The sequence below is a fragment of the Lampetra fluviatilis genome, chromosome 46, assembly GCF_964198595.1.
Source record: "Lampetra fluviatilis chromosome 46, kcLamFluv1.1, whole genome shotgun sequence".
NCBI lineage: Eukaryota > Metazoa > Chordata > Hyperoartia > Petromyzontiformes > Petromyzontidae > Lampetra > Lampetra fluviatilis.
Window position 1 is genome coordinate 5,949,155 of NC_136320.1, and position 110,520 is coordinate 6,059,674.

At 49.6% G+C, this 110,520-nt stretch overlaps 5 protein-coding genes and 1 non-coding gene across 13 annotated transcripts; 1 reads left to right on the top strand and 5 right to left on the bottom strand.

Annotated features, from left to right (window-relative positions):
• Positions 1-324: 324 nt before the first annotated feature.
• LOC144947711 (GTP-binding protein Di-Ras2-like) lies at positions 325-24,422 on the bottom strand. 4 transcript variants are annotated; one of them, XM_078877020.1, is made up of 6 exons: positions 24,200-24,422; positions 21,607-21,727; positions 7,116-7,656; positions 6,355-6,533; positions 6,033-6,235; positions 325-3,987 (listed from the first exon to the last, which is right to left on the bottom strand). In XM_078877020.1, the coding sequence occupies exons 3-6, from the start codon at positions 7,251-7,253 to the stop codon at positions 3,956-3,958; spliced, it is 552 nt and encodes a 183-aa protein (XP_078733146.1). In that variant the 5' UTR covers positions 7,254-7,656; positions 21,607-21,727; positions 24,200-24,422; the 3' UTR covers positions 325-3,955. The 4 variants fall into 4 exon arrangements, with proteins under 4 accessions (XP_078733146.1, XP_078733145.1, XP_078733143.1 ...); XM_078877019.1 differs by having other exon boundaries at positions 6,355-6,541; XM_078877017.1 differs by lacking the exon at positions 325-3,987 and having other exon boundaries at positions 4,663-6,235.
• Positions 24,423-38,378: 13,956 nt separating this feature from the next.
• On the bottom strand, positions 38,379-48,309 carry LOC144947712 (uncharacterized). 3 transcript variants are annotated; one of them, XM_078877021.1, is made up of 4 exons: positions 47,509-47,800; positions 45,627-46,103; positions 44,171-44,317; positions 39,523-43,178 (listed from the first exon to the last, which is right to left on the bottom strand). In XM_078877021.1, exons 2-4 carry the CDS (start codon positions 46,048-46,050, stop codon positions 42,466-42,468), a joined length of 1,284 nt encoding a protein of 427 aa, XP_078733147.1. In that variant the 5' UTR covers positions 46,051-46,103; positions 47,509-47,800; the 3' UTR covers positions 39,523-42,465. The 3 variants fall into 3 exon arrangements, with proteins under 3 accessions (XP_078733148.1, XP_078733147.1, XP_078733149.1); XM_078877023.1 differs by lacking the exon at positions 47,509-47,800 and adding an exon at positions 47,976-48,309 and having other exon boundaries at positions 39,524-43,178; XM_078877022.1 differs by lacking the exon at positions 44,171-44,317 and having other exon boundaries at positions 38,379-43,178; positions 47,509-47,805.
• A 4,219-nt stretch (positions 48,310-52,528) lies between these two features.
• On the bottom strand, positions 52,529-58,950 carry LOC144947714 (uncharacterized). 2 transcript variants are annotated; one of them, XM_078877025.1, is made up of 4 exons: positions 58,508-58,950; positions 56,543-56,981; positions 55,192-55,341; positions 52,529-53,471 (listed from the first exon to the last, which is right to left on the bottom strand). In XM_078877025.1, exons 2-4 carry the CDS (start codon positions 56,961-56,963, stop codon positions 52,948-52,950), a joined length of 1,095 nt encoding a protein of 364 aa, XP_078733151.1. In that variant the 5' UTR covers positions 56,964-56,981; positions 58,508-58,950; the 3' UTR covers positions 52,529-52,947. The 2 variants fall into 2 exon arrangements, with proteins under 2 accessions (XP_078733151.1, XP_078733150.1); XM_078877024.1 differs by having other exon boundaries at positions 52,529-53,474.
• A 2,413-nt stretch (positions 58,951-61,363) lies between these two features.
• ATP6V0B (ATPase H+ transporting V0 subunit b) lies at positions 61,364-75,029 on the bottom strand. 2 transcript variants are annotated; one of them, XM_078877026.1, is made up of 9 exons: positions 74,896-75,029; positions 74,330-74,398; positions 72,145-72,193; positions 70,644-70,727; positions 68,368-68,445; positions 67,820-67,889; positions 67,616-67,667; positions 66,915-67,105; positions 61,364-65,920 (listed from the first exon to the last, which is right to left on the bottom strand). In XM_078877026.1, exons 2-9 carry the CDS (start codon positions 74,394-74,396, stop codon positions 65,894-65,896), a joined length of 618 nt encoding a protein of 205 aa, XP_078733152.1. In that variant the 5' UTR covers positions 74,397-74,398; positions 74,896-75,029; the 3' UTR covers positions 61,364-65,893. The 2 variants fall into 2 exon arrangements, with proteins under 2 accessions (XP_078733152.1, XP_078733153.1); XM_078877027.1 differs by having other exon boundaries at positions 74,782-75,020.
• A 5,356-nt stretch (positions 75,030-80,385) lies between these two features.
• TRNAL-CAG (transfer RNA leucine (anticodon CAG)) lies at positions 80,386-80,468 on the top strand. The gene has a single exon. It is a non-coding gene; the product is annotated as a tRNA-Leu (tRNA).
• Positions 80,469-83,624: 3,156 nt separating this feature from the next.
• LOC144947717 (nucleotide sugar transporter SLC35D2-like) lies at positions 83,625-101,904 on the bottom strand. The gene is made up of 12 exons (XM_078877029.1): positions 101,530-101,904; positions 98,579-98,612; positions 97,233-97,319; positions 95,765-95,832; positions 94,140-94,211; positions 92,975-93,043; positions 91,912-92,014; positions 90,433-90,525; positions 88,086-88,153; positions 87,001-87,079; positions 86,699-86,781; positions 83,625-86,159 (listed from the first exon to the last, which is right to left on the bottom strand). Exons 1-12 carry the CDS (start codon positions 101,643-101,645, stop codon positions 86,090-86,092), a joined length of 942 nt encoding a protein of 313 aa, XP_078733155.1. The 5' UTR covers positions 101,646-101,904; the 3' UTR covers positions 83,625-86,089.
• Positions 101,905-110,520: the final 8,616 nt, after the last annotated feature.

Sequence of the window (110,520 nt, forward strand, 5' to 3'; positions counted from 1 at the left end):
ATAAAACTATTCAGACCCTCGGTGACCAAAACAGCTGCCAATCTCGTTTGTTTGGCTGCATCGGGCGAGTGGCGGAGAGCTGCTGCGGTGGCTAGGAGATGTTAACTACTTCGCCCGGTATACAGCAGGTCGCGGGGTTCTACCCCGACCCTGATGCCTGCTGTATATTAGCGTGTTCTCCGGCTATTCCCTCCACATTTAGACAAACACGCGTTTAGGGTATCTGGTTGCTTTGCATTTCCACACGGTAAGCCACGTCTCGTTCAGTTACGATTTGTGGCCAGATTGCTTTTGAAAAGAGCAACATAGCTCAGTGAGGCTTACCGGGTTAAAACATTGTTTTTATAGTTTCACAGTTCACAACAACACATTCGGGTAGACTGCTACTACGTCGTACCTCCGACCCTAAACGCGAACTAAAAACCAAACATTCACCCGCCTGGTGTGTGCTTTAGAAGTTGACCACGATGCATGCATCGATACAAAAACGTTCACACGGATTGACATGATGCGCCGTCTTTGTGCGTTTACATCGGTGCTCGCGAACACTGGCCATAGTCTCTCACAAGGCTGCAGGGTTGTAGCGCTGTACAAGTTTGCGATACGAGTTTAATCCAAATATTGCTTCTGTCACTCGCATAGCACCCACACAAACCACCGTGGAATCGTCAACTTTACGATCTCGGTCACATTTTCACGACGGATGCAATCCACATTCGCCTTATCCTTACAGTTAACGGAGAATGGCTCCCCCCACGACAATGATGATATCACGTGACCCACCAAACCCACAATGACCAATAATAAAAAAAAAACGCGCAATCCCTGACAGTTGTTTTAATGTTTATATATTTAGATTTCTCTTCTTTTCTGTATTTGACAATAATATTGTTCTTAGCGTGTGAACAAAACTACCCCGTGCAAGACGATGGTACAGTCCCCACGCGATGCCCAATCGGGTCACCAGACTGTCCCATTATATTTTCATCGGGTTGGGGGGGGGCAAAAGGGTTAGTCACTGCATAGCGAATAAAACATCTATACTTCACTTTTTAAATACGATAAACCTTACTCATGGGGAGCAGTGGTGCAATAGTCAGCTCATTACGTTATCAACTTGGCGACCCGAGTTCGACTCCTGGCGACGGCTATCATTAGCGAGTGGTATCTGAAGCGGGATCGACTGGTGTGAAGTAAGGTTAAACAACCGCCCCCCCCCCGAAAGTCACTGCATGGCGAGGACTTTACAAAGGTTAAGAGCCCTTCAATCTACTGCTGGATGAAGGCTCTCGAAGCTTGTGGTGACCTTGGTGACCGTTTGACCATACTTCACTGCACTGCTCAATGTTGGGCGACCCAAGAAGGGGTGGCGGGGGCACGCCGGGAGACCGGTGCAGATGTCACTCGGCCACCGATGTTAGGCGTGGCCGGGAATCGAATTCGGGCTGTCGGGTTTACAACACAGCGCGTGCCAACCCCAGCGCCACCGCTCACCTCGCCAATGTAAAAGTCTGCAACTTGAGAATTTAAACCAAATTGATGAGAAACCTCCTCCCACCCCACCTATTAAAAACAATCGTATATTTATTTGTTTTCTGGACTTCAAAACAATCCACCGTTCAAGTTTAAAAAAGTGCAAAAAGTTTTGCTAAAATACAAACGAAGAAACGGAACTGCAAATACGACGAAGAGATTCTACCGAACTTCTTGCGTAGGTTCCCGCCGCTTGTGCCGCACGGCTCTTCCGTTGTGCTGCTCGGGTCGCGTCGGCGTGCGCGGCTCGGCGCGATGTCCGATGAGACTCTGCGAGCCTGCGCGTCGCTCCTTCTCGTGCGCGGCAGCGCGGTGCTGCGTTTTCTCCGGGTTCTCCGGTTCCCTCCTTCCACGGGAAGCCAAACGGTCAAATGATTCGTGGCCAAGCAGCCGTCCTACATTTTTTTTTAAACATAGCCACCACATGGTGTCCGCTCGCTCTCGCGGAGAGAACGATTCGGAGAGAGGGCGACTCGGAGGCACCAGGAGGAACCGCAGATGAGCGGAGAGGCAGAAGCAGCCACAGGGGTGAGGAGCTTCCACTACCGACAATTGCCCAAGCTCTGCGGTCCTCTATAAAACGAGATGCCCATTAATGAGTATTCACACACACGGGAGGAAACTCGAGCACCTGGAGAAACCCCACGCGTATGAGGGGCAACACGATCCCATGCAGATGGAGTCTCAGTCCCCTTGACGATGGGACAGATGGAAATTAGTCCACTCACTGGAACCGCTATTGCCTGACGAGCCAGGGCCACAGCTTCCCCTCGACACGCACGTGTGCGTGTGTGCGCGTGTGCGTGTGTGTGCGCGTGTGCGCGTGTGCGCGTGTGCGCGCGTGTGCGGTGATCCACCAACCCTCGGCTGGCGACTCCACACCGCGGGATCAACACAGGAAGCTACCACGAGTGAGTGTTGAGAAGCGGCGAGGCTGTGCCTGGGTCAACAAAGCGCACGCTTTAAGCATTCGGACTGCTATCATTTTGAACCGACACTCTTTCGCGTTTGTGCGTTTGCGGCTGGGGGGTATGGTGCGAAACATCAGACATTGCGCCCAACCACACGTGCGCGGTGCAGCCAGAAAGAAACAATCAGGCGCTAAATGAACGCGATCATTGGGCGCTAAAATAAGCAACTGAATAAATGGGGCCGCTCCACGCGGCGGCGCGGCCCGGAGGCGGCGCGCTCGCCGCTCGTGCCGCCGCAGGTTCACGCGGTTCGACGCCGGCAGGTCGCCCCGATCACTACCACGGTGGTGGCGTCAGCCGTGCCAGTAAAGAAAACTACACAACGCCACGCGACACGCCGTCCGCTTCACTCTCACGGTCGACGTCACACAGACCCCCCCCCCGCCCCATTGTGATGTTGTTCGCAAGACCGTGGCCAGATTTGTCAATAATAAATTGCGCGGAAACATTTACGCAATTGGGATGACACACACACACAGCAGCAGCAATCATCTCTCCGCACTCCCCGACTGGCAGACGAATGCCCGGGGAAAGCTGCCGTTGGGGGGTGCCCTGGGATAGACCGCAGCAGCAGCAGCAGCAGCGATCTTCACCCTCGTCTCACTGCGAAAGAAACCTGGCAAGACACCTCTTAAGAAAAGGGTCGTGGAGCTTTCCTGGCTAAACGATTGAAATAATAAATAACAGGAACAAATCCCTCCATGCGTAGGGTATTGCTTTTAGAGTAAAACTCGCCATCGGGCGAGCGACGACATCTGCACGTCGCGAAGACCAAACTTAAACAGACTTGGTGAGAGGGTAAAGGGGCAGCCCTGCAACTGCTTGGCTCACGCCACCAGTGGGGGAAGGCGCCTTCGCCAAGGAGAGAGAGAGTGCTTCCTCTAATAGAGCAACGTTTGGCCTACTCTTCCAAGCTGGCCAGACGTTTCGGGGAAAAATAGAGTACCCACACTTTACCCCACCATACGCGACATGCGTTTGTAGAGCCGGGTGAACAGCTAGAGGCGGTTGCATGGGGGAAAGAGAATTTGAGAAACTGGCGTTGACGGAGTCGAACCTGTGCCCTCTGGGTTGGAGATTCCAGTTGTGCCGATAACCGATCCTCCGCCGCTGTAACGGCAGCCTCGCCCTTAAGAAACAAAAACTAAATACCCCCAAAATGTAAAATTTAAACATTTAAAACACGCGCACGTGATCGGACGCACAGCGGTTGTGGGTAACGTTGCTGACGTAAAAAAAGTAGTTTGTTAAAATCTGTATAAAATAGCAACAAAAATAAGTAAAAATGTAAATAAAGGAAAAGGAAATTTTGCATAAAAACTCCGGTTGGACCCGGTTAACCCCGTGTAGCACGCGGGCCGTGACGTGCACGCTTGCGAGGGCTCCCGTGACTGCCACATGAGCTTCACATGAGCAGGCATCTCCTCCGCACGTGCTCCTTGAGGCTCCTCCTAGAGTCCTTGGTGCCTTTCTTTCCGTCCACCTGAAAACGTCACACAACAGACAAAGATCCCCCGTGTAGCCTTGATTACTGTTCGTCAGGAGCACCGCCGACGAACGTTTTTTTGTGTTTCCTGTTCAGTTTGTTGTCCTTCCCTGTACCTCCAATTAGCACGGTATGGCACGTGATGGGGGGAGGGGGGGTGGACAGCCCACGCCCACCCGGCCGCCTTTGTCTCCCCAGTGGCAGTGTTCGCAAGGGGTTGGGGCCTAAAGAGCAGGCCTCGACACCCATCCAATTGAACGCAACCCTTAATACATTTGAAGAGACATCCACAAACTGCTGTTTGACATCTTTTGCAAAGCAAATAAATGAACCCAATACTGTGGCATGTCAAACATTCTAAAAGCAAAACTTCACGCCGAGTTCCTGATGCACTGTACCACTGAGCACCGGTACAGTGCCTCCCCCCCCCCGCCCTTCCCACCCACCTCGCACACGCAGCTAAACGCTCATTCATCGGCCCGTAAAACCCTTGTATATACAGGACCGCAGAGCTTGGGGAGTGCGGGAACTTGTCACGGGCTCATCGCCGCGTGACTGCTGCTGCCGCCTTCCTGCTCGTCTGCAGTTTCACTCTCCTGGCGCTTGTGTCGAGTCGTCCCCTCTCCCTCCGTTTCTATCCGTCTCTTTCTCGACGAGAGCGAGCGAGTCGGCTACAACGAGCCGCCGTCGCAGTTATCATCGTCGTTAGTTGCACGGTGCTACGAAGAAGCCAGCGGTGACCCGAATTCGACGCCTGGACACGGCCGAGCACGACGATCGTGCCGAGCGAAGCGCAGCGTGCATTCCGAGGCGATGGTATCAGCGCTGCCCTCGTGTGGGGGTTGAGAAGTTATTCTCGGATGGCACAGGGCGGATCAGCCCTGACTCAGCACGAACCTCCCCCAACCGAACGCAATTACGTTGCAGGCGCAGCCCTTCAACCGCTTTGCTCGTGACCCTGCTGCTGGAACCGCCCCGCGCTGGACGACAGCTCAAGCGAGCGGCGTCCTTCACTGCGAGGCCCGTGGGCCCACTGGCGGCCCCTGGTGGCCTTTAGTGTCAAATCCTGACGGCTTCAAATGTGCGGCGACCCTCACACCGATGTCTTATTGACAAAAGTGGCCTCCCCTCTGAAAATCTGTGAAGAACACTGCTCTAGAGGGCGTTTTGGCCTCCTCTTATACACCGGTCAAATTGCTTGGATGAGGTGATGGGGGGGGCGGGAGTACCCACACTTTAACCCACCACACGCGACCTGCCTATCGTGCCACCGTACCCCCATTTACACCGCTTGGTGGACAGGGGTGGGGGGCCGCCCGGACCACGCAACGACCACGCCGCGGATGCGTTGCTCTCGCTCTCGTCTAGACCGCCAACTCGTAGACCGACGAGACCAGCCCGAGAGCATTGCACGCATGACGTGGCGATCACATGGCGCGCATGACGTGGCGATCACATGGCGCGCATGACGTGGCGATCACATGGCGCGCATGACGTGGCGATCACATGGCGCGCATGACGTGGCGATCACATGGCGCGCATGACGTGGCGATCACATGGCGCGCATGACGTGGCGATCACATGACGCGCATGACGTAGCGATCACATGGCGCGCATGACGTGGCGATCACATGGCGCGCATGACGTGGCGATCACATGGCGCGCATGACGTGGCGATCACATGGCGCGCATGCAAGTCGCGTGGTGGCAGCCGTCCGACCTGCCGCGTGCGAGCAGTGGGACTCGCGGGGGTTCCGACGGCCGGTGGTGAAGATGTGACGGCGATGACGATGGAAATGACGGCGATGACGATCACGACGATAAGGATGGTCACGACGATAAGGATGGTGGCGACGGTGACTACGAAGGCGACGATGGTAATGGTGACGAAAGCGATGACGATTACGATGGCGATGACAACGGTAATGACGATCGTGGCGACGACGGTAACCATCCCGATGACGGCGATGACGGCGATGGCGACGACGGCCTCCCGCGCGGGGTCACGAACATCAAGCGTGCACGCTCCCCTCCTCGCTCGCCTGCAGGCTCATGTGCCGCCGCTTCTCGAGCGTGAGCAGCTCTTGGAAGGCCTCGGAGACGTTGTAGTCCATCTTGGCCGACGTCTCCGTGAAGGCGCAGCGCCACGCCCTGGCCTGCGTCTCGCCCTCGCCGGCTGCCACCTCGCGCGCCGTCTCGTCGCACTTGTTGGCCACGAGCATCATGGGGACGGCCGACACGTCGCCTGGGAGACCACGGGAGATGCAGGGACGGGAGACGAGGGGAGATGAGACGAGGGGAGGGGCCAGGGGAGGGGCGAGGGTTTGTGGTGACGAGGTCGCGCCCCGCCGAGTCGCCCCGCACCTTTGATCTGCGCGATGACCTCGTAGATGGGCCGCAGCTCCTCGAGACTCTGGCGGCTCGTCACCGCGTAGACGAGCAGGAAGGCGTGGCCACGCGAGATCGCCAGCCGCTGCATGGCGGGGAACTGGTGCGAGCCCGTGGTGTCGGTGATCTGCAGCGTGCACACGCTCTTGTCGCAGCTGATCACCTGCGTGATGCACAGAGAGACACATACACGGAGATACGCAGGCATAGAGAAACACAGAGGGATGGATACACACACAGATAGAACAATTTCCTCAGATATACAGTATCCAGCGATATACAAATACTGCTTTTTCACTGGCACATGCGAGTCGAGCCAACGTGGGTCCTCGCGGCAGGCGCCGTTTTCCATTGGCAGAGTCGGAAGCAAACCGTGCTACACCGAGCCTCGCAACACTGGCCGAGGGGCCAAGCAGGCCACGGTCGGGGCTAATGCCGCGACCGCGGCCTGCGACGTAGATTGGTACACCATGAGGAGGACGCGGCGCCACCACGGCATCCCGCATTCGCTCACCGCGCGCGACATCCCCGACGGGGCGTGCGTGGCGGGGGAAAGACTGACCCTGGGGCCCTCGGGCTGTGCCGAGACAGCCCCGGCAAGGCCCCGGCAAGGTCCACACGGTGGAAAGGCTTCGCGCCTCCGATGAGCACGTTTGGCTACGTACGGTGAGAAAGAAGTTTAACAAACATACATATGAGCAAAAGTGGAGTTGACGAGGTGGGGGGGGGGGGCTCACCTGACGGTAGGTGTCCTCCACGGTGGGCACGTACGCCTCGCGGAACGTGCCGCGCACGAAGCGCAGCACGAGGGAGCTCTTGCCCACGCCGCCCGCGCCGAACACCACCACGTGGTAGTCGCTGCTCGGCTCCGGCATGGCGGCCGCTCCCTCCCTCTCTCTCCCTGCCGCTCTCCCTTTCTCTCGCACACACGTGCTCCCTCCCTCCCTCTCTCTCTCTCCGTGTGTCTCTCTTTACCTGTGTGTGCCTCTCTCAGTCTCTCGGTGTTTGTCTTAGTGACGTCGTCTCCGTGTATCCCTCTTCCTGTGTTTCACTCCTTTCCGTGTATCTATATTTCGCTGCGTCTCTCACTCAGTGTCTCTCTCTCCTCAGTCTCTCCCTCCCTCAGTGTCTCTCTCTCCCCAGTGTCTCTCTCTCTCCACAACTGAGTGACTCACTCTTAAGAAGTATTATGTCCTTTTGCTTACAGACACCAAGTATAACTGCTATATGGAGCCCTGTAATGTTGCTCGATTGGATGATTCATCTTCACGCCCTCATCTGCAACACACGAAGACAGATACCATCGCATTAATCTTTTGTGAATTCGGTAAAACATATATATTAGCTAAACTCTAGTTTGTGTCGTCTTCTAAACGTATGATTAGTTTGAGTCCATCCGCCTCTCAGCTTTCTAGACCAATAATTACCCAGCGGCATTGTGTAGGCGAGCAAACTCACAACTGGGTTGACCCTTCTGGGTCATCTCAGCATAGCCTGAGCAGCTTGTCCAACTATACAGGAGTGTACGTTGCTGGGTCGCCAGCTATTATTGGCAAGAGAACTCCCGGTTAAAACGTGGGGCCCAGGACTTTCAATATAGCGGCCGGGAAAACCATATTGAGAATGTGGAATAATCGTGAACCACCCCCACCCTCCCACACTCAATGGATGAATTCATGAGGCCCAATCTCAGCCTTGGAGCATCTTAGCTATGAGCTCAGAGACAAGAAGAGTACACATGAACATGGGGTACATTCCTGAACCTTAGACCGGTCTTACACACCTGAACCCAGAAAGGTAACGACCGGCTAAAACCCCCCTGCAACCCCCCTCCTGCCTCCCTCGCCCCCTACCCCTCTCCTGCTCTGATGAGTCCGGCGTGCCTCATAGCGTCGATGCCTCTGGAACTGCCGCCCGGAACGTGAGAATGTTGATCGATACTCGTCAACGTATGATGTGAGGGAGGATGTGGAATACAAATAGTTGATCTGCATAAAGACCTGAAACTGTACATCTCGACAAGGTAGAAAGCTGACATTTGGAACATAGGTAACTTTTTGGACACAAACAGGAAAAATCTGAAAATCTGATATTTTTCATTTTAAGACCCCCAAATCTCGATTTTAAGTGCTCCATAATCATGTTTGTGCGTGTCATGCAGAAACCGTTAAAATATAAGATTGCGTTATTTTTAATTTGATAGAGCGTTAAACAGCAAATACAATTAAAGCGAGAATCATTGTTCTATCTTTGATTGTTTTTGAGTTATTTCAGATTAAAGCGATTTTGAACGAAAAAAGTACACATTTTATGATGTTTAAATCTGAATAATTCGAAAACGGTAAAAGAAAGGACTTTCCCATCAGAGTATTACGTTAATAAATGTTTGTTCCTTCTAATAAAAAAAGAACGGCATCTTTAAATTCAGCGGTTCCCGATGGGTATGTCTTTAAATATACGAAGCTGAATCAAGTCGTCAATGTGTTTTTGTTTGCGGAAAAAAACAAATTTTTTGAGGAATTGTTTGTGTCTGATCATAAATACAAATTGTAAAAAAGAATCCTATCTGGTTAATTATTATGGAAAACGTTTGCCTGGCGAAGAGAGGCTTCATGAACTCGTTTGCCTGGCGAAGAGAGGCTTCATGAACTCGTTTGCCTGGCGAAGAGAGGCTTCATGAACTCGTTTGCCTGGCGAAGAGAGGCTTCATGAACTCGTTTGCCTGGCGAAGAGAGGCTTCATGAACTCGTTTGCCTGGCGAAGAGAGGCTTCATGAACTCGTTTGCCTGGCGAAGAGAGGCTTCATGAACTCGTTTGCCTGGCGAAGAGAGGCTTCATGAACTCGTTTGCCTGGCGAAGAGAGGCTTCATGAACTCGCGTGTATATATAGAAACCATCGGCAACCGTGACGTGTTTATCAATAACGGCACTGTATGTACAGTATGTTGAAGTTCCTTCGCACCGTGCTCATCGGAGGTAAAGGCACCTGTCCGCGTTACCACACAGGGAAGAATATGTACAGTAAACTAAAACTAAACGATTTTTTTATTTGACCAGGTAAGGCGCCCTGAGCCATTTCGCTGTTCAGAAGCGACCTGGCCACAGAAGAACGCAGTGGGGCTTATCACGTGGACATTTATAGCAGCCAAATACTCGCAAGGCATGTTTCTAAATGCGGAGGGAAAACCCGGAGGATACGGAGAAAAATCCATGCAAACACAGGGAGAGAGACACGCAAACTCCAAATATACAGCAGGCGTCAGGGTCGGGTTCGAACCCACGACCTCCTGTATACCTGGCGAAGCATTTAACATCTCGCCACCATGGCGCCCAGTAATATATCGTCCGTTCTATAGGATTCGGGGAGGGGGGGGGGGTAAAAAGTCCGCGTGCGTACAGGGAGGGGGCGAGGGGTCAATTTGAGACAGATTTGTGCGTGCCGACTCAATGGATGGCCTCGAATCGGAGTTCGCGGCGCGCGCCAACTGCTGCACCACCGCTCGCCTCGCCCGTCCACGTGCGGGGTGGAGCTCAGCGGTGTGAACCGCATGGATCCCACAGCCCCCACACCCCCCCCCACAGCCCCCCCCACCACCTCATCGGTGCTGCTACTCACAGCTCACAGCTCAACAATCTGTTGAGGCAAGACGGGGGGGGGGGATATTTGTCTTGCCCTGGCCCCATCATCATGGCCCATGCCCCCAACCTTAATAGGTGCTCGCCAACAACGCTTTGGTAAGGTTAAGGCTAAACTGGCTGTCTTTCGTCCTCTGTATGTGTGTGTCGCGGTGTTTGTGTCGAGTCTGTGGGTAACAGTAGCATAGCGGTTCGCAAGCTGCGAGCCGAGTTCAATTCCCGGTCAAGGCCACCAACACACGTGACGATGATCTCAATCGGTTATAAGCCTCAAATGAGTACCTGGGGTAGTGTATAAACATCACCACTGGGGAAACAAAGGCGGCCGGGCGTGGTGTTGGCCACCCACCTCCTCGTGTACCATGCCGGCCTTCGTAGGTGCTCACTAACAGCACTTGCCCCAACAGTCTGCTCGGGCTATACGGGGACTCTTTCTATTGAGTCTGGGCGCAGGCTGCTATGGCAATGCGCGCATTCACAGCAAGGCACGGCAGATGTGGCTGCATTCACAATAGCCGCATTTTACTCGCACACCTATTTATGTGAATAGAGCAACGGGGCGAGAGCTACTGTTCGCGAGCACCTTTCAAGGTGGTGGGGGGGGGGGGGCCATGATGGGCTGGTGGGGCCAGGGCAAGACAATACAAAGATCCCCCCCCCCCGCCTCAGAGGGGGGTGGGTTGCAAGAACCGCGACCGGCAGAATTTGTCTCCACAGTGGCGATGTTTACACACTGTACCAGGCACTCATTTGAGGCTCAGTCGACCTAGGGGAGGCCCAGGACCGGTTCAGATAATCGTCACGAGTGTTGGTGGCCATGAGCGGGAATCGAACTCGGGTGGTCGGATCCGTTGTGCGGCGTGCGAACCGCGACACTACCGTTCCCCACTCTGTCTCGACACGCACAAAGATCCCCCCCCCCGCCGCCGCCGCCTCGCCTTGAACAGACTCTTGGGGCAAGCGCTGTTCGCGAGCACTTACGGGCACACGCGTTCACACATCCGCACGACCGTACCATCAACCTGGCACTTTCCAGTGCCACCACTGACTGTGCACATGAATGGAAAATCATCATCATCAGCAGCCAGCCCCTCAGGACCCACGCTTGGGTCAGCTCAGCCTGAAATAGCTCCTATGCGTTGGCGTGTTGCGTATGGACGCGAGTTGGCCATTATAGGTGTTTGCAAACAGGGGGTCGAATGGGATCCTTTTTGCGAGCGAGCAATTATTGTGAGACAGTCCGATTGACTTTTGGCCATCGAACAAGGACGACCACTGCATCGCGCACTTTGAGATGAGCTTCTGCGGCCGTCTGGAACGCTCTTCTTGACGAGATTAGGAAGCCACTGGAGCTACGCATTTTTAAATCATCTCGATTGAAAACTCGTGTCTTTAGAACTGCTTGTGTTTTGGTCTATTGTCGTTACTCTCGCACCTCCGATTAGCATGGCTGGTTGCATACGGTGCGAAAGTTCAACATGAAATAATAATAATGATGATGTCAACTCGCAACGTCGTGCTGCCACGCAGTACTCGCCCGCTCTTGAAGAGAGGACGGCGACTCGGGGGCACCAGGAGGAGGAACCACAGACGAGTGGGGAAGGCAGAAGCAGCAGCCACGCGGCGAGGGAGCTGGCGCTACTAACAATTGCCCCCCAAGCTCTGCAGTTCTCAAGATAGTAAGATGTTGCTAGTCAACTAAGGAGAGACCCCCATGTGTGCGGGGGGGGGGGCACGCCATCCTATAGAGAGGGGACAGGTGGAGTCCACGTTCGCTCTACGCCCTTCCCCTGGCAAGCCAGGGTAGAAGTTGGGCAATCTTGATTTGAAGCTTGTGTGACTGCAGGAATCCATACTCTTTGGTTCTTTCGGTAAAGTCACGTGGGTAGAAAATAAAATAAACCATGACGTTTCGGGCACAACCCAAGCGCCCGTCTTGCTTTCCCACCTGATGACGGACGCTTGTGTTGCACCCGAAACGTCGTGATTTATTTTATTTTATACCCACGTGACTTTTACCGAAAGAACCAAAGAGTATAGAAGTTGGGCACTTGTTGGTAACGTGCCAGCGAGCCGCGTGGCTGCTACCGCTGCCTTCAGGAAGCTCGTCCGTGGTTCCTCCTCCTGGCGTCTCTGGGTTGCTCTTTGGCTCTCTTAAAGAGCGAATGTATGTATGTTGACCTTCTTTTGCATCGTATGTAGAAAACTGTGCTAATCGGAGGTGTGGGGGAAGGATAAATACAAAAAAGTTATTCTAGATTTGAAGCTTTCGTGACTGCAAGGATTCATATGCTTAGGTTTTTTTCAGTAAAGTCACGTAGGTAAAACATCAAAATTAATAAAAAATAAAATAAAGATCACGACGTTTCGGAGGCAACACAAGTCTCCGTCATCAGGTGGGACCGTCACAGCCAGATTAGCTGCATCAAGTGAGGCAATGATTCAAGATGTAATCCCTTAAAAGCGAGTTGAGGGGGGAGGAGAGGGGGGGGGAGCTCATCAGAATGTGGTAGCCAATGAATGGAACGTATCGGGAGGGAGGGGGGCGGGGCTCAAAGACGGCACGGAGTGCCACGTACAACGCATCGGGAGGGGGAGGGGCCAAAAGGATGGGCGACGGCGTGGACGCGGTTGAGCGCAAGCGACTACTGCTGCACACGCCAACGCATTGGACAGAGAGGGGGGAGGGGAGGCCTGATACACATGATAGAAAAGAACGAAAATGCCCATGTTTATACCAATGCTGGCTGAACAATGAAGAGATTACTGTTAAACACTGGGGATGTTAACACTCGGTAAAGTAAAGTAAAATAGTGCCTGTCAGATAAGATGGTCCAAAAAAGTGTAATTAAGTCTTTTTTGCGTGGTTGATAACATCTTTCCAATGATTACTAAGTTAGTACCCATCATCACGGTTGAAATTATGATGATGGGTACAAACTTAGTAATCATTGGAAAGATGTTATCAACCACGCAAAAAAGACTTAATTACACTTTTTTGGACCATCTTATCTGACAGGCACTATTTTACTTTACTTTACCGAGTGTTAACATCCCCAGTGTTTAACAGTACTCTCTTCATTGTTCAGCCAGCATTGGTATAAACATGGGCATTTTCGTTCTTTTCTATCATGTGTATCAGGCCTCCCCTCCCCCCTCTCTGTCCAATGCGTTGGCGTGTGCAGCAGTAGTTGCTTGCGCTCAACCGCGTCCACGCCGTCGCCCATCCTTTTGGCCCCGCCCCCCTCCCCCTCCCGATGCGTTGTACGTGGCACTCCGTGCCGTCTTTGAGCCCCGCCCCCCTCCCTCCCGATACGTTCCATTCATTGGCTACCACATTCTGATGAGCCCCCCCCCTCTCCTCCCCCCTCAACTTGCTTTTAAGGGATTACATCTTGAATCATTGCCTCACTTGATGCAGCTAATCTGGCTGTGACGGTCCCACCTGATGACGGAGACTTGTGTTGCCTCCGAAACGTCGTGATCTTTATTTTATTTAATTTTTTATTAATTTTGATGTTTTACCTACGTGACTTTACCGAAAAAACCTAAGAACACAAAAAAGTAGTTTGGCGACGGCGGTGTAGCATTACGAGTTGCTGCTGCCGATGGTGGCGGGTCCGCTATTGGACGCCGCCCAGTCCGTGGCCCGGAACGCGCAACGACTCAACAAATCGCACCTCCGATTAGCACGGTTGGCTACGTAGAGTGCGAGCAAAGTTCAACATATAAACATACAAATATCATAGTGCACTGGACGTCAAAATGAAATCCAAATGTGTTCCCAACGATAACGATGACAACAAGCAGAGAAGATGGTGAAGTTGAATCAATGTGTAGTGCGGTAATATACGCGGTGCGCACTGTTGGCCGAGGGCAACCGAGGGCAGGCAGGTGCGCAACGTGAGGTTGCACGAGCAAACCTCTACCTCATGAAGGGCAGAATCGGGTGCGGACAGGGTCGGCCTGGGGTTGCACGCCGACACCCGAGGTGTCGCCAGGGAGACGTGCGATAAGGGGTGACTGATGGCCTGACAGGCACCAGCCTGTCGGCCCTAAAGAGACACAAGGGAGGAGCTGGATAATTGGGAGGAGGATATAAGGGGGTGTGTGAGAGCGGAGTGGGAGTTCTGGTTCTGGGACCAAGGTGAAGATATCTCGCCGCTGCCGCTCAAGGCGAGTCGACGGGCGGGTGATGGTTGATCCCCCTGCCCGGATCGGATGAGCGAGTGGGTCTGAGGGAACGGAGGCGAGGGCAGCGGCGCAGTGAGCGAAGCTTTGTGTGGGCGCTGCTGTGTGCAAGCTCTGTGTGGGCGCTGCTGAGTGCAAGCTCTGTGTGGGCGCTGCTGTGTGCAAGCTCTGTGTGGGCGCTGCTGTGTGCAAGCCTCTGTGCGAGCGCTGCTGAGTGCAAGCCTCTGTGTGGGCGCTGCTGTGTGCAAGCTCTGTGTGGGTGCTGCTGTGTACAAGCCTCTGTGTGGGCGCTGCTGTGTACAAGCCTCTGTGTGAGCGCTGCTGTGTGCAAGCCTCTGTGTGGGTGCTGCTGTGTGCAGGCCTCTGTGTGAGCACTGCTGTGTGCAAGCCTCTGTGTGAGCGCTGCTGTGTGCAACCCTCTGTGTGAGCGCTGCTGTATGCAAGCCTCTGTGTGAGTGCTGCTGTGTGCAGGCCTCTGTGTGGGCGCTGCTGTGTGCAGGCCTCTGTGTGGGCGCTGCTGTGTGCAAGCTCTGTGTGAGTGCTGCTGTGTACAGGCCTCTGTGTGGGTGCTGCTGTGTGCAAGCCTCTGTGTGGGCACTGCTGTGTGCAGGCCTCTGTGTGGGTGCTACTATGTGCAGGCCTCTATGTGGGTGCTGCTGTGTGCAGGCCTCTGTGTGGGCGCTGCTGTGTACAGGCCTCTGTGTGAGTGCTGCTGTGTGCAGGCCTCTGTGTGAGACTGCTGTGTGCAAGCCTCTGTGTGGGTGCTGCTGTGTGCAAGCCTCTGTGTGGGCGCTGCTGTGTACAGGCCTCTGTGTGAGTGCTGCTGTGTACAAGCCTCTGTGTGAGACTGCTGTGTGCAGGCCTCTGTGTGGGTGCTTCTGTGTGCAGGCCTCTGTGTGGGTGCTGCTGTGTGCAGGCCTCTGTGTGAGTGCTGCTGTGTGCAGGCCTCTGTGTGGGTGCTGCTGTGTGCAGGCCTCTGTGTGGGTGCTGCTGTGTGCAAGCCTCTGTGTGAGTGCTGCTGTGTACAGGCCTCTGTGTGGGTGCTGCTATGTGCAGGCCTCTGTGTGGGTGCTGCTATGTGCAGGCCTCTATGTGGGTGCTGCTGTGTGCAGGCCTCTGTGTGGGTGCTGCTGTGTGCAAGCCTCTGTGTGGGTGCTGCTGTGTACAAGCCTCTGTGTGAGCGCTGCTGTGTGCAGGCCTCTGTGTGAGCGCTGCTGTGTGCAGGCCTCTGTGTGAGGGTGCTGCTGTGTGCAAGCCTCTGTGTGGGTGCTGCTGTGTGCAAGCCTCTGTGTGGGCGCTGCTGTGTACAGGCCTCTGTGTGAGTGCTGCTGTGTACAAGCCTCTGTGTGAGACTGCTGTGTGCAGGCCTCTGTGTGGGTGCTTCTGTGTGCAGGCCTCTGTGTGGGTGCTGCTGTGTGCAGGCCTCTGTGTGAGTGCTGCTGTGTGCAGGCCTCTGTGTGGGTGCTGCTGTGTGCAGGCCTCTGTGTGGGTGCTGCTGTGTGCAAGCCTCTGTGTGAGTGCTGCTGTGTACAGGCCTCTGTGTGGGTGCTGCTATGTGCAGGCCTCTGTGTGGGTGCTGCTGTGTGCAAGCCTCTGTGTGGGTGCTGCTGTGTGCAAGCCTCTGTGTGAGTGCTGCTGTGTACAGGCCTCTGTGTGGGTGCTGCTGTGTGCAGGCCTCTGTGTGGGTGCTGCTGTGTACAAGCCTCTGTGTGAGCGCTGCTGTGTGCAGGCCTCTGTGTGAGCGCTGCTGTGTGCAAGCCTCTGTGTGGGTGCTGCTGTGTGCAAGCCTCTGTGTGGGCGCTGCTGTGTACAGGCCTCTGTGTGAGTGCTGCTGTGTACAAGCCTCTGTGTGAGACTGCTGTGTGCAGGCCTCTGTGTGGGTGCTGCTGTGTGCAGGCCTCTGTGTGGGTGCTGCTGTGTGCAGGCCTCTGTGTGAGTGCTGCTGTGTGCAGGCCTCTGTGTGGGTGCTGCTGTGTGCAGGCCTCTGTGTGAGTGCTGCTGTGTACAGGCCTCTGTGTGGGTGCTGCTATGTGCAGGCCTCTATGTGGGTGCTGCTGTGTGCAGGCCTCTGTGTGGGTGCTGCTGTGTACAAGCCTCTGTGTGAGACTGCTGTGTGCAGGCCTCTGTGTGGGTGCTGCTGTGTGCAGGCCTCTGTGTGAGTGCTGCTGTGTGCAGGCCTCTGTGTGGGCGCTGCTGTGTACAAGCCTCTGTGTGCCGAGTGCGGAGCCTTGAGTGCGGAGCTGCTGAGTGGAAGAGCTGCCGCAGGCAGGTTAGCGAGGTGTAAAGTAGATAAGGGAAGTTCGTAAACAAAAGTGACCGTATAGACAGAAACAGGAGTGCCTACAATTGGTGCAAGAGTAGAGTAATAGAGTGTAAGCAGGTGACCTGTAACAACGTGTCCGACTGAGTGATTTTACGAGACTACAAATGAATGAAGACACCCAGCAACGTCAGAATGACGGCCCAAACACAGGGCGCCGCACCGCATCGCTGTGCAAAACAGATAAGAAGGCAATGTCTCATTTGCGGGTCTGTCTCTCCATATTGTTCGAAGATTTAAGAAAAATACATCTCCCACCCCCGTCCCTTCTACCCTCTTACTTTTGTCCCTCTTTCACCCGCCTCCGTCGAGCAGTTGACTACGTACGGTGCAAAATAAGTTAAACATGTTCCTGCTTATAGTTCCTACCTGGGTTGGGGTAGTGAGCTCAATTTTCTCCCCTCCCCTAAATCCAGCAGCACTAAGTTCGGTATTTGTCCGTGGAGTTTCTGTGCCCTCTCCCCCCCTTGTTACGGTTTGTGCTTTGTAACGGGCTCTTGATAAAAAAACATAAAAGTGTTTGTATTGCACACAACCCATCGGCCCTACGGAATTCTGGGAGGGCGCAATTTCATTGTGAAGAGGGGCTGTGGGCATGAGCGCGAATGCCGAGTCTGTTGCAGGAGTGACAGGGGATTGGTGAGTCTGTTGCAGGAGTGAGGAGGGATTGGTGAGTCTGTTGCAGGAGTGACAGGGGATTGGTGAGTCTGTTGCAGGAGTGAGGAAGGATTGGTGAGTCTGTTGCAGGAGTGACAAGGGATTGGTGAGTCTGTTGCAGGAGTGAGGAGGGATTGATGAGTCTGTTGCAGGAGTGACAGGGGATTGGTGAGTCTGTTGCAGGAGTGAGGAAGGATTGGTGAGTCTGTTGCAGGAGTGACAGGGGATTGGTGAGTCTGTTGCAGGAGTGAGGAGGGATTGGTGAGTCTGTTGCAGGAGTGACAGGGGATTGGTGAGTCTGTTGCAGGAGTGACAGGGGATTGGTGAGTCTGTTGCAGGAGTGAGGAGGGATTGGTGAGTCTGTTGCAGGAGTGAGGAGGGATTGGTGAGTCTGTTGCAGGAGTGACAGGGGATTGGTGAATCTGTTGCAGGAGGAGGGATTGGCGAGTCTGTTGCAGGAGTGACAGGGGATTGGTGAATCTGTTGCAGGAGTGAGGAGAGATTGCCGAGTCTGTTGCAGGGGTGACAGGGGATTGGTGAGTCTTTTGCAGGAGTGAGGAGGGATTGGTGAGTCTGTTGCAGGAGTGAGGAGGGATTGGTGAGTCTGTTGCAGGAGTGACAGGGGATTGGTGAGTCTGTTGCAGGAGGAGGGATTGGTGAGTCTGTTGCAGGAGTGACAGGGGATTGGTGAGTCTGTTGCAGGAGGAGGGATTGGTGAGTCTGTTGCAGGAGTGACAGGGGATTGGTGAGTCTGTTGCAGGAGTGAGGAGGGATTGGTGAGTCTGTTGCAGGAGTAAGGAGGGATTGGTGAGTGTTGCAGGAGTGACAGGGGATTGGTGAATCTGTTGCAGGAGTGAGGAGGGATTGGTGAGTCTGTTGCAGGAGTGACAGGGGATTTGTGAATCTGTTGCAGGAGTGAGGAGGGATTGGTGAGTCTGTTGCAGGAGTGAGGAGGGATTGGTGAGTCTGTTGCAGGGGTGACAGGGGATTGGTGAGTCTGTTGCAGGAGTGACAGGGGATTGGTGAGTCTGTTGCAGGAGTGAGGAGGGAATGGTGAGTCTGTTGCAGGAGTGACAGGGGATTGGTGAGTCTGTTGCAGGAGTGACAGGGGATTGGTGAGTCTGTTGCAGGAGTGAGGAGGGATTGGTGAGTCTGTTGCAGGAGTGAGGAGGGATTGGTGAGTCTGTTGCAGGAGTGACAGGGGATTGGTGAATCTGTTGCAGGAGGAGGGATTGGCGAGTCTGTTGCAGGAGTGACAGGGGATTGGTGAATCTGTTGCAGGAGTGAGGAGAGATTGCCGAGTCTGTTGCAGGGGTGACAGGGGATTGGTGAGTCTGTTGCAGGAGTGAGGAGGGATTGGTGAGTCTGTTGCAGGAGTGAGGAGGGATTGGTGAGTCTGTTGCAGGAGTGAGGAGGGATTGGTGAGTCTGTTGCAGGAGTGACAGGGGATTGGTGAGTCTGTTGCAGGAGTGAGGAGGGATTGGTGAGTCTGTTGCAGGAGTGACAGGGGATTGGTGAGTCTGTTGCAGGAGTGAGGAGGGATTGGTGAGTCTGTTGCAGGAGTGACAGGGGATTGGTGAGTCTGTTGCAGGAGTGAGGAGGGATTGGTGAGTCTGTTGCAGGAGTAAGGAGGGATTGGTGAGTCTGTTGCAGGAGTGACAGGGGATTGGTGAGTCTGTTGCAGGAGTGAGGAGGGATTGGTAAGTCTGTTGCAGGAGTGACAGGGGATTGGTGAATCTGTTGCAGGAGTGAGGAGGGATTGGTGAGTCTGTTGCAGGAGTGACAGGGGATTGGTGAATCTGTTGCAGGAGTGAGGAGAGATTGCCGAGTCTGTTGCAGGGGTGACAGGGGATTGGTGAGTCTGTTGCAGGAGTGAGGAGGGATTGGTGAGTCTGTTGCAGGAGTGACCGGGGATTGGTGAGTCTGTTGCAGGAGTGACAGGGGATTGGTGAGTCTGTTGCAGGAGTGACAGGGGATTGGTGAATCTGTTGCAGGAGTGAGGAGGGATTGGTGAGTCTGTTGCAGGAGTGAGGAGGGATTGGTGAGTCTGTTGCAGGAGTGAGGAGGGATTGGTGAGTCTGTTGCAGGAGTGACAGGGGATTGGTGAGTCTGTTGCAGGAGTGAGGAGGGATTGGTGAGTCTGTGGCAGGAGTGACAGGGGATTGGTGAGTCTGTTGCAGGAGTGAGGAGGGAATGGCGAGTCTGTTGCAGGAGTGACAGGGGATTGGTGAGTCTGTTGCAGGAGTGAGGAGGGATTGGTGAGTCTGTTGCAGGAGTGACAGGGGATTGGTGAGTCTGTTGCAGGAGTGACAGGGGATTGGTGAGTCTGTTGCAGGAGTGAGAGGGGACCAGTGTTTGACGAAAGGGATGTGAAAATGCTGAGCGACATTTCCAGAAGTGAGACCAGAGGATGGACATTATACCTACGATTAAGCACGGTTGGATACGTACGGTACGAAATAAGCTCAACCAACATACACATAAGGAGCCAGAGGAATTGGAAAAAGTCTACTTCGATAAAATTGCGAGCTTCATCACAATGTACGATGCCAAGTTGGGTTCCTTCAGAAGTTTCTATAACGAAATGTCGGGCAGCACGCGGTAACACGACCCGTACACCACCATCGGAGATCCAACAAAAACAGTCGGCATTCACCACGTGGCGATGACGTCAGCACCAGCGCCTGTGCCAGGCCAGGTGCACTCAGAGGCTACGTGACATGTCCCTGACTCTCTGCTCACAATCTTCAGGACCTCCATGGTGGTAAAGCTGGGTGGACAGGCGTTGGAGCCATTCCCTGTTCACTTTGGGGTGCGACAGGGCTATTTTATCGACTCCCGCATTATTTAAGATCATCTTCGACCACGTAGTTCTAGAAGATTCTCATTTCAGAGCAAAATACAAAGATCCCCCATATAGCCTTAACAGACTGTTGGGGCAAGTGCTGTTAGCGAGCGCCTATGAAGTCCAGAACGGTACACAAGGGGGTGGGTGGCCAGTATCACGACCACCCGCATTTGTCTCCCCAGTGTACACACCGCACCAGGTACTCATTATGAGGCCGATTCGTCCTAGGGGAGGCCGAGGACCGGTTCAGATGATCATCGCTGTCGTTGGCCGCGAGCCAGAATCGCACAACGGTCGCCGGGCTATTCAGCGCCGCGCGCTAACCACGACATGGCCGCTCGAAGAGCCGCGCAGACCTCTACAGCGCGACTACAAGAAACTCCGAGATCGTTTTGACAAATGAATTTTGAATTTTCACGGACAAACTCCAAGTTGACGGCGACGTCTCTGTATCCCCCCCTCCTCGCTCCCCAAAGGCATTAAATACAGGCAGTGGCTGTGACTGGGCAGGTGCAGCGATGCAGGCATGCTGCGACTCCAAGAGGGCAGCAGTGCATGTCGCAGGCCAACTCAACGCGGTTGAAATATCAAATGTCGCGTATATATGGTGAACTCTTTCGCACCGTACGTAGCCAACCGTGTTAATAGGAGGTGCGGGGGGAGAACAGCAAACTAAACACAAACAGCAGTTCTAAACAAATAATGTTTCATCTTAAGGATTTAAAAGTGCATCGTTCCAGTGGCTTCCTAATATTGGAAGGAAGAGCGTTCCAGACGGCCGCAGAAGCAGCACATATGAAAGTGCGCGATGTGGTGACCGTCTTTGTTCGATGGCCAGCCAGAAGCCGCTGCTGCTGCGAAGATGATCGGAGCTCGCGTGATGTTAATGCTCCTTGACGAGATCAGCGCGGTTTTGGAGGTAGGAGAAATCTGACTGCTGCCAAGCAACAGATATTCAAGATGACGATGAAACAAAACAATTTGCCTCGCCCTTTTCGGAAAGAATACAGGTGTTAAGATGTTCAAACGATTGCAAGGACAATGCATACATGATCAAAGCACATGTTTTTTACATGTTTTACCACAAGCATGTGTGGTTGACGCAGACGTGATGACTTGTAATAGGTGTCTATTTGCTCTTTGAACAACTTAACACTTCCTGTATTCTTGTCGGAGAGGGTAAAGCCTATTCTTTTTTCATCATCTTGATACTAGCAAGATGATATTAAACTTATCAGTTGGAATGTAAGTAATTAATAGCGGATCTCGCAAGCGAAAGCAGCGTGGAGCCTGGGAAATGACCAGGTGAGCGATCACCATCACATGACGTGGACAGTGAGAAGTACAGATTAAAAAACAAGACGCGAAATTTAGCAACTCGAATTCCGGAGGTAACGGGGGGGAGGGGATTTGTGTCGATTCTTAGCAACGGATTGAAATTTCGGCTAGCTGGATTTTGTTTTGCCAAATTAAGCAACAACAAAGCAAACCCTGAACAAATCATTATTTTAATGTCACATTTGTGCGTTTGTGTGCAGTCATTGATTCAACGCCACGCTCCAGACACCAACCTCACCGCAGTGTGCCCCGAGGGTGTAAATGCAGAGGAGGGGGGGTTCAGCAGCAGTCCAGCGATGAGTTGCAGTGGATGGCCAGCTTCTGGCACCACGACTTCGTCAGATTTCCAAAGAGATTCTCTGTTAAGCGACGCGAAGGCCCGGTTAGCGCACGAGCAAAAAAAGAGTCCACAAATATGTCGACAACAAAAAAATACAACCAACCTCAAATTACTCAATTGGGATTACACACAGAGAGGCTGTCATTGCCCCCTTATTGGCAGATTAATACTAAGTTAAACTATTTTATTTCATCAGGTAAGGCCCACTGAGCAATATCGCTCTTTTTCAGAAGCGACCTGGTCACAAATGATAACTCAACCAAGTGGCTCATCACGTGGAAATTGATAGCAGCCAAAAACTCTAAACGCGTGATGTTTATTCTAACTCTGGAGGGAAACCTGGAGGAACCGGAGAAAAATCCACGCGACCACGGGGAGGGAGACAAACTCCAAATGTACAGCCGTCGGGGTTGCGATACAACCGACCACTTACAGTATATACCAGGCGAGATAGTTAAAATCTCGCCATCGAGTCACCAGATGCTCGGTTCAAAGTTGGGTATCAGCCACTTGTGAGTAGTAAAACAGGATTGTCAAGTACAGTATAGCGAAAATTCTAGATTTGAAGCTTTCGTGACTGCAAGGATTCATATTCTTAGGTTTTTTTCGGTAAAGTCACGTAGGTAAAACATCAAAATTAATAAAAAAAAACAAAAAAAATCACGTTTCGGAGGCAACACAAGTCTCCGTCATCAGGTGGGACCGTCACAGCCGGATTAGCTGCATCAAGTGAGGCAATGATTCAAGATGTAATCCCTCAACTTGCTTGTAAGGGATTACATCTTGAATCAACTTGCTTGTAAGGGATTACATCTTGAATCATTGCCTCACTTGATGCAGCTAATCCGGCTGTGACGGTCCCACCTGATGACGGAGACTTGTGTTGCCTCCGAAACGTCGTGATTTTTTTTTATTTTGATGTTTTACCTACGTGACTTTACCGAAAAAACCTAAGAATACAGTATAGCGAGTCAAGGTGGTGATGGTGGTGGTGGTCCAAGACCGGTCAAAATACTCTTCAAAGTTTCGTGACACCTAGAGAATAGAATTCTAGCTCCGGCAAACAAATGAACGCCACGCCTCACACCGGGCGAAACCGGAGCAGCCGAGCGTGCGTTGTTATTGGATCACGGGCACCACAAACGCCAAGCGGCCAGCCACAAGCAGCATTTTTTGACCGTGTAATAAAGAGTGAATAGTCTTTCTTGATTCGAGTAAGGTTATTATATGAATCGAGTAAGATGACATTGTACATACAGTACTTCCATCAGTTTATATGGGTTATTATACATGTATGCATGCATATGCATATGCGCACTTACCATAATGTTAAAAATTCATGTGTTTGTAAATCTGTACGGGAAAGCAGACTTAATTAACCCCCCCCCCCCCCCCTTGATATTTGCGGGGCACGCGTTCCTGAATACTGGCGCGAATATGAATACTCAAAGCTTGAGGAGAATGTGTTTAGGTGACAAACACACATTGCGTGTAAACGTATAATCTGTATGTATATATTAACGATTGTCGTGTTACTTAATTTACCTTTAATAATAATGAATATAAATATATTTCAAAGTGCAAATATTGACGACTAAATAAATCGATAAATATTACAATGTGCGAACTTGATTATCATACAAAAACACGCGTGGCCATGAAATCCCCCTTCGAGTCTCACTACCGTGGACCCGCACTGCCGCAGGGTGGTGAAGTATGGTCAAACGACCCCCCACCCCATCCCAACCTGCAAGGCGTGCATGGTGAGGCCTTCATCCAGAAGTAGATTAACATGGACCTCTACCTGCTCATGTAGAGCCTTCAAACGCAAACATCCCCCGTGTAGCCTTAACAGAGTGTTGGGGCAAGTGCTGTAAGCGAGTAGCTGTGAAGACCACCGGCACTGTGGCACACGGGGGGGGGGGGGTGGCCAACACCACGCCCGGCCGCCTTTGTCTCCGCCAGTGGCGATGTTTACACACCACACCAGGTCCTCATTTGAGGCCGAGTCGACCTCGGGGAGGCCCAGGACCAGTTCAGCTAATCGACGCTGGTGTTGGTAGCCGTGAGCATACAGTACATGCAGTACACAGGCAAAGACCCCCTCTCTCCCGTGTAGCCGACACAGACTTGTGGGACAAGTGTTGTGAGCGAGTCCCTCCTACTCACGCCGGTACAGCGCACGCAGGATGCGGTGTGGCCAGTGCCACGCCCGGCCGCCTTTGTCTCTCCCACGAGCGATGTTTACGCTTACACGGGCAACCGCGTACGTACTCCGTTGAAGACCGAGTATGATATGTAAAGATAAAGCGAGTATGATATGTCAAGATAAAGCGACCCTGCATAGGCAAAACACAGACTGTTGGAGCAAGTCCTGCGAGCGAGCACCTATCATACCTGTATGGCCCGCATACATCGGCTGTTGAGGCAAGTGCCGTTCCACACACACACGTGGACACACGTACAGTATGCAATTATATACTGCACTTACCTTTTCCCCAAGCGATGACGCAAACAGGCCTGCGTTAATTGGAGGCTGGTGGTTAATTGGTATCAATGATGGTACAGCGGCATGGATGATGGTGATGCGAATGGATCTGCCTGGATATATTCCTTCTGTGTGTGTAAGATATGAATGTCTCCTTCTTCTCGCATCACACTAACTCCTCCCTCCTCTTCCCTCCAACATTCATCACGTCCCAAGTACGTCAGCTCTACCGTCACCGGACAGCTCCCCCTGGCACCCCTTCAAAATAAAAGTACCCCCACCTCGTTAAACGCCAATTCAAGTCACGTGACACAAAGGCAATCTTTTCAAATTAAAGGGCCTCCGTTGCAGGACTTCCCCCGAACCGATGTAAATTCACCTGCTCCGCTCTCAATCCTGCCCCCCTCCCCCACCCACAGCGCCACCCACGCGCACCGTCCTTTCAAATGAAAGGGCCTTCTCTCTCACGCTTTCGAATTCACCTTCAACACATTGTAATTCATTTGTGTACTCTTAATGCCAACCATTGCCACCATCACAACCGCTCCTCGTATACCGCCATTTCATATTCAAGGTATTCTCTCAAAAGGCGCTTTCAAGCCAATGTTAATTCATCTGTGTGCGCGTGCCACCCTTTCAAATTAAACGGCCTCTCACGTGCCTTGGCAGAATTAGAACCACCCACGCACGGCCTCCTTCAAAATTAAAGGTCCTCTCTACACGCGCCTTCAACGCAATACACAATATCTGTGCACGTGCGCCGCCCTTTAAAATTAAAGGTGCCTCTATCGCGAATGCTCCTTCAACAGAATGTGTCGTCTGAACACGAGCGCCACCATCTCAAAGTAAAAGGTCCTCTCCAAGGGCACCTACCACCATCAGAACCACTTATGCAGACAATCCCTTCAAATAAAAATCCCTCAATTCACCTTCAACCCAAAGTAATTTCTCTACGTCACCCTTTCAATTTAAAGGACTTCTTCTAACTAAGGGCACCTTCAGTTGTGTAGTGTAGTGTTTACGCTAGTTCTAGCAATTACCCACCATCAGAACCACTCACGTAAACGAACTGTCCTTTCAAATTAAAGGTCACGTCTTCCTAAAGGCAAGTTCAACCCAATCTAATTCCTATTGGCTCACCCTCATCCCATCATCAAAACCAAACACACCACCCTTTAAAATGAAAGGTTCGATCTGAATGAAAACACCTTCAATCCAATGTATTTTTTTCTGTCCACGCACGGCACCCTTTTAAATGAAGGATCACTTGTTTCTAAAAGACCTGCCACCACCAGGCCACTCACAAACACCACCCTTTAAAATTCAAGTTCTTCTCAGCATGCATATTCAATTCAGTAATTCATCCGTACACGCACGCCGCCCTTTCAAATTATAAGTCGTTTATTCCTGACAGGTACCTTCACCCCAATGCACTTCGTCCACGCGCCTTAATCCCTCTGCTTATGACCAACACAATCACCCACGCACGCACGCCAATCACACTTTCAAATTAAAGGCATCTCTCAAAAAGGTTAATTTAATCGAATACAATCCATATGTGCCTGCATGCCAATCTCTCAAACCGCCCAAGTATAAACCACCCTTTCAAATTAGCAGTCCTTTCTTTACTCTTCACACGGGCACTTATAACTTCAATTAATCTAAATAAAAACGAAGCCCCGCAACTAAACTTTCACGGGTTACCTGACATTGTGAGCCAAGGTCGCCCCCTAGCGTATCACAAAAATACGAAGATCTCCTGTATCGCTTGTAGCAGAGCGGTGGGGCAAGTGCTGTGAGCGAACACGTGAAGGCCGGCACGGCACCCGAGGCGGTGATTGGCCAGCACCACGCCCGGCCGCCTTTCTCTCCCCAGTAGCGATGTTTTTACACACCACATCAGGTACACATTGAAGTCTGAGCCAATCTAGGGAAGGCCCAGGACCACTTCAGATAATTGTCACTGGTGTTGGCCATGAGCAGAAATTGAACCCGGGTTACCGGCTTTGCAGCGTAGCTCACTAACTACTCGCGCCACCGCTCCCCACGCACACCCAGAGGAACGGTTTCATAATGTAATTATCAGGAGCCATGGTCAATCCACTGCTGGATGACAGCCTTCCTTTCCCAAGAACCGCCGCCACATCTCAGGATCCTTGCGATCCAACGATCCACCCAGCAGCGGCGCACGGGCTGACCTCATCGCTCCGGTAGCTCAAGGTCAAGGCGCAACTCTGCAATATGTTTGTATGTTGAACTTCTTTCGCACTGTACGTAGCCAAACGGGGGGAAGGACAACAAACTAAAAACAATAAGTAGTTCTAGACAAATTAGTGTTCAATCTATATGGTTTAACAGTCCATAGCTCGAGTGGCTTCCTAATATCGGAAGGAAGAGCGTTCCAGACGGCCGCAAAAGCGCATCTGAAAGTGCGCGATGCGGTGACCACCGCCTTTGTTCGATAGTCAGCAGCCAAAAGCCACCGCCGCTGCTGCTGCTGCCGCTTCTGCTTCTGCGTGGATGACGGGAGTTCGCTCACGTCACCGCTGCTGGCAGGCAGGGGGGTCCGCTCGGTAAGCGAGCTCCACAGGATTGTTTGGGCAGACCCAAACATCGTCGCAGCTCCTCCTGCCTGGACATTCCTCCTACTCATTCTCGAAGACACTGGCGGAACAATCAACCGCATCAGATCGTCACCAGGCTGATGTGCCACATCTCGTTCATGGATGGAAATTTAAAGACACAAGCCACAAATACATCCTCGATTTTGATGATGGCTGCCGGTGTGTTGTTTTTTGGGTTTGTTGTGGTGAGGTCCTTGAGATGGGATTTCACACGTGACGTTGCTCGTCCGTGCTTGTGATGGTGGTGGCTTGCAGCGAGCAGAAATCCAGGGATTTTTTTTAGCCTTTTTCATAATCGGCTGAACAGGTTTCTTGGAGCTGGAGCACGTCGACCATGTGGAGTTCGAGAAAACGTCCCAGTACGTGACACTTGGGCTTTAATAGGCCCTGTACATGTAGATGGTACAAACGTAGTGACGGTCCTACGCTGCAGTAAGTTGGGCCCGAAAAGGACCTTTGGTGTTGCAATCCTGATCGGGAGGCCTTTTTTGGGCATTCGATCGCCGGGTTGATGACATTAGTTTGTGACAAGCGCGTACCAGTGACAGTGGAGGGAACGGTTGTCATCTTCTCCACCACTAAGTAGTAAACCACAAAGACTCTTAGAGACACAGATTTACGTAGATACCCAGAGATAAATAGAGACACGTTGGTAGATTGTACATTAAAGACAAGCCACAGTACAATCGCGTTATTGTGGCGATGCAACCCAACACTGAACCACATAGTCAACCACCGTGGTCTGTGCTGCTTCAAGGAAGGAGGAGGAACAGCAAAACGATTCAAACGTTCTCCTCTGAAGTCCTCTCATCGTGGCGAGCAGTCCTCACATTCCCATCAAGCTCCTGAACGCATTGCTGCCATCATGCGCAAGGACAGAAGAAACAAATGAACGCAATTGCGTGAACGATGTCAATTTCCACAAAACGGTACACAATGTATCGACTACATAGGGATGATTGATTGATTGACCATTCCCCCAGCCCAACTAGGATTTGAACTTGCAATCTTCCATTGTGAGAGAGGCCCTTGATAAACAACAAAGAAAGACGATAATATATATTGCACATTTAATTTTAGAACATTTTAAAAATCAGAATCTGTATTTGGATCGGGGGAGCTACGAAGGCCTTCCTCACAGATGTGCCGGAGTCTGATTGACGGGGACTACACGGGGTTGTTGAATGCGTGAGAAACTGTGAAGGTGAAACAGCAACTCATGGTCCTCGTTAACCCGAAACGAGTGACGCGTTATCCGATGACGCTGGCCGTAGCTGCTGCGTTGGCAGTGGTGCACAAGCACAGTCAACACTAAACAACTCAACCCAATCGTCTCTATCACTGTGAACTTAAGCGGCAAGTGTGCAGTGGTGCAGACTTTCCACCTATTGCAAGGCGGCGAGTCTGCAGTAACCACACATGCTATGCTTGCTTTTGACAGCAATCAAGTGCTTCACCACAAGCATGTGGAGTTAATGTTGACTCGATGCCTTTCCATAGGTGTTTATATTGCCGGAAAGGATAACGCCCTGTTCTTTTTCATTATTGTGATACCGACAAAAAGGGTTCCATCGATATTTGTTGTCGTCGGTTGAGCTTCTTCACCACTGCTAGTGCAGCAGCAGAAAGAAGGAAGATTGTCTTATTTGTAAACAGATTATTTAACAGACGATACAATATCAATCTTTGTGTGGTAAATCCACGTGCCAAAGCTGCCCTACAACGTAATGGAATAATTTTCATTTCCAGCTCAACGTACAAAAGCAAAGAGTACATTACAACGTGTACATTAACAATACCAAAGGGGGCATTCGTTTTGCATTCTGACAGCGATGATAAACAACGCCTCGGTGATTGCAGCAACACTACGACGTGCAATCACTCACGCGTATTAGAAATTACAGGCAGTTAACCCCATTACACCCGCGTCTGGGCCGTGAACTCCATGTGGCTTCCAAGTTCACCTCGCCTGGTACATGAGTGGTGGCGAAGTGCCAACTCCTTAGGTGGTGACTGCTATTGCAGGTGGAAGGGTATCGTGCGTGTGTGTTCAGGTGTTCGGGGTGAGCGGTGGTGTAGTGGTTAGTGCTACAAACCCGGTGACCCGAGTTCCGATTCCTGCTCATAGCCAACCGGTTCTGGGCCTCCCCTAGGTTGACTCAGCCGCAAATAAGTACCCGGTGCTGTGTGTAAATCTTGCCACTGAGAAGACAAAGGCGGCTGGGCGTGGTCCTGACCAACCACCCCCACCATGTGCCGTGCCGGCCTTCATACGGGCTCGCTCACAGCACTTGCCCCAAATGTCTATTGAGGCTATATGGGGGATCTTTGTCTTGATCTTGTGAAAATGGGTGTGTGACGTAGCGTGTGTGGGGAGCGGTAGCGCAGTGGTAAGCGCGCTAATCTATGAACCCGGCGACCTGAGTTCGATTCTCACTCATGGCTAATACCGGTGACAAATATCTGAATCAGGCTTGGGCTTCTCATAAGTGGACTCAGTCTCAAATGAGTACCTGGTTCGATGTGTAAACATCGCTTCCCTTGTGTTCCATGCCAACAGTCTGTTAAGGCTATACAGGTGAACTATGTCTTTGTGCATATTTATGCACATAGTGTGTATCTACTGCGTTTACATGTGTGTATGTATATACTGCATTTACATGTATGCATGTGTAATGTAGTAATTACGGCGGGAGACCACTTGACGGGTAGCACACTTTTATTAACGTTCACTTAGCCACAACGACACGTGTAGCCAACTACAGCCTACGCTACGCGTTCCACTCGGCAACACACACGCGGGCTCTCCGGCCCCGTAGCTTCCAGGGGAACTCCCAGACCCACCCCGACTGGGGTATGGGTCCCGACCACTGGATCCCACGGCCGGCCCTCACACGGACGTCCGGCCCCGGGTCCCACGGTCCCGCCTCTGAACCACACAGGGTCCCGGCCCTTACAAGGACATCTGGGCTAGGGGTCTCAGGGCCCTATCTCTTCCTCCTCCGTCTTCTGTCTTCACTGGTTACCAACTCCCCGAGTCCTGCTGCGCATCACCCTAAATAGTCCTCCGCTCCAGGGGGCGGGGCCTATGCGGAACGCGATGTGGACATCTGCCTGCGGACCGCGATGTAGCCACACCCGACCCGCTCTCACACGATCCCCCCCCTTGTCAGCACGCACCGCCACTACACCACGCGATGTAGCCACACCCGACGCGCTCTCACACGACCCCCCCCTGCCAGCGCATACCGCCACTACATCACCCCCCACCACGTAGCTCGCAGCCGTCTCGGCTGCTAAACTCCCTCCCAGTGTGTGCCCCGTAACACCAACAATAACAACAACAGTACTAAACTATAACACAACACAACGCAACACAACACAACCACCGCGAATCCCGTAACAATCCGAACACGCCACTGTAACAAGAAAACACACAAAAAAATATATGTACAAACCGACGAGTGACAACAATAAACTATATACAAGAATGACCCGTGCAGCGTCCCTTCATTTCCGCCCGCCCCTTAAACGGGACATTAGAACGGACAGAAGGGGGATGCTGAGACGAGTTGACACCGCGGGACCCCCTCTCTCCTCCCATCAGGAAAAGTGTCATGTCTTAGCACGAGTTCGCCTGGCCGGTCCGTCGTACGGCACCGGACGCGGTTGACCGTCAGGTGGCTCCGGCAGTCCAGGAAGGCACGGGGCAGGTATCGGAGATCCGCGCGTGCCTTGGGGGTCCGGTTTCCGACGGTCAGCAGCCGTCAGGTCCGAGCTACCTGGGAGCGGGTCAGGCGGAGACACGTGAGGATCAGGTGGCGACATGTCCCTACCCAAGTCGACGGCCCCATCACATGCTCGGTCGTCACGACATAAAGGGAGGCCATGTGGCGCCGCGAAAGGTTTCAGACGGGAGGGGTGAACATACCAACGGCGTTTTCCCCATTTAATCTGGACGCACTGGGGTCGCGCAACACGCACGACTTCCACAGGTCCCCTCCATGGCTTCAGCAATTTCGGGGACATAGCCAACAGTGCATGCGGGCAGTGCAGCCAGGCCCTATCGCCTGGTTTCCAATCGTGCGTATACACCTTTCGTGCACGCAATTTCTCGTTTGCGATCTGGCGAGACCTTGAATTTAACCTCGCAGCCTCCCGCGCTTCAGCCAGCTTAGCGATATTAAATTTAACGTGGTCAGCCAATTTAGAATTCGCATGCGGCTCGGAAATACCCAGTTGGGCATCCATGGGCGGATCGGCCTCACGACCATACATGAGAAAAAATGGGGAAAAGCCCATCGCCGCATGGGGGGCCATCCTATACGCCGCGAGGACCCCAGGTATCTGTAAGTCCCAGTCAACCTGATTGTCGCAAACCTGTTGGCACAACATAGAAGTAATCGTTCTGTGGAGACGCTCAACCATTCCATCAGTCTGCGGGTGGTACGGGGAGGTACGCACCTTTTTCGTACCCAACAAGTCGCACACCTCGCGCAACAAAACGCTCGAGAAATTCTTTCCCTGGTCAGTCAGCAAGCGTTCGGGGGCACCATTGTCCAAGACATAGCCCTGGACAAAGGCGTCCGCCACTGCCGCAGCCGACTGGTTGGCGAGCGGCCACGCCATGGGCCATCGGGTGAAGTATTCCACGCCAATCAGCAGGTACTTGTTACCCCTAGGTGTAACGGGAAAGGGCCCCAAGATGTCGAGCGCGACCAGTTCGTTCGTGCGCGAGACCTGGATGGACTGTATCAGCGGGTTAGCCGCCACTGGCGGCGGTTTCCTTTGAGCGCACCCCACACACCCTTTGAGGATGTTCGCCACATCGCTCCCCATACCGGGCCAATAGTAGTCCCGTTGGAGTAGGGCGAGCGTTTTGTGAAATCCCAAATTCAGAAGTCGTTCGTGAGCAGCTAGAACGACCCTACCCCACATAGCAGACGGCACAACGAGCGCATGACGCCGGGACATATTGTCCCATTTCATCAGGAGGCCCTGTTTGACCACCCAGGAGCCGACCCCAGTCTCCCCCCCCCTCGGGGCCCTCCGCCTTGCGACGCAACGTGAGTAGGGAGCTGTCAGCCATCTGGAGACGGCCCCACTCAACAAGAGGCAGTGCGAGTAACGAATCCCCGCACGCGGGAGCGGCAGGGACGTCGACCCGAGGTGCGTCGGTGGCGGCGAGCATAACTCCCATGGGGACGGCGACAGGGGGTTTACAATACGCCAATCCCAGAAGACACGAGCATTCCGAGCGAGGCGACAACCGCGACAAGGCATCCGCATTCGAGTGGCGCAAACCCTTACGGTAAATGGTCGTGAATTGGTAGTCCTGGAGGACCTCCAACCATCGGGATAGCTGACCGGAGGGCTGGGCGACCCGCATTGCGTACTGAAGCGCCGCGTGGTCCGTACGAACAGTAAAATGACGGCCGTAGAGATACGGCCTGAATTGCTGGATAAAAAAAACGATCGCCAGCAATTCACGACGGGTCACACAGTAGCACTGTTCCGCTGGTGACAAAACCCTGCTACCGTAGGCGACCACCCGTTCGACACCCCCGACCACCTGCGAGAGCACTCCTCCGATACCTGTGTTACTGGCATCCGTGTCAAGCAGAAACGGTTGCGTGAAATCGGGGTAACACAAGGGAGGAGCCCTCACCAAGGCGTCCCGAAGGGAGCAGAACGCGGCCTCCTACTCCGGCCCCCAGTGAAACCTCACCCCTTTCGCCATCAAAGCATGTAGGGGCCTGGCTATGGTGGCAAAATGTTCGACAAAGCGGCGGTAGTAGGAGGCGAACCCTATGAAGCTGCGGACCTCCGTGACTTAGGTTGGCGTTGGCCACGAGCTGACGCAGTGCGTCTTAGCAGGGTCCGTAGAGATCCTTGAACGGCCAACAATATGCCCCAAGTACCTCACCGATTCCCGAAGCAGGTGGCATTTCCCCAGTTTAAATTTCAACTTAGCGGAACGCATCCTGAGAAACACCCCCCTTAACTGTTGGAGGTGGTCCTCGAAGGTCCGGCTGAAAACGATGATGTCATCGAGGTAAATCAAGCAGGTATCCCATTGGAGACCTGACAAAACCAATTCCATTGGTCTCTGGAACGTCGCGGGAGCGGAATGAAGCCCCATGGGCAATCGATTAAACTGAAACAGGCCCCCCGGTGTCCGGAAAGCGGTCTTTGGTTTTGATTCCTCATCGAGGGGCATTTGCCAAAATCCCGAAAGCAGGTCAAGCGTCGAGAAAAAACGCGCACCGGCCAGAGCATCCAGAGATTCATCAATTCTGGGAAGCGGGTACGCGTCGGCCACCGAGATTTTATTAAGGCGGCGAAAATCTACACAAAAAGGCAAGGACCCGTCCTGTTTTTTAACAAGCACGATGGGAGCACCCCATGGACTGGAAGAGGGCGAAATGATGTCGGCTGCCAGCATGTCATTAACGGCCGACTGTACATGGTCCTTCTCGGCTGGGCTCAACCGGAAGGGGTTCTGCCGAATTGGGGCCGCATCACCTGTCGCTATGTGGTGGCGCAACAGGTCCGTGCAGCCAATATCGTATTTGTGTCTGCTAAACACATCGGAAAATTCAAGTAGCAGGCCCCTCAGCGCTCCCAACTCAACACTAGACAGGTTATCGGACCCTGCACACAACGAGTCCAACCATTGTTCGTCCTCCACCGACGGAGGATGCGGGTCCAAGGTAGAATCAACATGAGCAACGAGCTGCTCATCCACGGGCACCGGCGTCGCGTGAGCAAGCACGGTGCCCTCTGTAATAACGGCCGGTCGCGACCCCACGTTCAGAACCATAACGAATGGATCCCTGTCCGCCCGCACCATGGTCTGAGCTACTGCCAAGTCGAGGCCCCCAACAGCTTTGTTTGACGGACCCAACAGAACCCCCTGGCCCGCCGCCTCCACCCCGAAGGGTTTCCGTAACCGAAGGGGCACCAGCATTTGCGATCCCGGGGGCACGTTCACCGTCTGAGTCGCCAACGCCTGGACCGTCGCACAAACCGTGCGTAGTTTGGTAGGGCTTTCCAAAAATGCAACACGCCGACCCGATGGAAGCTCGATGCAGCCCTGATCAACGAGAATTTTAATGGGCATTTTAGCTAAAAAATCCGTACCCAATAAACATGGAACTGCCAGGGACGATGAGACCAACACACGTCCCGCCAATTTAATATCTCCGATACAAATGGTCGCCCGAATCTGGCCGACAATCCCTAAGGAGCCCCCGTTCGCCGCGTAACATGGTACATCCACCGGGAGTAGGGGTCGACATTGGACGGGGAGGATGTTATAGATAAGATCCGAAATGATAGTGGCCGACGCACCCGTGTCCACCAGTACCCGGACCTCAACCCCGTCAATAAATCCAGTAACCACGGACGACCCGGCCGACGCAGCCACTATTCTGTGGGCCAACTCGGACCATTTGACTGCCCCCAGGCCGTGTACGAACCCCCCTCGCCGAATCGAATCCCCGGCCCCCATGCGCGTTCCCTCCGCCGCGAAGCGGCGACCCACGTGTGCCGTGTATGTGGACCGAGCATGTGTAGTGCCGCGACTTGCCGGGGGTAGCTGGGATGACTTGGGCCCGTGGTTGTCGTCCGGACGTGGTCCCGCGGCGCGCTGACGAGGAACCAACATGGACACTCGCTAAATAACCTAACCAACAAGGACACTCGCTAAATAACCTAACCAACATGGACACTCGCTAAATAACCTAACCATCATGGACACTCGCTAAATAACCTAACCAACAAGGACACTCGCTAAATAACCTAACCAACATGGACACTCGCTAAATAACCGAACCATCATGGACACTCGCTAAATAACCTAACCAACATGGACACTCGCTAAATAACCTAACCATCATGGACACTCGCTAAATAACCTAACCATCATGGACACTCGCTAAATAACCTAACCAACATGGACACTCGCTAAATAACCTAACCATCATAGACACTCGCTAAATAATCTAACCATCATGAACACTCGCTAAATAACCTAACCAGCATGGACACTCGCTAAATAACCTAACCAGCATGGACACTCGCTAAATAACCTAACCAACATGGACACTCGCTAAATAACCTAACCAGCATGGACACTCGCTAAATAACCTAACCAGCATGGACACTCGCTAAATAACCTAACCAGCATGGACACTCGCTAAATAACCTAACCAGCATGGACACTCGCTAAATAACCTAACCAGCATGGACACTCGCTAAATAACCTAACCAGCATGGACACTCGCTAAATAACCTAACCAGCATGGACACTCGCTAAATAACCTAACCAACATGGACACTCGCTAAATAACCTAACCAACATGGACACTCGCTAAATAATCTAACCAGCATGAACACTCGCTAAATAACCTAACCAGCATGGACACTCGCTAAATAACCTAACCAGCATGGACACTCGCTAAATAATCTAACCAACATGGACACTCGCTAAATAACCTAACCAACATGGACACTCGCTAAATAATCTAACCAGCATGAACACTCGCTAAATAACCTAACCAGCATGGACACTCGCTAAATAACCTAACCAGCATGGACACTCGCTAAATAACCTAACCAGCATGGACACTCGCTAAATAACCTAACCAGCATGGACACTCGCTAAATAACCTAACCAGCATGGACACTCGCTAAATAACCTAACCAGCATGGACACTCGCTAAATAACCTAACCAACATGGACACTCGCTAAATAACCTAACCAACATGGACACTCGCTAAATAATCTAACCAGCATGAACACTCGCTAAATAACCTAACCAGCATGGACACTCGCTAAATAACCTAACCAGCATGGACACTCGCTAAATAACCTAACCAACATGGACACTCGCTAAATAACCTAACCAACATGGACACTCGCTAAATAATCTAACCAGCATGAACACTCGCTAAATAACCTAACCAGCATGGACACTCGCTAAATAATCTAACCAGCATGGACACTCGCTAAATAATCTAACCAGCATGGACACTCGCTAAATAACCTAACCAGCATGGACACTCGCTAAATAACCTAACCAACATGGACACTCGCTAAATAACCTAACCAACATGGACACTTGCTAAATAACCTAACCATCATGGGCACTCGCCAAATAACCTAACCAACATGGACACTCGCTAAATAACCTAACCATCATGGACACTCGCTAAATACCCTACCCATCATGGACACTCGCTAAATAACCTAACCATCATGGACACTCGCTAAATAACCTAACCAACATGGACACTCGCTAAATAACCTAACCATCATGGACACTCGCTAAATAACCTAACCAACATGGACACTCGCTAAATAACCTAACCAACATGGACACTCGCTAAATACCCTAACCATAATACACACTCGCTAAATAACCTAACCAACATGGACACTCGCTAAATAACCTAACCAACATGGACACTCGCTAAATAATCTAACCAGCATGGACACTCGCTAAATAACCTAACCAGCATGGACACTCGCTAAATAATCTAACCAGCATGGACACTCGCTAAATAATCTAACCAGCATGGACACTCGCTAAATAACCTAACCAGCATGGACACTCGCTAAATAACCTAACCAACATGGACACTCGCTAAATAACCTAACCATCATGGGCACTCGCCAAATAACCTAACCAACATGGACACTCGCTAAATAACCTAACCATCATGGACACTCACTAAATACCCTACCCATCATGGACACTCGCTAAATAACCTAACCATCATGGGCACTCGCTAAATAACCTAACCAACATGGACACTCGCTAAATAACCTAACCATCATGGACACTCGCTAAATAACCTAACCAACATGGACACTCGCTAAATAACCTAACCAACATGGACACTCGCTAAATACCCTAACCATCATGGACACTCGCTAAATAACCTAACCAACATGGACACTCGCTAAATAACCTAACCATCATGGACACTCGCTAAATAACCTAACCAACATGGACACTCGCTAAATAACCTAACCAACATGGACACTCGCTAAATACCCTAACCAACATGGACACTCGCTAAATACCCTAACCAACATGGACACTCGCTAAATAACCTAACCATCATGGACACTCGCTAAATAACCTAACCAACATGGACACTCGCTAAATACCCTAACCATCATGGACACTCGCTAAATAACCTAACCATCATGGACACTCGCTAAATAACCTAACCAACATGGACACTCGCTAAATAACCTAACCAACATGGACACTCGCTAAATACCCTAACCAACATGGACACTCGCTAAATAACCTAACCATCATGGACACTCGCTAAATAACCTAACCAACATGGACACTCGCGAAATAACCTAACCATCATGGACACTCGCTAAATAACATAACCAACATGGACACTCGCTAAATACCCTAACCATCATAGACACTCGCTAAATAACCTAACCAACATGGACACTCGCTAAATACCCTAACCATCATGGACACTCGCTAAATAACCTAACCAACAAGGACACTCGCTAAATAACCTAACCATCATGGACACTCGCTAAATAACCTAACCAACATGGACACTCGCTAAATACCCTAACCAACATGGACACTCGCTAAATAACCTAACCAACAAGGACACTCGCTAAATACCCTAACCATCATGGACACTCGCTAAATAACCTAACCAACATGGACACTCGCTAAATACCCTAACCATCATGGACACTCGCTAAATACCCTAACCATCATAGACACTCGCTAAATAACCTAACCAACATGGACACTCGCTAAATAACTTAACCATCATGGACACTCGCTAAATAACCTAACCAACATGGACACTCGCTAAATACCCTAACCAACATGGACACTCGCTAAATAACCTAACCATCATGGACACTCGCTAAATAACCTAACCATCATGGACACTCGCTCAACAACTTAACCAACTAGGTGCTGTAGCGCCACCGTGTGGTCACGTGGTACAACTGCAGTGCCTGGCGCGGTGACAGCAGCAGTGTCTTCACGGCTTCATCGCAGCCAACCGCGCTTGGGACTAACGCACAACGACCTGCAGCGGCATCTGAACACGGACTTCTGAAGATGCACACACTCGGTGCAGCGGTGAGCCGCTCTCATTGCTTGACTTGGCTCGGTGTGAGACACGGTTTTTCAAATCGAGGTTTTTAAAAAAAAAAAATCTGGCGAGCCTCAATAAATTGTGTGCTTGGTGAACTAGGCGATGTCATGCATCGCATGTACAGTTGTCATGGCATCATGTGGTGGCCCTGATATCGTACATGTGACTACTGATCTTTATATATTGTGTTCATCTCTATCACTTGTACATGTCTCTGGCGTCTTACTGTCATTTATATTTCTCTACAGCTCCCCTCTTCTGTATCTCTTGTTTGTCTATTTGATCTCACTAATCTTCACCTGTCACTTCTTCATGTCTCGGCTTGCCCAACCTCCATTGATTAAAGAGCCCTGGTTTCACTGGTGATAAACCAGGTTGTGAAGGCCACAGAAATACAAATGCTGAAGGATGAGCTTAAAATGTTTTTATTAATCCTTCAAAAGCGGTTTTCTCTACAACCATTGTGAACTTTGGCAGTCGGTACAAGTGTTTTTGACGCAGTGAGTGGCTCGGCGTGGGAACAGATGACATCCAGAGGCTGTGTTTAGTGTTATATGCACAAGACGGTTTTATGGAATACCGTGTGATGGAATGCACTGGCAGTGGTGCACAAGGTAAAGCTGAAAACATATCCCCATCTTTGCCATTCTAACTCTGCCTACTAATAAAACATCTTGTTGGCTGTCGCCTCGGATTGGTGATGACTGCCCAAGAGGTTAGTTCTCACCTCTGTGTGTCTTCATATGGCTGGCTAGACTGATGGGAGCAGTGACCTCTGAGCTCTCGCAAGAAGCTAACCCCGATTGCCGCTTGAAGGGCGCCTTCCATGGCGCTATGCACTTCCCAGCAGCTTTCAAATAGTTCCAACGCCAATATGAATATAAAAGGTTTTTACCCTGTCTGGCAATAAAATCGTTTGTGTTAAGATGTTAAAACATCTTAAAGGAATCCTGTCTGTATTAACCACACGTACATGTGGTGAACATGCAAGCAAAAAACATGCTCCGGTAGTATATGCATTGTCTTTGAAACTGATTAGTCCACACCAGAGACAGCTTTCTTTAGAGCCAAGTATCAAACAGTGTTAGACCAGAGGACGCCAAAATGCGAACAGCACAAAGACAATGCACTCATGAAGCACGGAGGAATGCCACGGGGACCTGTCTTGCGCTGTCTTTCCCCAGTTTCCACGCTGTCGATATGTTGCACGCGGCCAGCTGCTGCTCTTGACGCGACATCTCCGTTGTCCCCCAGCGGAGTGCTCGCCACTTTCAGAAGTGGTGTTGCAGTGGATTGGTGCAAAGAACCCGGTGAATGGAGTTTTGATTCTCGGACACAGATAACATCGGTGACGACTTGTATATGACCGGCCTCAACCCCTTGTTCTTTGCTGACTGACCCAATGTGAACTATGGTCAACCCCACAGCTGGCACGGGAGCATGGATAGGGCTTTATCCAGCAGTTAGTTGACAGGAGGCTGTGCATTGTAACGTCGTTCTTGCTCTAGGCGAAGAGCAATTGACAGAAACGTGTTGCCGACGACAGTACATTTTGACACGAGGCAGCGTTCATGATAAAGGTGGTTAGATTTTTAAAAAATGCATAACCATCGATTTAACAATTGTGAAAAGACGATGAATATGAATGTATTGACAGTGTCGTTGAATGTCCCATTGTCAAGTTTAGCATTCGAAAATTAATGCCCATCAAAAACCGATAAGTTTACACTATGAATAGCTGATAATGCTGCACTACTCTATAGCAATATGCTGTTTAAATCGGCATTGGGGATTACCTCTAAGCTGCAAGCTTCTGTCACATATCGATGTACTTTCAAGTTACCATGTGATTATGAAAATTCTAAATGTTGACATCGTTCACTGTGCGGGCAATAGAAGTCTGTATTACACCTGCGACAAACACAACTTCAAAATAGTTTTAGTATGTTTATTACACAAAATAAATAATTTGACCAATCTTGGTATTTTCTTTGTACTCATTTAAGACATTACCATTTGTCAAGTGCTTCATCGGCTGAATGTAAAAAAAAAGCAGCAGGGAGTTGAAAAAAAATTGCAAAGCGAGACTAGATGTTTCCAAAGTGTGGACGGCGCTGTGCAGCCATGAGTAGACTCGATTTAAAGCTTTCGTGACTGCAGGGATTCATCTTCTTGGTTCTTTTGGTAAAGTCATGTAGAAGGGAAGTAATAAAATAATAAAAATAAAACATCATAAAATAATTCTCACGACGTTTCGGCCACAACGCAAGCAGCCGTCTACGTGACTTTACCGAAAGAACCAAGAAGATGAGTAGACGCGTTAGGCATACGCAAACCCAGCAGGTTCCACCCTTGATTCTTTTCCCCAAACTCGCCCAGCAGTGATCATGATCGCCATATTTATAGACATTGTAAGCAGCACAATGATTAAGCGATAAACCAGTTGGGGGTCAGTTTTAACTGTGATCGACAATCTTCAAAGGGGTTTGTGGTTTCGGCAGTCGCTGGCAATCTTGGCCAACCTCTAAAACTTTTGACGTAAAAAAAAACCCACTATGAACCCGCGTTCCCAAGGGCTCTGTGGCGATGTCCTTTCAAGATTGTTATCCCCCCCTCCCCAGTTTAATCGCGATTGTGCTATCAGCGCGCCACATCATAAGACAAAGTATCCATTTGGATCGCCCGCAGTAGTTGCTACCCTTCATGTTCGAGAATGGCCCATGGATGCGGGTATCGCAAGAGCTGCATCTGATAGGCACATTAGCGGACAGCACCTTGCCACCCACCCTGCCACTTGGTGCAATTTTCGTTGCATGACCGTCAAACCAATAGGGAATTTTGCCAAATGAAGTGCAGAACCAAATGAATGTGATCGGTTTTTTTCCGTGCAATTATTGTATTTTGAACTTCTTTACGTGGCCAACCGTGCTAATCGGAGGTGCGGGGTCGGACAACAAACTTGGTGACCAAATATGATATGTGATAATTTATCATATTTTTTACTGGCAAATGAGGTACCAATGGTGTAAATGCTTACCCCGAGCTCTCATACTCTGATTGTGCATTGTCTTTGAGTTGTGCGCCTTTTGGCGTCATCTGGTCCAACACCATGTGAGACTAGGCTCTAAAGAAAGCTGTCTCGGGTGTGGACCAATCAACTTCAAGGACAGTGCATACATTATCAGAGTTATGTTTTTTGTTTGCATTATGACTGCAGGTATTGTGGTCTATGCAAACGTGACTCCTCGTAAAAAAGGTGTCAGTTTTGTTGCCAGATAAAAGGGTAAAAAAACAATTATCAAGTTTAGACCATTATCTTACTAAACTAGGAAATCAGCAGTGCCAAGCTCAGTGCTCTGACCTCTGAGCCACCCGTTTCAACGGAGTGTTTTTGAGTATGGGAGGAAACTGGCGCACCCGGAGAAAACCCACTTCACTCGTAAGGGTATCACGGAAAAGTCCACGAGGTCGACGAACCAAACTTGCTGTACTACCATCTCCTGGTCACCTCACAACCCCGTGGTTGTGGAGAGTTTTACAAATCTGTCTTGATCCACCGACCCTCTTCCGAGGGGTGTGTGCCTTCACGTGCATAGTCAACGCAGAAACGTGGACCGAGGTCCAAATATTATGAACCACCGGTCCCGTCTGGCAGTACGGTTGAGGACTCGAGCATTTTCGCGTAGTGCATTGAACCGAGCTTCTTTGCTCCTGTATGAACGCATGTCATCAACCCGGTTAAGCAGTATCAGTTGCGTGATATTTCATACCACTGTGCACCTTTCCACTGATATTGTGGAAAAACGTTAACGTGATCATAAATAATGGCCTTTTTCCCCTTAATGTCAGCGGAAACTTAGTTTTGATACGTGGAACCGTACAATTGTGCACTATTCCATCGAACCAATTTGGATCTATGAATCATGTCTACTGCATCGCAAGCAAAACAATATATAATTGAGCTATTAAAAATGAATCTTTAAGAAATATAAACTCATATTATTGGTTCTTTCGGTAAAGTCACGTAGAAGGGAAATAATAAAATAATAATATAAAACAAAAATTCTCACGACGTGTCGACTGCAACACAAGCAATCATCATCAGGTGTGAAATCCACAGAAAGAAAATTTTCATCATGTGTGAAATCCACAAAAAAAATTTCTGTGGATTTCACACCTGATGATTGCTTGTGTTGCAGTCGAAACGTCTTGAGAATTTTTTATTGTTTTATATTAATATTACTTTATTATTTCCCTTCTACATGACTTTACCAAAAGAACCAAGAATATGAATCCCTGCAGTCACGAAAGCTTTAAATCAAGAAATATAAACTCGGTCAAGAAACGCAACAAGACTGTTGTTCCTGAATCTGACCACAGAAAAGTAAAACATCGGATGCCTCCCGATTCCTCTCCGACTGTTCTCAGTGCTGGCGGCTCTGTGTTCCCCCACAGGCTGGCGCCCCGAAGTCTTACACGTAGCTACGTGTGTAGCAGCAGGTGCTGCTGCAGGCTCTCCTCGCAGCGGAACTCCTTGGCGCAGCGGCCGCAGCGGTAGCGCTTTGCGCCGGCGTGCCCGCGCCGGTGCCGGTACAGGCTGGCGTGGTGCACGAAAGCCTTGCCACACTCGGCGCAAGCGTAGCGCTTCTCTCCGGTGTGCGTGCCACGGTGCTGGCGCAGGTGCGCCGGTGAACCGAAGCCCTTGCCGCAGTCCTCGCACACGTACGGCCTCTCCGCGCCATCCACCCCCACCTGCTGCACCTGCTGCAGCTGCTGCTGCTGCCGCCGTCGCTGCTGCTGCTGCTGCCGCCACAAGAAGCGGTAGCGGAAGACCATGGAGGGCGGGTTGAGGCCACCACCACCGCCGCCACCGCCGCCGCCGTCGTAGAGGAATGTGCGGTCGGCAGAAGAGTCCGTGTACGGCCACCGGCTGTCGTCGCGCCAGTTGGCGCCGTCGTAGGCGAGCGGCGGCCCCAGCAGGGCCCCGTCAGGCCTGGGCGCCGGCGGGAAGCCGTCTTCGACGCAGGGGCCGGCGTCCAGTTGTGGCCTCCAGGCGCCGGCGACAGCAGTACGGGGAGAGAAGCCCCCCTCGCTGAGCCTGCTCCATGGCTCATTTTCACTCTGCGGTTCCTGGTCCTCCATGGCCGAGACATCCTCCTGCTGCTGCTGGCCATCGGATTCGCTCTTCACTACGTCTGCTCGGAGGGTGAGAGAGGAGAGGAGATTTGGGCTTACTAACGAATTCATTCGTTTAAATTGACTCCTCCACTTATGAATACAAGCATCGACTTACTCAGCAAAGAACTTGCTAATGGTGTGAATAGGAACGTACCAGACTGAACAAAGAAATATACGTACTCGAATCCTGACCTTAAACTGTTGACAATTAAACGAATTGTATGGGGAGGGTAAATAAAAAAGTTTGTCAATCGCACAATCATGAACGGCAAATCTGGTGAAACTAAAAAAAAAGTTACTCTCTTTTATTTTACCAGGTAAGGCCCACTGAGTTATGTGGCTCTTTTTCAGAAGCGACCTTGCTATCACAAATGATAGCTCAACAAAGTGTCTTATCATGTGGAAAGCAGCCAAATACTCAAAAAAATTGATGTTGAATCTAATAGTGGAGGGAAAAACCAGAGGACCCGGAGAAAAATCCACGCGACCACGGGGAGAAACTGCTGACATGGTAAAGTACAAGGTAAAGGGAATAAAGGCAAACTGACAAACTTTGACAGTACAGGTAGTCCCCGACTTATGATGGAGATGCGTTACGACAACCCCATCGTAAGCCGAAAATATCGTAAGCAGCATCGTACCTCGTACGCTGCTGCGTTTGCCTGCCGCGCAAAATTTTAAATATCTTACAATTTTGTCATATCGCTATCGCCAGCGTAAGATCGAAATATCGTAAGTCGGACCATCGTAAGTCGGGGACTACCCGTATTGTAAATTTAACTCTGATGTTATAGCAAAGACCATAATCGAGGAAATAAGTACCGAGTAATGAGTAGTGCAAAAGAGGGAGAAAGACTGGGGGGGGGGGGGGGTCTCTTGTGTAAACACACCGCTTTACATACGGGTCAATGTGACCTTGGCAATCAAGTGAAACTGGCCACGTGACGCAACTGTAACCGGGCTCCAAAAGATCCCACAGGTTACTGGGTGGCTGGAGCTGTTGCCGTACCCCAATGTGCGCTGTTCCGTGGGACGCAGCCCAGGTGCTCCGATACAGAATCCTCGAGGACACCGCAATCCTCCCCCGGGTGTAGAGGACTGCTGGGCTCCCCCGTTGTTGCCGCCACCGTCGCCGTGATCTCACTCTTTACACTCTCTGAACACGTGGTGTGCGCATGGAGCAATGATGAACATCCGATGCTATAAAACTACTGCCTTTTGCTGTTTTTTTCTTTTTCTGCTACGCTGCTGTCAACGAGTTATCTCTGTATCTATTAGAGACTTGCTCTGTAGATAGAGTTGTCCAATGAAACCAGCACTGGAAGGATTTGCCTTGGTGTTCCCAATGTCATGAGATTTTCATTTGCAATTCTGCAGCCGGCAGTGCATCAATCTGTGCCACAGAGCAGCCTGGAAGATGCTATCACAGAACTATTTCTTCTCAAGTTACTTCAACAGACCGCTCAAATATTCATCCACTTGAGGATTTACACAACCTTTATAGGCCCTGAAAGGAATGTAAATCGTACGTTAACCAAACCAAAATATTTCGGTCTCTTTGTGAGACTCTAAAAAAGATAAAACTGTTCAGATTTTGCTTGCATGTGTAATGGGTTCCGGAGAGACTTGTAGAGGTAACGTCTTTATTCCAATTCAACACTCCAACAGTCCTGATACTCTGTTACAGCCTAGGTTACACAGCCTAGGTACACAGCCTAGATACACTACTCTGGCTACGCTCTGGGGTCCTCCGGCTACGATTACCCTAGGGGAGGCTAATTGACCCGACCGAGCCAAGGTGCAGGTCTGAACTCTGGCTTCCTCGGATCTCGCCCTTACAAGGACGTAGAGCCGGGAGTCCCAGAGTCCCACCACTGGCCCTCACAGCGTCCCGGCCCTTACAAGGACAAGCGGGACGAGGGGGTCCAGGGTCCTAAGCTGGCTGGCTGGCGGGTCTTGGGTCTTGAGCTCCGACTGGCCCCGATCGGCCAGGGAGCTGCCCTTTTATGCCTCGTCCCCAACGCGGGGTGGGGTTGTGTGCGCCCCCAGATATCCCACAGAGCACACACAGCCCCCCCGTTGGTGGCGCCAAGGGGCTTAAGCGTCTGGGTTGCCTGGGATCCTAGCGCTGAGGCTTATCTGTCTAGGATCCCAGAGCCCCCAGCAGCCCCTCCCCTCTTGGGCTGGCACAGTGGCCCCTCTTATGGCACTACACATGTACAAATGCTGCAAGAAAACATTAGGAGTCCGAAGTCCCACATGCTAATGGGGAACAAAACTGTGATTGTATCGTAAAAAAAAGTAGTTATTGTCTGTTTGATATTAATGGTGTGCCTTTATGGTAGATGGTGACCAATACAATGACACAGATGGAAATATTTTTGACCACCCATACAAAAATGAAAGTTTTGCTATAAGCTTATGGGACTTCTGCAGAAATGTTTTCGAGAAAAACCACCACCCACCGGATTGGGACAGTTCCTCTCCGGTCGCTATCCCAGGCTCCAGCGAGATGAACCTCTGTGCGGCGTGATGTAGTGCGTCGCTCAACGCGCTCAGCATCGCCACGATCGTCTCCACCAGCCCGCCCAGCGCCACCGATCCCCCTTCCCCGGTGCCCCCTTCCTCGTGGACCAGCGAATCTGCGATGCGGCGCAGCACAGCGTAGAAGGCGAAGGGCAGGCGCTCTTTGGCGGCGGCGAACAGCTCGACGCGGACCTGCGGTGCCAGCGCGCACGCCAGCAGCTCCTCGTAGTCGCTGATCCCCAGCTCGCGCTCCATGGCCTCGGCGAACGTGGGCTTCATGCCGCGGGAGGCGAGCCACGCCGAGAAGTCCCCATGTGGGTCCACGCTGCTGCTGCTGCGTCTGCGTTGTGCCACAGAGGCCATGCTGTTGCCGCGGCCACCCCCACTGTGAGGGTGAGGTTGCAGGTGGAGACGGCCTGTTGAGTTAAACGATGAGGTTGGGGGTAATGAGTACTGTGCGAGTTGTATTGGGTATTCAGTTCACTGTTGTTGGAATGAGTGTAATCAAGAGTAAATATTGCTTGAACTGATACGGTGAATTTTTGACACCCTTTCAAATCCTTCATGTACTCAACTGCCTACCTCTACAATCTCGTCTCACTACTCCCCTCCACGTACTCCCATGCTTAGTTTTGGTGGGGCTGATGGTAAGGCCCCACCTCTTAGTGGCACGCTCCAGTCTCAGCAGCAGCATCTCCAACTCCTCTTCTGAATGAGCAGCTATTACCAAATCATCGGCATACATAACGTGGTTGACCAATAGGGAGCCATCCCTTGACTGCACCAGGGCGTCGATCAGCCTCCCATTATATCTGTACCAAATGAAAATTCCCCCAGTACAGCTATTGAAGGCTTCACGAACTACGAGGTCAAAATAGATGTTAAATAATGTGGGAGCCAGAGGACATCCCTGTCGCACCCCAAGTTGTACAGGGAAAGGCTCTGACTCCCGGCCACGTAGTTTTACCCGGGCCCGCTCACCACCATGAAGGTCCTTAATGATCGTGAGCAGAGGGTCAGGGACTCCGAAAGCACGAAGAACAACCCAGAGCCCAGGCCTACTGATGGTATCATAAGCCTTGACCAGGTCAATAAAGCAGAGATGTAGGTCTTGTTGGAATTCCCTCCACCTCTGCTGTAGCAGACGGGCAGAAAATATGGCATCTGTGCAGGACCGCCCTTTCCTGAAACCGCATTGGGGCTCCGCAAGCCTCTCCTCAGTGTGCCTGGCAAAGCGATGTTGAATAATCCTTGCCAGGACCTTTCCTGGCCCACTGAGGAGTGAGATGCCCCTGTAGTTGTTACAGTCTGTGCGGTCCCCCTTCTTAAAGAGGAGGAACACCAGGGCATCCTTCCAATCCTGCGGAACCCGTCCAGTGGTCCAGACTGTTGTCATGATGTCATATAGGGCAGTCTGTGCACAAACGCCACCCTCCCTCAGCATTTCGCTTGGGAGATCATCTTTGCCCGGTGCCTTTCCTGGTTTCAGACTCCGGATCGCCTTCAGTACTTCCTCAACAGATGGCACCTCAGCCAGCCACTCACAGGGGGTGACCTCTTCCAATATTTGAGGCACCGCAGCCTCAGCAGGGTTATCCCCACTTTGTGCCATGATGTTTTCCTGGCTGAGGGATTTCCCCTCCCCAGGACGCACACACAGACATACGCACACACAGACACACGCACACACAGACACACACACACAGACGTACACACAAACACACACGCACACAGACACACACAAACACAGACAACAACAACCGCCATTCGCCACTAAGTGGCGGCGACGTCACCACGACGCTTGTGCCAGGCCAAGTGCACCTTGAGGCCACGTGAAGTTTCGAACGCCCGCTGGCAGGTCACGGGGCAGACCCAGCAGGTGCCACAGGTCGACTGACCGAGATGACCAAGATGACTGGCTGATGCACACAGACGCACACACAGACACACACAAACACACGCACACACACACGCATAGACACACACACACATAGAGACACACACAGGCACACACAGACACACGCACAGACACACACACACATAGAGACACACACAGGCACACACAGACACACGCACACACAGGCACACACACAGACACGCACACAGACACGCACACACACAGGCACACACACAGACACGCACACACACACAGACACGCACACACACAGGCACACACAGACACACGCACACACACAGGCACACACACAGACACACGCACACACACAGGCACACACACACAGACACGCACACACATAGACACACAGACACACGCACGCACGCGTCTTTACCGACAGAGAGGGCACGGCAGAGGCCTTGGCCCGCAGGCTTCACTCCAGGCGAGGCGGCGATGACTTTTCCGCGAGAGATTTATTTTTATTTCGCTTCGAGTTGAACGCTCAAAGTGGCGTGTCTCGTTCCGCCCCGTGCCCGATCGAACACCAAAGTCTCGCTCAACAAAGCGTCGCGTCGTCCGTGGTGACTTTAAAACGCCGTTTTAATCGAATGATTAATAACTTGAAGCCGTGCCCGGGGTCGGACTAACAGCACTGCCCTCACGAAGTGGTGACGTTTCTTCAGAGAATTAAAACAAATAAACGCACACACTCTAGAGTTTTAAACGCGGACGGTATGTTGTGCAAGTGAATAGCAGTCGTTTACGACAGCAACACCAACAAATCGATTGTTAATGTCTAATAATTATTGCAATGACTGCGCTGTCGTGTAGGAGGGTCACGTGAATTACAAAACGCGTTTGGTGGTCATGACCTTGCGGCCACCGTATGCGTTGGTTATCACGGAGGCAGCTGATGAGGAATGCGGTACTGTATTTAGATTTTTTTAATAAAATAAATTTCGATTTAAAGCTTTCGTGGCTGCAGGGATTCGTCTTCTTGGTTCTTTCGGTAAAGTAACGTAGAAGGGAAATAATAAAAATAAAACATAATGAATTACAATTCTCACGACGTTTCGGCCACAACGCAAGCAGCCGTCCTCAGGTGAAGAACAGGTCTGTCGGAAAGACAGCGTCTGAATGAGCACCACCAAGCTTGGCAGCGTATATTTAAGCTGGGTTAAGGGAGGAAGGGCGCCTTGACAAAGGAATTTGCATATCAACATATTTCTTTTAAATTCCACATTCTCCCTCAACATCATGACATTGCAACATTCTGGACGGCATTACCAGTTGCATCGACAGTGGCTCAATAGTCAGCGTCTCATTAGCAGTCAGGCTTAAACCATTGTTGATTCCATAGAAGATAAATGTGGACCGGTTTTGGAATTTAGTATCTTATCAGCCGTCAGGCTTAAACCATTGTTGGTTCACTACAGGATAACTCTGGATAGGTTTCGACATTCAGTGGCTCATCAGTAAGGCTTGCTTGAAGCAATGCTCAACTGCGAAGATGCGCATGGGCTAGATACGTCCCTAGCTAGACGCAAAACTAAATAATACACAACACAAACTAATCAATAGCGTAATTGTGGAGAACATACAAAACAAGAGGAAATGGCAATGTATTTTTGTCATTATTACAAATTCTCTTTATTATGATTATGCGATTACATATCTACCACAAATTGAAATTGTTGAGCTTTTGCTGGTAGCGCAGATTAACAAAAGTTCCGGGAGCGGCCTCCTAGCGTCTGCAGGGTTCACGCGAACTCAATGTCTAGTAATGACATTTTAGTTTTTTAAAGTTATTTTCAAAATGTGCACTTCTTCCGACTTTTATTCATCATTTAGGTTAACACGTGTTGTCATTTTAACCAATATTTTTTTAGCAGCCCGTACGTTTATTGGACGAAACCGTCCATCCCTCCAGCCAACCAGCACAACTTTGTATAATATTTTACGATACTAAGAAATATTTGCGGAAATATTTTCAATGAGGAAAAGTTGGCTTTCTATTAATTTCCCCCAGAAAAAAATACAATATATATTTTCTACAATATTTAGCATGAACGGCACATCCTCAGATGTTGCAACCACGGGATTCACCACGCCCGGCCGCCTTTGTCTCCCCAGTGGCAATGTTCACACACCACACCAGTTACTCATCTGAGTCGACCTAGGGGAGGCCCAGGACCGGTCGTGGCCGTGAGCGCGCTAACCACTACACCACCGCTCCCCACACAAACACGCGCGCGTCCATAGGTACACAAACACGCGCTTGCTGCACACGCAACTTTCAGGGTGCGTACGGCAGTAAATGACTGAAATAATGAAGCAATGCTGCGCGAAGAACGCCTTAGACCTGCAACACATTTGTATGGCACTTTAACCGCAGAGGGTTGGGGGGGGGGATGCGTGACGTCAGCAGGCTCACTGCCCGACGCTTCCGCACACGGGTCACTTGACAGCTGTGACGTCACAGCTCATTTGCCGTGCAAAATATATGCATTATTGCGCCCCCCCCCCCCCCCCCCCAAAAAATGCAAAAGTCGCTTTTAATAATGTGTGCATGGTGTACAGTCTGGAAAGTACCCACATGGCAAATTTCAAGTTTGTTGCATGTCGGGAAGTACGCTAAACATTTTGAACAGACACATTCACAAATTTCCCTTTTTTATATATATGTAGATGTATGTTCGTTTTTATCAGAAATCAGTGGTGGTATCTATGAATGTGTAGTGCTGAACTTTACGCGGACAACTTCCTTTTCTGTCGTCACTTTATATTCAAACTCAGCACATTTCGACACCACTCTCCAGCACGTTCTCCGCTCGCCGGCCTCGCTCGCTCCGTTCCTGTCTCTCCCGACTCTCCTCTCTGCTCCTCCGTCCCACTCCAGCCGCTCTCTCTCGGCTTTTCCGTCTCACTCCGACTGTCTCCCTCGTCCCCGTTCCACTGCTAGCCTATCCGTCCTCTCGTCTCTTCTACCCCTGCTCCACCGCTAACCTATTCTACCTCTCATATTTTCCTCGTCTCCGTCTCTACTGCTACCCTATACTTCTACTCCACTGCTACCCTACACTTCTAAAATCTTCTTCTCCTCCGACAGTCTCCGTCCAGCTCCCAGCACAACTCCCCGTCTTTCTCTGACGCTCCCGTATTTATCCCCGTCCCTAGTAATTTCCAATTAATTAACTGGCATCCCCCCAACGCCCCGCGCCCACCGCCGCCACCTGTTCCCATTCCCAGACTTACAGGCGCCACCTCGTCCCTGACAACAACCGGCCAATCACTGCCCTGCATCCCATAATTGCCAAACGGGCCGTCTCCGTCCAGCCGTTGTCCCCCAGCAACACCAGCATGTCCCGATACGACCCCACTGTCCCCAACCAGCACCATGTTTACAATTACCCCCCTTGGCGCGCGTTAAACCACTACAAATGGATTACCAAGTTACTATATTCACTTAGAATAGTTCACCCGGAATATCCCCTGAAATGTAACAAAAAACCTTGTTTGCAGGCTTTCATGTTAAATGTATTAAGATTTGAGTTAATATACAACAAAAATATTCTGCACACAAAAACGAAAGTCCATTAGTGTTTTTTTGGGTTAGATCGCGTAAATATATAAACGTGTCGTCAAAACCCGCCACTACGCGACACAGCCAACTCGTAAGGGCTGTCACCAACCCTATGCAAAAATCCCAGTGGGATGCAAGTCAAACAACAACCACAAGACAACTTAGATTAAGGCCATCAGTCTAACTCTGTACTACAACAAACAAACATGGCCAAACCAAAAAAACTTTTCAAAAATCACCAAAATAAAGCACGACTAACTCTACCTTGCCTCGCCTTTTATTGTTCTTTACATCAAAGAGAATTTGGCGCTGATCCGCTCGCCTTCCCGGCCAATCAGATCGGACCGTTGCCCTCAGGGACGTCCGCATCTAGGTTTGCCACTAAGCTCCCAACCAATCAGAGGGCCCGCCGTTCGTGGCTCCGCCCCCTACCTGCCTGCTGACCCGTGTGTGTTGTGTGTGTAGTGTGTGTCTTAACCGCAGGGCTAAGTAGCCTCGTCGTGACCGTGTAATTCCACGTTAATTCACGGCGCCGCAGCGCAATTTAGCCTGGGGAAAGCCTCGGTCAATTCCCTGGCCTCAGGGAAAACCGTGGAGAATGCCCCCCCACGAGGAGGGCTCCTGGGTGAAACCTGTGGGCCAGGCGACTTCCCCGCGAGGCTCTATGTGGGGGTGTGTCCGGGTGTTCATGTGGGGGGCAGTGAGGGAAGAGCAGTGTCGGCCAAGCTGCTTGGTGGTGGTGGGGTCGTAGGTGCGGCGTCGGCAGAGCGGCTTCGCTGCTGTGGCACCACATAGCCCCCCGAGGTGCCCGTCCCCGTCCCGGGTTGACTGGAGCACCTCGCCTGGGCTGCCCCCACAAGGTAGCGCTGCAGGGTCCGGGGGATCCGCCCGGCCCTCGTGGCTGGTCTCGGGGGGGGGGGGGGGGGGGGTGGCTCCGTCCTCTGGGGTTCCTGCGGCTCCCCTCGTCACCTGCGGGCTGAGGGACAAACTCACAGGCAGAAGGGTTTAGGGGCCGTCGCCCCCGCCATCCCCTGGCTTGCCCACTACGCGACACAGCCAACTCGTAAGGGCTGTCACGTAAACAGAACATGCTAATTCGTCACTAGTCCAGCACACCGGTGTGTTGGAGAGCCAAGCCACAACATTTACAATCTGAGTACGACGTTTTGCCAGTAATTACAACTAGCTTCATCAGGCGACAGCCAGATTTGTGTGCAAAAACGAACGTGTCAGCGTGATGTATTTTTCAATAAGTCTCCACAAACAGACAGGAGCGTCAGACTATTGAAAATTTAAATTGAGCATTGCAATTTACCACAATTCCCACCGCGCGTCCGTGATATAGGGGGGGGGGAGGGGGGGGGGGGCTTGGGGAACCAAATCAATTAACGGCACAGCCCAGGGCAAAAGCAACTACCAGTGTCTGATCACGCTAACGAGATCAGAAATAATGACCTTTTTTTCCCTTAATGCCAGCGGACACTTAATTTTGATACGTGGAACCGTACAACTGTGCACTATTCCATCGAACCAATTTGGATCTACTAATCATGTCTACTGCATCGCAAGCAAAACAAACTATAATTGAGCCACCAAAAGTTAATTTTAAGAAATATAAACTCGGTCAAGAAACTCAACAAGACTGTTGTTCCTGAATCTGACCACAGATAAGTAAAAAATCGGATGCCTCCCGATTCCTCTCCGACTGTTCTCAGTGCTGGAGGCTCTGTGTTCCCCCACAGGCACCTGTCTGTTGCCTAGCGCCCCGAAGTCTCGCACGTAGCTACGTGTGTAGCAGCAGGTGCTGCTGCATGGTCTCCTCGCAGCGGAACTCCTTGGCGCAGCGGCCGCAGCGGTAGCGCTTTGCGCCGGCGTGCGCACGCCGGTGCCGGTGCAGACTGGCGTGGTGCACGAAAGCCTTGCCACACTCGGCGCAGGCGTAGCGCTTCTCTCCGGTGTGCGTGCCACGGTGCTGGCGCAGGTGCCACGGTGAACCGCAGCCCTTGCCGCAGACCTCGCACACGTACGGCCACTGGCTGTCGTCACGCAAGTTGGCGCCGTCGTCAGCGAGCGTCGGCCCCAGCAGGGCCCCGTCAGGCCTGGGCGCCAGCGGGAAGCCGTCTTCGACGCAGGGGCCGGCTTCCGGTTGTGGCCTCCAGGCGCCGGCTACAGCAGTACGGGGAGAGAAGCCCCCCTCGCTGAGCCTGCTCCATGGCTCATTTTCACTCTGCGGCTCCTGGTCCTCCATGGCCGAGACGTCCTCCTGCTGCTGCTGCTGCTGGCTGTCAGATTCGCTCTTCACTACGTCTGCTTGGAGGGTGAGAGAGGAGAGGAGATTTGGGCTTGCTAAATAACAAATTAATTCGTTTAAATTGACTCCTCCACTTATGAATACAAGCATCGACTTACTCAGCAAAGTACTTGCTAATGGTGTGAATAGGAACGTGCCAGACTGAACAAAGAAATATACGTACTCGAATCCTGACCGTAAACTGTTGACAATTCATCGAATTGTATGGGGAGGGTAAATAAAGAAGTTTGTCAATCGCACAACAAAGAAATATACGTACTCGAATCCTGACCTTAAACTGTTGACAATTCATCGAATTGTATGGGGAGGGTAAATAAAGAAGTTTGTCAATCGCACAATCATGAACGGCAAAGCTGGTGAAACCAAAAAAAAGGTTACTCTCTTTTATTTTACCAGGTAAGGCCCACTGAGTTATGTGGCTCTTTTTCAGAAGCGACCTTGCTATCACAAATGATAGCTCAACAAAGTGTCTTATCATGTGGAAATGTATGGCAGCCAAATGCTCAAAACGCGTGATGTTGATTCTAAATGTGGAGGGAAAAACCAGAGGACCCGGAGAAAAATCCACGCGACCACGGGGAGAAACTGTTGACATGGTAAAGTACAAGGTAAAGGGAATAAAGGCAGACTGACAAAGTTTGACAGTATTGTAAATTTAACTCTGATGTTATAGCAAAGACCATAATCGAGGAAATAAGTACCCAGTAGCGAGTAGTGCAAAAGAGGGAGAAAGACTGGGGGGGGGGGTCTCTTGTGTAAACACACCGCTTTACATACGGGTCATTGTGACCTTGGCAATTAATTGAAACTGGCCACGTGACACAACTGGATCCGGGCTCCAAAAGACCCCACAGGTTTACACTATGAGACCTCCTTAACCAGTGGCAAAATATAGTAATAGGATTTTACCCTTTCATCTGGTACACAAACTGACACCTTTATACAAGGCATCATGTTTGCAATAACCACAACACAAGCAGTCAAAATGCAAACAAAAATAAACAACTCTGATGATTTACACCATTGGAACCTCATTTCTCAGTAAAAATATAATTGTTTTTTTACCCTTCTATTTGGCAACAAAACTTACACCTTTTTTTTACAAGGAGCCATGTTTACATAGACCACAATACCTGCAGTCATAATGCAAACAAAATACATAACTCTGATAATGTGCACTGTCCTTGAAGTTGATTGGTCCACACCCGAGACAGCTTTCCTTAGAGCCTAGTCTCACATTGGTTGGACCAGATAGCGCCTTGTATTGTGGTCTATGTAAACATGACTCCTTGTAAAAAATAGGTGTCAGTTTTGTTGCCAGATAGAAGGGTTAAAAAACCAATGATCAACTCTGATGATGATAATGATATGCACTGTCCTTGAAGTTGATTGGTCCACACCCGAGACAGCTTTTCTTAGAGCCTAGTCTCCATTGGTGTTGGACCAGATGGCGCCTTGTATTGTGGTCTATGTAAACATGACTCCTTGTAAAAAAAAGGTGTCAGTTTTGTTGCCAGATAGAAGGGTAAAAAAACAATTATCAACTCTGATGATGATAATGATATGCACTGTCCTTGAAGTTGATTGGTCCACACCCGAGACAGCTTTTCTTAGAGCCTAGTCTCCATTGGTGTTGGACCAGATGACGCCTTTTGGCACCTTTTGGCGTCATCTATTTACCCACAAGTTACCCGGTGGCTGGAGCTGTTGCCGTACCGCCATGTGCGCTGTTCTGTGGGACGCAGCCCAGGTGCTCCGACACAGAATCCTCGAGGACCCCGCAATCCTCCCCCGGGTGTAGAGGACTGCTGGGCTCCCCCGTTGCTGCCCCTGCCACCGTCGCCGTGATCTCACTCTTTACACTCTCTGAACACGTGGTGTGCACATGGAGCAATGATGAACACCCGATGCTATAAAACTACTGCCTTTTGCTGTTATTTTTTTCTTTTTCTGCTATGCTGCTGTCAACGAGTTATCTCTGTATCTATTAGAGACTTGCTCTGTAGATAGAGTTGTCCAATGAAACCAGCACTGGAAGGATTTGCCTTGGTGTTTCCAATGTCATGACATTTTCATTTGCAATTCTGCAGCCGGCAGTGCATCAATCTGTGCCACAGAGCAGCCTGGAAGATGCCATCACAGAACTATTTCTTCTCAAGTTACTTCAACAGACCTCTCAAATATTCATCCACTCGAGGGATTACACAACCTTTATAGGCCCTGAAAGGAATGTAAATCGTACGTTAACCAAACCAAAATGTTTCGGTCTCTTTGTGAGACTCTAAAAAAGATCAAACTGTTCAGATTTTGCTTGCATGTACGAATGCTTGCATTAGGAGTCCGAAGCCCCACATGCTAATGGGGAACAAAACTGTCATTGTATCGTAAAAAAATAAGTAGTTCTTGTCGTTTTTTCTTTTTATGAAGGAATTTAGTTTGTTAATTATGTTACTGCACGTAGCTTACTTAGGCACATATCTACAACAAGATAAGGACTGTACAGTAATCCCTCGCCACTTCGCGGTTCAAGTTTCGCGGCCTCAGTGCATCGTGGATTTTTCCAACTGATTTAAAGCCCTCATTATACCTGTGCAGTAACACCATCATCATCATCATTCATCATCACATTCATCGAACTGCACAGGTCTGTCATCGTCGTCATTGTCATCATCGTCATTACTAAAGTCAAGTCTCAAGATACTACTGTCATTGGTGGGTGTAGAACACCATAATACGTATCGTATGAGAGTGAATGTATAATATTAAGGTTTTATAATTAAATAGATCTAAGTAAAATATATATATAAAGTATAAATATACATATTTTAAACATTCTGGTACCCACACACACATATACGGAAATTCCTAGGGGGCCAATCCTACTTCGCGGATTTTCACCTATCGCGAGGGGTTCCGGTCCCCATTAACCGCGATAAACGAGGGATCACTGTACATATGTTTTGAATTGTATATTCCTCTAACCAACGCTGGTCCAAAGCCATTCAACCGAGTTACCAGGTATTAGCTCTGGATTCGCCGACCCATTTGCCCACCCGCCGCCACCCACCGGATTGGGACAGCTCTTCTCCGGCCGCTATCCCAGGCTCCAGCGAGATGAACCTCTGTGCGGCGTGGTGCAGTGTGTCGCTCAGCGCGCTCAGCATCGCCACGATCGTCTCCACCAGCCCGCCCAGCGCCACCGATCCCCCTTCCCCGGTGCCCCCTTCCTCGTGGACCAGCGAATCTGCGATGCGGCGCAGCACAGCGTAGAAGGCGAAGGGCAGGCGCTCTTTGGCGGCGGCGAACAGCTCGACGCGGACCTGCGGTGCCAGCGCGCACGCCAGCAGCTCCTCGTAGTCGCTGATCCCCAGCTCGCGCTCCATGGCCTCGGCGAACGTGAGCTTCATGCCGCGAGAGGCGAGCCACGCCGGGAAGTCCCCATGAGGGTCCACGCTGCTGCTGCGTCTGCGTTGTGCCACAGAGGCCATGCTGTTGCCGGAGACGGCCTGTTGAGTTAAACGATGAGGTTGGGGGTAATGAGTACTGTGTGAGTTGTATTGGGTGTGCAGTTCACTGTTGTTGGAATGAGTGCAGAGTAAATATTGCTTGAAAAACTGATACGGTGAATTTTTGACACCCTTTCAAATCCTTCATGCACTCAACTGCCTACCTCTACAATCTCGTCTCACTACTCCCCTCCACATACTTCCATACCTCTCCCTCCTTGTCTCACGCAACTCCCCTCCACACTCTCTATTCCGGAAACCAAGGCTTTTTATCAGAGTCCCAGTCAACATTCACGACGGAGTTCACTCATTCTCCTCTGCTGCCCCTCAGGTATGGAACTCTTTTCAGCATCCTGTACTATAGACTCCATGCCCCCTGTGCCGAGTCCAGGCTCATGACCCTCCTCTCTTGACCGGCTCTTACCACATAGAATTAATAAACCAGTGGAAGCACATTTTGCACAATTTCTGTACTGCGTCTTGAGATATGGTTGCATTTAGACATTGCTCTACCGCATGCAAATCCAGATCGCACGGTCTTAACACATTCCTGCAGAGGGAGCTGGTAGGAACGTTGGGTTTCTCGGTCAATGGCCAGGGTCAACGGCGGAGTGGTGTATTCCGCAAATATGCCCGACTGTGAGGGCGGGCACAAGCCGGCGTGAGTAGGTTAAACGTTGAGTTTTATAAGGACACCACGGGGTGACCAGCCCCTCCCCACCCAGCCCCACCCCCACCCCATCCGGCCCCTCCCCATCCTCCCCACTCCACCCAGCCCCACCCCTCCCATATTTGGATGCACGACGGACGGACACAATAATCCCGTGTGCCTGGTGGAACCAGGTGGTTCCTACCAGTATAAGGACATGTTTCAGCAGCCTGTTGTGTGGCGATCGAAACGTCGTGATGTATTATTAATGTTCTACCTGACTTTACCGAAAGAACCAAAGAGTATTACTATCATCACCACCACCACCACCTCCCTCAAACTACCAAAAGGCCTTCTCGCCCAGTCTCAAGACGGGAGTTTAAATAACCCAGCCCAGTCGATGGCAACCTCCTCACAACAACGGGGGCAATAATAGAAGCGTGGCGTGTAAAAGCCCCCGTTTATTTCACCGTCCGAACAAAAGTAAACGCTTCTAATGTGAATGGCAAAGACGCCCCCCGTATAACCTTAACAGACTGTTGGGGCAAGTGCTGTTAGCGTGCACCTATGAAGGCCGGCACGGCACACGAGGGGGTGGGTGGCCAGCACCACACCCGACCGCCTTTGTCTCCCCAGTGGCGATGTTTGCTACACACCGCACCAGGTACTCATTTGAGGCTGGGTCGACCTAGGGGAGGCCCAGTACCGGTTCACATAATCCGTCACTGGTGTTGGCCGTGAGCGGGAATCGAACTCGGGTCACTTGGTTCATAGCGCAGCGCGCTAACCACTACACCACCGCTCCCCACAGACATACGCACACAGACACACACAGAGACAGACACACACACAAACACACACAAACACGCGTCTTTACCGACAGAGAGGGCACGGCAGAGGCCTTGGGCCGCAGGCTTCACTCCAGGCGAGGCGGCGATGACTTTTCCGCGAGAGATTTATTTTTATTTCGCTTCGAGTTGAACGCTCAAAGTGGCGTGTCTCGTTCCGCCCCGTGCCCGATCGAACACCAAAGTGTCGCTCAACAAAGCGTCGCGTCGTCCGTGGTGACTTTAAAACGCCGTTTTACTGGTAGGAAACTCCTGGTTACACCAGGCCACAAGGGATTATTGCGTCCGTTGTGCAGGGAGGGGCTGGGTGGGGAGGGCGGGGCTGGGTGGGGAGGGAGGGGCTGGGTGGGGAGGGCGGGGCTGGGTGGGGAGGGCGGGGCTGGGAGGGGCTGGGTGGGGAGGGGCTGGGTGGGGAGGGGCTGCCACGCGGCTGCCTGGAATCTACCCATCGCTTCTCAGCCACTCACGCAACCCCGCGCACCAATCACACGCGCGGAACGGGGGGTCAGGGGTCAGAGGGCAATGACGTCACGCGCACACGCGTAGCCGATTGGGGGGTTGTATTGGAACATGATTTAAAGGCTTTTTCGGTGAAGTCACGGAAGTAAAAATAAATAATAAAAAGAAAAACTTTCATTTTTTATCATTATATCATTTTATTTCTATTATTTTTATTTTTACCTACGTGACTTTACCGAAAAAACCTAAGAGTACGAATCCTTGCAGTCACGAAAGCTTCAAATCTATAAATGATGTAAAGGGCTGTGGGGCGGATGTTTAGTGTTCGAACTAGTGTTGCTGTGTACTGGGGAATTAAATAAATGCTTTAACCGTCCTCCAGTGTAACTGGCGACAAGATTCACGCACCACGCTTGGGCACAATCTAAACAATAGCCGCACGAATAATAATCCCACGTGTACTCGCGCGATTCTACCGCGACCACACCACTCCCAGCCCTCCTCAACACCACAGAGACCACGCAACGTCGGTATCCTCTGCTTTAGAGTTTATTTCCGCGAGTCCCTATTACCTGAATCAGTCGGATTCAGCAGGGTAAGGCATGATGAGTTAATGATGACGTCACCCTGCTGCTGCTCTATATAAGAACGGGAGACAGAGCAGAGCCTCACCATTCTGGCGAATTGCCCGATGATGCTGGATGCAATTACCAGCGAAACGTCGTACAACTCAAATTGTAAATGTTGTGGTTTCACGCTTCAACACACCGGCGGGCTAAAGCAGTCAACTATTTGTCTTTTGTCAACGTGACACTTTTTTGCCGATTGGCCGTGTCGGGTGGTGGAGGGTTACGACACATTTATAAATAACGCGATCTAAACCCAAAAACTTTGATTATGAATAATATTGGTCGCGAAAGCCTACGTGTTAAACAGGGTAAGGCAAGCCTATCTCCCGACGGTCTAAACCCGACCTACCTTGTCTATTTGGAATTAATATCCCGAGGCTTTTACGCTAAATCCCAACTCTCTCTCTCTCACGTGCTCACGGTTCGGTTCGGATGTGCGTGAAGTCGAGGCTGCATGAAGCTCTCGCTGGGAGCGGGGCCCTGTCTGCGCTGATACTCGTCACACGGACGATCCAGTGGCTGACTGCTTCAATCGCTGACTTGAGGAGAGTTCAAAGTTCATTTATTAGGTATAGCCCTGTGAGCCATTCGGCTCTTGAATCGGGTGCAACCGCAACAAACAAAAAAACATGAACAAGAAAACATCTTAAAGTGACTATGTGACTAAGTGCAAACGGAAAATCCAAGAAAAGACAGCAAAATATTGCAGAAAAATCACCGTACACCAACCCTGTGCAAAAATCCCAGTGGGATGCAAGTCAAACAACAACCACAAGACAACTTAGATTAAGGCCATCAGTCTAACTCTGTACTACAACAAACAAACATGGCCAAACCAAAAAACTTTTAGAAAATCACCAAAATAAAGCACGACTAACTCTACCTTGCCTCGCCTTTTATTGTTTTTTACATCAAAGAGAATTTGGCGCTGATCCTCTCGCCTTCCCGGCCAATCAGATCGGACCGTTGCCCTCAGGGACGTCCGCATCTAGGTTTGCCACTAAGCTCCCGACCAATCAGAGGGCCCGCCGTTCGTGGCTCCGCCCCCTACCTGCCTGCTGACCCGTGTGTGTTGTATGTGTAGTGTGTGTCTTAACCGCAGGGCTAAGTAGCCTCGTCGTGACCGTGTAATTCCACGTTAATTCACGGCGCCGCAGCGCAATTTAGCCTGGGGAAAGCCTCGGTCAATTCCCTGGCCTCAGGGAAAACCGTGGAGAATGCCCCCCCACGAGAAGGGCTCCTGGGTGAAACCTGTGGGCCAGGCGACTTCCCCGCGAGGCTCTATGTGGGGGTGTGTCCGGGTGTTCATGTGGGGGGCAGTGAGGGAAGAGCAGTGTCGGCCAAGCTGCTTGGTGGTGGTGGGGTCGTAGGTGCAGCGTCGGCAGAGCGGGTTCGCTGCTGTGGCACCACATAGCCCCCCGAGGTGCCCGTCCCCGTCCCGGGTTGACTGGAGCCTGGGCTGCCCCCACGAGGTAGCGCTGCAGGGTCCGGGGGATCGGGCTGAGGGACAAACTCACAGGCAGAAGGGTTTAGGGGCCGTCGCCCCCGCCATCCCCTGGCTGGGCCACTACGCGACACAGCCAACTCGTAAGGGTTGTCACGTAAATAGAAAATGCTAATTCGTTACTAGTACAGCACACCGGTGTATTGGAGAGCCAAGGCACAACATTTACAATCTGAGTACGTTTCGCCAGTAATTACAACTAGCTTCATCAGGCGACAGCCAGATTTGTGTGGAAAAACGAACGTGTCGGCGTGATGTATTTTTCAATAAGTCTCCACAAGCAGACAGGAGCGTCACACTATTTAAAATTTTAATCGAGCATTGCAATTTACAACAATTCCCACCGCGCGTCCGTGAATACTCAACACGCGTAGATACTGGGGGGGGGGGAGGGGGGGGGGCTTGGGGAACCAAATCAATTAACGGCACAGCCCAGGGCAAAAGCAACTACCAGTGTCCTCGAAATAGCGGGATAATCCACTCACTTTCCTTACAAACCACCAATACTATTCCACGAAGCCAAAATTTAGCGCATTTACAACCAGGAGTTGCATTTATATTGCTTGGTATACTATACACAAAAAGCAATATAAAACAAAAAATAAAATGAAAGTTAAAAAAAACACAAGCCAAATTTTGCAACACACACACAATCCATTGCCACAAGTAGTTGCAGCACGGTACCAAAGTGGGACTGCTGTCCTGGCTTGTGATAAATCTGCACGGCGTGCAAACGCAGCCCGTCATCAAATCAGCATCCGCATTTGCACGCCTCTGGCGAGTTTTGGGAGCGTGATTTTAGGTTCTCTTTTTTTAGGGGTTCCCCCAAAAAAGCTTGTGTATGTAAAATGAACAGCCCTTCAAACCGATTACTCGCATCACCAGAGGGAGATCTACGGAGCGCTTCTGGCCTACTCTTCCAGCACCAGCCAGACATCTTCAAGAGGTAGGAGTACCCATACTTCACCCCCACCATGCGTCATCTTCCCGATCGACCCCACTTCCGTTGCGTGCGGGACGTGGTGGTATTTCATCGACCCATGCTATTTCGAGGACACAGCGCACAACCCCCGGGGCTGTAACCATTTCAAAGAGGAAGGATAAGGTGGTGGTGATGGTGGTGGGGGGTCATAAAGGTCATAAGGAATCGCGCGACATTCAAGCGACAAGCAAGCCACTCAATGAGAGGAAAATGTGCCCCGTGGCAAGCCTCTTAAAATTAAATACAGCACATCGAGGGTTTTTGCTGCCACACAACGAGGTTACCGCTACTCTCACACGACTGCTAAACCACACCAGAGCCAGGGGGGGGAGTGGTGGAGGGACGTTTAGACGAGCACACATTACACTACACACGTTTTCCGCACGTTAACTACACCACTTCCAAACATTCAATTCCGTTTAAGCCATTTACACGTGGCAAGAATTAATACAGCATTCCGAAACGAACAAGGTTGCCGTGTGTGTCTTTTTGTATTGATCGGCTGCGTGCATTTGAACAAATCTCAATACTCTCCCGCCCCTGAACATAACGAAAGAAAAAAATATATGCAAAATTGCAGAAGATTTACTTTTTTTTAGAGAGCCGATTTGCTGCCAAAACAAATCGGACCAAATCTTTCAATGAAAGAAGACTTGGGTCTACTCTGTTTTTTGTTGTTGTGATTCCAGTTGTTTGTGCTCAAGTCCGTGTACCCCAGACGCAACCAAAAGCAATCGTGATATAATCGCTCGCCTCAAAACGTCTATTCGTCTTTGAACAAAGATACGTGGCATGATGCTAAACACGTGACCGGACAAATTACGGCCGTGCGTCTTCAGTGCAGCAATAAGTAAATTGCAGTGCAAATAAACAGGTAAATGGTGATCAATGCAGTCAAGCGTTGTTTATTAATGGCCAAGCTGAGATGACGACCGTTCTGAATGTCCCAGTCCTCGGCAAAACTGCGGCAACCTCGGATGTGCACCGCCACTGGTTTTGGTGGAGTCATAATCACATGAACATGTTCCGTCCCCGAGTTAATCCATTGCTGGCTGAGGGCCTCCTCATGCTGTGTGGGTCATGGGTGTTATTTGACCATAATTCCCACTGGGCAGTGCTGGTTGGTGAAAAAGATGCTGGAGCAGAGGACAGTAACAACGGTTGATTTTGCTGCACTGCCGCCTTCCGCTGGCAATGTAGCCCAACAGCGGCCTACAATGCTAATTTTGTACGTTGTGGTCGCCCATCCAAACATTATCCAGGCTCGACTCTGCTTGGCTTACGAAACAGGACACATTCCTGGCGATTTGGTGATTGGCGATTACATTCTGAATCCAATCATGGAATGCATCAACGCTGCAAATTTAAATAAAAAATCCCCCCACGTTACGACATCCGTCACGCTCCTCCGTTGCCACGTGTCTTACGGGGCCACGACCCAGCACGTGGGTGCGCATAGCCCCAATGTGCATGGCCAAAGAGTGCAGATGAAAGCAGATGAAAGCGCGCGAGCGCATTGGCAGGCGAGCACGTACCAGAGCTGGAGTCAAACACGAGTACAGCAGCGATGTTGGCCGCAACAGCAATCCCGATATGGTTGTTTTTTTGCACTTGCATTGCGATTGCAAAGTGACGCAATAACGCATTTGTAACCGACTCCAGGTCTAGCACACACACACGGACAGACTGACACAATTGGAAACTCCTCCCAAACTACCGATGACCAGCTCGTTCAGAAGCACATGCCAGGTAGTTTACATGCGGCTAATCACGAGGCATGGATCGACCGTGGAGATTCGTAAAGCGGTGTCCGTGAATCGGCGAGTCTGCCCCTACCTCGGTAGGCATTCAAAATCGGCAACGGGCACTCATCTCAAACAGCTCGCATTATAAGGTCGCACTCATTAGACACGACAGTGCTTGTAACAAATCAACCACAACACTCTGCCTTCTCGACAGACCTCTTCTCCACCTGAAGACGGCTGCTTGCGTTGTGGCCGAAACGTCGTGAGAATTATTTATTATGTTTTATTTTTATTATTTTATTATTTTCCTTCTACGTGACTTTACCGAAAGAACCAAGAAGATCAACCACAACACCTTGCTGATCTCGTCAAGGAGTAGAGCATAAGCTGTCGCGCGAATTCCGGTCATCCTCGCAGCAGCGGCTTTTGGCTGGCCATTTGGACAAAGGCGATCACCGCATCGCGGCGCTTTCAGAGGCGCTTCTGCAGCCCTCTGGAACGCTCTTCCTTCCGATATGCGGAAGCCACTGGAGCGATGCACTTTTAAATAATCTAGACTGAAAACTCATTTCTTTACAACTGCTTTTTGCGTTTAGTTTGTTGTCCTTCCCCCGCACCTCCGATTAGCAGGGTCGGCTACGTACGGTGCGAAAGAAGTTCAACATACGTACAAATAAGTGTCGGCGCGGATGAAACAGAAATGTATGTCAAAGGAACAGCCCTTCAAACTGAGAGAGCCTTTACGCGATGGCAGCGCGAGTGCGTCTCGCGCAGCGGATCTGTTTGTACTTGAGCATCGACGCTGCGCCAGCGATTGTTCGCAGTGCCGGCCCAATGGTCAGACTGGAAGAGGTTAAACTGCGATGGGGGGAGTTTCCAGTTGCGAGTCTCTTTACTGAGGTGACCTTGGGTACGTGTGTGTGTGTATGTATGTGTCTTTGTACGTGGTGCACACACACAAAGTGCACCTAGCCTGGCACAAACGCCATGGTGATATTACCATCTCTTAAGTGGCGAACGGCGGTTGCTGTTGTTGTGCGGGTGTGTATCTTTGTTTTATTCAGGGTATGGATGTGTGGTTATGATTGCTGGCTGCAATTTCGATCGCTTTCATTACAAATTACACAATTATAACTGTAAATGACGCCAGTTCTGGGGGGTCACACACACACACCCAAGTAGAACCGGAAACTTTCTCCTGACAATCTGACGGCTGCCCACACATGCACACGTCAAGAATTCTACACCAAGACTACCGCCCCCCCCCCCAACACGGGGATTGTAAAAATTCTCAAGTGGTCTCTCACCCACAATACCTCGTTGGGTGGTTAAATCTTAAATAGACGCTCTCATCTCAATCCCTCGGAAACAGCTGCGATCGGCGCGGATTGAATCGAAATGTCTCGGAGAGCCTTTAGGTGCCGGCAGAGGAGCGAGGATGCCTCTCGTGCAGCAGACCGCTCTGCAGTCACGAATAAACGCTGCGGCTGCGGTGATTTAAGCGGTGGCCGCCCAGTGTTAAGCTTCAACAGGGGGAGTTTCCAGAGAGCGCGCTCTTAGGTGTCCTTAGGCAGATGTGTGTGTGTGCAAGAGGTGTGTGTCTGCAGGGTGTGTGTGCAGGGTGTGTGTGTGGGGTGGATGTTCACGCGGGTGTGCGTATGTGCGTGCATGTATGCGTGGGCATCATGCGGGGGAGTTGGTGTATAGGGGTGTGTGCGTGCACATGTACGGTGTGTGTGTGTATATGCATGTGGGTTGTGTGGATTTGTGTGGGTTGATATGTGTGTGTCTTTGCATGTGTGAGTGGGGTATGTGCGTGAGTGGGTATACATGTGTATGTGAATGATGTATGTGTGGGTGTATATGTCTTTGCGGCGTGTATATTATGTGAGTGTGTGTGGGTTGTGTGTGGGTCTATGTATAATGGTTGTGTGTATAATGTATGACAGTGTGTGGCTCGTGTACAAGCTCGTGTGTATATATGTATGTACGTGTGTAAGTGTATGCGCATGGGATTAGGGTTAGGAGTCGTGCGTTCGCTGGTTGTGGACTGAACGTGTGTTCTGGTCACCAACAGCAGCTGTCACTTGTACGGCTCAGTCTCCCATTTTCACTTTCGATGTCTGCGTAAAACACAAACAAAACGATGCCAGCAGGTCAATCATTGTCCTTTCCCTGCACCTCCGATTAGCACGGATGGCTATGTATGGTGCGAAAGACGCTTAACATACATTCATATAGTTGCTTGGTTAATGCATACACTGAAATTTAGTTTATTAATCGACGCAAAATGATATTCAGAGTTGAATCTTTTTTCTCCAACGTGTTACCCATATAGTCTAATAAAGAATTGATAATCGTTAGAGTAATCGATCACTGAATTAATTGGATAGCCCAGCTCCAACAATGACCATCATTACCGAAGCGCCACAGCCCTACAACCCCACCCACAACCCCACTCACAACCCCACCCACAACACCACCCCTACAACCCCACCCACAACACCACCCCTACAACCCCACCCACAACACCACCCCTACAACACCACCCCTACAACCCCACCCACAACCCCACCCACAACCCCACCCACAACACCACCCCTACAACCCCACCCACAACCCCACCCACAACCCCACCCACAACCCCACCCACAACACCACCCCTACAACCCCACCCACAACCCCACCCACAACACCACCCCTACAACCCCACCCACAACCCCACCCACAGCCCCACCCACAACCCCACCCACAACCCAACCCACAACACCACCCACAACACCACCCACAGCCCCACCCACAACCCCACCCACAGCCCCACCCACAGCCCCACCCACAACCCCACCCACAGCCCCACCCACAGCCCCACCCACAACCCCACCCACAGCCCCACCCACAGCCCCACACACAGCCCCACCCACAACCCCACCCACAACCCCACCCACAGCCCCACCCACAACCCCACCCACAACCCCACCCACAACCCCACCCACAACCCCACCCACAACCCCACCCACAACCCCACCCACAACCCCACCCACAACCCCACCCGCAACCCCACCCGCAACCCCACCTGCAATCCCACCCACAACCCCACCTCCCACGTCCGCCGCCCACCTGCAGGATGGAGACGATGACGCCGAAGAGGCCGATGGCGCTGCCGAAGATCTCCACGATGAGGATCTTGACGAAGAGAGAAGCGTTCTGCGCGTCGGCGAGCGCCGCTCCGCTCCCCACCACCCCCACGCACACTCCGCAGAACAGGTTCGAGAAGCCCACGGTGAGGCCAGCCCCGAACATAGCGTAGCCTGTCGGGAGAGGGGCAGCACACCACAACTATGTACCAAAGTGCACTGCGGCACATAGTCATGCGAGCCATGCCGGCCTTGTGAAGTGCTTGCAACAGAGGTCGCAACGGGTACCCGATACCCGTACCCTACCCGATACTCGGCTACCCGTACCCGGCCGGCTAGGGTACGGGTACCCGTTTGCGACCCTGGTGCGGCCGGGTACGGGTATGGGTAGACCGTGAGTCACTGGTGAGTAACCGTTTGTCACTCATTTCCCAACGTCTTGTCTCTTCTCACAATTCAAGTTCCTAGAATCAACCCACCCGCGCCTGCAACATGGCATCATCCCAGAGGTCGCAATCGGGTACCCGTACTCGATACCCGGCCGGGTACGGGTAAAGAATCAAAACCCGTTTGCGACCTCTGGCTTGCAAGCAGAACTCGCTTCAAAAGTCTGTTAAAGGCTATATGGGGGACCTTTGTTGTTGCTGTATTGTGCTGTACTGCCGCATGCGTGCCGTGCCGTACCTGCGTGGTAGTTGCGGTTACCAATGAGCTCAGGGATGGCTCCTTTAAAAGGCTGCAACACAAAACAATAAACACAGGCATTTACAGACACGTAAACACACGCAGAGCCACAAGTAAATCATATACAAGGATGCACACACGCATCGCCAAAAGTAAACACGAACAGATTCCGCTTCAGCGGTGGCATTTCGTTTGGTCGCTCACCTCGGCGAGGTTGCTGATGACGATGGCCATGATGATGCCATAGATGGCGACGGCTTCGCAGAAGATGATGCTGCACGGGAGAAGAGAGAGGCAGGGACCGAGAGCGGAGAGAGCGTTGGGGGAGACGTACCGACCGGTCATCAAAACAGCTTGAGGTACACGACTGCTGGACGCCCCCTTTCACATCGTGGCCTCACGCTTTACACGCCCACGTGATGGGAAAACCTACCATCAAATCACCCGGACTGCGCCCCGGTCTCGTCAGATCACGGAAGCGAAGCAGCACTGGGCCTGGATAGTGCTGGGGGGATATGGATGACCACCAAGCACAACGGCTTGTCACGTAGCCATTGCCGTATATCCCGTGTTTTCTGACACAGCCCAGACCTTCTTTCGTAAAGACAACCACCCACTGCTACTGCCTTCGCACAAAGCACTGGAACTTGTTGAAGGACGCCTCCGATTTACCTACCCCGGTGCATAAACTGTCGTGAATCATAGCTCCGCTGAACCCAACCGGGTCACCTGACCGGGCCTCTGGGGCTCACCTGACCAGGTTCTTGGTGCGGATGCGTGGTGCCTTCACTCCGCCGCCGATGATGCTCGAGCCGGTCATGTAGATGCCCCTGGGGAAGAACGCGAGCAGACGAATGTGAGAGCGCGTGTCGGGTGGGTGGGTGGCGGGGGGGGTGCGTTCACGCCGTTTGCTTTGGGAGCCGCATCGACACGGCCGTGTAAAACTATCGAAATAATAGCGCTACCACCAAAGCGCGATAGTCAGCGGCAGGTCGGTGAAGCATTCTCAAAATACACCAACGACCAAGGGGGTGTCGGGGAGGCCTTCATCTAGCAGTGGATAGATCACTGCTGCTCACGAGGCCGCACACAGTAAATTAAAATTGTAGTACGGTATTGTTAAAAGTATTCACAATACAATACAGTACGCACAAACAATTACGTTTATATGCTCATGTACATAACAAGAGACAAGAAGCTATGACAGCGTACGTGGCACAAGCATCGCGCTGGGACGTGGCAAACTTGAGATTTCATAATCAGAATACTTATTCATATTGGAGGAATAATTTGGTGAATGATCTACCGTCGAGACTCTTTGCCCACCCACAAAACCATTTGGGCAAGACCGGTAGGCCTTGACAAGACTGGGTTGTGATCATGGGTAATTTGTGGAGTGTGTCCCTTAGCCGAGTGTCTGTATTTGCAGAAAAGTCGTTTGTGGCGACATTTTGCAGGGAAAACTTTGTACCTTCTCATGGAAAAATATGCAGAAAACCAGTTTTCCGTGAATACACAAACCAGAAGTCATTATCTGCACAAGTAAACGTGTGTATGTGTTTGTGTAAAGTGTTGATTGCTTGGCAAGGGCACAACACACCAACAAAAGCTCCTTCCCTCCCTCTCTATACGCGCATCATTTCTAAGCATGGCTCCAACAGCAGTGAACCTGTTTGGCCAAGATTCTCACAGTCGTGTGTGTGTGTGCGAGCACACACCCACCAGACCAGTCTGACTCAAGCTGACTCAAGGTCACAGCAAAGCACACTGCAAGTCACATTCACGGGTGAGGACGGATGAGCAGATGAGCAGTTGATGTTGGAAGGACGGCAGATTTTTTTGCATTAGAGCAATGAGATAATTAATCGCATTATTACTATTAACCATCAGCGGCTGGGATCAATCCACTGATGGACAAAGACCTCACCAAGCTATCGCCATCTCTCACCAAATTGAACTTGCAATGTAAATGTAATTAAGTACGTGTTACATATACAACCAATACGATACATTTCATAATAGTCCTGAATAAATATTCAACAGAAATAGTAAGCTCAACAAATACATTCCAATAAAATAACACCAAATACATCTGAATAAATTAGGAAACATTTATTAATTTCATAAATCCACACCTACATGTCATGATGAATTTTCGTTTTGGAATAGACGCGTAATCCAAATTCCAAAATCATAACAATAATGCGCCACCATCGATCTACTGCTCAAGGCTTCCCCAAGTCGTTGCCATCTCCCATGCATGCACCCCCCCCCACTCCCAATGTTTCTTTGCACAGTTTACATCTTCTGTTACATTTTCACTGCGATTTTGTAAAAAAAATAACTTAATGAAAAGCTACATATGGACGTACCCACAGAACAATGTTCCTGTATTAGCGAGTATTTTGTTTTCCTGCTGTGAGATATGGATCAGAAACATGCGCCAAATATCCATCCACCCTCTATGTTTGATCTAGCGATAAGGCTGTTGGAGCCCCGGCAGCTCCCATCTCGATCTCCCCTCCACCTTCACCACCTTCACCATCCCCCCCTCCACCACCCTCGCGGATCAGCTGACTGTGGTTTGAGCTCGTCCAGTCTGCAGTGCTCCGAATCCCACCCACCAGCTTTGGTCGGGTGCCCCTCCCTCTTTCATCTCAACAGTAATGTTTTTTTGTTATTTATAATCTATTGAAGTGCCCAAATAACTGCAGATTATGTTGATTTAAACTAAAACTATTTATTTTATTTAACAGGTAAGGCCCACTGACCTGGCCACAAATGAATGCTTAACGAAGTGGCTTAACATGTGGAAATTTAGAGCAGCCAGATACTCTAAACGCATGTTTCTAAGTACTCTAAACGCATTTAGCCGGTGGCTATGAGGTGGTCTCTCCGTCCCGATTGCGTTATCGTGCCCTACGCATATTCGTTAGCTACAACCGCATAATCATTTCGTGAACGAGCGCGTGAGTGAATGAGTGAGCGAGTGAGCGAACGAATGAACATATGAGTGGGGACCTCTCACCAGGCAGCTCCAACCACGGAGAGCGAAATGGCGAGGCCGATCCCAAGGTTGGCCCACATGTACGGGGACGTCTCGGTCAGGAACCTGACGGCAAGAGGACAAACGGCTTGTCGGCAAGTCACGGTTCCTCCGAGCTAGACGACAATGGAACACGGATGACACCAACAACGGCTGCACACGGAATAACGCTTCACCACCGTCACAGTGATGTAACACTTTACCACATCGCTCGACTTGCAACCGGAAGTCTCGCGAGTTCAGATGCCGAGTCGGAGTTCAACTCAGCCCTTCGTTGCTCGGAGGTTAGCAAAAATGTGAGCCAGTATTTAAGTGGGACATTCACCATCTTATAAATGTTCATTCATTTATCAGCCACGTGGACAGGAAATAACAAAAAGGCTGGAATAATTAAGGGCGTGTGGCTACAGTGCAGCAATGAGTAAATTATTGTGCAAACAAGGGGCCAATTGTTATGAATGCAGTTAGCATTGTTCTTTGGGGTCAAGCTGAGATGTCGATCACTTGTACATTTCTGACGATCCTCGGCAAAACTGTGACAATCAAATGTTTGTGCCACCGATGGTAAGGTGGAGGAATAATCACTGGTATATGTACAGTCCTTTTGTTAATCCACTGCTGGATGAAGTCGTCCTCATGCCATGTTGATCATGGGGGTTGTTTGACCAAATGTCACCACGACACTGGTCAGAGCAAAATGGCAAAGGGAAAGGCCAATGATGTTAAACCCGTGACCAGGATTCGAACTCGGCTCACCAGGTTTGTAGCGCAAGTGCGATACGAATCCGGCAAACTTGTTAGAAAGGGCTTTTAGAAAATTAATAAAAAAAATGCGTAAAAAAAGAGGCAGTAAAATTGTAAATAATTGCGTAGACTCATTCATTCGAATTACAGTCGTCACCTGCTTCACACAGCCGAAGTAGATCGCAGAAAGCTAACGGCGGTATGGAAAATAGTTAACATTTTCAAGCGATTTATCACTGGGGTGATGTTTGCACTTTGAGCAAAGACAGTATTAACCCAATTTATCCACATTAAAACATGGAACAGCATCACTATACGACACTGTACATTAGCCTTTTATCGATTGGTATCATATCATGAACGTTTACGCAAAACCGTTCGTATTAAACGGCAAAAAAAAACTTTTGAATGGATTGCTTAGCGGGCATGATGCATACAACACCAAAGGCATCATCAGAAACAAATTGGTTACAAAGTTAGATTTTTTTTTTTTAAACAATGCAGTTCAAGAAACCAATGACCAAGGGCACTGGGCATCGGAGGGCGGACGCGACCTGCCACCGTCACACTTCTCCCTCTCCCCCCCGTTGCGCACTGTTTACAGTAAGCGTCTGGCATCACTAGCGCATACACGTATACACACACATACACGCACGCACGGTGAGCCTGCCCCACCGAAAAGCAGCCACAACCGGCACGGGCCGCTGCTAAAACCGCCCCATAGCAGTCGAGTCCTCACCATCCGATGTCGAACCGGAATCCGAGGTCGAAGATGGTGTAGCAAATCCCTTGGGGGGGTGGTGGGCAGGAGGGAGGGAAATGCACGAATGGGTTAGCGTGGTGGGACAAATCGGAGGTTTCAATGCTTGTTCAGGTATTTTTGTTCACGTCACACATGCCGGCGTTCTTTTAGAATGAGCGTCGCGGAGGTGGGAAGGTGTGATGGCAGGCTGAGGGAAAAACAAAGTGTTAAGTCAGTTCCAAAATTAACGAGCTTACGACCAATTAACTTGAAATGCACATGTCACAAAAATGGCAAGTTAAGCAGGGCTGAATCGTGTAAAGTGCAGTTTCCAACTCTTATTATCCACTCTATCTCTTTGGCCTATTTATGTGTGAAGGGTCATTTCCCAAAACGTTGCCTATTATATATTAGCCAAAGCAGCTGCATCACCAAATACTTCTTCCTTTTAAGTAGTGTGTTGCATGTGGAAAGAAACCAGAGTACCCGCAGTAGACACACCAAGCACACGAGTGGATAATAACACTCAAATCTTCGCATCGATGTGTTAGCAATGAACAAAGTGTATGTCAGTGTCATACTGTGCCAAAATAAAGCACAACAGTAATCAACTCCCAGTAAATGTCCATGCGGCTCCATGATAAAAAAAAGTACTAAATACATCCACAATTAATCTCGATAGGTCCCGTAGTTAATCACCATGAAACCCATTGACTATGTAACGTTACCATCATGGTTAAATAAAAAAAAATCGTGATTTAACTACCACTACCATGATTGCAATAACACCAAGATACAGACAAGGAACACGTGGACTTCGAGTATAAGCACAAGTTATAGAGACATCTCATAGACTATTACGAAAGGGAAGTCGTGATTTAACTATCACTACCATGATTGGAATAACACCAAGATACAGACAAGCAACACGTGGACTTCGAGTATAAGCACAAGTTAGAAAGACATCTCATAGACTATTACGAAAGGGAAGTCGTGATTTAACTATCACTACCATGATTGGAATAACACCAAGAGACAGACAAGCAACACGTGGACTTCGAGTATAAGCACAAGTTTGAGAGACATCTCATAGACTATTACGAAAGGGAAGTGGGCTTGGGGAGGACACCGCTAGAAGGGGCGAGGTCGGTGGTCGAGAGGGATGACAGAGTAGCAGCCAAAGGAGGGAAACGCATCTGTGCGAACGTTCCATCACGTACTGGGGGTGGTGGAAATGAAATCAGCGAGATGGATTGTTGCATCGCAAAACCGTGAAAGATGGCAACGGTTCGGGGGAGGCTCTCATCCCAGCAGTGGGATTTATCATGGCTGGCGACAATGAGCGATGAACTCTCAGTGAATGTCAAATAAAATGCGGATGGTTCAGTAAAGGTGCGAGTGGTCGTGCACCCGGGTGAACTCAATGTGGACATCAAGCTTCAAAGTCAATCTCAATGCTTACTCATGGCCAAAGCAAGGAGACATAACGAAAGCAAATCTCTGCGTGTCTTGAATGGTTAATAAAGGAGGACTCCACACGTCCACTGTGGATGACCATACGCCAATTGCAATGAATCTACATGTGGATGTAATCACCCAAGTTGAATTAAGAACGTACCAAAACATAAAGGACAATCGCAAAGAATCCAGCGCACGCCAAAGCCCCCGTGACCACAGCACAAGACATTCACAACAGTGAATCGCAATGCCTCCACATCGGCAAATAAAAGGGCGCATAAAACACCATCAATCTCCACGTGACCCCCCCCCCCCACAGCCCCCCAATTGGTTGAAGAGAGGAGGTCCACTCGCTTTGATTAACATGCGACCAGCGGCAAAAAGAACGTGCAAAGCAGTCATCACGGTGAATCCGAATACTGTACTCCCCCCCCCCCCCGTGGTTCACTAAAGGATGCACCCACGGTGGACACCATAAACCCCGTGGTTATACCAAGGACTATAAAACACTATGCAACCAATGTTTAAATAAATGGTTAAATAAATGGTTAAATAAATGGTTAAAGAAAGGGGAACCATCATAAACGCGTATAATTCGTACTGACCCCACGTTGGGTGAAATAATGGGGGCATATCAAGACGTATATCGGTGGGCACCATGTCTAAATGAAGGTCACGTCAAGGCACACAACAGGTAATGTCGGTGGTTAGATCCCGGACTCACCCACGATGGTGAGCGTGCTCCAGAAGGCGAGCGAGACTCCGCCGTAGAGAAGAGAGAGCGCGGCCATGGCTGTCAGCACAAGGAACACAGCAGCAGCCCTCATCAATGAGAACAACCCACTCGTCACGACAACAACTGCAATCACCAATCGTTACAACACCACGGCAATTACGAAGCGCGTCTCTCTTCGTCGGGCATTAAATCAGCGTTTGACGAATTCTAGAAAGCCGTGGGGAGCAGGCCCTTGGGTGAGGCCTTCACCCAGCAGTGGACAGAGCGTGGTTGACGGTGGCGATGAGACTGATGTGACTGATGTGAGGACTTAATGAGCCCTGGCGTCTAGCAGTGGAGAGATCACGGTCGATGGTGATGAAGACGATGACCGTGGGAGAGGCCTTCACCCAGCAGCGGACAGAGCATCCCCAATGACCCCAGGCCCCCCCACTCCTCACCTGGATACCGACAGCCCCGGATCGCTCAACCTTTTCCGACTCTACGGACCCCCTTTAAATAACTACGACGACGATCGTGTAGCTTGTGCTTATTTTACAATAACTACTACTTACTGATAATAATGATGATGATGTTTACGCGTTAATCTCCAATCGTTAATTTCCCCTCCCCGATCGCCGTCTCTCTCGCTTCGCTTCTTCCTCTGGTCGGGGACCGTCTCTGTCACGTGACTTCGTGACGTCGGCACGCACGCGCACGTGACTCCGGTGATGGGAAGACGTCACGATTTTTTGTTAAACTCCTCCCCCCCCACTCACCCCCCCCCCACTCACACCCCCACTCACACCCCCCACTCACCCCCCCACCCCTCCACCCCCCCACTCACACCCCCCACTCACCCCCCCCACTCACCCCCCCCACTCACCCCCCCCACTCACACCCCCCACTCACATCCCCCACTCACACCCCCCACTCACCCCCCCACCCCTCCACCCCTCCACCCCCCCACTCACACCCCCCACTCACCCCCCCCACTCACATCCCCCACTCACACCCCCCACTCACACCCCCCACTCACCCCCCCACCCCTCCACCCCCCCACTCACACCCCCCACTCACCCCCCCCACTCACACCCCTCCACTCACACCCCCCACCCCTCCACCCCCCCACTCACACCCCCCACTCACCCCCCCACCCCTCCACCCCCCCACTCACACCCCCCACTCACACCCCTCCACTCACACCCCCCACTCACCCCCCCCACCCCTCCACCCCCCCACTCACACCCCCCACTCACACCCCCCACTCACCCCCCCCACTCACCCCCCCACCCCTCCACCCCTCCACCCCCCCACTCACACCCCCCACTCACCCCCCCCACTCACCCCCCCCCCCCCCCCCACTCACCCCCCCACTCACACCCCCCACTCACCCCTCTCCACTCACACCCCCCACTCACCCCCCCACTCACCCCCCCCACTCACCCCCCCACCCCTCCACCCCCCCACTCACACCCCCCACTCACCCCCCTCCACTCACACCCCCCACTCACCCCCCCACCCCTCCACCCCCCCACTCACACCCCCCACTCACCCCCCCCACTCACCCCCCCCACTCACCCCCCCACCCCTCCACCCCCCCACTCACACCCCCCACTCACCCCCCTCCACTCACACCCCCCACTCACCCCCCCACTCACCCCCCCCACTCACCCCCCCACCCCTCCACCCCCCCACCAAGACGTGACTTCATGTCCACCCAAATAACTTCTTCAATCGTGAGCGGTGATGACGTCGGCGCGTCGGATGTTTGTGAGGTTTTCCCGCGGGCAATGACGTCGCGGAGGCGCGAGGATAAAACGCGATGACGTCATACACGCGGTCAATGTAACTGCTCTGGAAATGACGTCACAATCAAAGTTGACGTCACTCCTTCGGGAACGTCGCTGCGGCAAAAATAACTACGGCGAGCGGGGAGGGAGGACGGCGGTGATTTTCGCGTTTTAATATTACGTGTTGATTTAATCGATTTTTTGTATCATTTTTACTTTATTCGATTGTTTACAAAGTTGTGTTTATGTGAGCGAAAGCTATCACTCGCATTCGTCGAATTCTAAATTAATATTGATATCAATCACAACCAGATTAGTTTGTCTTGGCAGTTTTTCATTCATAGTCGAGGCTTATTAATTACGAAACATTAAATAAGCAGCCTTAGTATCTATCGCTCCACATAAAAAGTACCGTGTTTGTCATACAACCCATTAGTTACACGGTCGTCCGGGAGGCCATCATTTACAACAGCAATGATTAAAATACGCGTTCAGATGCGCTTCTGTGGCCGTCTGGAACGCTCTTCCGATATTCGGGAGCCACTGGGAGCTTTGTAGTTTTAAATCGTCTAGCTTGACAAACTAATTTATTTAAAATGCTTTTTGTATTCAGTTTGTTGTCCTTCCCCTGCACCTCCGATTAGCACGGTTGTCTACGTACGGTGCGAAAGAAGTTCAACACACAGAGCATCAAAACCACCAAGACTTTACGGGCTACCAAAAATTCACAAACCTGATGTCCCATTAAGACCCATAGTTAGTACAATAGGCTCTGCCACTTACAAATTAGCACAATACGTAACGAAACAAATACAGGCCTACATCGGTAGGACCTCTTCGTTAAAAAAAAAACTCTGAACATCTCGAAAATATAATTAAAGATATTAAGCTTAATCCTAATGATATTCTCATAAGTTTTGATGTTACCTCTGTGTTCACGATGGTTCCGGTCAACGAGTCAATTAAATTACTCGACACTCTGGTAACGAACAAAGGTTTAGCCAAAGATATCCCAAGACGAGCTGAACACCGTCTAAAAAATACCGACTTCTCGTGGCAAGGTGACTTCTATAAACAAAAGGAAGGAGCAGCAATGGGCTCTCCCTTGTCTCCTGTGATTGCGAATTTGTACATGGAAGATTTTGAAACAAAAGCAATAGCTTCAAGCACACTAAAACCATCTGTTTGGTTGAGATATGTGGATGACACATTGGTGGTCTGGCCACAAGGCAAAGATACACTGAACGCATTTCTAAATCATCTCAACTCGCAAAACCCATCCATCCAGTTCACCATGGAAGTGGAAGCTGACAGAACTCTACAATTTCTGGATATTCTGCTCAGACGGGGTAGAAATGGTAAAATAACACACGGTGTTTACCGAAAGAAAATGCATACTGACGCCTATCTGAATGCAGTCACACCATCACCCCGCACAGAAATCTGCTCTTATCAAGACGATCATTCATCGAGCTAAGAAAGTGTCAGATGGTGACAGTCTGAAAAGTGAAATTCAACATGTTAAAGAAGCGCTGCAAATGAACGGTTACAATGATGCACAAATAAACAGGACATTGAATACCAAAAACAAATCAACTAACAAGATAATTTAAATTGCCCAAGTAATTAAAACGATCAAAATACCATGCATTGAGGGAGTAACTGATAAACTAGCCAGATGTTTGGCACAGTGCATAAAATACAGAATCTAATATCAGGTACAAAATATGTATTACCGAAGCTATCAACAGAAGGTGTGTACAGGATTAACTGCACGTGTGGTAAATGTTATGTTGGGCAAACAGGACGAATGATCAGCACGATACTAAAAGAACATCAGAGAAATATTACATTCTTCCAAATGCAACTGTCAGCAGTAGCAGAACATGCGTGCCAACAAGGACACTCAAATAATTTTGATAATGTTGAAGTTTCGTGCAAAACTAGCTACTACTGGCCAAGACTAATTAGAGAATCTATCGAAATTGAAAGAAATAAAAATAATTTAACCGTTCGGATAGCTACCGCCTTAGTGCTGCGTGGAAGCGAATCATCAAATAATACATTATTTAAATGCCCTACCGTTGGTAGGGCTATTTTATAACACACAATAGACAGAAAGGACAAGTTCAAAGGGCTTGCATAATGCACATGCATAATGTTCAAGTTCATTTCAAGTTCATGTATTAGGTATAGCCCTGTGAGCCATTCTGCTCTTAAATCGGGTGCAACCGCAACAAACAAAAAACAAAAACATGAACAAGAAAACATCTTAAAGTGAATAAGTGACTAAGTGCAAACAGAAAATCCAGGAAAAGACAGAAAAATATTCCACAAAAACACCGTACACCAACACTGTGCAAAAATCCCAGTGGGATGCAAGTCAAACAACAACAACAACCACAAGACAACTTAGATTAAGGCCATCAGTCTTACTCCGTACTACAACAAAAAAACATGGCCAAACTAGTAAACTTTTCGAAATCACCAAAATAAAGCAATGAAACAGTGATAATAGGAACTGTGACGGAATTTTCACAATAAACGACAAACAACATGTACCACCGAAACCACTCCACAGCAGCAGGCGCATCAATCGATAAATGTAAGTTGACTCATTAATCCCACCTCCCTATCATTGTGCAAGAGTGCAGAAGCGTGGTCAACACATCTACGCCTCTATATGTAGTGGTGGTATTGACGTGCGCCGACTGTGACAGTGATGGATCACGGGGCGGCGCGGGGTGCGGGGTTGGGCACGCGTTGTGGGCGTGGTGTGGACGCGCGCGCCGGGAGTGAGAGATGACGGGGCGGCGCGGCGTGAGTGGTGAGGCACGATGAGATGTGGGAAAAGAGGATCGTAGCCAGCGCCCGGCGATTGGTCGAATAAGTGGGTGCTCGCAGCGACGTCCGCAGGTGGGGTATAAAGGGGGACGCGCGAGAGCACTCGGGGAGAGTTACCCAGTTGAAGACCCGAAGACGGAGCTGAAGACTTAGTCAGTGGCGTTAGTCGCCGAGTAGCTAAGTGGATGTTGGTCATCCGAGTAGCTCAGTGGCGTTAGTCGCCGAGTAGCTAAGTGGATGTTGGTCATCCGAGTAGCTCAGTGGCGTTAGTCGCCGAGTAGCTAAGTGGATGTTGGTCATCCGAGTAGCTCAGTGGGCGTTAGTCGCCAAGTAGCTAAGTGGGTGGTTGTCACCCGAGTACTAAGTGGATGTTGGTCATCCGAGTAGCCCAGTGGCGTTAGTCGCCGAGTAGCTAAGTGGATGTTGGTCATCCGAGTAGCTCAGTGGGCGTTAGTCGCCAAGTAGCTAAGTGGGTGTTTGTCACCCGAGTACTAAGTGGATGTTGGTCATCCGAGTAGCTCAGTGGGCGTTAGTCGCCAAGTAGCTAAGTGGGTGTTTGTCACCCGAGATACAAAGTAGGTGTTAGTCACCTGTAACCAAGTTTGATAAAATAAAGAGTGTGTTACCCGTGAAGTCGTCTCCCGCCGAGTTACTACACTACATATATAAGGAACGAAACAGGAGGACTTCTCCACAAATCTGGCTCTCGCCTGATGAAGCTGGTTGTAATTACTGGCGAAACGTCGTACACAGATTGCAAATGTTGTGGCTTGGCTCTCCAACACACCGGTGTTGCTGGACTAGTGACGAATTGGCACGTTCTGTTTAGGGGGCGTCCATAAATGACGTCACGCAATTTTGGACGATTTTTGACCCCCCCCCCTCGTCACACAGCGTCACAAAAAGTCAGACCCCCCCTCCTCAAATATGACGTCACAAAGCCCTGCCCCCCCCCCCAAAACCATATTTCCATTTTGAATATAAAACATGCTTCAAATCGCTTTAAACTATTGTCATTGTAGTGCGTATTTAATGTGGCGCTGCACTCTGATGTTGTAGGAGTGTTGTTAAACAATTAGCGTTGTTATAACAATTCTATATTTATTTAAAGTTGTGCGTTTTGATGTGACGTCACATTTCTCAAACCCCCCCCCTCGTCACACATCGTCACAAATGTCTGACCCCCCCCCCCCCCTAGGTGAGTGACGTCATTTATGGACAACCCTTACGAGTTGGCTGTGTCGGGTAGTGACGGGTTTTAACGACATATTTATATATTTACGCGATCTAAACGAAAAAAAAACCTCTATTATGATTATCGTTGGTTTGTTTATTGTGTTCACAATACGAAATATCACCAAGCATGACATAAAATACCACGTGTTGTTTGGTCTTAAGTGGACGGTTTTACTGAAGACCGTCAGCGATGTCAGGATGGCCGAGCGGTCTAAGGCGCTGCGTTCAGGTCGCAGTCTCCCCTGGAGGCGTGGGTTCGAATCCCACTTCTGACATGGAAATTTTATTTTATTTTTTGTTGTTGTCGACGTCGCCGTTACCAAACCACATTTCATTATTCGAATGCTTTCGTCGCATTTTAAGCGGAGATTGTGTGAAGTTTTAAAAGCGTATATCCGCGTTTAACAACCACGCCGCTGGATTTAGGCAACTTTCCGATTTCTGTTCGTTGACGAATTATTGAAGGGTGTTGAATGAGTGCAGTGTACATTTACTGTCTGTAGTCAATGCACAATTAGTGCGCTGTCATTTAATCACCCAACAGTTGCCTAATAACATCAACTTGTCGTACGTTTGTCCCGGTGAATTTAATTTGGATATAAGTATAACCCGTAAAAACAAAGTTTTTCACTATAAATCCTTTATATGCGTGGCAGCGAACTTAATATAAAGGATTTAAAAATATATTCGCCTGTGGAGGACGCGGGGATCGATCCCGCGACGTTTGGCATGGGAAGCGAGGGCGCTACCAACTGCGCTACTCCGCCACGGCCTGTGGAGGGGTTACGCTCTGGGCTCTTACACTCTGACGTTCAGCCAAAGCCATGAATGCGTTCTATTTGAATATATGTAAAATAATTTTTTTTGCCTAAAAAGTGTCAAATTTTGGGAATTTTTTTTCACGAACAATAATTGTCTGGCACAACGAGTCTGTGTGGAAAATGTCAGCTCGATTGGATCACGGGAAGTGGGTTAAAAAACGACCGAAAGATTTGCACGGTCCTAAGCAAGCAAGCACGCAAGCAAGCAAGCACGCGAACTTAATATAAAGGATTTTAAAAAAAACCGCCACGAAGCTTCACATCCGTCTGTTCAGCAGCCTTCGACAAAAACCACGCTCGCTGTTAAAGGCGATGCTGTGTCACGCCACGAGGGGGTGCTATCGGCACTGCGGTCACATCAACGCCTCCTGCTGGTCCCTGCTAGATGTGTCAAGGCGCAGCCCTGCAACTGCTTGCTCGCACCACTGCTGGAGGGCTGTTTGTAACCTCTCCCACGCTGCTAGCGAGACGTGTTGCAAGAGGTACGCGTTACCCACATGTTGCCCCACGAGATGTTGACTACCTTGCCTGGTATACAGGAGGGCGTGAGTTCAATCCCGAACCCTGACGCCTGCTGCTGTGTATTTGAAGTTTGCGTCTCTCTCTCTCTCTCTCCCGTGGTCGCGTGGATTTTTCTCCGGGTCCTCCGGGTTTTCCCCTCCACATTTATAATCAACATCACGCGTTCAGAGTATTTTGTTGTTGGTTGTTTGACTTGCATCCCACTGGGATTTTTGCACACAGCGTTGGTGTACGGTGTTTTTTCTGCAAAATTTTGCTGTCTTTTCTCGTGTTTTCTGTTTGCACTCAGTCACATATTCACTTTAAGATGTTTTTTTGTTCATGTTTTTGTTTTTTGTTTGTTGCGGTTGCACCCGATTCAAGAGCCGAACGGCTCACATGGCTATACCTAATAAATGAACTTGAACTTGATTTGGTTGCTATACATTTCCACGTGATAAGCCATTTCAATGGGCTCTTTTGTGTGGCCGGATCGTTTCTCAACAAGAGCTATTAGCTCAGTGGGCCTTACCTAGTAAAATAAAAAAAATAGTTTAAAATAGATTCATTCAAAATTCTTTGGCGACCACATGATGTAACACCACGACTGTCTCGGCCACACCGGGGACGCTTGATAACTGAATCCATAAGCACGAGTCAGCACTCGCCGGAGATCACTGGATCCGTGGTCACTGGTCACTAATTATTCCACTCACGTTGAGGAATGGGTCACTCACTCATTCACGGAACACACTCACCCACTAACCACATTGCAGGACACAAAAAAACTCACTCACCCACTCACTCATTCACGCATACACTTACCCACTCACCACACTGCAGGTCACAAAAAACTCACTCACCTACTCGCTCATTCACGCACACACCCACTCACCACACTGCAGGTCACAAAAAAACTCACTAATCCACTCGCTCATTCACGCACACACCCACTCACCACACTGCAGGTCACAAAAAGTCACCCACTCGCTCATTCACCCACACACTCACCCACTGACCACACTGCAGGTCACACAAAACTCACTCACCCACTCGCTCATTCACGCATACACTTACCCACTCACCACACTGCAGGTCACAAAAAACTCACCCCCTCGCTCATTCACGCCCACACCACACTGCAAGTCATAAAAACTCACTCACCCACTCACTTATTTACGCACACTCATCCACTCACCACACCACAGGTCACAAAAACTCACTAATTCACGCACACACTCACCCACTCACCACACTACAGATCACAAAACTCTTCTCAAATTCTACCCTCACTCTGCCCCACTTTGTAATTCCATTCTCGCGTATGCAAATATGTTCAGCCGCGAAATGCCAATATCGAGGTCTGCTAGTCAAGAGAGGGCTTTCAGGAGAGAGAGCGTTTGTGCGGTATTTGCCATTCCTCTGTTGAGGGAGCGCGAACGAGAATGGTTGTGTGAAGAGGGGATGTTGGCTATCAACAAGGCAACTCCTATGACTAATTGTGAATGGGACGCAAGCGTAGGATTGATCACCCTGTCGCTGGCCGCCTTTGGGGAGGGTGTATAGTGTGAAAGGCCGAAACACCCTAGGAACCAAAGGTTCACTACTGACGATGCGCTCCCCAAATTTCACCAGGCTCACTGTTCATGAACTCTTGGAAGTGCTTGCACAAAGGATAGTAACATCTCATCCTGTGTTCTTGGAATCTGTGATGTTCAACTTTGTAATTCCCTCACCATCATCCGTCTCTGTTCCCACCCCACCACGCATTCTTATAGCGTTGCTCCATTAAAGCAACGTGTTTCACTCTGCATCGTTTAGAATCTTTGTTCGTGCTGTTTGTTGCTGCCTTTTATCAAACAACTTCCGACTAGATGATAAATAAAACGTCTTTGTCTCTGGCTGGCTTCGTGCCCGTCTGCCTGTGTGTGAAGCCGGGTTCGTAAGCGTGAACTTCATGCATCCCCCACCCACCCTCCACCCCAGCCGTGTATTCGGGGGAGAGAAAAAAGTTTTGCTGGCTGGCTGGCTGGTTGGCTTGGGGGAGGGAGGGAGGGATGGACGGTCACGTTCAATCAGATCCAAAACCATTCCCTTCAACACATTTATTTAAAGTGTAGCAACATCACTACACATACATCTCACAAAGTAAGCCGTAACGTTGACAGTTGTTTTTTTACGCATGTTTTATATCATGTCGCACACAAACCTCACACCTAAGTGTAAATTAAGTTAGCATTGTTTATTTTTGTCACAGTCTCAAGCCCATCTTATAACTTTTGGAATTTTAAGTCAAGTTTTACTGTGCATGTAATAGTCATCTTCATCGTCTAAAGGACTAAATTGGTCAAATATTGAGTCCACTCCGAGTTTTCAATGTTGGCGAGTGGTGAACTATTTCCCTACTCCATCACCCCCAATATTATCAGTATGGCCAATCAGTGAACTCATAAAACATGTTATGTTCAGTACATATATTGGCAACTACCACTTACCATTCAAAGTTGTTTGTCATTGCACTGCAGTCGCTCATCGCGTTACTTTATTACCCAAATCTGCGTCTTCGATTATGGCACAGAAAGTTCGTTGTACCTCGTCCTAGTCAGTCGCGATTAGGACTTTTGGTTTAGTAGTTCACAGTCATCGCCACGCTCATTGTCATCGCCGACCAAAATTAAGTAAAAACCCAGTTCATTGGTAATTTCTATCTATAAAATCCACAAATGATTAGCATTGCTTCCCCACACACCCACTTTCCCCATCACTTCAAAAAGGCACGACAGTTGAACAGTGACTGCATGTAAGTGCAAAAGTGAGCACACTTGGTGTTGCTTGATTATACCACGCACGACTTTCCCGGCTATCTACATGGGGTCTACTTAAGGCAATAGCTTCGAATACAAATGGCTACCTTCATTCCTTTTTGACTTAGTGCTCGCAAACAGCGCTGGGCTCTCCAAATTAATTACGTGAATCGACGAGACCCTTATCGATCATCCGGTGAGGTCAATCGACCACTCGGATACCACAAAAATAGTTGGGAGGAAATTAATTTTTAAAAAGTCTCTCCTCCGTTCCCATCATGTGTGCCACTGGAAGGGGGGTGATGGGACAGGAATTGGTGATGCCTTATCATCATCATTAACTGTGTTATGCTGGGCAAGGCTTTGTGGGGGGATTCCTGGCTACAGAATACGGCACGGGGAACGACTGCCACAGCATTGTCCAGTGGCAATGACAAAGCAACCACGTTGGGAAGTGTGGTTGAAGTGTGCAATTTGTAATGTTTTAAAATTGGGATATTTAGCTATTTTTTATAATGAAAAATAAATGCTTGTGAATAAAAAAAAAAGTACCACCACGGCCATTGTTATACACATGCACACGCACACCGTCCAATTCTGCATTACAGAAAATATAAAAACCAGATTCTTCACACCCTATATTGAAAATATAACCAATATAACAATCTTGTGTAAAAACCCACACACCCAGTTAACCTAGCAACGTCGTCGTGTCAGATTCCTTTATCCAAACAGCAAGTTTCCTGTTTTACATACATTGTAAAAATTGCACGTTTTCATGTTTAAAATTGTTTTAAAAAATCCCCTTGTAACTGTAGATTCCTTGACAACAGGTGCCATTAATCTCCATGTGCTATCGAGGGTTTTCAAATAAAGACACCAGTGAATCCATTGATAGATACATAGTTAAAAATTAAGTTATATTCCAAGTAAAAGACACCCAAAAAGGTAAAATATTGCAATGTGACCCAAATATACTCTCTCAAAAATCTAACACGTCACCTTTTTTTAATCCAATGCACCGTTTGATAAAGGCTTTTCATGCCACGCTAGTTCATGGGGATTGTTTCACCCATACTTCACCACGCTGGTCAGTGCGAGTTCGTAGTCATGGCTGAAAGGTCCTGTGGCATAGAGCTGAGGCATTATCCACTGCAAGGTGAAGCAATTCGTTATGCTGGCTGTGCAAAAACCCTCCGCTTTACATGAAAAGATAAGCGTTTGCAAATCCCTGCGCTCCTGAATATACAAAAACGGACGTACTTAAAAAAAATCTAGATTTCGGCCAGTTACTTCATAAGTTGATTTCAAGTAACGACGATTGTACTGATCGTACGTCCGGCCGCTGTAAACAGTTGTGCGAATTGATGGAGAGGTGTCCTAAAAAACCTGATAACCCACGTAATATATATTGATATATATCATTTGTGCAAGCTAACATATTCTGGCTTCGCTGGAACAATTTACAATCCACCTTTGATGGCGTTCGATTGCATTATCTCCGCGCAACAAACTTAATTAACTCGCTCACCCTGCTCTCGACAAAAGCTTGATAAACTTTCTGGACCGTGTGATCTTTGGTGGGTTATCACAATGTTTGCAGGACAGCCACTCCCCCTCAGCAGGTGAGTGTGGACATGTGCACGTGTGAGCGAGGACACGTTCACACATGACCGCAGCATCACACGCATTGCCCATGCGCGTACAGACCCTGGCGCTAGCGAGCGGGCGTTGGGGGAGACGCGTGCACGGGCCCTGGCGCTGCCCGGATCAGCCTCCTTGCTTCTCAGCCGACGACTCCCGGAACGTGAGGAAGGAGTAAAGGACGCCTCCACTGATGCTACCAAAAAGAAAGAGTTGCGTTGCATAAATAAAATCGAGAACAAAAATCATGCGTACGCACGCACATACGCATTATGTATTTCTTTCCAATACGTGGTTGTCGTTGGAATTTTTTTTTAAAGATAATTAAGCGGTAAATCCGTAGGCCGAGATAGGAAAACGGGGCTCGGATAGCGGCCCTGTCAAGGTCAGTGCATCTTGGCTGGCTGGGCCGGGATACCCTGGCAGGTGCTTTCAGCACTGTTTCGCTTTTTTTCCCTTTAGGCATTAGAAAACTCTTTTGGTCGATTTCCTAGAGGGCGAATCCATAAAAGCAACACAACTTCATACTCAAGTTTTGCTCATATCGGGACGTCTTTACAATAATTATCGTGCCTCTCTCCCACCCCTTCTCCCATTAGAGATGTAGTGTTCACAACCTTAATTGGAAAGTGCTTTTAAAGACAAAACATCCCTGCATAAGCCTTCATTAGGCCGTTGGGGGGGGGACAAGTGCTGTTAGCAAGCTCTTACATGTTGCATTGCCCAAGCACCTACCAAATGTTTAGGCCCACGAAGTTGGGCCATGAGAAGATGTAGTCACCTCCCACCAGCATGCCGATATAGGCCACCGACACGTTCTGCAGGGGCACACGCAGAAGGGAACGGAGTCATAAAAAAAAACCCTCAAAAATACAGTAGAACCCCTCTCAACGACCAGCCTTGTGACCGACTAATCGCTTAACGACGGGCCTCCAATAGAGCCCGATGTGTTCGCTTACCGACCACTCCCCTGTTAACGACGGGCTGTTGTAGGTACAGTAGATATTAATTAATGCATTGATAAAAATTCAAGAAACCTTCAGGCAGCCGACGATGGTGGTGGTGAGGGCAGAGTTGTACTGTGTGCAAAGGATGATGGAGAAGAGCAAGATGAACCTGCGCTCATACACACACATACACAAAAGACAAAGATCCCACATGTAGCCTTCACCAGACTGCTGGGGCAAGTTCTGTTAGCGAGCACCTGTGAGCGGTGGTGCAGCGGTTAGCGCGCTGCACTACGAACCCGGCGACCCGAGTTCGATTCCCGCTTACGGCCAACACCAGTGACGATTATCTGAACTAGTCCTGAGCCTCCCCTAGGTCGACTCAGCCGCAAATGAGTACCTGGCGGATTGTGTAAACACTGCCACTAGGGAGACAAGGGCGCCCGGGTGTGGTGCTGGCCACCCACCCTCTTGTACGCCGTATCGGCCTTCATCGGTGCTCTCATGCACACACATACACACAAGACAAAGATCCCCCGTGTAGCCTTTACCAGACTGCTGGGGCAAGTGCTGTTAGCGAGTGGCACCTTTCTAAACGGCCACGCCGCACAAGAGGTAGGGGTTATAGCCAAATACAGCGCCCCGCCACCTTTGTCTCCCCAGCGTTGATGTGTTTGTTGAACTTCTCTCGCACCGTACGTAGCCAATCGTGCTAATCGGAGGTGCAGTATGTATGAATGTACGTTGAACTTCTTTCGCACCGTACGTAGCCAACCGTGCTAATCGTAGAGAATCTGAGGTGTTGATGTTGATACACCACAACATTCGATGGTGAATCGACGTAGGGGAAGCCCAGGACTAGTCGAGGTATTCCCCACTGATTTTGGGCACGGCTGGCGGCACGCAAACTCAGGTCGCCAGGTCTCGTAGCACAGTGTGCTTACCATGACTAGAAGAGCTAGCAAGCTGATATTTGGTGTAAATACAGCTGATATTGTAGGAAAATAATGCCTATAACTATAACAATGAATACAAATAAACTCCAATTTATTCTTTTTCGTCCCCCCCTATTTGGGCTCCTGAAAATATAACGCGTTAGCATAACGTGCGAGACTGAACGATGATTACTCTCCGTTCATGCGGCAGGGACACAGCGTGACATCGTCGCAACTCACCCCATGAGGCAGGCGAAGGTGAAGTGTACGACGAACCAGGGGTTGCTCCAGCCCTCAAAGGCCAGCGCCTACGGACAGAGGGGGGCGGCAGGGAGATGGTGTGGGGGGGGGGGGGAACACGGGGGAGAGGTACAATACAAATACAACGCCGTTTTATAGAATACCAAATACAGTTGATTATCGATTATCCGGCTTCCAACATTATCCGGCTGTCCCAGGCTGATCCGGCAAAACCGCTCCAAAGGCTGTAACCAGTGCGGCGTGTCAAATTTTATACACAGTACGTTATAGAGTAAATACAACATAAACAATGAAAATACTGCACGCATATACATTTTTTACGACTAATAACTACAGGAATAAAAACAGAAAATATACACGGCGCGGCGATCCGGAGAAAATTTGCGTTGTGCAATTCGACGTTCGCATGAGTCCGGCGATCGTAGGATATTAGTTATTGAAACAAGAGCGGAGTTGTACCATGAACATCACCCCCATGCAGAGTCTTCGAGATTGGAATTGGTAAGTACGGCACAGTAAATACTGCACGGTAACTTTTCACAGGAGGATATTTAGTATTGTTGATTTGTATGTTTAAGCCACTTTCATATAGTGATCAAGTTAAAATACACAAAACATATACACAACACCTAAAAAGATAATGTTATGCGAGAATGTGCAAAAAGAAGCAATTTAAAATAATTATGCAATTAAATTTCGATTTAAAGCTTTCGTGACTGCAGGGATTCATCTTCTTGGTTCTTTCGGTAAAGTCACGTAGAAGGGAAGTAATAAAATAATAAAAATAAAACATAATAAAATAATTCTCACGACGTTTCGGCCACAACGCAAGCAGCGTCTGTCGAGGCGACAGACGCTGTCGCCTCGACAGACCTGGTTTCACCTGAGGACGGCTGCTTGCGTTGTGGCCGAAACGTCGTGAGAATTATTTTATTATGTTTTATTTTTATTATTTTATTACTTCCCTTCTACATGACTTTACCGAAAGAACCAAGAAGATGAATTATGCGATTATCCGGGGTTTTTGGAAATCCGGAGTCGCCTTCCCCCTTGAAGCTGCCGGATATAATCAATGATCCACAGGGAGATGTAGGCAGGGCTAAGTCCAAAGTGCTAAAATTATTACATCACTTGATAATAACAAATGAAACTAATAGTTCCAGTCTTGAAATTTAAGTACAGGCAGTCCCCCGGATTACAGAAGGGCTAGGTTCCCGAGAAATATGCGTAATCCCAATTTTCCATACGTCGTTTTCTCTCAGCAACCGTATCGCGCTGCCGTCCGTTTTCTATCGCTACCTTATCGTATCGCTGTACATAACGCCCTGCACTTCCTACGATTCTTTCATTTCATCAAATATCTTGCCCTAACAACCACCCACAATTAAACGAATGGAACATTTTCTGCACTGTGTCCAATTGTTTATGAATACCACGAAGCATATAGAACAATTACATAACGCTACAAAAAATTCCATCTACCTTAATCCTCATGAAGCTCAGGAAGGCGGAGTTTTTGTGGTGAAGGTGGCGTCTATGCTCTAGGGCAGGGGTGGGGAATGTCCGGCCCGCGGGCCGTATAAAGCCCGCAAAATCATTTGGTCTGGCCCTGCCAAGGCAACCGCAGGCGGGACTCGAAATTCAATAACAGGCTAATTTTTAAGTTGATAATTTTGTATGGCCCGCGAATGATGTTATGAATATCCAAATGGCCCTTGGCAGAAAAATGGTTCCCCAGCCCTGCTCTAAAGCAATCGCTTTACGCTTACGAGCATCGTCCTGCACTCTTGCAAGCACCTGGTCGCTTTCCAGTCATTATTGCAATGCAATTATGGGTAATGTTACACTGAAAGTTACGAGACTATGTGGCCGGGGGTACAGTATACTCATGGTAACAATGTAACGGCGTGAGTGCCATACAGTGCACCACTGACATGGGGAATGTGTGCCCCCGCATTACGCCTCGCTCCGCTGTATTCATCCGAAACCTCACCGCGCTGCACTATTTGCGCTCACAGTATTGAATTTTTTTACATGAAAATTTAATTTTTTCCGCAAATTCGGATTTCTGTAATTCGGGTCTTCCGTAACCCGGGGGACTGCCTACATATTGGTTTGACTGCCACGCAATAAACATTACTCTGTGGGAGGGGATGTGGGAAAATGCTGCCCTCTAATATGTGGACCAGAGTTTATTTTAAGGGATCTCAACAGGTAGTTCTGTGACATCTGCTTCTGCAGGCCCGTTACCGTAACACGAAGGGTGCCGAGATCAAAACCGGGAGAACCTTAGGTAAAAATAAAAATGATAATGAAGGTGCCTCACCAGTTGCAGATCGCCTGTGTACGCGCACGCCAGAGCGGCAGGCACGATCATGAACACGGCGTTGTAGTAGAGTAGGCCATATTTCCCCAGCTCCTAAACACACAACGACGAGAAAAGTCGATCGGCATGCCGCACGTGGTAGGGGCAAAGTCTGGTCGGCGTAAACCATCGTCACGCGAACTCTGGTGGTCGTCCCTCGCAGCAGTAGCAGCGGCTTTTGGCTGGCCACCGAACAAAGACGGTCACCACATCGCACACTTTCAGATGCACTTCTGCAGACGTCTGCAACGCTCTTCCTTCCAATATTATAAAGCTACTGGGAGCTATGTAGTTTTAAATTTATATTGAAAACATATTTCTTAAGAACTGCTTTTTGTGTTTAGTTTGTTGTCCTTCCCCGACAACTCCAATTCGCACGATTGGCCACGTACGGTGTAAAAGAAGTTCAACATACGTACATAGCATGGTTGGCAACGTACGATGTGAAATAACTTCAACATACATACGGAAGACTAGGCCAAAAATACCAGCAGGCAATCGCCGGGCTGCATCTTTACTTTTGTCTAAACCTAACACAGAGAAGTAAACTAAACTAATAAACTATTTTTAATTTTACCAGGTAAGGCCCACTGAGCTACATAGCTCTTTTTCAGAAGCGACCTGGCCACAAATGAGAGCCCAATTAAGTGGCTTATCACGTGGACATTTATCGCAGCCAAATACTATAAAGTGATTTTTCTAAATGTGGAGGGAAAATCCAGAGGACTCGGAGAAAAATCCACGCAACCACAGGGAGCACATGCAAACTCCAAATATGCAAGCGTCAGGGTCGGGATCGAACCCATGACCTCCTGTATATTAGGCGAGGTGGTAAACATCTCATAGCCACCGTGGAGGAAATATAAACACTTGCGGCCTGGTGGCGCCATGCCAGACTCGCCAGTCGGGTTGGGTGGGAGTAGAGCTGGGATTGAGCCATGAGAGGAGGGGGGGGGGGGTGTTTGATGGGAGGCGAGGTGACAGGCGGTACACGGCAGTGTGGGGTAGCGAGAGGATGAGAGGTGAGAGAAAGGGAGGTGATGTGATCACGCAGTGTTCTTCACTTTGGCTGCTGGTGGCCTTTAGTAGGGCCCCTGGTGGCCTTTAGTACGGCCCCCGACAATACACAAATGTGAAAACATCCCCCATCGTCATCGTGCTGCTGTCAAACCCCAATGGTTTCAAATGTGTGGCGGCCCTCACACTGATGGTATTTAATCGGTGAAAGTGTGCCCCCCCCCACTCCCCTCTGACAATTAGTGCAGAACACTGTGATCGGTGGGTACGAGGGGGTGTGGGAAGGTGACGGGAGGTCAGAAACATGACGGGCAGTGAGAGGGGCGGTGAGCGAGAGAGAGGTGAGAATGGGTGAGAAGACGTGAGAGGTGGTGCGAGAGCGGTGAGAGACGGCGAAGGAAGGCGAGCGTTCGTGTCCGGGACCTGGGAGTCGAGTTTCTGTTTGGTGTAGACGCCGTTTGCGGCGGTGAAAAGGTCGTTGGCCAGGATGAAGGTGTAGCCCACGGGGTCAAACGCCAGGTCAGAGCTGCAGAGGACCGACACACACACACACACAAAGAAAACAGCCGTCATTCGGCACTAAGCTGCGGTGACGTCAACACGGCGCTTGTGCCAGCCTTGGTGCACATTGAGGTCACGTGGAGTGCGTAAGGTTCGTTGGAAGAAGGTCACGGGACAGACCCAGGTGGCGACGTGGGTCGAATGGCTAGAGATCATTGGCAGATGCACCACCTGTGCTCCCACTGTGCCACCTCGCTGCGTTTTAGCCGCTCGGTGCTCCGCTAGTTGTTGCGGCGAGCGTCGCTCCTCATCCCTCTCGATGTTGTTGGAAGGCAACTTCCTCCAACTGCCCAGTAGCATCCTTCACGAGCCTCTCCACAGACGCCGATCTTGACACCAAAGTGATGCCGGTATCACGATTATACACATGTATTGCATTACAATTCCTTGCTTCCTAACAACTGGTGAGTCGTGAGGGTTAGGTGGGAAGCGTCCGATGAGGATCATGTGTCAAAGAGTTATTATTATTGTTATGCGAGTGTCATGTCACCCCGTCCATAGGATGGGCTGAGCTATTACTTAATTTATTGTTACGCTTGATTACACAGGAAAGCCTCGCCGAGTCTCAAGACTCAGCAAAGGCTTTTTTAGGACGGTCATGCCAACTTTTCAGTCGGGGAAAATGTTGCTTGTGCGTGTAATCCTAAATGAAGTAATTTTCAGGTAATTTTCCAATACCGGTTGCACATCAATGTATTAAACTATGAGAGGAAACCGGGGAGCCTGGAGGGGGAGAACACATACAAATAGCGTGCAGAAAGGTGTCCGAGTCAGGAATCGAACCCAGGCCATTCTTACTGTGAGGCACATATATTGGCACTGCACCCCCCTGCTTGCCCGCAGGCTATGAATAAAAAAACACCGTAGTCTTTGTTCCCATCACAGCTGGCACACATTGTTTGTGGGGTCAAGAGTTCATCCCCACCTGGCGGCGAAGATGGCCCCGCCCATCATCATGGCCACGGTCAACTGGATAGGGCATGACGTTGTTTTTCTGCGAAATCAAACAAGAGGGAAAGAGGCGCGACACTGAGAGCAGGGTGCACGGGCACGGGTCACGAGTCCAGTCCTCCCGCACAGCGTCGGAGTTAGGGTGGGGGGGGGAAAATGGACATTTGCCCAGGGCCCAAAACTCTGTTGGGGCTCGCAAGAAAATATATGAAACCCTTTTCCGTTCCGATAGCGCACGTGTACGTCATCAGTTTTTCTTCCGATACTGTTCAGATGACGTACATGGACGGTTTCGGTGTTTGTTGACGTACATGTGCGTTATCAAAACGGAGCCGGAGGCTCACCACAAGGCGGGAGGGCGTGTGGCACAGTTTGGTGCCAGCTATCATAGAGTGCGGTCGTGTCGCTACAGTTCTCTGCGGTGGGTACAATGTTTTTAAAAACAGCGGCACTACCCTTCTCCGAATAAAATTAACGCCCAACCACTTGCACGTTCCGAGATCCAACGGCGCACGAGACACCCACCCTGCAACTTGCAGACGTCTTGGAACAGGAAATACTTAACAGTAAGAAAAAAATTCGCACACACAGATTATTTTCCCAGCGCGTGTTCTTCACCGGAGGTTACTTAATTAACGATGACGTTACCTTGCGATTTAACAAAATGCAATGACGATGCAAGTGAAAAAACTGTCCCCCCCTTTTTATATTGACTAAAGTGCGGGCCCGTTACAGACTCGTTCGGTCCGATTTTTTTCTATTTATTATAAAAAATGTTACCAGGTAAGGCCCACTGAGCTGTATATCTCTTTTACATAAGCAGCCTGGCCACAAATGGCAGCTCAACAAAGTGGCTTATTATGTGGAAATTCAAAGCAGCCATATACTCTAAAACGCATGTTTATAAATGTGGAGGGAAAAACTGAAGGAAGTGGAGAAAAATCCACGGGACCACGGGGAGAGAAAGACATGCAAACTCCGAATATACAGGCATCAGGGTTGGGATCGAACCCACAACCTCCTGCATACCAAGCGAGGTAGTTAACATCTCGCCACCGCGGTGCCCCAAGTGGTACATTCACGACGCAGCCCTGAGAATTACAAACTTCAAGTTTGATTCACGTGCGACAAACACTCACCCGAGGATGAACATCTCGCCCACCATGGTGAAGAGGATGGAGAATTTCCGCAGCACCGTGAACATTGGGAGGCTGTGCAGGCACATGACAAATATCCCACGCGTTAGCAAGCTGCACCTATGAAGAAGGCCGGCATGACACACGAGGGGGGGGGGGGGGGCAGCACCGTGCCTTTGTCTCCCGAGTGGTGACGTTTACACACCGCACCCGGTACTCATTTGAGCCTGAGTCGACCTAGGCGAGGCCCAGGATCGGTTCAGATAAACGTCACTGGTGTTGACCTTGAGCGGGAATCAAACTGAGGTCTAAATGCTGCACTACCACTTCCTACTGTCCTGACTGCTACTTGCTCACAGCACTGCTGGTTCAATGACCTCAACTAGAGCAGGAGTGGAGAACGTCCGGCCCGCGGGCCGTATAAGGCCCGCAAAATCATTTCATCTGGCCCTGCCAAGGCAACCGCAGGCGGGAATCGAAATTCAATAAATCTAGGAGAAAACCTGGAAAAGCAGTTGCGAGTAGCAACATCATCAATACCAGCTAACATCACGCGATTCACCAAAGAGAAGCAGTTCCAGCCATCGCATTAGGGGTGAGATAATGAAATGTTTGACCAAATATAACGGGCTAATTTTGAAGTTGACAATTTTGTATGGCCCGCGAATGATGTTATAAATACCCAAATGGCCCTTGGCAGAAAAAAGGTTCCCTACCCCTGAACTAGAGGGGGCTCTAGACAGTTCAGGCAATAGAGGGCCTTTGGCTTACTTTTCGATGCCGGTCAGACGTCTTACGAAAGGTGGCAAAATACTTTACCCCATCGCCCAAACCTAGTGTGGCCAGAATGACACCTGTTGCCCCCTTAACATTGTAAATCTTCCTTCAAAAAAATATCCTGAAGAAGATTAGTGCTGGATACAGCAGTCACATTTGCAAATGTGCTTTGTAACTTTGATCGATAGTTCAATGTTAATGTATAATTTTATTGAGGAATTGCTGTGTGGTGTTATATTGGTGTGGTCTGGGACTGTTTTCTTTTGTTGTCGTTGGTATTGTTTGTTGTTGTAACTTGCTGACCTGCCCATTATGGACATCTGTGAGAAAGATGCTTCATAGCTCATCGGGATTCCTTTTGCATTCTAAATAAAGATTCTGATCCACCTTTGTATCCGCAGTGCTGATGTTGACACACCGCAGCAAGTAATAATTTAAAGGCCGATTCAAATCGATGTTCGCTGCCGCTGGGAATTGAACACAGGAGGTCTGGATTGCACTGCGGGTGCCCACTTGCTACTCCAACAGCGGAATCCTGCCCTCCCCCACACTCTCAACCTCCCTAGATTGAACTGCTTTTTGCATTTTAGTTTGTTGTCCTTGCCCCGAACCTCCGATTAGCACGGTTGGCTACGTACGGTGCGAAAGAAGTTCAACATACATACACACAACATACATACAACACGTGTCACGTCCACCGTGCCGGCCCCTTGTTTGAACCGTGCCGGCTAGCCAGCCCCGTGTTTGGTCCGTGTCGGCGAGCCAGCCCCACGCGTTTGGACAGTGCGGTGTAGCCAGCCCGAGCGAGGATCGCGTCGGTCAGTGTGTGGGTGGAGTGCGACGTGACGCACCTGAGTCTCTTGGTGCTGATGAGGCCGGTGATGTGGTTCCCCAGGTAGATGAGTGGCAAAGGGAAGATCTGGAACGCAGGGGTGGGGGTCGCGGCACGGTGAGCAATCGTGGAAAAAACCACATGCAGTCTGACTCGACTCTCCATGTAACAACCGCACGCTCGCTCAAAAAAACCCGTCTGACTCGACCCTATTTAGTAGTAGTAGGTTTTTACCCTTTAAACTGGTACAAAACTGACACCTTTATACAAGGCATCATGTTTGCAATAACCACAACACAAGTAGTCAAAATGCAAACAAAAATAAACAACTCTGATGATGATAATGATATGCACTGTCATTATCATTATCAAAGTTGTTTCTTTTTGTTTGCATTTTGACTACTTGTGTTGTGGTTATTGCAAACATGATTCCTTGTATAAAGGTGTCAGTTTTGTACCAGTTTAAAGGGTAAAAACCTACTACTATATTTTGCCACTGGTAAAGGAGGTCTCATAGTGTAAATGTCGACCCTATTTATTATATATTTATTTTGTATTTACTAGGTAAGGCCCACTGAGCTATGTAGCTCTTTTTCATAAGCGACCTGGCCACAAATGATATCTCACCAAAGTGGCTTATAATCACGTGGAAATTTCTAGCGGCCAAATACTTTTAAAGTATTATTCTAAATGTGGAGGGCAATACCGGAGAACCCGGGGAAAAATCCACAAGACCACCATGGGGAGAACATGCAAACACCAAATATACAGGCGTCAGGGTCGGGATCGAACACACGACCTCCTCTATACTAGGCGAGGTCACTAACATCTCGCCACCATGACCCTCTGTGGAACAACCACACGCTCGGTCAATAAAACATTCACAGACTCGCACAGCAGAGCACAAACTCGCTTCGGTGTCACACTCACAGACTATTTAGATTATTTGGCTGGGATAACTTTCCACGTGATAAGCCACTTTGTTGAGCAATCACTTGTAGCCAGGTCACTTCTGAAAAAGAAGCTTATCGTTCAGTAGGTCTTACCTGGTTACATAAAAAATAGTTTACTTTCACGTAAAAAAAATTGCGATTTGTGTACCGTTCCTATACTTTGCAAGAATATCGTGTTTTTGTATTGTTTGTTGTTGTAATTTTCTGACCCGCCCCAACTGGCCATCTGTGAACAAGTTCTTTATAGCTCACAGGATTCCTCCAGTATGAATAACAATTCTGATTGATTCTGACTAGCTCAACCTCCCATGGAACGTGCTGGCTACCGTTGTATCAGCTGTTCCATGCAGCCCCTGCAAACTCTCCCTTCCCATCTGACGTTGCTTACCGCTGTGGCCAGGTTGCCTTTCAGAGAGCTTCTTGGCTCAATGTGTCTTACCCGGAAGAAAAAAACTGACCGACTGGAATTGCAATGAATAATTTGGTTTAGTTTAAGAAAATGCAGAAATGTGACAAGGAAAATAAGAGAGGCACCTTCTTGGGAAGGTTTAAGTCGAAGTATGGGAAGGACACGAGACCACACGCCCGTCCCACGTGCAGCAGCACCACCGTCACCAACATCTGCACAACGGAGGTCAGCGTGTCAAGTTTATTTCAACCAAAGCGAGATCTCAAGGGACCAGGGTAGAAGTCTCACTCGCACGAGTGATCCGGGTTAACCAAAATGGCAAAAGCATTGAAAAAAAGTTGAAGAAATAAATCAAAATTAGAGCAAAAAAAGACCCAACTGTGTCATAGGGGAAATTGGAAGGTCATCTCACCGGCACCGTGCGTTAAGCATCACGCTAAACCAGAGTTCGGCAACCAAAATAACAATGAGCCATTTTTGTTCAAACGAGTAAAAAAAAATCATCCACATTTTAAGAGCTGCAACGTAGATGAATATACAAGACGGCGGCCCTCAGTAAATAACTGTCACAAAGCAGCCCTTAATCAAACCGCATTCGGCTCCGGAGCCGGAGGCTGCCGACCCGTGCTAAACACGTTGAACGCGTGACATCAGCTGTGCGGCTCCAGTTCCGCGGTGGGAAAAGAAGCCAGCGCTTCCCAAGCCACGCCGGGTCGGCTCGGCATGCTCCAGCACGGCTCCGTTGAGAAGTGAACATTTTCAAAAGAGATGTCCTATTCGGGCGCCAGGGTGGTGAGATATTAACTATCTCGCGTGGTATACAGGAGGTCGTGGGTTTGACCCCGAGCCTGACGCCTGCTGTATATTTGGGGTTTGCACGTCTCTCCCTGTGGTTGTGTGTATTTTTCTCTGGGTCCTCCCGTTTTTTACTCCACATTTAGAAACATGCGTTTCGAGTGTATGGCTGCTATACATTTCCACGTGATAAGCCACTTTGCAAAGCGATCATTTGTGGCCAAGTTGCTTCTGAAAAAGAGCTATACAGCTCAGTGGGCCTTACCTGGGAAAATAAAAAAAATTAACCCGTAAAAACAAAGTTTTTCACTATAAATCCTTTATATGCGTGGCGGCTAGAGTCCTCTCGTCCTCTGGCTTAAGATGGCTGCCACCTATGGGTCAGATGATTGCCTGGCACCATTAAGCAATTCGTAATTAAATATTAAAAAAAATTCCTAAAAAGTGTAAAATTTTGGAAAAAAATTTTCACGAAAATTAATTGTCACGCACAACGAGTCTGTGTGGAAAATGTCAGCTCGATTGGATCACGGGAAGTGGGTTAAAACACGACCGAAAGATTTGCACGGTCGTAAGCGCACAAGCAAGCAAGCAAGTGAACTTAATATAAAGGATTTAAAAACAGAATGTCTGAACCTCAAAAGTCTCTGGGATGTTTATTGCGAGCGTAAATCACCTGCCCGACGCCCAGGAACAGCGAAGAGGGAAACCTAACAACAACAAAAAGAGAACAGGGACCTCAGACCACACCACACAGCGACGACAGTACAAGCAGGCAGCCCAAGTAATGCTCACGCATCTCACTCAACCTACTGGCTTCGACCTCCCAAGGCCACCAATGGGGTTCAGTTGAACGGCTCCTGGTGTGACCAGGGCAAGGTGTTGTGTGCCGCTCCCAAACATGGATGGGGCATCGTACGGCTGTGCTACAGCATCGCTGTGTGATGGCAGGGAGCAGGAGACCAATGGTGCACCGTCGTCTCCGGCTGGGAAGTCCATCAGGGTGTGCTGGGCCGACCGGTTACCCTGCACGTGTTGGAGGAGGAGGCTGCCACATGGCTCTGTGGCTACGTGGGCGGACATCCACCTCACGTATAACACTGAGACAGACATGTATTAATTTCATTATTTATCTAGTGTATCTGGTGCTCTGTGTAAAAGTAACATGTAAAAGCAATCGTTAAATACAATAAAATATCACCCTCCTCTACTCCCAACACCCTCCTACTTCTGTAAAAAAAAAAAGTTAATCGGGATACATTTGTGAAATATAATTCTGTTCGAATCCCATGGTGTAAAGTACAATTTTGTGTGTATGTTGGACTTCTTGCGCACCGTACATAGCCACCCGTGCTAATCGGAGGTGTGGGGAGAAAAACAACAAACTAAACATACAAATCAGTTCTAAAAAATGAGTTTTCAATCTGAAATTTTTATAAAAATTTTCACTCATACCCCACTCAATTTCAGGTAAACCTATTGACCTATAAAGAGAACTGCTGCCCAAAACGTCGTCTTAAAAAAAAATCCCTTTCAAGGACACTGGATTACTGACGAACGTGTTGCGATTTGTGTTCACCCTTTCCCAGTTTTTTCTTACGATTCATCCCAGACTCTTGAGATTAAGAATTGGGATTAAAAGATAAAATAAGGCTCCCACAAAGCCATGCTGGGAGGGGCTGTGGCACAGTTTGGCGCCAGCTATCGCAGAGTGTGGTCGTGTCGCTACAGTTCTCTGCGATGAGTACAATGTATTTAAAAACTAAGCAATTTTTATTTTACCAGGTAAGGCCCACTGAGCTATATAGCTCTTTTTCAGAAGCGACCTGGCCACAAATGATAGCTCAAAGAAGTCGCTCATCCTGTGGAAATTTATAGCAGCCAAATACTCTAAACATGGAGGGAAAAACCGGGGTTCCCGGAGAAAAATCTATGTGACCACAAAGACAAAGATCCCCCGTATAGCCTTTACAGACTGTAGGGGCAAGTGCTGTTAGCGAGCACCTATGAAGGCCGGAACGGTACACGAGGGGGTGGGTGGCCAGCACCACGCCCGACCGCCTTTGTCTCCCCAGTGGCGATGTTTACACACCGCACCAGGTACTCATTTGAGGCTGAGTCAACCTAGGTGAGGCCCAGGACCTGTTCAGATAATCGTCACTGGTGTTGGCCGTGAGCGCACCGCAGTAACCACTACACTCCAAATATACAGGCGTCAAGTTTCGGATCGAACCCACGATCTCCTGTATACCAGGCGAGGTAGTTGACAGCCCACCACCATGGCACCCCCACAACAGTGCTGAAGGCTCCCCAAATAAAATGAACGCCTAACTGATTGCGCGTTCCGAGATCCAGCGGTGCAGGGGGCACCCCACGCCTGCGACTTGCAGACGTCTCGAAAACGGGAAAGGGTTAGCTGTGTGCTTGTTGCAGCAGCAGCATCTACATCAGCAGCATCAACATCTGCATCAGCAGCATCAGCAGCATCTGCAGCAGCATCAACATCTGCATCAGCAGCATCTGCAGCATCAGCAGCTGTAGCAGCAGCAGCGTCTGCAGCAGCATCTGTAGCATCACCAGCTGTAGCAGCAGCATCTGCAGCAGCAGGATCTGAAGCAGCAGCATCTTCAGCAGCATCTGCAGCAGCATCTGCAGCAGCATCAACATCTGCATCAGCAGCATCTGCAGCATCAGCAGCTGTAGCAGCAGCAGCGTCTGCAGCAGCATCTGTAGCATCACCAGCTGTAGCAGCAGCATCTGCAGCAGCAGGATCTGAAGCAGCAGCATCTTCAGCAGCATCTGCAGCAGCATCTGCATCATCATCTGCAGCAGCATCTGCAGCAGCATCTGCAGCAGCAGCATCTGCAGCAGCAGCATCTTCAGCAGCAGCATCTGCAGCATCAGCATCAGCATCTGCAGCAGCATCTGCAGCAGCAGCATCTGCAGCAGCAGCATCTGCAGCAGCATCTTCAGCAGCAGCATCTTCAGCAGCATCTGCAGCAGCATCTGCATCAGCATCTGCAGCAGCATCTGCAGCAGCAGCATCTGCAGCAGCAGCATCTGCAGCATCAGCATCTGCAGCATCAGCATCTGCAGCATCAGCATCTGCAGCAGCAGCATCTGCAGCAGCAGCATCTGCAGCAGCAGCATCTGCAGCAGCAGCATCTGCAGCAGCAGCATCTGCAGCAGCAGCAGCAGCATCTGCAGCAGCAGCATCTGCAGCAGCAGCATCTGCACCAGCATTAGCAGCACCAACATCTGTAACAGTAGCATCTGCAGCAGCAGCATCTGCAGCAGCAGGTGCAGCATCTGCAAGATGACGCATCAGCATCTGTAGCAGCAGCTTCTGCAGCAGCATCTGCAGCATCATCTGCAGCAGCATCACCAGCATCAGCAGCTGCAGCATTAGCAGCTGCAGAATCAGCAGCTGCATCAGTATCAGCTGCTACACCTGCTGCATTAGCAGCTGATGCTGCGATATTAAATTAGAATTTGGCGCCAATCGTGGCTTCACGCGCTCTCAGCCAATCAGAGCTCGACGGCAAATACCTCCGTTTCAACACTTGGGAGCAGCCGCCACCACCACCACCCCATTCATTGCATCGATCGAAACGTGGCGAGTTTTACCCGTAGCTCGTGAGCACTTGCTTGTTCACGATGACGATGAGGAACGAGCAGAGGCCGTAGAACACGGCGGCGAGCAGCCGCGACACCCAGTGCCGCTCGGTGCTCGGAGTCGTCATGTCGACGGCAGCCTCGCCTAGGAAACCCCGCGGAAAGCCTGAGTTAGGCCTCCGGCTGAGGCGATCTCTCGCGCGGTCCCGGCGTTGTTTTTTAATTTCGTTGACTTCGTTACGAATCCATCGCTCCGAGTCTTGAGAAGGCGGGCATGTTTGGTATTATGCGGAAAGGATAGGTTTCTAAGGCCGTCAAGTCGCGTACACGGACAAAAACAAGATCGACGCTGTTTGCGGAGAACGCGAAGCTATTAGTAGTGCGAGACGTGGCCCCTTTAAAAACTTCGGGGGCGGGGAATCGATTCGATGGTTATCGATTACTGTACAAAGCGAAACTCATCGATTTTCGCGTTAAGATTCGTACATTGATCGATTCGGCGATTCTGTTGCTCGATTTTCCCTTCACGAATTGTTTCTTGACAAGTTGAAACCTCTCAAAGTTAAATATGAAGCCCTACGTGCTAAACTTTTAAATTAAATCTTGATAACTTTGAAACGTGAATTTGTACAAGGAAATCAAATAGCTTCACGTGCTTTGGTGAAAGTATTTCCTTGTCCCGACTCCCCTTCTGGTGTGCACTTACTTTCTCCATGCCATCTTGGTGTAGCTGTCCAACGTTGCTAAATTATTTAGCACGATTGTACAATCTTGATTTGAAGCTTTCGTGACTGCTTGTGTTGCGATCGAAACGTCGTGATTTATTTTATTTTAGACCTACGTGACTTTACCGAAAGAACCAAAGAGTACGATTGTACATGTTATGGCTTTGCTGTCCAACACAATTGTGTGCTGTACTAGTAACGAATTGGCATTAATTCTAGAGATTTGAAGCTTTCGTGACTGCAAGGATTCATACTCTTATGCTTTTTCGGTAAAGTCACGTAGGTAAAAAATAAAATTAATAGAAGTAATAATAGAAATAAAATAATAAATCACGACGTTTCGGAGGCAACACAAGTCTCCGTCATCAGGTGGGACCGTCACAGCAAAAATTACTGCTTTTATTACTACAATTACTACAAGCGAATTACTTCTCTTGGAGCCCCGTTGTCTTGCACATAACGACGTTGACCAATTTCTCTTGTAGCACCGCCCACCACCCCCACGTGCCATTCCCTGGTTACCACATTCAGATAAGCCCCTCCCCCCTTAACTTGTATTTAAGGGCTGGTCTTTAGGAATTTTCCTCACTTGATGCAGTAATCTTAGCTGTGACGGTCCCACCTGATGACGGAGACTTGTGTTGCCTCCGAAACGTCGTGATTTATTATTTTATTTCTATTATTATTACTTCTATTAATTGTATTTTTTACCTACGTGACTTTACCGAAAAAGCCTAAGAGCACGAATTGGCATGTTTAACGATACATTTATGTATCATGGGACCTCCTTTGCCAGTGTCAAATTATGAGAATAGAGTTTCCCCTTTTTTCTGGCAACAAAACAGGTGTTAAGATGTTAAAATACCAAACTGAAACCTTCTGCAAAGAATCATGTCTGTATTAAGCACAGATTACTTGTGGTGAAAATACAAACAAAAAACATGCTCTGACACAAGCATCTGTGGTTATTGCAGACATGATTCCTTGAAAAAGTAGATTTGAAGCTTTCGTGACTGCAAGGAATCATATTCTTATGTTTTTTCGGTAAAGTCACGTAGGTAAAACATCAAAATTAATGAAAATAAAATAAAACAAAACAATTTTGATGACTTTACCGAAAAAACCTAAGAATATGATTCCTTGAAAAAGGTTTCAGTTTAGCGTTTTAACATCTTAACACAGCTGTTTTGTTGCCAGAAAAAATAGGGGAAAACCTATTCTTGTATTTTGGTACTGGCAAAGGAGGTCCCATGATGGAGCTGCTCACCCCGAGCTCTCAATGCCCTGATAGTGGCATTGTCTTTGTGCTGTTCGCCTTTTGGCGTCGTCCTCTGGTCTAACACCGTTTGAGACGAGGCTCTAAAGAAAGCTGTCTCTGGTGTGGACCAATCAGTTTCAAAGACAATGCACATACTGTCAGAGTATGTTTTTTGTTTGTATTTTCACAAGTATCCGTGGTTATTGCAGACATGATTCCTTGAAAAAGGTTTCAGTTTGGTGTTTTAGCATCTAAATACCTGTTTTGTTGCCAGAAAAAAAGTGAAAACCGATACATTTATATATGTACGCGATCTAACCCAAAAAGCCTGTATCATGAGCGTGGTTAATGTATGTACATATATTCAGCAGTGGCTATATCATTACATGCTGCTGATACCGATGAAGATAATACATACCGTGTCAACCCATACGGTGTACCCGTGTTCTTGTACAGGGAAATTGAGTTTTCAGGTCCACATGGCGGACAGCCGTTTCAATAGGGACACCTTTTTTTGTCTGTTTGTGTTTCTCCCTTATGATGGGACTTTGAAGGATGAAAGTTGAGATTTATAAGGTCAAGGGGTGACCAATATGATCTGAATTAGTCTGTAATAAGGTAGGCGCTGATAAGGGGTTGACAGGTATGATACTACACAAGTTGGAGTCGCAGGGATAACAGTATAGGAGACATACTCTTAGGTTTTTTTCGGTAAAGTCACGTAGGTAAAAAATACAATTAAAATTAATAAAATAATATAAAATAATACAAATCGTGATTTTTTTACCTACGTGACTTTACCGAAAAAACCTAAAAGTATGAATCCTTGCAATTACGAAAGCTTCAAATCTAGAATTAAAGTATAGGAGACATTCAAAATGCAGTAGTGTCTTGTGAAAAAATAAATTACACTACTCCCACCTGTATATTCCTATGTTAATTTGGTGACGTCAAGGTTTCACCTTTGGATGTGGGTTTGCTATCATTCTCAGCAAGGTGCTCCCTCTGCGAAAATGGTATAAACCAATACTGTACTGACCCCGGCCATGGGAATGTGGAATGCAAACACTGGCTCAGGCGCTGCAAAAGGAAATGAGTGCTACACCAACTCTCGCTTGAGTCGACACGCCCTGACTTTGACAACGTTTACAGTTCATCTTGAAGGAAATCAATTTTATTTCCATGAAATGTTCAATGTAAATTTTGACGTGGGGCGACCGTTGATGATCTGTAAACTGGAAATCTGTGAAAGAGCTTTACAACTCATCGGATTCCACCAGTATGAATCAATATTATGATCATCGTCCTTTCTTCAAAACATGGAGGGAAAGGATCAGGATGCTGCGTCAGGAAAAGTGTGGTGTTACTTTCAACAAGTCCAAAAGATAAATACAACTACATTTGCTTTTATAATGCGATATGCACACACAGCATCGTAGGGCGCGTCAGAATACAGTACATATAACTCCTGAAAAGGAACATTTCTCATTGAACTGCAGCTCAAAAATAGGCTAAATGAATCAAAAGAGTATTTACATGTAATTTAAAAAAATGTCTTACTCTTGATGTGACTTGGAATAGAGTTACAGAGGCCGGGAACATGGCATCCGAAGGTCCTTGCCCGCTCCTAAAAGTAGACGACTTTTAGGAACTAACAAAAGTCCAACATTTACTGAGCTGAAGATGCGATTACGAGCATAAGGTGTCAGCAGTTCACGTCAATACAGAGTTGATGAAAGTGTGGACTACAAAATGGTAAATCTTTACCGCACACAGGGATTACCCGCCTCTTTATAAAGGCGGCGAAAAGACAATCAAACCAATTAACGTTTCACAAAATATACAGGGTTCGCCTTTATTAGCCACACACAAATACAGCAATTTTTTTTCAATAATCTGTTTTTGATAAATTACTTTTACACTATACACAGTGGTACCGTAATATTGTTTCCTGTACACTTCCGAGGCGAGACGAAACGCGTCCTCTTTCCTACTCGCACGACATCAAATAATTTACAGGTGACCTATCATCTTAAAAGAGCGTTTCCTGTCAACAGTGGCACGGGGACTCATCGTCGTCAGAAACATCAGCAGTCATTCGTCACCGACATGTAGCAGACCGCCGCACAGCAGGTCGCAATAACCAACTCGGGTGAGATTCTCGTGGTTAATCTAAAAAAAAAAATTTCACTTTCGGTGTTTTGCTTTCACGCAATCAGCGGCCGCAGATTCACAACTTGTTGACATTTCCAGATCGCGCATCCCCCCCAGATAATAAAATGTTACCGACGGTGATGGAGACGCGAGTGTGCATTCCCCCGCCATTCTACCCCCCCCCCCACATCCCGAAAGTTTTAACGACAGGCGTTTCAGTTGGATGAATGTTGTAAGTGAACAACTGCCTAGGCTGGATGGTCTCTCTTTCAATAGAGATCGTGAAACAGCAGATGGGCACCTGCCTGGTTAAAAAGTGTACAATTCCCGTGCACGTGTGAAAAGGTGGTAAAATATGGTCAAGGCGCAGCCCTGCAATCGCTTGCTCACGCCACTGTTGGCGGATGGGGCCTCCACTAGGAGCTCGACAGAGCGCCCCGCCGCATCAGACTTACTCCACGCAGGGTCAGGCGTCTTGGAAGAGCTGCGAGTTCCCACACTTTACCCCACCGCACTCAACCTGCCGATCGACTTGTTAACAATTGGCACAACTTACGTCATCGAAACGCACGTGTACAGTACACTCGTTTTCTTTTCCTCCCAGGATAACCGGCTACACGAGATTACCATTTATCGTAAATGGATTGCAAGGTCAACTCCATACAAGCGCTAAAAGGGACTGCGTTGACAGTGACAGACAAGCAATTCGTTTTTTTTCTGTGTTTAAATTCACGGTATTCATCATCAACACCTCATCCCTCGCCCAGCGGCAGCTGATTCGCCGCTTGTGGCAGAAGCCCGCGGTTCGAATCGAGCGGCAGCCCCGATTATGACTGTGCGCGGAATAATCTTAATGCCCCGCTTAACGTCATCGACAAGAGTGGGGCTTCCATTGGGATTGTACGGCGTAGCGATCATTGCCCCTGACTGGCAAAGTGATGCCCCAAGGTCACTCTTGCAAAAAAGACGCATGCTGGTCCCTTGAGTTATCACTTGCGGGAAAAAAACTAAACTATTCATCATCAGACATGATCAATTGACTGCCGGGTGAAGAACTCTCCCCTGAAGCCAATTACCGTTTAACGTTTGCCGTTATTAGTTTGCGCGGCGAATGTGGCGATGATTTTACTTGTGTTCATGTAAGCCATTTTCGTCTCATATTTATCAAACTGCCAAAATAAATTGTCCGAAAACAATTGTTTTGGTGTAAGAAAAAGTGCCTCCGTACATCCAATAATCCAACGAATGCCATTGACACGGAACATTCTGTTTTAAATGGTGACTGCTACAGGAGTTGGTATTTGCACGCACGCATTTTCTTCTTCTTCTTCATATCTACCCTGACCTTGATGCCAACCTTTTGCTGTCTATTGTGAATCCTAACAATATACACTTTATATTGCGCGTGTGACGTGTGTTCGCTTCCCAGGACAAAAACAGAACCCCCCCACCAGAATAAAACGTAATTTTAAAATATAATTAGGTGCATGACATTAACGAAAACAAAGCGCCATCGACTGTGATAATAATTAAGAGCAAGGTTCATGAGGAGCGTTCAAGAAGATAAAAAGACTAATCGGAGCAATTCAGAAAAGGCAAAACGTGTGGATCGAGCACATTCCCAAGAGGCGGGAGGTGGATGAAGACAGTTCTTGAACGAATGATGTTGGTAAAGATGCCAAGAGGCACAAACAGTAAAATGCTGCTTGGCGATTGATAGAAGGATGGAGCCACTGGGGGAGCCCCCTCCCTCCCCCTCCTCAAGAGTGAAGTGGAGATGAAAGCTCAAGACTGGCCAAGATTGAGGGAGCTTGAGCCAAACACCTGCGCAATTGGGCAGCGGCTTAAAAGGAATTCGAAACTGTGGTCCAGTGTCATGGAATGCAACGAAACGTCGAACAGAGCGAGCGTCCACGCGGAGGCCTTCCAAACACGGAATGTAACGCCCGTACGCACGCGTGTAAACACTGCAACGTTGTGCAAAAAGAAAAAAAAAACAACCTGCCCCCCCCCGCCCTCCCCACAAGTAAATAGCCACCAGTCCCGGGAGAACAAAAACTCCCAACTGATGTTGTGAAATGAAGTGGAAGGGACACGCTCAGAGGCAAAACGTGCGCATGTGCGCAAAAGCACTCACCCTACATATAAAAAAACAACAAAAAAAGCCCGTATAGCCTTACCAGACTGTTGGGGCAAGTGCTGTTAGCGAGCACCTATGAAGGCCGGTACGGTATACGAGGGGGTGGATGGCCAACACCACGCCTGGCCGCCTTTGTTTCTCTAGTGGCGATGTTTTACACACTGCACCAGGTACTCATTTGAGGCCGAGTCGACCTAGGGGAGGCCCAGAACGAGTTCAAATAATCACCGGTGTTGGCCGCGAGCGGGAATCGAATCCGGGTGGCCGGGTTCGTAGCGCAGCGTAGCGCTAACCGCTACACCACCGCTCCCCACATATACACACACACATGCAGAGATATGAAAACAAATATATTCTATATCACGCCGAAGGACAACTTGGAGATCGGTCCTGTGGACCATTTCATTCCACTTGAACTGTCAGTCTATTATCTACAGACGTCAACAGAACATAAGCCAGCCCCATCTCTTGTCTGGGTACTCCATATGAAACCAGTCTGTCGGTCTGTTGTCTACAAATCCAACCATTGACCAGTCTAAAGCCCAGATAACCCATTCAAGATCAGTGTCAGTTTTGTTTTGTACAGATACTCCGCCTATTATCTAGAAAACCCATCAGAGACCAGTGTTTAATCTAGAAACCCCACCAGACACCAGTAAGGTCTATATTTTGGATACTCTGTCAGAGACCAGTCTCGAGACCCAATCAACAACATTCTAATGGCAACAGAAAAAACGATTTATCAAACATGATTAAGTAGCACCCGACGCAATTTCATTTCTTCGCGGAAATAACCACTTTACAATCACGTGATGCCGACTTCCCAAAATAACATCCATTGCTCCGGCCCCCTGTGCATACTGTGACGATATCTGCACCAAAATGCATTGGTGTGGCTAGGATTTCTCACTCCCGGAGTGGCTCAAACCAGTTTTGCAAGCTGCCCCGTGTAATTCTCTCATCAAATGCAATCGTGCTAAGTGCGATTAAATGTATGGCATTCACCGGTGGCCAGCCAAAACCTGCGAGTTGCGTAGACGCCCAATAAAATACAGGTTTCCCTTGCTTTGTGCGGGTTTGGTTTGTACGATTTTGCAAAAATTCTGCTAACCTATTTCCAGCCCAAATAATCGACATGCCGTTTGATTCACTCGAAATGCGGCTATGCGGTTCGACGTGGCACAACACCGTGTGTGTACTGTGTGCGCTTTACATTCGTGTGGTGCATTGTGGGTTGGGCGACTGGGTTCGTTTTATGCGGCTCAAGCTTTGTGCGCCCCCCCCCCTCTCCCTCTTTGTTTGGAACGCATCTACTACCGCACGAAGGGTAACCCGCACCGCATTCTACAACGCTCACCGATTCGCGCGCCACGCGTAAAAGCGAACCCGGCTTATGCGCGCACCACGCGCTTATGCACATCACAGGGCACCCCCCCCCCACTCCTCCTTATTGAAAAAAAAACATCTCACGGTTCGCTCAGAGAGACAAACAGCTGCAGGTTTTTTCTCTCCCCTCCCCGTGGAGATGTTACGATCCGGGACTGATGGGGGTCCATTAAACGACAACAAAAATAATTCGTCAAACATTTTTAGTGGGTGGGGTTGGTGCGAACGATAAAAGGCGTGGGCTGACACATCAATATCGAATTTCGTTCTCAACACTGGCGGAGCCAGTAGGGTGGAGTGGCACGTGCCCCCCCAATTGGGGTTTATTAGTAATACATCGGCATTTTGCGACCGCCTCTGCTACTGTGTAGCATATTATTATTATGTGCCAGGGACTCTGAGATGATAGGCCAATAGTCTGAGCCCATAACTGGCAATAAGTAACGGCAAAGCGGTTATAAGTGACTCAGAATTGTGCGCAGTTGCGAATACAGTCCACCTTCAGCGAGCGCGATGCCGATCACACAACGCGGTTCGAATTCGCCGCACACGTGTCGAATAAAAATCAAGGGACAAGTCCTTACTTACTAACAAGTCCTATCTCATTTTTCATTTCTGGAGGGGTTGCCCCCCTCTACCTTAAAATCCTGGCTCTGCTATTGAGAACAACCTAACGTAAGATCATCGAATATATATCATTTCTTTCTGCCTTGCCTTTTGTAGCGCCAACAACCAACTGTATTAACTGAATCAAACATGTGGGGGGGTTGGGGTACGATGACGGGAGGCTAAACGAGTCGGGGTGCATATTTGAAACAGGTCTGACTGCTTCACGGTTCACCATGTCACATGCTTGCCAAATTCATGATGTATAAATCCCCCCCCCCCATAATATATTTGACTGCAGGCATACGGGTGAAGTTGTGAAAGCACTCGACTCACAACCGCAACCACACGAGTTCAAATCCCAGTTGGTTGGTCGACTCACACAGTATAATCGTAATTGTCATCATCATCATCCCTCTGGGGCCAATGTGATTAGGACCACTTTGCGAGAAGCCAAGAACGCTTGTGCCACCCCCCTTTGAACTTGGCCCCCATCATAGGAATGTGGAATTTACACCACTGGCGCAGGACTGCCGACTCCCCACGTCGTAAACATAATTATCACCACAAAGGCAGCACAGTCTAGTTGCAGAAGTCATAAACTGATAGTGCCCAATATATTGATATTGGGGTCTCGTAAAAAAAAAATCTCGGCAGAAATGAGCGCTGCCCTGCTTCACCGCGTAGGTCCACACTAAAGTGAACAACATTTATATTTGGAGTTTGCGTGCTCG

Bases quoted from the DNA above. Each gene is read 5' to 3' on its own strand.
- LOC144947711 (XM_078877017.1), bottom strand. From the start codon at position 7,253: ATGCCGGAGCCGAGCAGCGACTACCACGTGGTGGTGTTCGGCGCGGGC. The intron at 6,534-7,115 runs GTGAGCCCCCCC...GCAGGTGATCAG, and splicing joins TGGAGGACACCTACCGTCAG to CTGCGACAAGAGCGTGTGCA. The intron at 6,236-6,354 runs GTGCGGGGCGAC...GTGGTCTCCCAG, and splicing joins GGTCATCGCGCAGATCAAAG to GCGACGTGTCGGCCGTCCCC.
- LOC144947712 (XM_078877021.1), bottom strand. From the start codon at position 46,050: ATGGCCTCTGTGGCACAACGCAGACGCAGCAGCAGCAGCGTGGACCCA. The intron at 44,318-45,626 runs GTGGGTGGTGGT...CCACGTGTTCAG, and splicing joins AGAGGAACTGTCCCAATCCG to AGAGTGTAAAGAGTGAGATC. The intron at 43,179-44,170 runs GTACGGCAACAG...CCCTCCGAGCAG, and splicing joins ACGGAACAGCGCACATTGGG to ACGTAGTGAAGAGCGAATCC.
- LOC144947714 (XM_078877024.1), bottom strand. From the start codon at position 56,963: ATGGCCTCTGTGGCACAACGCAGACGCAGCAGCAGCGTGGACCCTCAT. The intron at 55,342-56,542 runs GTGGGTGGCGGC...CCACGTGTTCAG, and splicing joins AGAAGAGCTGTCCCAATCCG to AGAGTGTAAAGAGTGAGATC. The intron at 53,475-55,191 runs GTACGGCAACAG...TCACCCTCCAAG, and splicing joins ACAGAACAGCGCACATGGCG to CAGACGTAGTGAAGAGCGAA.
- ATP6V0B (XM_078877026.1), bottom strand. From the start codon at position 74,396: ATGGCCGCGCTCTCTCTTCTCTACGGCGGAGTCTCGCTCGCCTTCTGG. The intron at 72,194-74,329 runs GTGAGTCCGGGA...CACCCCCCCAAG, and splicing joins GAGCACGCTCACCATCGTGG to GGATTTGCTACACCATCTTC. The intron at 65,921-66,914 runs GTGGGCGGCGGA...TGTTTTACGCAG, and splicing joins TCATCGTCTCCATCCTGCAG to ACATCGAAAGTGAAAATGGG.
- LOC144947717 (XM_078877029.1), bottom strand. From the start codon at position 101,645: ATGACGACTCCGAGCACCGAGCGGCACTGGGTGTCGCGGCTGCTCGCC. The intron at 94,212-95,764 runs GTGCGTCACGTC...GTGCCTGCACAG, and splicing joins ATCAGCACCAAGAGACTCAG to CCTCCCAATGTTCACGGTGC. The intron at 86,160-86,698 runs GTAGGTGCTTGG...TCTTTTTGGTAG, and splicing joins TTCGTGGGCCTAAACATTTG to CATCAGTGGAGGCGTCCTTT.